We start from the raw sequence: 129,991 nt of genomic DNA, 5'->3' as shown, positions 1-129,991 counted from the left end.
AGAGGGAGATCTTCCCCAAATGGATCACACTAAAGACAGAAAATTTAGAAGTGGAGGTCAAACACCAAGGGTGGACCAAAAACGCCAAAAAGGTTGAAAGAGAGCAGGCAAGAGGAACAAAATCACAAGGAATGCAGGTAAACAGGTGAATAGCCAGGTCAACATAAATAAATACGCCAAGAGAGGGGAAGGAGGGAGCAGAGAGGAGGAGCATGGTGAAGGAAATGCAGCCCAGGAAGGAAGAATGGGCCCTGGGAGCACCATGCATGAAATCACAAAAGAACTGTGAACCCCTGGGGAGAGGGGGGTCGCAGAATAACCTTATTAGCTAGAGTGAAGACTAGTAAGCTCCTAAGAGTGTTGAAAGAACTGAATCGATCAACACATAACATCAGACTTGTTAACATCATTGCAAACATATTGTTATTAACAAATTACAAAGTCAGGCCAACTGACAGACACAGTGCAGAAATATTACATGCACATCGACCCGCTGCACACAGCTGAAAGCACCATGGGCTATGAGCTGTGAAAAGAAAGGTAGCAGGTTCACATCCACTTGCTTCTATTCCTTTCTTTCCTAAATAATTAAAGTAGAAATACTATCTCAAAAGTTGATGTTATTTATTATAAACAATGTATCTGAGGCAATTCTTGTTGCAAAGTGGCCAGAAACCTTGACAAGCCAGCCAGAGTGTGCCAGAAAGTAAAACAAGTTAAACACTAGAAGTTTTTACTGTTATGAAACATCTTGTAAAATATGGGTTTATGGACTGGCTTATGTTTTTATCTTGTTGGTAAATATCTTTTTCAATGATGGTATGCAACTTTGATAAAATCTCGTCTTCCATTCACATGAAATTACAAAACAAGTCTTGAACTTGAAATCTGTGCAATAAGGTATGTTACTTCAGAGTGCTGGTAGTCAATGCGACATGAGAATACTGACATTAGACACTATACCATAAGTGTATTAAATTTAAAACTGAAAATGGGATGGAAATCCAATTAAGTTAACAAATAACAATATCTCAGATTGTTGGACAGCATTACGTATTGTTCCAGTGCCAGAAATTCAACATTCAAGCCGCTGATCAGTCCAGAACCTTTATTATGATTTTCTCAACTTTTCTTTGACAATCACTAACGCAGCTGACACAGCTATTTTATGTGCCTCTATTCTTTTGGTAACGATGTGCATTGCAAATAAAATAAAGATAATGGGTGCACAAGAGTGCTGAGAGCACAAATCATGTTAACCAGCTCATCCCATGTGCTGAGGTCACATGTCCTGTCCACATCCACGTCAATGTTAGCTGCCTTGTCCCATGGGAGGATGGATTAAGGTCTAATAGAGAATGTTGTGAATAGCACACATCATAGGGTGACAAAAGTATCATCAATCAACAGCCTGGAGACTGCTCACTGAGTTACTACAAATTAAACTGCAGTTGAGGGTGGTCCATTTGACACAATGTAGGGCTCTATTAATGGCTGTCACAACTGCCATAAAAACATTAGATCATAGCAAGCAGAAGAGAAAGTGTGCTGCCACCCGGTGTGTTAACACATGTAGTGTAGGGCAGATGGCAAGCCCGTAAACTACGAGCAGAACTGTCACTTCAGTTGACATGATTTTGCCATATTGGAAGGTGTATGTCGGTAGTGTCTATGCTTATTTTGCAAGTTTGTTTGAAATGTTGTGAGTGCACATCACAGAGTTGAAGGCTACAGTGGCAAAGTGGTGTTAAGAGTCTTAGTTATTCATTTTTGAATAAGAAGAAGAAGAAGAAGAATGAAAAATGCCTTTGTGCATTGTTCTAGTGTGCAGATCAGGCAATAGAAAAAGTAAGGGTAAGCATGTTTTAAACCTCCAAAAAATGTAGCAGAGTTTTCCAAATGAGCGACAGCAATAATTCGGAAAGATAGAGATCTGACTCACAGTTGTTTTGTGTGTGATTCACATTTCAGTGAGGAACTTCTCACAAAAGCAGACTTGTTTGTCATCAATAGTAAACAAGTTAAAATTCCAAGACAAAAGTGGTCTCTAAAATGAGGAGCTGTTCCTCATTTATTTCCCAATATACCATAATATCTATCAGAAGTATTGCACAAAAGAAAATCACCAGTAAAACACTCACAAGAAAGAAGCTGTGGCAAAGAAAAAATATTGAATAAGAAGTTATGATCTCAGTGTTTCTTCTGTCAAGGGAAGTTTGCAGAACCAAACAGTTCCAGAAACAGCAGTAATATCATTAAAAAGAACATTTAAGTATAATAAACTGGAAGTTGTGTGATTATATATTGAATTATGAATAGCGAATGCTGAAATAAATCTTCTGCTGAAGCACCCCTCAGACAAAAAGCATATGACAATTCAGTCACATCTCTTGGATCATTCTAAACTAAGCAAGAAACAGAAAATCATAGTAGGCACAAAATAAAGAAAAGCCTGTTGGAAAACAATAAGGGAATGTGGATGATAACAGAGTTTCTTCTGGACAGCGTGCTCTTAAAAATTAAGTCACCCAAAGGATATAGACATTGTTTGAAGCAAGGATTGTTGCCACTTCCTTCCAAAACACCATCTGCGAAGTTTAGTAATGGGTCTCAGATGCTCATATGGAATCAATATGCCTGCTACCAAAACAATTAAGAATTATTCACAGGAAGGATGAGATGAAAAGAAACACATAGGTGTGCTGATTTTTGATGAAGTTAAGCTCCAAGAAGAAGTGCATTTTAATAGCACTTTGTTCAGTGTTGATGGGTTCATCAATATAGGGGAATATACTCCAGAAGACTCCTATGAATAAACTTGTAAATCATGTTCTGCTGTTTATGTTTGTAGCTCTACTGCATAACTGGATCCAGCCTGTTGCTGTGTATGCTACTTGCAATGCAAGTACTGATGACTTCATCTCACAGAAATTGATTCAAGATCAAGACAGAACAAGAATTACTGCATTCACTTCTGATGGCAGTCAGCCAAATAAATAGGTCTGGCAGCGTCTAGGAATTAGTGACATAAAAAATAGCTACCTGCTCTGTATCAAATCCAGTTGAAGAAACAAGAAGAATTTGGGCAGTTTCAGATGATGGGATAAGATGAATAAGGATCCACAAAAGTTCATCTCATGGAAGGTAAGTAAAACGTGATGGTGCCAAGCAGTGTCATATGCCTCATGCAATAAGTGGTTGGCATTTTGAAAAATGCCTGCCAGATTGCTGTTTTGAAACCAACCAGATGGTCAGTTGCGTATCCTGTCCATAAACCCACACTGACAGGCAACAAAAGGCTCTGTGATTCGAGATCCCATCATATTTGCCAGGTTACCATCCTCTCAAACAGTTTCTGAGCCTGTTGGTGAGGTTAATCAGACACTAGTTGTCAACAGACTTGGAGTTTCATCTGGCTTAAGGATTGGGATGATGATAGTATCTTCCCACTGTGAAGGGACTTGCACTGTGAAGGGAGAACACTTTCTAGCCAAATACAGTTGAAGTCCATGAGTAGACAGGGTTTTTGAGTGTCATCCACATGGTGAATTGTCTGATGATGTTGCTCTAGCAGTCCAAGGAGCATCTTTTGAACATATTGAAGAGAAGCTCTCCCATGCTCTAGAAATTCTAAGTGGCTATTACCAAGACAACCAGCTGAAGCCAAATCCAGCAAAAACACAGATTTGTGCATTCCATCTTAGAAATAGACATGCAGCAAGGAAATTGCAGGTATTCTGTGAAGATAAGTAATTAGAACACTGCTTCACCCCCAAATATTTTGGAGCACCTCTTAATCAAGCACTTACCTACAGAATACATTGCCTGAACACCAAACGGAAGGTATCTCCAAAGGCAACATGGAGTGGTCGCGCGGTTAGAGGCATCATGTCACTAATAGTGCAGTCCCTCCCACCAGAGGTTTGAGTCCTCCCTCGGGTATGGGTGTGAGTGTTGTCCTTAGCGTTAATTTAGTGTAAGTAATGTGCAAATATAGGGACTGATGACCTCAGCAGTTTGGTCCCTTAGGAGTTCACATGCATTTGAACATTTGTCTCTGCAAGGAACAACATTTTCTGGAAATTATTAGGTACAACCTGGGGGATGCATCCTTGCATCTTAAGAACTTCTGCTGTAGCTCTTTGTTATTCAGCTGCAGAATATGCTTGCCCTGTCTGGTGCAGATCTAGTCATGCTAAACAAGTATATATCAAACTTCCTGGCAGATTAAAACTATGTGCCCGACCGAGACTCGAACTTGGGACCTTTGCCTTTCGCGGGCAAGTGCTCTACCAACTGAGCTACCGAAGCACAACTCACACCCGGTACTCACGGCTTTACTTCTGCCAGTACCTCGTCTCCTACCTTCCAAACTTTACAGAAGCTCTCCTGCGAACCTGGCAGAACTAACACTCCTGAAAGAAAGGATATTGCGGAGACATGGCTTAGCCACAGCCTGGAGCTGTCGGGCACACAGTTATTAGGTCGGGCACACAGTTTTAATCTGCCAGGAAGTTTCATATCAGCGCACACTCTGCTGCAGAGTGAAAATCTCTTGCTGGAAGTATATATCACCTTGAATGAAACCTGCAGACTCAGTACAGGATGTTGAGATCTACACCACTTGATAAAGTTTATGGTCTAGCAGGCATCCCACCTCCAGGTACCCATCGTGAATGTGCATACAGACTGGAAACATCTAAGGCACTCAACGTGAAGACCCACACACTACACGGGTATCAGCCAGCAGTACCAAGGCTCAAGTCAAGGAAAAGCTTTCTCCATTCAACTGAAAGCCTCACTGAACTACCTTCGAACTTCAGGATCAACTCATGGCATTCCAGAACCAGCCACTATGCAGGGTGGATGATCCCAACTGAACACCTCCCATCAGGTCATGAAGAAAGCTGGTCAATATGGAAGACCCTAAACAGGCTGCATTCTGGAGTTGGAAGAATGAAGACCAACTTGAAAAAGTGAGGATTTGCATGCAACTCCACAGCATGTGAATGTGGTGAAGAACAGACGAGTCATCATCTTGTCTGCAGCCTATTCCCAACGTCATGCATGCCACAGAATTCCATCGATGTCACCAAGGATGCATGGGAGGTTGCTACATGCTGGTCACAAAACATTAAATTGTAATTGTAATGCTTATAGTACCATGGTTTGGAACATTTTATATAACTTGTAAGCTATAGAGTGAGTTCCTGACATGATTAAATAAAAAAATTGTCTGGTTATGAATCAGATCAGTGCCTGGGGCTGTATGATGAGTCAAGAGCCTGAAGCACTTCCCAGACAGTATAAGGTTCGTTAGATAACCAGCATGACAGATAGTGAAAGACAGAAAGATATCCAATGTAAGCATTCACAAGGTACCCACATAAGAAGAGGTCACAGATGCTGTTGGAAAGTAGGTCACAAGGTTTTCAACAAGGACCAAAGCATTGGAACAAGTAACACCATAAAGAAAGAGACTGGGAACACATGTTGATATTTGACAGCCATGGAGACTATGAAGCTTGACTCACACCTAGTATTAAGAGGCATATGTTCCCAATGAGAAAACGTAGGGCTCCAGCATTCTTCCTCACTTTGTTTACTTGCATAGTGAGCCACAGATGAAGAGCCGTTTGCAAGTAAAGAAGGTAGTCAGTGAAGAATGTCGCTTGAGACATTTAAAGGCCCTTCAATGATCCTGAAAAGCTGTTGCAACATCTTTGGGGTCTATAATGGCACCATTCAGTGGTGGTGGTGGGGGAGGGGGGGGCTGTATAATGTGGAACAGCAGTTCCTGTGGTGTAGGTGATCACACCCATGCCAGGGACGTTCGACACCATGTCATCAATGCAAACTGACAGAGAGAAGGTGAAGGTAACAGAAGAGGTACACAAATACTATTTGACCCTCTGAAGAGCTCAACAGGTTAATCAGTCCATCACGTGGTGACAAGGGAGTGAGAGGACCTTCGTAAAGTGCTTACTGTCACAAAGATTGTCACATATCAACCATTGCAGTCATGCCACAAGACTGTGAGAAGAGATCCTAAAGTTGACAGAAATGGGGTATCCAATGCCTCTGGGATCACCGAAGTATGTTTCTCCTGATATTTCTTTTTTGTCTCTTACACAGCTTTTGGCCATTGAGATCCTTGAGAGGGTTTATTTGTTCTGGGTGTAGGATTGGAAAAGAGTGGACAGCCCTGGGACCCAAATGGTGTGGCTCTCCAATCCACTGACCAGTGTTGGGACACTGATTTGTGGATTTCTGGCAAGAGGGTTTCCTAAATGGAGTATTTTCACTGGTGATGGCAGAATGGCAGAGGAGAAAGTTACTTCTTTTGCTGGGTATAGCTCTATAAAACTACTTGCAGTGTCTAATGCAACTCATATGCAACAACTTTACAGTACCGTAAATAATTAGCATTGTCTCGCAGATTATTATTTCGTTACTGTATATCATCATAGATTGCTAGTCATTTCATTTACTGATTAATCCATCAGATATTATTGTGAACCATTGTTATGATCTATCTCATGGTATCTGAGTGGTTTTACCTTATTACTTTTTGTGATAAATTCAGAAAATTTTACTATATAATTATTCTTGTTTATGACCTTTGCACTAGTATTTAGTTTTAGTGATCCAGTGTGTCCTCTTACTTTTATTTTTGCAAAGTTGATATTCCAAAACTTCATTTGTAACATTACCGTTCTGTATCTTTCTCTTCATCATAAATTGTTTTCTCCACAGTCTGATCACTTGAACAACTTGATAGTAAGAATTTTCCTTCTTATCTCTTACAAAGAGTTAGTTACTTTATTGTTTATTGAAAACATAGTCTTCAAGGATGTGATTTTGTGGTATTGTGGCTGCATCAGCTACATGTGCCTATCGTATGTAAAAAAAAAAAAAAAAAAAAAAAAAAAGTAAAGCACTTCTGACATTAAGTATACTAATTAATAGAATGGAACAAGTAGTTTTGGTTGCAGATGAGACACTGTCATTTTGTGCTGCTCTGCATTTAAGGTATTAATTGGAGTTTAACCATTAATTTCATCCACATTATGAAGTGGCCTTTACAAATGTCTGCTTGTGTCTGTGTATGTGCGGTTGGATATGGGTGTGTGTGTGAGTGTATACCTGTCCTTTTTTCCCCCTAAGGTAAGTCTTTCTGCTCCTGGGATTGGAATGACTCCTTACCCTCTCCCTTAAAACCCACATCCTTTCGTCTTTCCCTCTCCTTCCCTCTTTCCTGATGAAGTAACCGTTGGTTGCGAAAGCTTGAAATTTTGTGTGTGTTTGTGTGTTTTTTTATTGTGCCTATCTACCAGCGCTTTCCCGTTTGGTAAGTCATGGAATCTTTGTTTTTAATATATTATGAAGTGAACAAGTGTATGAATGCCACTTCATGTTCATATTACAAAAGTATCCCTTTTCATATAGTATAATTCATTAAAACTGAAAAGTTCATAAGGTGGGAAAACACACACTCTGATATAAATTAATTTACAATAAATGTGGGATGAAGGTTGTCTGGGTATATCTTTGGCACTCCCATTTCATTTAAAAGACTAAGTGTTGTAGTACTTCCTATTTATCTACAGAAATTAAAGCAGGTTTGATTACAGTGTGACAAATAGGCCACACTTCTCTTTGTGTGTCAGCAGTTGTCAACACAGCTGTAACAGACCCATTATGTTGACACATATCAGTGTAATTTAATTTAGTTAATAGTTTGGTATTGGTGTGTGGGTGGTGACTCTGAATTGCCTTGTACTGATACAACTGCAGTGGGATAGGAGAAGGGATTTCTAGTGAGACTCTTCACAGGGATATGTAGGTTTCTTTGTAAAAGACATGAGGTTCAAGAACAACAGGCAAAGACTTGTGGCCTTCAAGCTGAGATAGTATCAGAAGTGATGGGGATAAGCTAGGTATCACAACTCTCACACAAATGTGGGCTAATCTTGGATGAACAGAGCAGTCAGGGGAGCACTGAATTTCTACTGACATTGGTTGTTGCTCACATTGAAGCTGTGCACATTGCTGCTATTGGGAGACAGAAATAAACAAGACAAAACTGTAACAGGAGGGGAAAAGATACATCAGCTGAACTGACAGCTGAAAATGTAAGGGAGAGCATGGTCAAAAATGGTATAATTTCTTTGATTACAGGTATGAGAGACTAAATACCTCATTCAGACAGACTGCTTTAAAAGAATTCTTTATAAATAAACCATACCACACATAAGAGTCTTGCACCTAAGTAGCTCACAACTCTTTTATGTGTATATGTGTGATGAGCATGGACCCACAAACCATTGCAGGACCTTTTCATTACCTGTGGTGAAGTTTTACTCTGACTATATATTTTCTCTGACTTATACTCTAACACAGAAACTCTTCTGCTAACCTAGCCACGGTGTCATGCAGGATAGGTCATCCACTATCCAGCAACATAGCTAGTCCGGATGGGGGGGGGGGGGGGGGGTATCATCAAGTATCCGTATGCTGGTAGCCCTCCTGACCACACATGGATCACACTACTTATACCCAAGCCTTCACCTCCTACTTACACAAAGTAGTAGATGCTTGCCATTTTGGGGTATTGAGACTTTGGGCACTGACCATTGTGCCAGGTGGCCTTTGCTCTGACATGGTGGCATGCACTGTCAGAGCCTTCGTTCTGAGTATTTGTGGAATTGTGGTGAACGTCTTGTGTCATGTAATGACCAAAGTTGTCAGCTGGTGGCCATGAATCCTCTGCAGACGTTTTGAACAGATTGCAATTTAGTGCTTATTATTGTGACCCTAGAAACTTTTTCTCCTGGGCTACACCATGTGAGGAAAACATAACCTAGTGACTTGTCAACAGTTTATTCCCCTATGTTTCTGGTTTGCATCTGAACAGATGGATTATACTTTCTCTCCATTAAATCAGTGTTTTTTTTTTGTGGAGATTATTGAAAAAGTTACTGCCAAACTCTGTTCCCTTTGCAAACTGCTGTGTGATTAAATCTTAATTAAGATGGTAAATGCTACCCATTCCCAGACATTCTTTTCTTGTAAACAAGTTGGTTATGTACATGTTACCATCACACTAAATAAGAACGTCAAAATGGTACAAGAATTAATTTTTCAGTGGGAACTAACCCTTCATACAGATGAAGGACTGCATGAACAATTGGAGAGATGAGGGTTTCACTTTGTTTATCATGCACGTTGAGACCCACCAAAACAAAGCAAACACCAGCACATTTTCCTGACTTTTGAGAGGGATTCACCTTGAGGAAAGGTAAAAAAAAAATTTTGTGTTACTGATGCAAAGTGAAGCTGGATTCCCATCCCACATTCGACATTTTTAAAGGGTGGCACTTGGGGCTGATGTCTTCCCAGTGTACATGTGATCCTATTTGGGCAGATTGTGGTCATCCACATTATGAAAATTTATTGTGAGATCACTACCCCGTCTGTGTCAGTTGTGGGAACGACTACCCTCCTCAGTTGCAGAAGTGTGGTAACTTAGTCAACAAACACAAAAGTGAAGAACTAAAGCTGACAGATGCTCTCATATTTAGAAGCCCTGGAAAAGTATGATTGCCTCAGTTCAATCTCAGTGATGATATTGACCCTTGTCACTACTGTGACCAAGTTGTCAGTAGTTACAGGAGTATTTATTACATAGACATCAAGACATCCGGTAGCACACAGATAAACTTGACCATAGGGGAGATAGGCCCTCCCTTCTCAAGGTTCTTGCAGCACAGTTAATTTTGGGAAAAACTCCTCCCACCCAGCAAAAGAAGTAACTTTCTCCTCTGTCATTCACCAGTGAAAATACTCCCTTTAGGAAACCCCCTCACCAGAAATCCACAAATCAGTGTCCCAACACTAGCCAGTGGATTGGAGAGCCACACCATATGGGTCCCAGGACTTTCCACTCTTTTCCCAAACCTACAACCAGAGCGAATGCCCTTAGAATCCTATCATCAGTGTGTAACATGCAGTTCTCTTAGTTACATATTATTTATATGTACACTCAATAGTTAGCTTTGGTATTCTTTTTTGGGGAACAAATGCACAAAATATGATCACAATTTTCAAACTCCAGAAAAGAGCCATAATAACCAAAAATACTAGTTAAGGTCACTGTCAAGATATGTTCAAAACACTGGGGATATTAACTGCTCCATGTGAAGACATTTACCAGTCAGTTATACATATCAAAAATAACATTGATAATTACTGCACAAACACCTCTGTCCATGACCATGCAACAAGACATAGACTCAACTTACATTTACCAAGAAAAAAATAAACATAAAACTCAAAACAGCATTTTCTACCAAGGAATAAAACTGTTCAATAAATCACCAAAAGAGATTAAAGAAATTGCAGAAATACACTTATTTAATAAGGCAGCTAAAAGTGCCTGTTATGCAATATATTTTATACATTGAAGGATTACGTAGACAAAACAGAGTAGGGGTTTCATAAAAAAATGTTGTAGAAATAAATAATAATAATAATAATGATGATTTAAAAAATCCAACATTCCACATAACACCTTCACTTTACATTTTTTCCTTCTTTTTTCTTCTAGAAATACTTACCCCCAAGCTATGCATAGCACAATTCTAACACCTCTTCCTCTTTCTGAGCTCAACATCTCGCTCATTATGGAGGGATGCTGACTCAGTTTCTCAGGATAGCAAATGGGAAGTTGTGGTACAGAAAATTGCCCAGAGATCACCAGTGTGTGTGTGTGTGTGTGTGTGTGTGTGTGTGTGTGGTGAGGGAAGTGTTATGAAACAATGTGTGTATACTGTGTACAGTGAGTGATAGTGAAATATGAGTGAACAGTGTGGTATTACATTATTTAATACGTTATTTGTAAAAAACGTATTGTATACCAGGAGTAAATCTAATGATTATGTCTAACTAGAAGTCTGTAAATATATGTGTATATGAATTCGCTTATTTTAAATTGGTCTAAACTTGTAAATACTTTGACATGTCCTATATACTTGTAAAAAGAACTCTATGGATGAATAAAGCTTTTACTACTACTACGACCACCACCACCACCACCACCACCACTACTACCCAGGTGTAGATCTCTCTGTCTGAAGCAAAACAAATGCCATGGATGTCTTTCTTTGAGGCTCAAAAAATATGGAAATCACATGGGGAGAGATCAGGAATGAATGGCGGATGTGCAAGAGCTACCCAGCAAAATTTCTGCAGCATACTCAAGACAACCTTGGCAATATGTGGAGGGGGCAATACGTTGCAAGGCAGTTTCTACAGTAGTTTTGCTGGGAAGCCTTTGCACATCCTTCATAGAGTTGCAATCTTACCAACATGATTTCCATATTTTTGAAGCCCTGAAGAAAGACATTTTTTGCCGTCAATTTGCTCTGCTAACATTTTTCTGTGATGGTATCAGTCATCTTGTCTCACAGTCAGATAATGTATTAACAGTTATCATGATTACTTTTTAAATCATAAACAGTTTTCTTACTTTTTTGCCATCTATCTCATTTTCATTTGACTAGCTCTTACGTAACACCTTAAAACTGAGATACAAAACTGTAGACATCCTTGCAATTATGTACATCATGAAACTGTCCTATGAGCTTGCAGGTATTGCCATCAACAAGTGTCACAGTATCACTTTTGAGTCTTGATTTTACTGAAGCTGTTGTGTGATCAATGTACGTGCTTCCCATAGACCTAATGAACACAAAAAAGAAATAAACAGAAGTCTGCACTCACATTACATTACATTACATCTACCAAAAGAACAAGATCAAAGTAAATTTAAGAGTAAAATACAGGGTGACACAAAAGTCTGTTAACATTTGAAAATGCACTAATACACAGAATAAAGAAGGTAGAGAGGTACAACTTGTTACACATCTGAAATGACATGGAGTTTTATTGAAATCAATAATGAGTGCAAAAACCCGCCAACAAGTCAATGACACTGGAAACTCAATGGCTTGATGGGGAAGTCATAATGTGGTGTGGATTTACCACATCACTCATGATTGGGCTTTTTTTCTTTGAGGAAATGCGTAGTACTGCTTTTTGAATTGTCAGCATGGCAGGTGTGAAGTATGCCAATATGTTACAGGATCACACCATCCTTAGCCTGGCTGATAAACACCTGCTGGAAGGTATGACTTTTATGCAGGATGGCACTGCAGCCCACATTGCTACATGTGTGAAAGATCTCTTACGCACATCATTAGGTGAGGATTGTGTGCTGAGTTGATACTTCCATCATGTTTGGCCTCAATCCATGTGATTATTGTTTGTAGGTTTACCTGAAGTCAGAAGTCTACAGTGATCATCTGACATTACGGATGTTAAAAAGATGACATCTGATGGCAATTTCTAACATATCTATTTATATGCAGCGCAATGCTGTTCACAACATTGTTCCTTGACTACAGGTGTTATTGATGAACGACATCTGACATGTTGAGCATGTCTTAAGCAAAGATCATCTTGCTAAAAATCAATTTTTATGTTAATTTTTGTTTTTGTATCCTATGAAGCACCATCTGTTGGTCTTTCGCGAACTTTTTTCTGGTTTCATAAACCCCATGTCATTTTAAGCATGTGTGTCAATTTTTACCTCACTACCTACATTAATTGGTAAAATATTGAATTTCAAATGTTATCAGGCTTTTGGGTCACCCTCTACACTTTAGGGCAAGAAAAACGATGCACTACGTAATAGTTATGTAAACTGTTCACAAATTGATATTTATGCAGGTATCGACAGATGGTTGGTTGGTTGACTGGGAAAGGGGACTAAACAGCGATATGATCGGTCCCACGATCTAAGGTGGTAGGAAGAAAACCAAGGGAGAAACAACACAAACACCACAGTCCAGTCATGGGGAAGGAAAAACGGGCTAACAAAGAGGTAGAAGGAAGATTGGGGCAGCAGGGAGAGGAAAAAAACATCGATCCGTCCCGAACTGCATATTATATACCACCATCACAACATTATGGGGACAACACCGGAGGAAGAAGATACATGAAAATGGGAAAAAACTGCACAAAACGTAGTGGAAATGGTGGAAAGAATCTAGCTGGTGTGGAGGCAAGACCATGGCCTCCATAACCAACACCAACGCCAAGGGACTCCAATTCCAGACAAAAATTCAAGAACTTAAACCTGAGAGGACAAAGCACTTTCGCAAAGAAAACTGAGGACGGACTAAGCATCCAAGGATTGGCTACTGGCACCTCGCAGTGGCACATTTAGTGCAAAGGACCAAAAGGCAGGGGTAGTCCAGCAAAATATGTATCACCATGAGGGGAGCAAAATATGTATGACCATAAGGGGACGCCCACTACAGGGATGGGGGAGGGGGGGGGGATCATTGTGTAGTAAAAAACCGTGTGTCAACTTAGTACGGCCCACACAAAGATGGCAGAAAATGGTAGATTCCTACCGGGAAAGACAGAGGTAAGAATGCCATGTAGTGGGAGTTTCGTCAATTGAGCAAAGTTTATTACACAAAATAAGCAAAACTGTAAACTTTGGTGGTCGACAGGTGGATGTATGATGCTGCAATGAAATTTCACCACACAGTTGGCAAGGTTAGTAAACTGTGGATATGTTGATACCAAGACATACAGTCATTGCACATTCCATTTAGTGTACTCAGTTTGACAGTAGCTATGCCTTACAGAGTGCCACGTGAACAATACCAATACACACAGATGACAGCGCATAGTTGGATTCAAAAAAGACAGTCGGAGTAGCCAGTGAATCACTCACAATGAATACGAGTGATGCCAATATTCGACTATGTTGGCAGGAATGGGTTAACCATGGCTGAACACAGCATTGGGATGGAAACAGCTGACCTAGAGAGACAACAGAATGAGAGGACTCAGCAATCATTACAGAGGCACTCAGAGCCCCTGACTCACCATCACTATTAATCTGACGAGCAACTGATGCTTCAGTGACCACAAGGACCATTAATAGGTGGATCTCAGAAAGGGGTCTGAGCTCTCAGTGCCACTTGTGCTGACCACCATTGATCCTTGTACAACAACAAGCCTGTCTGCAGTGGTTTCGGGCATATACGACCTGTCTTCAATGATGAATCCAACTTTAAATTGAACCCCAATGACCGGCAAAGACGTATCTGGAGTAGCCCTGGACAGTGGTGGGATACCAACCCAAATGTCACCTGTCATATGGCCAGACAACCAATTGTGATTGTCTGGGGTGCCATGTCATTTCACAGCAGGACCTGTTAGGTTGTCATCTGGGGACTTTGTTGCCCTTGATGGGACACCATCCTGAGCTTACATTTCAACAAGATAATCCCTTCTCACAGGAAGAGTCTCTATTGCTTGTCTTTGTACTTACCAAACCCTACTTTGGCTAGCACGGTCACCGGATCTCTCACCAATTGAAAACCTTTGGAGCATTATGGGCAGGGCCCCCAACTAGCTTTGGATTTTGATAATCCAATGCACCAGTTGCACAGAATTTGGCACCATACCCCTCTGGAGTCTCCCCCCATGAACTATGGGCCTTGCCATTGATGGTGAGGCTTGCATGCCTCAGCGATACAGATAGCTGTACCGTAGGTGCAACCACAACGGAGGAGTATCTGTTGAGAGGCCAGACAAATGCGTGGTTCCTGAAGAGGGGCAGCAGCCTTTTCAGTAGTTGCAGGAGCAACAGTCTGGATGATTGACTGATCTGGCCTTGTAACAGTCACCAAAACAGCCTTGCTGTGCTGGTACTGTGAATGGCTGAAAGCAAGGGGAAACTATAGCCGTAGTTTTTCCCGAGGGCATGCAGCTTTACTGTATGGTTAAATGATGATGGCGTCCTCTTGGGTAAAATATTCTGTATGTAAAATAGTCCCCCATTCAGATCTCCGGGCAGGGACTGCTCAGGTGGATGTTGATATCAGGAGAAAGAAAAGTGGCATTCTACGGGTCGGAGTGTGGAATGTCCAATCCCCTAATCGGGCAGGCAGGTTAGAAAATTTAAAAAGGGAAATGGATAGGTTAAAGTTAGATATAGTGGGAATTAGTGAAGTTCGGTGGCAGGAGGAACAAGACTTTTTGTCAGGTGGATACAGGGTTTTAATAGAAAATCAAATAGGTGTAATGCAGGAGTAGGTTTAATAATGAATAACAAAAATCAAAATAGGAATGCGGGTAAGCTATTACAAACAGCATAGTGAACGCATTATTGTGGCCACGATAGATAGAAAGTTTACGCCTACCACAGTAGTACAAGTTTATATGCCAACTAGCTCCGCAGATGACGAAGAGATTGATGAAAAGTATGATGAGATAAAAGCAATTATTCAGATAGTCAAGGGAGACAAAAATTTAATAGTAATGGGTGACTGGAATTCGACGGTAGGGAAAGGAAGAGAAGGAAACGTAGTAGGTGAATATGGAATGGGGGTAAGAATGAAAGAGGAACCAGCCTCGTAGAATTCTGCACATAGCATAACTTAATCATAGCTAACACTTGGTTCAAGAATCATAAAAGAAGGTTCTATACATGGAAGAAGCCTGGAGATACTGAAAGGTTTCAGATAGATTATATAATGGTAAGACAGAGATTTAGGAACCAGGTTTTAAATTGTAAGACATTTCCAGGGGTGGATGTAGACTCTGACAATCTATTGGTTATGAACTGTAGATTAAAACTGAAGAAACTGCAAAAAGCTGGGAATTTAAGAAGATGGGACCTGGATAAACTGAAAGAAGCAGAGGTTGCAGAGAGTTTCAGTGAGAGCATTAGGGAACAATTGACAAGAATGTAGGAAAGAATAGGTAGCTTTGAGAGGTGAAAACGTGTAGGCAGCAGAGAATCAAGTAGGTAAAAAGGCGAGGGCTAATAGAAATCCTAGGGTAACAGAAGAGATATGAATTTAAAGGAGAAAATACAAAAGGAGAAAATACAAAAATGCAGTAAATGAAGCAGGCAAAAAAGGAATACAAACGTCTCAAAAATAAGATCGACAGGAAGTCCAAAATGGCTAAACAGGGATGGCTAGAGGACAAATGTATGGATGTAGAGCATATATGATTAGGGGTAAGATAGATACTGCCTACAGGAAAATTAAAGAGACCTTTGGAGAAAAGAGAACCACTTGCATGAATATCAAGAGCTCAGATGGAAACTCAGTTCTATTCAAAGAAGAGAAAGCAGAAAGGTGGAAGGAGTATATAGAGGGTCTTTACAAGGGTGATGTTCTTGAGGTCAATATTATGGAAATGGAAGAGGATGTAGATGAAGACGAAATGGGAGATATGATACTGTGTGAAGAGTTTGACAGAGCACTAAAAGACCTAAGCCGAAACAAGGCTCCGGGAGTAGACAACATTCCATTAGAACTACTGACAGCCTTGGGAGAGCCAGTCCTGACAAAACTCTTCCATCTGGTGAGCAAAATGTAAGAGACAAGCAAAATACCCGCAGACTTCAAGAAGAATATAATAATTCCAATCCCAAAGAAAACAGGTGCTGACAGATGTGAAAATTACCAAATTATCAGTTAAATAATCCATGGCTGCAAAATATTAACACAAATTCTTTACAGACGAATGGAAAAATTGGTAGAGGCTGACCTCGGGGAAGATCAGTTTGGATTCTGTAGAAATGTTGGAACACGTGAGGCAATACTGACCCTACGTACTATCTTAGAAAATAGATTAAGGAAAGGCAAACCTACGTTTCTAGCATTTGTAGACTTAGAGAAAGCTTTTGACAATATTGACTTGAATAGTCTCTTTCAAATTCTAAAGGTGGCAGGGATAAAATACAGGGAGTGAAAGGCTATTTACAATTTGTACAGAAACCAGATGGCAGTTATAAGAGCCAAGGGGCATGAAAGGGAAGCAGGGGTTGGGAAGGGAGTGGGACAGGGTTGTAGCCTATCCCCAATGTTATTCAATCTGTGTATTGAGCAAGCAGTAAAGGAAACAAAAGAAAAATTTGGAGTAGGAATTAAAATCCACGGAGAAGAAATAAAAACTTTGAGGTTTGCCGATGACATTGTAATTCTGTCAGAGACAGCAAAGGGCCTGGAAGAGCAGCTGAACAGAATTGACAGTGTCTTGAAAGGAGGATATAAGAAGAGCATCAACAAATGCAAAACAAGGATAATGGAATGTGGTCGAATTAAATCAGGTGATGCTGCGGGAATTAGATTAGGAAATGAGGAGCTTAAGTTAGTAAATGAGTTTTGCTATTTGGGGAGCAAAATAACTGATGGTAGAGTAGAGATGTCGAAATAGAGATGATATAAAATGTTGACTGGCAATGGCAAGGAAAGCGTTTCTGAAAAAGAGAAATTTCTTAATACAGAGTACAGATTTAAGTGTCAGGAAATTGTTTCTGAAAGTATTTGTATGGAGTGTAGCCATGTATGGAAGTGAAACGTGGATGATAAATAGTTTGGACGAGAAGAGAATAGAAGCATTCGAAATGTGGTGCTACAGAAGAGTGCTGAAGATTAGATGGATAGATCACATAACTAATGAGGAGATATTGAATAGAATTGGGGAGAAGAGAAATTTGTGGCACAACATGACTAGAAGAAGGTATCACTTGGTAGGACATGTTTTGAGGCATCAAGCGATCACCAATTTAGTATTGGAGGGCAGCGTGGATGGCAAAAATCGTAGAGGGGGACCAAGAGATGAATAAACTAAACAGATTCAGAAGGATGCAGGTTGCAGTAGGTACTGGGAGATGAAGAAGCTTGCACAGGATAGAGTAGCATGGAGAGCTGCATCAAACCAGTCTCTGGGGTGAAGACCACAATAACAACAACAACAACAACAACCGCTCTGGAAGACATCCAACAACTCTATCAATCAGCGCCAACCCAAATAACTGCTTGCATAAGGGCCACTGGTGGAACACCTTGTTACTGACTTGCTCAGTTTGTGAAGTTCTTTCTCTTGAATAAATCATCCAATTTTTTCTGAAATTGTACTCATTTGTTCATCTGTACATGAATATCACATCTACCAATTTCCATCCCATTAGGATAATTCTTTCATAGTGTATTGATTCTTTCTGTCTTAGAGTGTACTTCATAGATACTTAATAGTTACAAAACTAAGTTTGAAAATCTGATCACTTTCAAATTCCCCATTTCACAATATGCAGATAGTGGAAACAACGAGCTCTGTCATGTATGTTCTGCAGGAGCCCCTAACATCTCCTTCAACTTCAATGTTGACAGTGAGGCAGATCCATTAAGCACTAGTCAACCCTCCTAATCTATCAGTTCCTTACAGCTGTTGTTGTAGTTGGGCAAAAATGGTACATGACGTCAAAATTACAAGAGTGGTTGTTGACAGCATGTCCTTTGCTTTGTGTATGTACCACAAATCGAGAGATTTAAACTGATCCAAACTTTACAATTTTATATTACATCCAACTCTGCCTGCTGTATGTGAAGTTGAGTGAGTCACATGTATAAGAAATAGAACAGGACACAAAATTAAACCGTATGTGACATTCTGAGGTTTGCCCTGTGACTGCTCCACACTGGGATCCTAAACAAAAATTTATTTACTAATTCTCCTCTACAATCCTTAGAAGCCTGTAATAGAAATTGTGAAACACACTGTATACCTGTCTTGCAAGTGCAGTCAGAATGCCTAACTTGTGGGAGGGGCCTCTAAAGATGGCTATAGGTGAAAACCACACATTTCTTTCACTGCCTACTGTTTCACAATCAATACTGTTTACATTGGCAATGAGTTACCACACAAACTCATGCTACATACCATTAATAACATTACGTAAAACAAGATACAGACGTGTTTCTCTCACAAATTAGCAATTATGCAAGTAGCAACGGCTGTTGAATTTAGCTGTTTGAGGGGCTCGCTAATATGTTTTGTCCACTGCAAATATGCGACAACAAGCTCAACCAGAAACTTGAGCATTTTAGCCTATTCACTGGCTCCTATTAATGTTCTTCATTAATTACTGCTGTTAAGTCCCTTTGTTGCATATAAGTGAATATTATGTTTTTCATTTGTTTTCTTTTTCAAAACTAAGACACATGTCATTTAAAATTCTTAACAACTTCACCTGCTTCTGTCTCTACAACATGGTTAATTGTAACTGCTGTGCCACACACCAAAAGAACTTACTATGCTTGATGAATGTGATGTTGCGTCATTCACCTGTATAAGAAAGAGAAGAGGATGCAAAATTAAACAGTATGTGACTTTCTGTGATTCGCCCCATGACAATTTTTTTTGTCATTCTAGTATCTGCTTCTTTTTATTAAATATGTGCAAACATATTATTCATCACCGATTCTTTCCACAAAAAATAGTGTGTTGATCGACATCATCAAATGCCCTGGACAGATGATACAAAATATTAATAGATGATATTGCCACAAGCTGTGCCATAGGCAGTGTGAAGTTATAGCTAGCATCCCCGCTAGCCTTCTGCAGATCACCAATTCCAATCCAATTACCACTAAATATTTGTTATATAGTATTCATAATTTCTACAAGGTTCTTGAAATATATTGTGTTTGTTATGTTCACATATAATGAAATAGTTGATGTTTGTATAAACAACAGCACTCTTCGTATCAGTGTGTTGGTACTTATAGATGGCCGTGCTTTCTGATTTGGACTCAACTGTGATTTTTACATGACCCTGTTTGGTGGAGATGTTGGTTATTTCAAAACATCTGTATCTTCTGGCTTCAATTAGGCAACATAAAAGGTGTTGTCTTGATGAACAAATCAACAGTAAGTGAACAGCACATCAGACATCCTCCAGTGCCTACTGGAGACAATGGTCAGGACCCAACAAAATGGCTGAAAGGAGTCAACTAATTCACCAAGTATAACAGATGGGATGATGTCAGATGTTTTTCATTCATATACTTTCATGTGGGTGGCACAGCCCAACTGCAATTCAAGAACAACAAAGAGCAGCTCATTGGTTGGGACAAATTCCAGGCCTAACTGAAGAAAACATTCCATAATAATCAGCCGCAGGTCCACTTAGTGGAAGAATAATTGAAGAATGGGGCCCAATTCATGAAGAAATGACTCAATCATACATAAAAAATATTTTGGCTTTATGCCACACAGTGAAAGCGAATATGACAGAAGCTAACAAAACAGATTATGTATTGAGCTTTTCTGGTAAAGGATGTCACAACAATCAACAATTTCATGTAATGTTACCAGTGCATGAAGAAAACACACAAGACAAGACTCAGACGAAAGAAGTATGATCGCCATCTCAATGTGGTCCCCATGGCAGTTGTGGAAGTCCATCATGACCTCACCTCTCTGACACACCAGGTAATGATATATACAGCAGTTTATGGCACCCAGGAATGTTGCACAAAGTGCACGAGGGATAGCAGCTATGAACATGAACCCCATACTTCAAAAAAAGAATGTTGACAAAGAGATGTACCAATCCTTAGCCCCAATCTAGGGCACTAGTTGAATGCACCATGAAGAATGGACTCTACCAACTTGGATTATGGCATATCCTTCAAATGAAAACCCAGCATTTCTACAATCTCGACTACAACCAACTCCTCTGCCAAGTACAATGCCCTGTAGAAGAGACATCTGGTGGTCAGAGAACAACACACTGGTATGTCTTCACTGTGGGCACCCTGGAGTCACTGTATGCTAGTGCAGAGAAATGAGACTAGCATATGATGATTATTGTGCCTTGATACGTCAAGTATCAAAAGAGTTCTATTCACACTAGTCAACTGCAGATGGTTAGAGTCAACTTGTGAGATGACGCCAGTTGTTGTACACGGGGAAAAGTCACCCATCAGATGCTGACAGCCATTCCCTTTTGCCATACACAGGTACCAGCCACTCACCTAGAATGTGATCTCATAAAAGCTAAGTGAGGCAACCATCTATGGAGGTGAGGCTGTCACAGACAAAAATCCTCCTTGGTTGGCAATCATCACAGTGTAAGGAAACCACAGTGACATAGTCACTGGCGACCAACCTGTCTGGGCACTGTTCGACTCCAAGGCTTCTTTTTCTGCAATGTTGAATGCTTGTTATCATCAGCAACAGAAGACAATATTCCATGATACAAAAGCAGTTGTGCTGATGGTTGCAAGTGGGAAATACATCCACATGATGTACTGCAAGAATAACTATCATTTAAGAACAACAGCCCTTTGAAATTTTTTGTTTTAACATAACGTAATCACAATGCTGTTTTCAGATAGGAATTCTTGCTGACATCACACGCAGTCAGACTGTGCAAAATCAAAGTTCCACATACACAAAGCTATTCCAACAAGCTCTGGGTGGTTATTTGCTACTGAAGATGACATCCCATTGTCATCAAACTGATGAGCTCCATTCATCAGTCAAAATACTCAGTCAAACTGTGAATCTCTTGTCAACTACAGAAAGATACTCAGGCCCAAAAAATAAATCTGCATACATCACTAATTGTCACAAGCAAATACAGTTGTTCCCTAAATGTAATTGCATTGGAGCAGCTAAACTAGACCAGAGTTGGCAGCTGATTGCCACTGGTGGAGAATTGTGCTCTGCTACCACTACAGATGATGAAGAGTACAATGTTATTATCAGACAGCTAATAAGATCTGGCCTGATGGAGGAAAAAGTCTGTGTGTGTAGCCATTCCATGCCCATTTTTGGGTGCTTTCAAACTTGAGTGCAGAAGTGAGAGATCATGTGGACCATATCAAAATGGGGCAGAATCCATGAATTAGTTAGCACGTGTATGAGATCACTGGCTGAGTGACACACAACTCATGAGGAAGTGGAGAAAGTGCAACAAGACGTCAGTCTTGAACTTTGAGGTAGCACTTTATCCTTCCTGTGGTTCTCATGACGGGCGAGGATGGTGCGTGGTGTTACTGCATCGACTACTGACACTGAACAAAATCCCAAAAAATTAGATAAACCCATTGCTGCATACTATACTCTAGACTGCTTGAAAATAGCAAAGTATTTTTTTAACGATGATCATGCAGACAGGCTGCTGTCAAAATTGAGATTGACGAGGCTGATAGTGAAAAGACTGCCTTCATAATTCCTGATGGCCCCTCTGAGTTTGAAGACATGTCACTTGCACTGTGTTTATGTTTCTGTTCGACCTGCAGGGTTCCACCTGAGTCTGAAAAAGTGCCCATTCACCACCCAAAAAATAAAAACCTTGGGGCACCAAGTGAATGGCAACTGAGTCCCATCCTGATCCCAGTGCTTCATATAGGGCCTGTGCAGCAAGGCATGTCCCTCGCCAGAATTGCTATGCAGAGACACTAAATTTTCCTGGAATGATGTGGGAGGAAGACGTTTCCTCGCTGATAAGGAGACGCTAACATCTACATTGGTAACACTGTATGACAAAAATATTGAGGCAAACACTGGCAGTTATGGGATGTTGGCAGATACAGTCGAACAAAGATTGGGATACATATTGCCCATCATAACATCTGTGTATGACCAAACAATGCAAGGTTTCACACTATTCTTTCTGCTCCACGGTCACAAAGCTGAAATTACAACAGATACATTGTTACAATTTCAGCAGATACATTGTTACAATCCCCCCATGAACCATGGACCTTGCTGTTGGTGGGGAGGCTTGCGTGCCTCAGCGATACAGATAGCCGTACCATAGGTACAACCACAATGGAGGGGTATCTGTTGAGAGGCCAGACAAACGTGTGGTTCCTGAAAGGGGGCAGCAGCCTTTTCAGTAGTTGCAAGGGCAACAGTCTGGATGATTGACTGATCTAGCCTTGTAACAATGACCAAAACGGCCTTGCTGTGCTGGTACTGCGAATGGCTGAAAGCAAGGGGAAACTACGGCCGTAATTTTTCCCAAGGGCTTGCAGCTTTACTGTATGATTAAATGATGATGGTGTCCTCTTGGGTAAAATATTCCGGAGGTAAAATAGTCCCCCATTCGGATCTCCGGGCAGGGACTACTCAAGAGGATGTCGCTATCAGGAGAAAGAAAACTTGCATTCTACGGATCGGAGCGTGGAATGTCAGATCCTTTAATTGGGCAGGTAGGTTGGAAAATTTACAAAGGGAAATGGATAGGTTAAAGTTAGATATAGTGGTAATTTGTGAAGTTCGGTGGCAGGAGGAACAAGACTTCTGGTCAGGTGACTACACGGTTATAAACACAAAGTCAAATAGGGGTAATGCAGGAGTAGGTTTAATAATGAATAGGAAAATAGGAATGCGGGTAAGCTACTACAAACAGCATAGTGAACGCATTATTGTGGCCAAGATAGATACGAAGCCCACACCTACTACAGTAGTACAAGTTTATATGCCAACTAGCTCTGCAGATGACAAAGGAATGATGAAATAAAAGAAATTATTCACATAGTGAAGGGAGATGAAAATTTAATAGTCATGCGTGACTGGAATTCGAGTGTAGAAAAAGGGAGAGAAGGAAATGTAATACGTGAATATGGATTGGGGCTAAGAAATGAAAGAGGAAGCCGCCTGGTAGAATTTTTTACAGAGCACAACTTAATCATAGCTAACACTTGGTTTAAGAATCATGATAGAAGGTTGTATACATGGAAGAACCCTGGAGATACTAAAAGGTATCAGATAGATTATATAATGGTAAGACAGAGATTTAGGAACCAGGTTTTAAATTGTAAGACATTTCCAGGGGCAGATGTGGACTCTGACCCCAATCTATTGGTTTTGACCTGTAGATTAAAACTGAAGAAACTGCAAAAAGGTGGGAATTTAAGGAGATGGGACCTGGATAAACTGAAAGAACCAGAGGTTGTACAGAGTTTCAGGGAGAGCATAAGGGAACAATTGACAGGAATGGGGGAAAGAAATACAGTAGAAGAAGAATGGGTAGCTTTGAGGGATGAAGTAGTGAAGGCAGCAGAGGATCAAGTAGGTAAAAAGATGAGGGCTAGTAGAAATCCTTGGGTAACAGAAGAAATATTGAATTTAATTGATGAAAGGAGAAAATATAAAAATGCAGTAAATGAAGCAGGCAAAAAGGAATACAAACGTCTCAAAAATGAGATCGACAGGAAGTGCAAAAAGGCTAAGCAGAGATGGCTAGAGGACAAATGTAAGGATGTAGAGGCTTATCTCACTAGGGGTAAGATAGATACTGCCTACAGGAAAATTAAAGAGACCTTTGGAGATAAGAGAACCACTTGTATGAACATCAAGAGCTCAGATGGAAACCCAGTTCTAAGCAAAGAAGGGAAAGCAGAAAGGTGGAAGGAGTATACAGAGGGTCTATACAAGGGCGATGCACTTGAGGACAATATTATGGAAATGGAAGAGGATGTAGATGAAGATGAAATGGGAGATACGATACTGCGTGAAGAGTTTGACATAGCACTGAAAGACCTGAGCCGAAACAAGGCCCCCAGAGTTGACAACATTCCATTGGAACTACTGACAGCCTTGGGAGAGCCAGTCTTGACAAAACTCTACCATCTGGTGAGCAAGATGTATGAAACAGGTGAAATACCCTAAGACTTCAAGAAGAATATAATAATTCCAATCCCAAAGAAAGCAGGTGTTGACAGATGTGAAAATTACCAAACAATCAGTTTAATAAGCCACAGCTGCAAAATACTAACACAAATTCTTTACAGACGAATGGAAAAACTAGTAGAAGCCGACCTCGGGGAAGATCAGTTTGGATTCCGTAGAAATACTGGAACACGTGAGGCAATACTGACCTTACGACTTATCTTAGAAGAAAGATTAAGGAAAGGCAAACCTACATTTCTAGCATTTGTAGACTTAGAGAAAGCTTTTGACAATGTTGACTGGAATACTCTCTTTCAAATTCTAAAGGTGGCAGGGGTAAAATACAGGGAGCGAAAGGCTATTTACAATTTGTACAGAAACCAGATGGCAGTTATAAGAGTTGAGGGACATGAAAGGGAAGCAGTCGTTGGGAAGGGAGTAAGACAGGGTTGTAGCCTCTCCCTGATGTTATTCAATCTGTATATTGAGCAAGCAGTAAAGGTAACAAAAGAAAAATTCAGAGTCGGTATTAAAATCCAAGGAGAAGAAAGAAAAACGTTGAGGTTCGCCGATAACATTGTAATTCTGTCGGAGACAGCAAAGGACTTGGAAGAGCATTTGAACAGAATGGATGGTGTCTTGAAGGGAGGATATAAGATGAACATCAACAAAAGCAAAATGAGGATAATGGAATGTAGTCAAATTAAGTTGGGTGATGTTGAGGGTATTAGATTAGGAAATGAAACACTTAAAGTAGCAAAGGAGTTTTGCTATTTGGGGAGCAAAATAACTGATGATGGTCAAAGTAGAGAGGATATAAAATGTAGACTGGCAATGGTAAGGAAAGCGTTTCTGAAGAAGAGAAATTTGTTAACATCGAGTATAGATTTAAGTGTCACGAAGTCATTTCTGAAAGTATTTGTATGGAGTGTAGCCATGTATGGAAGTGAAACATGGACGATAAATAGTTTGGACAAGAAGAGAATAGAAGCTTTCAAAATGTGGTACTACAGAAGAATGCTGAAGATTAGATGGGTAGATCACATAACTAATGAGAAGGTATTGAACAGAATTGGTGAGAAGAGGAGTTTGTGGCACAACTTGACTAGAAGAAGGGATCGGTTGGTAGGACATGTTCTGAGGCATCAAGGGATCACCAGTTCAGTATTGGAGGGCAGCGTGGAGGGTAAAAATCGTAGAGGGAGACCAAGAGATGAATACACTAAGCAGATTCAGAGGGATGTAGGTTGCAGTAGGTACTGGGAGATGAAGAAGCTTTCACAGGATAGAGTTGCATGGAGAGCTGCAACAAACCAGTCTCAGGACTGAAGACCACAACAACAACAACAACATTGTTACAGTTTTAACTGGCTGATACTCGGGAAGACTATGTGAGACACCTCATCACCAGGACTGAAGAAGCTAAACAGCTGGCTCGCATATGGATCCTGGAAGCCCAGGAGAAGGACCAAGAGCTGCATAATACGAAAGTGTAGCTATCAGAAAAGTTAGTAAAATGCCAATGTGGTTCCTATTGTAACCTTCATCTCTTCTCAGAAATCACATACAAAGTAGAGGATTATGATCCTTCACCAAGAAGTCAAAAGTATAGAGATCTCATCAATGTCATCCTTATGAAGCCCTGCTACACTCCTGAGGCAAAGACTGACACTGGGGCTTCTCTTTCAAGGACACTGAAGGCCCACCAATGACTGTGAAGCTTATTATCATTTTATTTTATTTATTTATTTGGCCTTCAATGTGAGTTAACTACTTAGAAATTAAGAGTTAAAAGAAAAATTGGAATTTCCTTAACTTGGATGTGAACGTCTTCTTCTTCGGTTATCAACCCACAGGTTGGTTGGCAGCAGCACGCCATTCCGTTCTTTTGTCAACTTTCTTCTTCATATCTGCATAGGTCTGGCACCCGATGTCATTTATTACTTGTTGAATGTAGCTTAATCTAGGTCGTCCTCGGCGAGTTCTTCCTTCAATGATTCCTTCTAATATTCTCTTAATGAAATTGTTATGCCGTAAAATGTGACCTATGAAGGTTATTCTTCTTTTCTGTATATTTCGCCAAAGAGATCTGTTTTCTTTCACTCTTCTGAGGACATCTTCGTTTGTAGCCTTGTCTCGCCAGCTGATTTTTTCCATTCTCCGGTAGCACCACATTTCGAATGCCTCTAATCTTCTCTTTTCTTCTTTTCCACTAGTCCAAGTTTCACATCCGTAAAGGGCTGTACTCCACACATAGGTTTTCATGACTCTCTTTCTTACGTCTAAACTAACATTTCTACTCGTCAGTAAGTTTCTTTTTCCATTGAATGCTATTTTGGCAAGTTGTATTCTGTTTTTAATGTCACTTTTGCTCCTTCCATCTGCTGTTATTTTGCTACCTAAGTAGTTAAATTCTGTAACCTGCCCTAGTTTCTCTCCCTTTATTGTTATTCGTATGGGTTCATTGTAGTTCAGGGCGCCACTCACCATCACTTTAGTCTTTTTCTTATTTATTTTCATTCCATACTGTTCTTTTAAGGTGTTTTCCATTTCATTGAGTGCGGCTTCTAAATCTTCTTTCCTTTCTGTAATTATGGCGATATCATCTGCATATCGCAACATATCTATTTTCATTCCGTTAAGTTTTATTCCTACTTCAATATTCTCTCTTATTTTGTCTATTGCTTCTTGGATATATGCGTTGAAAATTACTGGAGATAGTGGGCATCCCTGTCTCACTCCTTTCCTTATTCTTGCTGTTTCTTCTTTGTTTTCCTTCTTAACTAAGGCTGTTTCATTTTGGTATATTTTAAAGATTATCCTTCTATCATTGTATTTCAGACCAGCCTTCTTCAGAATTCTAAACATTTCTGGCCATACAACATTGTCAAATGCCTTTTCGAGGTCTACGAAGGCTATAAATACTTGTTTGTTTTTGGAAATTTGTTTCTCAATTATTAGTCTTAAAGATAAGATTGCTTCCCTCGTCCCTACACCGCTTCTAAAACCGAATTGGTCTTCACTTAGAGTGCTATTCAATTGGTTTTCAACTCTTTTCAAAATTATTCTTATTAGAATTTTTGATGCGTGTGAAAGAAGACTGAGTGTTCGATGGTTTTCACAGTCCATAGTAGATGCTTTCTTAGGTATGGGGAATATGATGCATTTCTGATAGTCTTCAGGAACTTCACCTGTTTTGTATATTTTCTGTATGAGTTGCAGTAATGTAGCTTTCATTTTGTCTCCTGATTTCTTAATTAGTTCAGAAGGTATATCATCAACACCTGCCGCTTTCTTATCTGGTAGTTCTTTTAGTGCTTTTTCAAATTCATCTTTCAGAATTGTGTCCCCTAGTTCTTCTTTCTCTACTTCTTCGCTTAATTCTATCATATTATCTGTTAGAGGGTCTCCTTGATATAGCTCTTCAATGTATTCTTGCCATCTCTTCAGCGTGTCATATCCAAATAGTACCTTGCCCTCTTTGTTCTTTATAGTTCCTGAAGATTTTACTTTCCGTTTAGCAAAGTTTTGTTTTATTGTTCTGTAGGCCAAGTCAGTTTTTCCTTTAACCATGTTTTCCTCCACCTCTTTACAAATGCTGTTGAGGTAATTTTCTTTTGCTTTCCTAGATTCTCTGTTTATTTGGTTTCTAAGCTTTCTATATTTGTTTTCGCTTTGCTCGTCAGAGGCATTTTTGTATAGTCTTCTTTCTTCCATTAGACAAATTATTTCAGGTGTTATCCACTCTTTCTTGTTTACAGGTTTGGCTTTCCCAATAAATTCTTCTGCTGCTTTATGTATGCCTTCTTTGATTTGTTTCCACTCCTCGTTAGTACTCCCGGGAATAATGTTTGATGCCATCTCATCAGTTTTCCGTGCATAAGGGATCACTAGTTCTTCAGACTTTAGGTTATCTCTGTTCCATACTTTGTTCGTTTTTCTCTCTAATCGCTTGAGTTTGAGTAAGCATTTCATCATTACAAGGTTGTGATCACTATTAATATCCGCAGACGGGTAGCTTCTGCAATCCTTGATTTGGTTTTTAAAACGCGATTTTACTAATATATAGTCGATTTGGTGTCTTCTAGTATCTCCTGGGGCTTTCCACGTGTACCTTCTTCTTTTATGGTGGTTGAAAAGGGAGTTCGCTATGACCAACTTGTTTTTGGCACAAAATTCAATTAGCCGGCTTCCTCTTTCGTTTCTATCTCCTAGACCATATTTCCCTACAATTCCGTCAACTTTCTCTTCTCCAACACTAGCATTCCAATCTCCCATTATAATTAAGTTCTCTTCACCTTTAACATAATTTATAACTTTGTTGATGTCTTCATACACTGTTTCTATTACATCGTCTTCTTCTGCCGATGTCGGCATATAGACTTGTACTATTACCGTGTTCTTTGGTTTGGTTCCAATTTTGACTAGTATTATCCTAGAGTTAAATTGCACATATCCTGTGACTAGATTCCCGAGTTTTCCTTTTAGAATTATTCCAACTCCACCGATTCCAGTTGTTCCTTGGTTAGTACCTGTATGAATGATACGATAATTTCCTGATCTGAAGTCTCCTGGTTCAGGCCATCGCATCTCAGATATTCCTATTATGTCTGTTCCCATTCTGTCCATCTCTAGTTTGAGGTTCTCTAATTTCCCGCATTGGAGGAGTGTTCTTACATTCCATGTTGCTATTTTTAGTGTATTCTTCAACTTTGCCTGACCTTCCATTGTCCCCGCCCGGAGATCCGATTGGGGGACTATTACTCCGGATTTATGTTTAACAGAAGATTCTGGCATGGTGCGCTACTGATTCTTGGGATATCTTGAGTGATCTTTAATGGAGTGGTTTCCCGTTGCCTTCTCCATCCTATGCCGTTGACTGTGAAGTTCTTCCGCCTTTAGGAGCAATTTCTCACTCCAAGGACAAGAGAGTGCCCTGCCTCTATCCGCTCATCCGCTCTCTTTGAGACCGTTGGCACTTGATAGGGGGCGTTTCCTTATCCCGGGAAACACTCGGTCGTCAGAGCCTCGTTAGCAATAACAGGGTGTACCGTGCAGCAATCCTTAGCTGCAACTCGGGTAGGTGAGGTTGACATTTGTACAGGAGAGGCTGTTAGAGTCGCTTCACTGTACCTTACACCCCGATGTGAACGTATTTCATTAAAATAACTAAACATTGTTTTGACAGAAGGTCTACCTTTCATGCTCATGGAAGGAAAGAGAACATGACAACAATACATGAATTGCTGCCAAATGGAAGACCACTGACAAGATCTAGATCCAGGATGTTGTATTCAGCTCCAGTGAGAAGTTCTGAAATGGGCTGGCATCTGTTTCATCATGAGATGGAGCAATGACAGAATATGCGCTGCATGGAAGTGCAGTACCAATCAGCACCATTGGCTGGCATGCTGCAAATTATCAGTTCAAATCCAATCACCAGCAAATATTTCTTATTTACTATATATCATTTTTGGAAGGTTCTCAAAGCTTATCAAGTTCATAATGTTTTCAAACTCTGGAATATATGATGGTTACATAAACAGCAACACTCTCCATTCAGGATCCAATTCTGTACTCTCTAAATGTTGGTGTCTGTAATAAATGTACTTTAAGTGTTAAGTATTGTACTTCACTGATGATCCTGCATTCTGCTTTGGACTCAGCTGTGGTTATGTCAACACTTATTTTTTTATTTAATGCTTGTAATATAAGTGATGAAGTCAAGAAAGATCTGAGCATTTTAGTTGGATGGAGACAGACAACATTCACCTAAATGTGCCAGTCCATGCAGATTGAGAACTTCTCACACCTTTCGCTCCCACCCCAGCTACCATCTTGGACTACATGGACATACGCCACCTACTGCCACAGTAGACATAAGTTGGACCATGCAGCAAGTATAATGCACACCGACATTCAAAGGCATCGCCGCAACTACCGGTACACAAGATGGCTTCAACGGGTAGCCCGATCACTGACTGCCGGCACCTGGTCCACTGTGCTGTGTGCAGAGGTCTCGAGGCTTTCAATTGTCAGTGATTTTGAGATGTGTAACTACCTCCACCATATTCTTGCTAGTGTCACATTGTAACACAGTAAAGTGTATCTTTCTGTTCCTAGTTAGAACAGTAGCTTGAGTGATTCCTCTATTGAATTAATATCATATGTACATCTTTTTGTGGTCCTCTTCATTTATTTACCTATCCTAATCAGACTTGGCTTTCAGGGTTTTACTTACACCAGGCCAGTGGTTACTTATTTCGTTGTTCGAAAAGTATCATATTAACAAGTACAAAGAAGAAGAATGGGTAGCTTTGAGAAATGAATTAGTGAAGGCATCAGAGGATCAAGTAGGTAAAAAGGCAAGGACTCATAAAAATCCTTGGGGAACACAAGAGATACTGAATTTAATCGATGAAAGGAGAAAATATAAAAATGCAATAAATGAATCAGGTGAAAGGGAATACAAACATCTAAAAAAACAAGATCGACAGGAAGTGCAAAATGGTTATGCAGGAATGGAAAGAGGACAAATGTAAGAATGTGGAAGCATATATCACTACGAGTTAGATATTGCCTACAGGAAAAATAAAGACACCTTTGGAGAAAAGAGAACCTGCTGTATGAATATCAAGAGCTCAGATGGAAAACCAGTCCTAATCAAAGAAAGGAAAGCAAAAAGATGGAAGGAGTATACAGAGGGTCTATGCAAGGGACATGTACTTGAGGGCAATGTTATGGAAACGGAAGAGGATGCAGAGGAAGATGAAAAGGGAGATATGATACTGCATGACGAATTTGACAAAGCACTGAAAGACTTAAATCTAAACAAGGCGCTGGGAGTACACAACATTCCGTTAGAGCTACAGATTGCCTTGAGAGAGCCATCCATGACAAAACTTTTCCATCTGGTGAGCAAGATCTGTGAGACAGGCAAAATACCCTCAGACTTCAAGAAGAATTTAGTAATCCCAATTCCAAAGAAAGCAGGTGCTGACAGGTGCGAAAATTACCAAACTATCAATTTAGTAAGTCACCGCTGTAAAATACTAACACGAATCCTTTACAGACAAATGGAAAAACTGTTAGAAGAAACCCTTGGGGAAGATCAGTTCCGATTTCAGAGAAACGTAGGGACACACGAGGCAATACTGACCCTACAACTTCTCATTGAAGATAAGTTAAGGAAAGGCAAACCTATGTTTATAGCATTTGTAGACTTAGAGAAAGCTTTTGTCAATGTTGACTGGAATAATCTCTTTCAAATTCTAAAGGTGGCAGGGATAAAATACAAGGAGAAAAAGACTACTTACAATTTGTACAGAAACCAGATTGCAGTTAAAAGATTCAAGGGGCACTAAGGGGAAGCATTAGTTGAGAAGGGAGAGAGACATGGTTGTAGTCTGTCTCTAAGATTATTCAATCAGTATACTGAGCAAGCAGCAAAGAAGACAAACAAAAACTTTGGAAGAGGAATAGGGAGAAGAAATAGAAACTTTGAAGTTTGCCAATGGCCTATGCCAATTCTGTCAGAGACTGCAAAGGACTTGGAAGGGCAGCTGAATGGAATGGACAGTATCTTCAAAGGAGGACATAAGATAAACAGCAAATGAGTTTTGCTATTTGGGAAGCAAAATCAGTGGTGATGTTCAAAGTAAGGAGGATATAGAATGTAGACTGGCAATGGCAAAAAAAAGCAGTTCTGAAGTAGAGAAATCCGTTGACATCAAGCATAGATTTAAGTGTCAGGAAGTCCTTTGTGAAAGCATTTGTAAGGAGTGTAGCTTTGTATGGAAGTGAAACATGGGTGATAAACAGTTTAGGCAAGAAGACACTAGAAGCTTTTGAAAAGTGGTGCTACTTCAGAAGAATGCTGAAGCTTAGATGGGTAATCACGTACTGGATGAAATTGGGGAGAAGAGAAATTTGTGGTACATACTAATTAAAAGAAGGGATCAGTTAGCAGGACACATTCAGAGGCATCAAGTGATCAAAATGGTTCTGAGCACTATGGGATTTAACTTCTGAGGTCATCAGTCATCAAGGGCTCACCAATTAGTACTGGAGGGAAGAGTGTGTGTGAGTGTGTGTGTGTGTGTGTGTGTGTGTGTGTGTGAGGGGAATAAAATCATTGAGAGAGACCAAGAGATGAATACACTAAGCAGATTCAGAGGGATGTAGGTTGATGAAGAGATGTAGGTTAATGAGTAGATGAAGAGGCTTGCACAGGATACAGTAGCATGGAGAGCTGCATCAAACCAGTCTTTGGACTGAAGACCACAACAACAACAAAGAAGGTAGGTCTGAAAAGCCCCAGATGCTAAATATCCAATGTCTTCTTTAGTACTTGCATATACATAGCGTCTACTTGTTCCTGTTTCACAGGTTAACAAATTCTTGTTAACCTTTGAAGTCACATATTGCCAGTATACGTATTCTTGAATAATTGGGTGAAAGCAAACAGGATGGGAAAGAGATAGGAAGGAAGTACTGACTTTCGGCCACATAGGGCATTGCAGCTATGCAATGGTGAGAGTTGAAAATTTGTGGTGCCACACCCTGTCTTGAACCCTGATGCTCCGCTTCTCTAGAACAGTTGCCTTCACCGCTTTGGTCATCTGGGCATTCTTTCTGTATTCCCAACTTCCCACTCACCGCATAGCAACAACCACCACCCATTACCCTCCTACTCGCAGATTTCTGATTCCCATAGGCGTTCTTCAAATGTTGGTTATGCATTTGCACCAAAACTTTTTCCACATTACTTTTTAAATAGTGGCATCTGATTACTTCATGCAACCCTAGCATACAATCGGACTCCTTTTTGTGGAGACATTAAGATCATGATCACATTAATTACATTGTGGATTGCACATCACCACAATTATGTGTGATCTTTCTCAACAGTGAAACTAGTCAGAAAAATGGCTTCAAGTAAGAAGAAAAACAAGCATCTGCAAAGATGCAGCCTGCTCATGTTATATTATATACCTGGATCTATGGACATAAGTTAAATAAAAATAAATAAATAACATGTACATTAAAAATGGTCTTTCTCAGATGTATCTATACCTGACTCCTTTGAAGCAGAGTTTTCTCCCATTCAAGACGGGCAGCCACTTCTCCAGCAATATTTCACTACCCTGAAATAGAATGGGTCTGTGTAAAAGTTATATGACAAAAAATGTAAATTTACAAAACTCATGCAGTATTACACATTTGCCATTTGAGAATCAAAGTCTAATATCTTCCCAAAGACATTAGAGATTAAGTAACAGCGTAGTAGGAGGTTCATGAAAAGTGACTAACACATCTCAGAATGATTTACGGAAACATCAGAAAATCTTAAAGTGAGTGTCACATGGACTTTGTATCTTATTTCAGTTTGCTGTTTAAGTGGGTAAAGAAGACTCAATGAATCAGCAAGCATTCACAAATTTTACATGGGAACCATAGGTGAGCACATTCATAAGGTGTCACTACTCATTTGGCAGGCAATTAAAAAACATTGCTACCCACTGACTGGATATTTGAGCACAGCCTACATGGTTGTCAGATCTCCTACGATAATGTCTCAAGGTCAATTGTTAGACTCAAAAATCAATGGGAATTTATTCCCATTTGCTGAGGAAATGATAACAGCTACATTAACCTTCCCCTAACTTCTCCCATTTCTACACCAACTGTGAGAGTCTTGTCATTTGTGTTCTGTTCAATGAAGGTTTAGCATCATAAAGTGTCATCAGAGATCAGCCACTGACACCCCCCCCCCCCCCAAGACAAAATAAAAAGGATGAGAATTAATCCATCTCTACTCCACCCCCTCTAAGTGTGTGTGTGTGTGAGAGAGAGAGAGAGAGAGAGAGAGAGAGAGAGAGAGAGAGAGAGATATTTCATGATACTTCTTTTTTTCCCTTTTTTCAGATATATTGTGGCAGCAGCAACATCTATGTGAGTTATCTTTTGGCTTTGAGTCTAAATTACCGCAGCAGCATCCCACAATAGGCCTATCTGAAAGGATGCCACTGTTTGTTTCTTCAACCCACTGAGCCACAGTTAAATGGTCCCAGTGTACTACTAATCTTTGCCTTTATGCATAATTTCATTGTCAGTAGATCCAACTGTGCAAATACAAGCAGACTGTGACTGCCATGTAGTAAAGGAAACTGAGAATGTTATACACAGTGCTAAAGTGCAGTTTAAACATATGGAGTACGATAAGTTAAGTCGTTCAGTGCCATACACCGATTCTCATATCATGATGGAGTATTACCCATCTTACTCTCCCCCGGATATTGGCTTCTCAGGTGTGAAGCTATCCATCATATGAATGAACAAGGATGCAGCACTCAAGGTAACATCTGGAGACTTTTCCATTTATTGACATCGTTCAAGACTTATTAACTCACTGGCATATGCGGTGCATTACAGATTGTTTTTGACAGACTGAACTAGTGGCAACCATATGACAAAGCTGTATTCAGTGAGCCTGTGTGTTACATATATGTACATAATGTACATGTAGATGACTTAACAGTGTATAAACTCATGTGTCCATGCAGTGCAAAACTGACTGCAATCATGCCATATGTATTAAATCCATAAACCAAATTTACAGATGGCATATAAGTTTTATATTGGACCCATCTGTCTGAACACTGTAGAGACGGAATTCAGGATGAGTGTCTGAACACTGTAGAGACGGAATTTAGGATGAGTAAGAAACAATTTGGAAACTACAGCACAGCTGTTGATGTAGTGGGGTAAAAGTGTTCTAATAAAAAAAAAAAAAAAAAAAAAAAAGGGAAAAAAAGGATGATGATTTGCTGCACACAATGTAATACAATGAATAATATTATTATCTTACAAAACTGTTTATTTTTTCACAATCCCATCCTGTCACTTAATGTGATTTAAGCATTTATAAAGACATGCAGTCACTTTAGTTCCACAAGTAAGGTGTTTGTTCCTTTATCACAAATCCATACAGAAAGAGTGTCATTACCATCCTTCCACCAACTTGCTAAGCTGTAACAACTGGACTTTTTTGCATTTTTATACCAAAAACAAAGATCACATATAACTAAACACTTTTTTGTGTTTTAAAGTTGCATATACTGCTGCTAATGCTACATATTTACAACAGTTGATAAACAGTTCACCTGTTTACATAACAACTCACAAAGGCTGAAAATGTCTCAATGGGTAGTATTACTCCTTGCCTCAAGATGACCACTAAATAAGTATTAGTGGCAATAATTAGTCAGAATGTTGTCAGTTGAGACAAAGTCATCACAGCCACCTGACATAAAAATTATGCTGTTTAATTCTAAGTATAGTTAAGTAATGGCAGGAAAATGGATCAGTGTGGGAATGAAGTCAAATCACGAACTCTACTCAATGTTGGCTTGCAAAAACCTGAGTATTGTGATAGGAGACTCATATTATCATACCAACTGAACCACCAAAATTATCATGTTCATCTTCATGTTCCTGAATGCATGATGAGTCCGCACCTCTCACCATATGAGGGTATATCCATAACCACCACTCAACCGAACACGTTCTGATATGAGAGGAGCACCTGATCCCACTCTTCATCGGTCCAGTCCCTATGTGACCACTGAAGGGGATGGACATGCTGCAAATGCACTCCTGAGTCTCTGAGGTGTGACTTAACGATGCAGGCGCAGATGTGTGTGGCACCCTATGGCCAATACGAACTACTACTATGCATTGAACATGTATCTTCTGTGGGCTCAAAACTTCATCATTTGCGTGTTTTGTTCACAGTTTCTGTACTTTCCAAGGAACAACCAATTACCCAAAATGTTATTTGCTCGTGTGAAGACATTCTTGGAAACGTTAAAGGATGGGTGGGAGTCAATGGTACATATGCAGGACACTAAATCATTCAGGACAGTGAAATTGTAAACCTCGTCATTGAAAGTTGACACTTCCAGCATCTCATCAATTAGTGGCCCGTAAAATGAAGATGAGAAATATGCTGTTTTCTTCTGAAACAATTACATGTTTAGATTCTGCCTTGTGACAGTTTCAAGCTCAAAATCAATGTGAGCAATATCATGTACCTGTCCTGCTCGTAAGCAGCTAAGCTTGTGTAGAGAGGTCACAATTACAGATTTTTGTGTTAATTCTATACATATGTACTGCACATGTAAAATGGACACACATTACATATTTTTTGTTTACTAGGCTGTAGAACATACATTCTTACTGCAAATGCCTATGTAATAACAATAATAATAATAATAGACATTCATTTCATTAAGAATGTAAGTAGTTTTTATTGTTAAATTTGTAAATAAAAGTATACAGGTCAATCAACCAAATAAATCAGTTTTCTGAACACATACAGACAGGTGTGTGTACCCTGTGGCCACTATATGCTGCACAAAAATAGAATATGCAATTCCTACATATGCTACGACTTTTTCCCTGTTCTTCTTGGAGGTTATTTGTGCTTTTCTAAGAATTTGCACTGAATACACATTGAAATAGTATGTGTATGCATTCAAGAGACTGCAACCATCACGGGTGGACAGTCTTAAGTGACATTTTCCCTGAATAATCACATCTACTAACAATTAAGTGTGCCCTACAAATAAAACTGTTGGACAAGTGTGTGTGAATTTCTTTGCACCATATTTTAGCAAAGGAGTGACCGAACAAAAATTAGACCAACATGGGGTTTTTAAATAAGTGTATCAAGACTGTACTTACCATTTCAGTGGAATTGCTGATAACATTTGCACTATATTGAGGGCCCAGCACAGTCAAATAGCACAGACACTGACTATAACTGCCTTTCCAAGTGTCACAACAGTGGACTGATGCACCGGACCACCGTGCCACAAGGGGTGACAGCCGAGTCAGTGGCGCTTGCTGAGACAGCTATGTCAAGTCAGCAACACTGGCCCATTCAGTGACAGTTGGGTGAGCTGTGCTTGCCCAGAAAGTGACAGTTGAGCAAGCAGGGCTTGCTCAGAAAGTGACAATCAAGTCAGTGTACTTGCTCAGACAGTGACAGTCAAGTGAGTGGTGCTTGCCGAATCAGTAACAACTGGTGGGAGACCAACATCACTGCCTGAAGCCAGACATCGTAATTGCCACAAAATGCTAGATGGTGTGGTCTTGTGTCCAAAGAACACCAATGTCAGTGGCTCTGTAAAGGTGGCACGGGTTAAGTCACAAATGCACGTATTAAACACTACTGGAAAGGGGCTAATGGAGGATGACTATGTCTCCAAGCCATAAAAACTCAGCAACAGACTCCATTCCAAAACTGGTACAGAATTTAAGGCAGAACATGTCTCACCCATGCTGCTGACTACTTGAAGCGTAAACTATATCCCTTTGCCTTCCAACTCATAACACTTGAGGCCAGGGTAGGACTCCTTCAGATTATTCCAGGTGTGTACTTTACCACTAGTCTGACACCCACCCACAAAGTATAAATGAAAAGTATTATCATATACTACTTGTATTTTGGAAAGCAAGAATAAGGATTTTCATGCCATATATCCCATACTACATACTAGACACACTGACCGATGGAGAACTTTTAGAAAGCCTCTTTAACAACAAAATTTCCTGAATGACACCACATGTGAGGAGTGTGACAGGATCATGAAAATTAGATTCCAGGCAGGACCAAAGTCATGTGGCTACAACCACCAGGTATACAGACTGAGACACTGGCAATTAAAGTCTACATTGCTGTTGATCAGTGGTTTAACTGCCACGACCTCAGCCACAGCACTAAGGAAGCGAGAGATAACATGCACAAAATATGGACAATCAGGACACAAATGCACAGAGTGCAGCTCAAGTGAGACCACTGTCTGCATATCCTGCAAAAACAGATGCCATACTTGTAAAAGGGCTACAGCAGGGGACTACCAAACATACAAACAACTACACAACAACTACTGTCGATTAGAAAATATTGATTATGACAGTTAAATTCAACTAAATAAGAGATGTGAATGCAGTAAAGGATACCTCAACCACCAAGAGAAGCTACTGGAGAGCAATATCCTGACAGGCAAATAGGCCTCCAAACATATAACTTCATAGATGACGAGCAGTTTCCCACTCACACAAGTATAGGGCAGTTACATCAATACACCAGAATACACATATGAAATGACATCTGGAGGATATGTTCTCTACAAGGTAGCCAAGAAAATCAAAAAACAAATGTATTACTGCATGGATTTTCAGGCATCACTCATACAACATACAGAGGAGCTCAAGAACGAACCTCACAAAAGAAAGCACAGAAAGCAGACTGTATAACAAAACAAACCAACCAGACAACTGGAGGACAACAAACAAACCATCACACTGATTACACCAAATCATGAATAAGCATATGGAACTCGTAAAAGTGAATATTACATTAAGCCAGTAAAATTCTGTTTCTGGAGGCATTCTTAACCCAGGCAATGAGATAAAAAAATGCTCACCTGCATTATGGGAAGCAAACACCTCAAATGAGACTGACCAAAAAGCTTCATTTGCAGGGCAGGAAACAAACACCTCAAACACCACAATGCCTAGATTAATCAAAGTAGGCAAACTAAATGAGTAAAAATACAAAAGCAACACATGTGATTCATGCAGAAATACTAATACTTATGAAATATCTAATCCCCCAACTATATCAAGAGACACCACCATTCACTCATATAAACATGGATGACATAACCAAGGGAAATGGTGTGATGAAAAGAGACACATGAGATGTGTGTAACTGAAACAAGTGTAACTGTGTGCACCTCAAAGAAGATGCTTAAAATAATTACCATCATGGCACAATATCACACTCAGCTTTCCATCCAATTATAACACTCGCTTGCTGTGACACAAACCAATGTTACCCTCTGGGAGGATTTTTAATTTTGACTGTGCGTGTGTCTAATGGATGAAGGTATCAGACAGTAATGTTGAGTATATTGTAATTAATAAAAAAACTAAACAGGCTCTTACTTTGGGGATAATGAAAGTAGTAACGTTCATACGAATGAAACAATAAACGGTCACCAGCCCAATTAGGCACATTAAATTGAAATATAATGTTCAAGAAAATTGAATATTAGTTGTTGTAGTGACTTTCATTACGACTCCCTTTGAATAGCACACTGGATACACATGAATACAGGGCAATCTAAGTTGTGGGTAGCAGTAATTACCATTAATGCACAAATCAGTAATCCTAGAAAGCAAGATTGTACCCCACTCATAATAATAACAGTTACAATCACTATCATTACATGACTCAGTACTGAGATGTTACTGCAGGAAGCACTGAATTAAAGTTGGATATGGAAATGTTTCTGACTTAACTGACATATAAAAACCACAAATAAAATTAAATAATACTACAGTTACACTGTTTATACTCCCATTTGTAGAAATGTTTCAGATTTCTTTAGTAGCGATAATAGTCTAATTATCTTTATAATATGAGAATAATATGGTGGGGACACATAAACTGATACTGTATCATTGGTCAAACTCGATGATCATTTCAATTGCAAGATTCAATACAACTAAATTTAATTCTGAGCTCCACTTGGAATAGTTTATGTTTTCATCCTTCAAATCAAATTTCCCAACACTAAGTTCTATTAACCTAAAATATTGAATATTACATTTACCCAATGAATATCACAATTACCAGTGTACCTACACACACCTATGTGACAATGACATAAGGGAGCAGCTAAGAGTAAACCATACCTATCCCAGCCGAGGTATTTGTGCATTTTTTAACTGGATGTGGACCTCATTCCATGAATTTAAACCACGTGAGTCAGGCAGACACCAACCTGTACATGTGGGCAAGAAGTATCCCAAGAACATACAGCCTGTCCTGCAGACAGTATACGAACATCAGACACATATTATACCAAAACTACATAACACATAACCACAAACAAGAAATAGGACAAACTTAACACATGAAAAGACAACATCTCCAAAGCTACATGAGAAAACTACATATAAACACAAACCTATTGATGGTGAGCCTATACACGACCTCATGACAGATTCCATAGGGGAGTTGCATAAGAAGAAGAAGAAGAAGAAGAAGAAGAAAGCAACAATTCACCTACAACAAAAGAACTTTGGATGATTGATATGACCATACTATACTATAAGTTAGTATGAGATCCACCCCAATAATGCAATCTAAACCTGTTTATACGATGAAGTATAAGAAAGTGGATGTGTATTGTCACAAAAATGCACTATAGATCAACAGATACATATACAATAAAATTCTCAACAGATAATTAGGATGATGATGATGAAGATGATGATAATAATAATAATAATAATAATAATAATAATAAGCCCGTGGAGGCCCAGGAAAAGAATATGCCTCTGGTACGTTCTGCCAGTCGTAAAAGGCGACAAAAAGAACAAACCACTAATAGGGCTAACCCCCCTTTTCGTGTGATTACTTGGTTCAGGACAGAACTAAAGAAGCCTCGGACAAGCGCCGTCATGGTCGGGGACGACGCTTGAACCCTATGCCCGCCCACAATGGTAATGACACTGTTAGCCAACTGGAAAATGATTTAAATCCAAATAGAGGTGTTTTGCAGGATATGCTTCCTGCAACCACCCTAGAAGGAAAACAATGACAGAGGATGAGACCGTCAGATGAGGTTAATCGACACCTCATGTTCTGTTATTACCAAGCAACAAATCTAGGAACCAACACAACTGGATACAGATCACAAGTATACATAACATTTATTACCAGATACCCAGAATTAAAATTTTTAACAGAACAATGACTAGCTGATCAGATCCGTGTAATAATCAAAAATAACAGGATACCCCAGTCAGAATTAGAAAACATCAAACAACAACTACAACAAATACTGGAAAAAAAATAATGTGCGATCAGAAGAAGAAGAAAATACAGTAATGGACTCAAACATCCCAGAGCAAACAAACAAAGACCAACACGCATCAATTAAACAATCAGAGGAAAATGAAATCTTAAGACAGCCACCGGAACAAAGCACAAATAGAACACGAAGTGACACACATGTTAGATATAGAAGAGAAATTTCAGCTGACATATATAGAATACAAAGAGACAAATACAGACATTAGACTATTCTTGCATAGACCACCAAATAACCCACAAGTCGAAACAACAATAAAAACTATCAACACAATCATACACAACAAAATAAATGAAAACAAAACTATGGAAGAGTTACAACTACTGGTTTATATAGGAGCACTCACTACACTAAATATACATACTAGGCAGAGATCAGAACCAACCAACACTCAGAAGAAACCCACAAAACCAGCATGGCAACACAGGCTACAGATCAGAATAGAGAAACTGAGAAAAGACATCGGACAGCTAACACAATTTATAAGAAATGAAATGTCAGAAGAAAAACGTAAAAGGTTAGATAAAATCTCACAACAAGAAGCGATAGAGCAATTAGATGAAAAGAAGCAGAAATTACAAGCATTGGCCAAACGACTTAGAAGATACAAAAAAAGTGAAAATAGAAGGAAACAAAACCAAACATTCAACACAAACCAAAAGAAATTTTACCAGACAATAGATAACACACACATTAAAGTACACAATCCACTAAGCATAACAGACATGGAACACTTCCGGAGCAACATATGGTCAAACCAAGTACAACATAACAGGCATGCACGGTGGATACAAGCAGAAACAGACACATACAAGATGATACCGCGGATGCCTGAACTGATAATTTTGCAACATGAAGTCACCCAAGCAATTAATTCTACTCACAATTGGAAAGCCCCTGGAAAAGATAAAATAGCAATTTTCTGGCTAAAGAAGTACACCTCAACACATTCACATCTAACTAAATTATTTAACAATATGAATATAATAGAGGGAAACATTCCACATGGGAAAAATATATCTAAAAACAAAGATGATGTGACTTACCAAACGAAAGTGCTGGCAGGTCGATAGACACACAAACAAACACAAACATACACACAAAATTCAAGCTTTCGCAACCAACCGTTACTTCATCAGGAAAGAGGGAAGGAGAGGGAAAGACGAAAGGATGTGCGTTTTAAGGGAGAGGGTAAGGAGTCATTCCAATCCTGGGAGCGGAAAGACTTACCTTAGGGGGAAAAAAGGACAGGTATACACTTGCACACACACACATATCCATCCGCACATACACAGACACAAGCAGACATTTGTAAAGGCAAAGAGTTTGGGCAGAGATGTCAGTCGAGGCAGAAGTGCAGAGGCAAAGATGTTGATGAAAGACAGGTGAGGTATGAGCGGCGGCAAATTAAAATTAGGAATTAGCGGAGACTGAGGCCTGGCAGATAACGAGAAGAGAGGAAATACTGAAGGGAAACTTCCCACCTCCAGAGGTCTGACAGGTTGGTGTTAGTGGGAAGTATCCAGATAACCCGGACGGTGTAACACTGTGCCAAGATGTGCTGGCCGTGCACCAAGGCATGTTTAGCCACAGGGTGATCCTCATTACCAACAAACACTGCCTGCCTGTGTCCATTCATGCGAATGGACAGTTTGTTGCTGGTCATTCCTACATAGAAAGCTTCACAGTGTAGGCAGGTCAGTTGGTAAAACACATGGGTGCTTTCACACGTGGCTCTGCCTTTGATCGTGTACACCTTCCGGGTTACAGGACTGGAGTAGGTGGTGATGGGAGGGTGCATGGGACAGGTTTTACACCAGGGGCGGTTACAAGGGTAGGAGCCAGAGGGTAGGGAAGGTGGTTTCGGGATTTCATAGGGATGAACTAAGAGGTTACGAAGGTTAGGTGGATGACGGAAAGACACTCTTGGTGGAATGGGGAAGATTTCATGGAGGCTGGATCTCATTTCAGGGCAGGATTTGAGGAAGTCGTATCCCTGATGGAGAGCCACATTCAGAGTCTGATCCAGTCCCGGAAAATATCCTGTCACAAGTGCGGCACTTTTGGGGTTCTTTTGTGGGAGGTTCTAGGTTTGAGGAGATGAGGAAGTGGCTCTGGTTATTTGCTTCTGTAGCAGGTCAGGAGGGAAGTTGCGGGATGCGAAAGCTGTTTTCAGGTTGTTGGTGTAATGGTTCAGGGATTCCAGACAGGAGCAGATTCGTTTGCCATGAAGACCTAGGCTATAGGGAAGGGACCGTTTGATGTGGAATGGCTGGCAGCAGTCATAATGGAGGTACTGTTGCCTGTTGGTGGGTTTGATGTGGACAGACGTGTGAAGCTGGCCATTGGACAGGTGGAGGTCAACGTCGAGGAAAGTGGAATGGTATTTGGAGTAGGACCAGGTGAATCTGATGGAACCAAAGGAGCTGAGGTTGGAGAGGAAATTCTGGAGTTCTTCTTCACTGTGAGTCCAGATCATGAAAATGTCATCAATAAATCTGTACCAAACTTTGGGTTGGCAGGCCTGGGTAACCAAGAAGGCTTCCTCTAAGGGACCCATGAATATGTTGGTGAACGAGGGGGCCATCCTGGTACCCATGGCTGTTCCCTTTAATTGTTGGTATGTCTGGCCTTCGAAAGTGAAGAAGTTGTGGGTCAGGATGAAGCTCGCTAAGGTAATGAGGAAAGAGGTTTTAGGTAGGGTGGCAGGTGATCGGTGTGAAAGGAAGTGCTCCATTGCAGTGAGGCCCTCGACGTGCGGAATATTTGTGTATAAGGAAGTGGCATCAATGGTTACAAGGATGGTTTGCAGGGATAACAGACTGGGTAGGGATTCCAGGCGTTCGAGAAAGTGGTTGGTGTCTTTGATGAAGGATGGGAGACTGCATGTAATGGGCTGAAGGTGTTGATCTATGTAGGCAGAGATACGTTCTGTGGGGGCTTGGTAACCAGCTACAATGGGACGGCCGGGATGATTGGGTTTGTGAATTTTAGGAAGAAAGTAGAAGGTAGGGGTGCGTGGTGTTGGTGGGGTCAGGAGGTTGATGGAGTCAGGTGAAAGGTTTTGTAGGGGGCCTAAGGTACTGAGGATTCCTTGAAGCTCCGCCTGGACATCAGGAATGAGATTACCTTGGCAAACTTTGTAAGTAGTGTTGTCTGAAAGCTGGCGCAGTGCCTCAGCCACATACTCCCGACGATCAAGTACCACGGTCGTGGAACCCTTGTCCGCCGGAAGAATGACGATGGATCAGTCAGCCTACAGATCACGGATGGCCTCTGGGCTTCAGCAGTGGTGATGTTGGGAGTAGGATTAAGGTTTTTTAAGAGGGATTGAGAGGCAAGGCTGGAAGTCATAAATTCCTGGAAAGTTTGGAGAGGGTGATTTTGAGGAAGAGGAGGTGGACGGAACTGTTCCAGGCAAGGTTCAATTTGGATAGTGTCTTGGGGAGTTGGATCATTAGGAGTAGGATTAGGATAATTTTTCTTCGTGGCAAAGTGATATTTCCAGCAGAGAGTACGGGTGTAGGACAGTAAATCTTTGATAAGGGCTGTTTGGTTGAATCTGGGAGTGGGGCTGAAGGTGAGGCCTCTGGATAGGACAGAGGTTTTGGATTGGGAGAGAGGTTTTGAGGAAAGGTTAACTACTGAATTAGGGTGTTGTGGTTCCAGATTGTGTTGATTGGAATTTTGAGGTTTTGGGGGGAGTGGAGCTGGAAGTGGGAGATTGAGTAGATGGGAGAGACTGGGTCTGTGTGCAATGAGAGGAGGTTCAGGTTTGCTGGAAAGGTTGTGAAGGGTGATTGAGTTGCCTTTCCGGAGGTGGGAAACCAGGAGATTGGATAGTTTTTTGAGATGGAGGGTGGCATGCTGTTCTAATTTGCAATTTGCCTGTAGGAGGATGCTCAGAACAGCCAGTGTGGATGTGGGAGAGGAAAGACTGAGGACTTTTATTAAGGATAGGAGTTGACGGGTGTATTCATTGGCTGAGTTGATGTGTAGGTGAAGGATTAGGTGGGTGAGGGCAATGGATTGTTCAGTTTGGAACTGGTATAGCGTCTGATGGAAAGAAGGGTTACAGCCAGTGATGGGAACTTTAAGTGTGAGGCCTTTGGGGGTAATGCCAAATGTCAGACAATCTTGAGAAAATAAAATATGGGAGTGTAATCTGGCTAGGGCGAAGGCATGTTTGCGGAGGGAATATAAATAATACTTAATGGGCTCGTTGTGGGGATGGTGTGAGGGTGACATGGTATTAGAAGGTGGAAAGTGTAACACGAGGCTGAAATGAAACTGAAAATAAAAATATAAATATATGGGGAGAGATAAAGGTGAACTGGAAAGCAGCTGGAGATCTGGTGTGAAAAAAGGCGAAAAAGTGCTGGTTATAGCTGGGCTTGTTGATCCTGTGGTGAACTTGGGTTGGCAGACAACGATGTGCACAAAGGTTAGGTGGTTGTGTCGCCGCCAAAACACGTAAAAGGGTGGAGCAATTCGGGAAAATTTCGAAAAAACTGCGTGCAAATGTATTAAAAGGAGTGGTTTTGTGGTGGCAGCTTGTGAAAATGAGGCTAACAATTGTCTGACGATGAAATAATGACGTTAAAACCTGTGGGAAGCGGCTAAAAAAGATCAGTGATGTGGGAAAAACGGAAATGGAAAAAAAAGGCGAAAGTTATTAGAACTAGCCGAAATGGCTGTTTAATAGCTGAAAGGAACTGTTTGTGAACTGGAAACGGTGGATTTTATAGCAGCGGTAGTGTTGAAAGCGGAAAAAAATTTTTTGGTTATGGTTTGGAAGTGGGTTACGTATTATTGAGTATATATAGGCGGGATAAAATTGTATGGTAGATTGAGTAACGAGGAGAAGGTGAATACAAAGTAAAACTACTTGCAAAAACAGAAAAGTAAAATAAGGTGACAGGAAAGATTTCGAAATGTCACAGTGACAATAACAAACGTAATTGTTGGGTTCAAATTAATGATATGAATATAATAGAGGGAAACATTCCACGTGGTAAAAATATATCTAAAAACAAAGATGATGTGACTTACCAAACGAAAGTGCTGGCAGGTCGATAGACACACAAACAAACACAAACATACACACAAAATTCAAGCTTTCGCAACTAACCGTTGCTTTGTCAGGAAAGATGGAAGGAGAGGGAAAGACGAAAGGATGTGGGTTTTAAGGGAGAGGGTAAGGAGTCATTCCAATCCTGGGAGCGGAAAGACTTACCTTAGGGGGAAAAAAGGACAGGTATACACTCGCACACACACACACATATCCATCCGCACATACACAGACACAAGCAGACATTTGTAAGGGCAAAGAGTTTGGGCAGAGATGTCAGTCAAGGCAGAAGTACAGAGGCAAAGATTTTGATGAAAGACAGGTGAGGTATGAGCGGCGGCAAAGTGAAATTAGAAATTAGCGGAGACTGAGGCCTGGCAGATAACGAGAAGAGAGGATATACTGAAGGGAAAGTTCCCACCTCCGGAGTTCTGACAGGTTGGTGTTAGTGGGAAGTATCCAGATAACCCGGACAGTGTAACACTGTGTCAAGATGTGCTGGCTGTGCACCAAGGCATGTTTAGCCACAGGGTGATAGTCATTACCAACAAACACTGTCTGCCTGTGTCCATTCATGCGAATGGACAGTTTGTTACTGGTCATTCCCACATAGAAAGCTTCACAGTGTAGGCAGGTCAGTTGGTAAATCACGTGGGTGCTTTCACACGTGGCTCTACCTTTGATCGTGTACACCTTCCGGGTTACAGGACTGGAGTAGGTGGTGGTGGGTGGGTGCATGAGACAGGTTTTACACCGGGGGCGGTTACCAGGGTAGGAGCCAGAGGGTAGGGAAGGTGGTTTGGGGATTTCATAGGGATGAACTAAGAGGTTAGAAAGGTTAGGTGGATGGCGGAAAGACACTCTTGGTGGATTGGGGAGGATTTTATGAAAGATGGATCTCATTTCAGGGCAGGATTTGAGGAAGTCGTATCCCTGCTGGAGAGCCACATTCAGAGTCTGATCCAGTCCCGGAAAGTATCCTGTCACAAGTGCGGCACTTTTGGGGTTCTTTTGTGGGAGGTTCTGGGTTTGAGGAGATGAGGAAGTGGCTCTGGTTATTTGCTTCTGTACCATATCGGGAGGGAAGTTGCGGGATGTGAAAGCTGTTTTCAGGTTGTTGGTGTAATGGTTCAGGGATTCCGGACTGGAGCAGATTCGTTTGCCACGAAGACCTAGGCTATAGGGAAAGAACCGTTTGATGTGGAATGGGTGGCAGCTGTCATAATGGAGGTACTGGTGCTTGTTGGTGGGTTTGATGTGGACAGACGTGTGAAGCTGGCCATTGGACAGGTGGAGGTCAACGTCGAGGAAAGTGGCATGGGATTTGAAGTAGTACCAGGTGAATCTGATGGAACCAAAGGAGTTGAGGTTGGAGAGGAAATTCTGGAGTTCTTCTTCACTGAGAGACCAAATCATGAAAATGTCATCAATAAATCTGTACCAAACTTTGGATTGGCAGGCCCGGGTAACGAAGAAGGCTTCCTCTAAGTGACCCATGAATAGGTTATATCACTTTGCCATGAAGAAAAATGATCCTAATCCTACTCCTAATGACCCAACTCCCCAAGACACTATCCAAATTGAACCCTGCCTGGAACAGTTCCATCCTCCATCACAGAGGGACCCACCTCCTCTTCCTCAAAATCACCCTCTCCAAACTTTCCAGGAATTTATGACTTCCAGCCTTGCCTCTCAATCCTTCTTAAGAAACCTTAATCCTACTCCATACATCACCACTGCTGAAGCCCAGGCCGTCCGTGATCTGAAGGCTGACCGATCCATCGTCATTCTTCCGGCGGACAAGGGTTCCATGACCGTGGTACTCGATCGTCGGGAGTACGTGGCTGAGGGACCGCCCCAGCTTTCAGACAACACTACTTACAAAGTTTGCCAAGGTAATCCCATTCCTGATGTCCAGGCAGAGCTTCAAGGAATCCTCAGAACCTTAGGCCCCCTACAAAACCTTTCACCTGACTCCATCAACCTCCTGACCCCACCAACACCCCGCACCCCTCACCCCTGCCTTCTACCTTCTTCCTAAAATTCACAAACCCAATCATCCCGGCCGTCCCATTGTAGCTGGTTACCAAGCCCCCACAGAACATATCTCTGCCTACGTAGATCAACACCTTCAACCCATTACATGCAGTCTCCCATCCTTCATCAAAGACACCAACCACTTTCTCAAACGCCTGGAATCCTTACCCAGTCTGTTACCCCCGGAAACCATCCTTGTAACCATTGATGCCACTTCCTTATACACAAATATTCCACACGTTCAGGGCCCCACTGTGATGGAGCACTTCCTTTCACGCCGATCACCTGCCACCCTACTTAAAACCTCTGTCCTCATTACCTTAGCGAGCTTCATCCTGACCCACAACTTCTTCACTTTCGAAGGCCAGACATACCAACAATTAAAGGGAACAGCCATGGGTACCAGGACGGCCCCCTCTTACGCCAACCTATTCATGGGTCGCTTAGAGGAAGCCTTCTTGGTTACCCACGCCTGCCAACCCAAAGTTTGGTACAGAATTATTGATGACATTTTCATGATCTGGACTCACAGTGAAGAAGAACTCCAGAATTTCCTCTCCAACCTCAACTCCTTTGGTTCCATCAGATTCACCTGGTCCTACTCCAAATCCCATTCCACTTTCCTTGACGTTGACCTCCACCTGTCCAATGGCCAGCTTCACACGTCCGTCCACATCAAACCCACCAACAAGCAACAGTACCTCCATTATGACTGCTGCCACCCATTCCACATCAAACGGTCCCTTCCCTATAGCCTAGGTCTTCGTGGCAAACGAATCTGCTCCAGTCCGGAATCCCTGAACCATTACACCAACAACCTGAAAACAGCTTTCGCATCGTGCAACTTCCCTCCCGACCTGCTACAGAAGCAAATAACCAGAGCCACTTCCTCATCTCCTCAAACCCAGAACCTCCCACAAAAGAACCCCAAAAGTGCCCCACTTGTGACAGGATACTTTCCGGGACTGGATCAGACTCTGAATGTGGCTCTCCAGCAGGGATACGACTTCCTCAAATCCTGCCCTGAAATGAGATCCAGCCTCCATGAAATCCTCCCCAATCCACCAAGAGTGTCTTTCCGCCATCTACCTAACCTTCGTAACCTCTTAGTTCATCCTTATGAAATCCCCAAACCACCTTCCCTACCCTCTGGCTCCTACCCTTGTAACTGCCCCTGGTGTAAAACCTGTCCCATGCACCCTCCCACCACCACCTACTCCAGTCCTGTAACCCGAAAGGTGTACACGATCAAAGGCAGAGCCACGTGTGAAAGCACCCACGTGATTTACCAACTGACCTGCCTACACTGTGAAGCTTTCTATGTGGGAATGACCAGCAACAAACTGTCCATTCACATGAATGGACACAGGCAGGCAGTGTTTGTTGGTAATGAGGATCACCCATTGGCTAAACATGCCTTGGTGCACGGCCAGCACATCTTGGCACAGTGTTACACCGTCCAGGTTATCTGGATACTTCCCAGTAACACCAACCTGTCTGATCTCCGGAGGTGGGAACTTTCCCTTCAGTATATCCTCTCTTCTCGTTATCTGCCAGGCCTCAATCTCTGCTAATTTCTAACTTCACTTTGCCGCCGCTCATACCTCACCTGTCTATCAACAACATCTTTGCCTCTGTACTTCTGCCTTGACTGACATCTCTGCCCAAACTCTTTGCCCTTACAAATGTCTGCTTGTGTCTGTGTATGTGCGGATGGATATGTGTGTGTGTGCAAGTGTATACCTGTCCTTTTTTCCCCCTAAGGTAAGTCTTTCCGCTCCCGGGATTGGAATGACTCCTTACCCTCTCCCTTAAAACCCACATCCTTTCATCTTCCCTCTCCTTCCCTCTTTCCTGACGAAGCAACGGTTGGTTGCGAAAGCTTGAATTTTGTGTGTATGTTTGTGTTTGTTTGTGTGTCTATCGACCTGCCAGCACTTTCGTTTGGTAAGTCACATCATGTTTGTTTTTAGATATAAATTATTTAACAGTTACATTGCAGACCCATACACATTTCCTGATACACTTACACATGGAATAACTTACCTGAAACCTAAAGATCAAGCAGACACAGCATAATGAGCTAAATATCGCCCCATAACATGCCTACCAATAATATACAAAATATTAACTTCAGTCATTACAAAGAAATTAATAACACATACAACACAGAACAAAATTATAAATGAAGAACAAAAAGGCTGTTGCAAAGGAGCATGAGGATGTAAAGAGCAACTGATAATAGATGCTGAGGTGACATATCGAGCTAAAACTAAACGAAGGTCACTACACTACGCATACATTGATTACCAAAAAGGTTTTGATAGTGTACCCCACTCATGGTTACTACAAATATTGGACATATACAAAGTAGATCCTAAATTGATACAGTTCCTAAACATAGTAATGCAAAATTGGAAAACCACACTTAATATACAAACAAATTCAAATAATATCACATCACAGCCAATACAGATTAAGCGTGGAATATACCAAGGAGACTCATTAAGTCCTTTCTGGTTCTGCCTTGCTCTGAACCTACTATCCAACATGCTAAATAATACAAATTATGGATACAATATTACTGGAACATACCAACACAAAATCACACATTTGCTATACATGGATGATCTAAAACTACTGGCAGCAACAAATCAACAACTCAACCAATTACTAAAGATAACAGAAGTATTCAGCAATGATATAAATATGGCTTTTGAAACAGACAAATGTAAGAAAAATAGCATAGTCAAGGGAAAACACACTAAACAAGAAGATTACATATTGGATAACCACAACGACTGCATAGAAGCGATGGAAAAAACAGATGCCTACAAATGTTTAGGATACAGACAAAAAATAGGAATAGATAATACAAATATTAAAGAAGAACTAAAAGAAAAATATAGACAAAGACTAACAAAAATACTGAAAACAGAATTGACAGCAAGAAACAAGACAAAAGCTATAAATACTTATGCTATACCAATATTGACCTACTCATTTGGAGTAGTGAAATGGAGTAACACAGACCTAGAAGCACTCAATACACTTACATGATCACAATGCCACAAATATAGAATACATCACATACATTCAGCAACAGAAAGATTCACATTAAGCAGAAAGGAAGGAGGAAGGGGATTTATCGACATAAAAAACCTACATTATGGACAGGTAGACAATTTAAGAAAATTCTTTCTAGAACGAGCAGAAACTAGCAAAATACACAAAGCAATCACTCATGTAAATACATTGGCTACACCACTGCAATTTCATAACCACTTCTACAACCCTCTAGATCACATAACATCAACAGATATGACGAAAGTAAATTGGAAAAAGAAAACACTAAATGTCAAGCACCCGTATCATCTAACACAGCCACACATCGGTCAAGATGCATCCAACACGTGGCTAAGAAAAGGCAATATATACAGTGAGACGGAAGGATTCATGATTGCAATACAGGATCAAACAATAAACACCAGATATTACAGCAAGCATATTATTAGAGATCCCAATACCACAACAGATAAATGCAGACTTTCCAAACAACAAATAGAAACAGTAGATCACATCACAAGCGGATGTACAATACTAGCAACTACAGAATACCCCAGAAAACATGAATGACAATGTAGCAAAAATAATACATCAACAGCTTGCCTTACAACATAAACTTATAAAACAACATGTTCCCACATACAAGTATGCACCACAAAATGTACTGGGGAATGATGAATACAAATTATACAGAACCATTATAACAGATAAAACAACACCACATAACAAACCTGACATCATACTCACCAATAAAAAGAAGAAATTAACACAACTAATCGAAATATCCATACAAAATACAACAAATATACAAAAGAAAACAGGAGAAAAAATTGAAAAATACATCCAACTGGCTGGGGAAGTCAAGGACATGTGGCATCAGGATAAAGCTGACATTATACCAATTATACTATCAACTACAGGAGTCATACCACACAATATCCACCAGTACATCAATGCAATACAGCTACATCCAAACTTATATACACAGCTACAGAAATCCGTAATTATTGATACATGTTCAATCACCCCGAAGTTCCTAAATACAATATAGCATATACCGTACAGTTAAAAGGAAGTCACGCTTGATCAAGGTCCACGTCACTTTCCAGTTTTGACCAGACATAACATCTGAGAAAAGAAAGAAAGAATAATAATAATAATAATAATAATAATAATAATAGACTAAACCAATACACTGCTTGAGTATCAACCATATAGCCAATGCACAGTGTCTCTTCTACTCTTAACTATTAATGTTAAGAATTGTGACTAGCAGTCATCACCTCAAAGCAACAGTTCCAAGGAATTCATCCCCAGTCATCTATAATGTGTCCTATCTTCTATTATTTTCTTCATAAATATCAAAACATTATTTACACTTCTCCAAATTTTATGTTCTATTAACTGGTTTTAAAAAATGCTGCAGAAAAGGAAAATTAAAATGAAAAATATGAAAAAATAATAATACAATAAAACTTGCTCAAAATGGAGTCACATGGGACTAAATTAATTTTCCAAATTGGACAAGTTTCTGGATGACACAAAACACACTAGACTATGTAAAATTTGTAAAGTACCATACACAAACATACAATCTGTAACTATGCACCTATTTAGATACCTTTACTCCTACACAGTTGATGTGGCTTAGAACACCAGATCATTACAATACTGCTATGTGATACAGCATATCTGATTTTTACTGTAACTTTCAATCTGCATACACGTCTTATTCCCTTGTTTATTTGCTAAACATTTTCCTGTTCAAAATTGTTTTTTAAGAAATATTTTACACCACAGAATAGTTCCAACAGCTTGAGAGAATTTGTATGTGCTGCAAATTGTGTAACATTGTTTATGCTTGCAACAGCCTCTTCAGGTGTATTAATTTTTCTAGGGGCATTACTTTGCTCCTATTCTTCTTCTTTCTTCCCTTCTCATTGTCTTCTGTGTTCTGGTTTTCTATTACACCTACTGCTTTGCATTTGAATTAATTCAGCACTTGCTGCAAAAATTTCTTGAGCCTTGAATAGTACAGAAGCATCTTGTTCATTACTTCCATGCCCCATTTTGTTGAAGCACTTGATGACAGTTTTGGACTTTATTTCCCTTACTGCCAAACCAATCCAATTTACTGCATCCAGTACAGAAACTGACTGTACTAGAGGATATGCACTTTTGGCATCTTTATTACTAAGAATAAGAGACTACATCAGTAATCATATGTACTGGGTCTTGAATGTGTAATTAACCCTCTAGTCCATGGGTTGTATGAGGCTGGTTGAACTGGGCAGGAACCCAGTCAATTTCACATTTGATAACTTGACTTTCAGTTTGCAGGATGCATTGTCTAGGAAAAGGAGAACTTGGCGACTTCCTTTTTTAATTTTGGCACTGAAAAAGTTCAGCCACTGTTCCATAAGACACAAACACCATCTATGCCTTTTTATTGTTTAGCCATTTGACTGGAAGCTTATTGATGTCTGTGTTTTTGATACAAGGGGGTTTTTCCACCTCCTCAATTACCAGTGGCTTCTCCATTTCACCCAACATGTTTCCACGCAGCAGTATAGCGAGTCATTCCTCGGACATTTTCCACTGATGTACTTTTCTTGAATTACTTCAGATTTTGTAGGCAGCACATGATAAAATAAACCCTTTTCATCAGCACTGGGCAAATCTTTTGGGTCATAATTTACCATTAGGTTGTGCAGTATTGTACTCCATTCTGTTGCTACATTTACTGCACATCCTTTGCTTCCCCATACAACGTTATATCTAGCTTTGAAATTGTCCAGGCATGTCGTGGATGCCTTAAATATGTATTCCCTTGCTCTTTACAGGCTTTCAGAGCCCCTCTCTGCAACATGGGTCCAGCCAAAGGTAAGTTTTTTTGCCCACATACGTATGAAAATCCCCACACAATCTCTTTAATTTTTTCATTTTTGTCTTAACTTGTCTTTTCACTTTCCCATTCCCTTTGACTCATGTGCAGTGCCAGAGTTGTCCCACTAGCTCAGTGAGATGAGCAAAGCTATGGAGAACAGATACGCAGACTCATCAAAGTTGAAGTTACGTTCACGACAAACTTTCTTTTCTTTTCCAGTTAAAGCATCAAACTGTATCAAATTAACACCCCTACAATGTGGTATCTTCTTTCTGTTACTGTTACCTTTATTTAAACATTAAGACATAAGATAAACTTTCTACAGACACGAATGACCACTGTGTTTCATCCATGACACAAGTAAAGCTGACAGAAAATAATAGTTGATACATTAACCGTGTCTGTATCCAATGAGGTGCAAAAAACACAATAGACAGGCTGAACTAGATTGCACATTGTGTTATGCACAATAATTCTATTCTGTATGTTTGACATCAGTCAGCCAGTACGTACACATTTGAGCTACATTCACTTTCGAAAAGATGATCAAATCAATCACCTCGCATTTGCTAACACTTTGCCACTTCCTGGATCATACTTTGCTCAACCCTATGCAGGACACCGGCATCCACTATTGCCAAAGCAGCATCCACGCGAGCTATTACATCCTGTACATCCATAGGTGGAGTGCTATAAACTTGCTCCTTTAAGTATCCTCACAAATGAAAATGTAGTGGATTAAGGAGCGTTGAACAATGAGGCCAGAACAATGGACCTCCATGGTCAATCCATGGCTCTACAAATGCTTCATTTACACAGTTACACACATTCATTCCGAAGTGTGGTAGTGCACCATCATGCTAAAGCCATAGCTGTTGCTGAACACCATGTGAAACGTTTTCTAATCCATTAGGCAAAGTATTGCAAAGAAACATATGATACAGCAGGATATTAAACTTATTTGGCAATAGGTAAGAGCCCAAAAACACTCTTCCCACACTTCCAACCCATGGGTTTATGTCAAAACATGAAAAAGCCACGTTCAAGGAAGACATATGGTTGTGTTCTGACTAATAATGGCTGTCGTGGGGGTTCAACATACATTCATGAGTGCAGCTACATTCATCTGTACATACCATGTTATTTATAAAATGTTCGTAATCTTTCATGTGGTGCAAAAGCCATTCACAAAACTGTATTTTTCGAATATGGTCTTATGCTGGTGTTGAGTTAATGTGTAATTACACGGATGCTGTTCTTCATCATGCAACTTCAGCAACCACTCTTTGAGATATCTGGAACTGCCTTGAATTATTACGAGTAATTTTCCGAGGTGACTGGTGAACTGTTTCAAGAATCACGACCTCTGTGGAGTACGTCTGGTCCTCGGATGACCTGTGTCCATTACTTGTGGAAGAAGATTACCACGGTGATGCTCCAGGTGACAAAAAACATTTTTATCAGGATGGCGCCTTTGATGGCGTACATATGAGTAGCCGTAGCAGCAACAACATCTCTGTTATCAGATCCATCAGCACCAAAAGCATATTGACGTATTCATCATTTGTGTACTCTACTGGGAAGCTGCCTGACATGAACTTGAGAAGACATTATGGTTGGGCACTGAGTGATTAGTAGACACGTGTAGCATGAACTGTAGTGGATCCCACTGTCATGTGATGTCCAAGATTATAAAAGGGTATTATGTGAATCACCCTATATGTATTATGACGATCCCAACAAAATAACACAATGGAAATGACTGCTCAAAATATCAACCACTGCAGGGGATACAGCTCACACGAATGAAATCATATCAGTCATTTCAGATCCTCGAGAAAGATGCGTTGTTGAACAATTATTACAGAGACAACAGTAACTCCACAAACCAGAATGTGAAACATTCTCGTGTGGACGTGCTGACATATGGCAGGCAGATCACATAGATATCAGGGCTTGCTGATTTATGGCAGGTAGATCTCATAGATATTATGGCTGTTGATAAAATATCAGCAATATCTTTTTCACCAATATATTGATATCAAAATGGCAATAATATCAAGTGTCGATATTTTTATTTTATATTAGATTTTTTGTATTTTTGGTAAATATTTGAAACTGTTCTTTTGAAATTGTAGTAAAACATAATTTTACTTTCACTGTGTGAAGGAGTTTTACTTCTTTTTAAGCTTTCATCATGTCCAGTCTTTCTCTTTGACTGTGCGAAGCAATTTGGTGGCACTAAGTAGTAGTCGAGTTCCACTCAGGGGAGACAGTGTGAATGGAATAACAAGACTTCCAATGTGAAGAAACAGCACACCAGTTGGGTTAAAAAACAATTTAAAATGCAACTTGTGTGCTATTTCTACACAGCAACATTATTTAAAAAAATATAGGTGTAGGCTTCCGCAGCCATTATCACTGTCAATGAAACAGCTCAAGGACTGTAAAACAGGAGTCAGCGTTGTTAAAATAAAACAGGAATTAGCGCAGCGCAAGCCCTCAGGAAGACCACTTACAACAGTGGTCTAAACTTTGTACAATTTTAGATATTTACAATGCTGTCAATAGCCCTAAAGAATTTTATTGACAATTGCAGAAAAATATGAACAAAAATCTAAACGACGAGATTGGTCTATGTGGTAGGGCGAGAGGTGTGAGGAGGAATGCTGCTGTAATCGGCTAACAACAGAAACTGTAACGTTTAACTTCACCACACAATTTTGACATTACTACTGCTAGGTTGCTGGCATTTGCAGAAATAAAAAAAACAGGGTGCAGAAATAAAAAAAAAGACATGGAAGTCAACATGAAGTTTTTTGGACAGATCTGATATGTGTTGTTAGCAAAGTGATTATCGCCAAGCACGAATGTGCATAACTTTCCTCTCAATTCTTGCTCCAAGAGAGATAAGCAGGTTGCTAGCTTGTTGATGAACAGAACATCTAACAATAAATCACTACCGTACTTAAAAGTACAGCTCTAAAACTGGCCACACATTTACAATGTACGGCTGATATTTTTATAGGCCAATGTTTTTTTCATCGATATATCAATAATTTTTTTGAAAACGACAGTCTTCTAAATATTGATATATCGGATTCACAATATTTTTATAAATATTGACAGTCCTAATAGATGTCACACGATATGCATGAGCAAATAAAGGATTTACATATATTTTAATGGTTGTAGATACATATTCCAAATTTCCCTGGGCTCTACCTGGGAAAGCAAAGAGTGGAACAGATGTTGCATGGGTGTTTGAACAATTGCTGTGGAGAGGGATCAATTGTTGCCTAGGCAATCTTCAAATCGACCATGTAGGTTGTGATGTACTTTTCCCATTTCTTGTTTTCATGTTTTTGATTTCTTCAAACGCAAAGAGAAGCGGTGAAGTGGTAGCCCAGCGTAGAGCCTGTGCCTACCATCATGTATTTTTGATTGTCAAGTGTTAAAAAACAAAAGATGTTTTTCCTGTTTCTTTGTAAAAGGAAGGACTCGCTCTCTGTTAATGAATGAAGGTAGACGCATGTTATTTTAAGAGTGTAATCTGCCATTTTGGTTGTGAGAATAAGTAAAAAGTCTGTATTTTTTATGTGCATCAAAGGACAAATACAATATCATTTTACTAATTGAAACATTATATGAGTTAAATGATTAAAGGAAAATCTCATATAAAGATGTGAAACAAATACTAGCAAAGAGATAGAGGGGCTGGCCAGTACTTACCTCAGCTCAGTACAGCTGATAGATACCGTTTTGTGTATGTATCGGCTCTACTGAGCTGAGGTAAGTACTGGGCAGCCCCTCTATCTCTTTGTTAGTATTTGTTTCACATTATATGAGTTATTATTCCAAGTGGTACTGTAATATATAAAAATCCAAGAAGCCCACCTGTGTACTTTGGAGTTACAATGAAGATCTGATTACAATGTCGTAGACATGGTCAAGATTTTGTAGGTGGATACGGTGATCACACGTAGTATTATTAATTGGTAAGCATAAATCTACAACAACAGGAAGAGTACTTCGTCAATGCAGAACTAATATGAACCCATTAAAGGTATAGCCCAACTTATTGTGCTTGTCTAAGTGCCGAAGAATTAATCTCATTATTTTGATACATATAAACATATTTATATTATTGTATCATATATTTTTATTATATTATAAGGTGAATCTTACAGTATGTAATTCAAGGAATGGAGTACACTACTATTCAACATTCTCCCATCTGAAACTGAGTACCATGGAACATTTGTACAGAACAATAAAAACCACAAATGTATGTGTTTTAATCTTTGTGGTTCTAGATATTATCCCACAAATAATTTGGCAGTATAAGCATACTAAATATCACTGATAAGAATAAAATTATCGATGTTTAGGATAATGGGCTTCTTTATCTATATTACTCTACGAAGACAAGTCATTGTTTAATATCGTTATCAAAAATCTTGGAAAGTTTTAGACCAATTTCTACACAATAATATAAAGTTTGAATGGACATAATATATACTCTAATAAAATTTCTGACAGACATATGCTACATGTATATATAAAGGGGAAACGCTGTTAACAAAAATTTCAAAAAGCTCTTGAACAATTTACATCAAACATCTACATGATACTCTACTAAATGTTCAGACAGATCTATGATAGCAAAGTATTTAAACCATTAGACAGACTTTTCCTCTCATATATATGTATTCTTTTCCTCTATATATAACTTTAAACAAAAATTGTATACACAGTAATGTGCTTTTTTTTTCTTTTCTTTCCTTGCAGTTGGTTTGTGCAGAATACAGGTAAGTTGTATTTATGGCTTATCAGCTAATAATTAGAATACTACTACGCAACTGCATTGTCTGAAACTTTGTAATTCACAGATTAAAACCATATGAATTACTGTCACTGAAGCTACTATCTTCACAGATCCAGCAGCTGGAGATGTCTCTCTCATACCCTGCATACCAACAAACCCAACCGATTTACCCATTCATTTTAAGTGACTTCAGTTTCCAATCAAGGTTTCATTTACAATAACAATAAACAAGGCTCAAGGTCAAGGACAGGTAAGAGTAAACGGACAGAGGGGGGGAGGGGGATTGTTGTAGACAGAGGCAAGAGGGAGATGGACAGAGAGAGGGGAGGAGGGTATGGAGTGAGAGAGGGGAGTACATGATGGATAGAGAGAGGAGAAGGAGATGATGGACAGAGAGGAAGAGAATGAGGAGGAGATGGGCAAAGAGAGGGGGGAGGAGGAGATCACGATGTAATCCTATTCCATACATATTTAGCAACTGTGAAGCACTGATGGGTTCCCTAGTATGGTATACAAATGTGTTAAAATGGTGGATCAATGCAAGCAAAAATTTAATGCCCCTGATTTGGAACACATTTCAAAATATAAGATGGTGTTTGAGAAATCTTGTCAACTGAACTGGTCAACAGAGATATTTACAGTTTCCAAAGTGCAATGAACAAACACAAGAACTTACATCTTAAAGGACAGTGAAGCTGAAGATATTTCTGTTAGGTTTTTATACAGAAGAATTACAGAGAAGCTCTAAACCACATATGGTCCTCATAGAACATGTCACAGGACATCAGAGGAACAGGGCTTCAGTTAAATGTGTTGACTTCTAAAATTCATTAAAAAATTTCATAGAGTGTTCATACAGAATATGATACCAAGGGCAAAGTGGAAATCTAAAGAATGCTGGACTGTAAACCTACATGTTGCCGGGGCATTTCGTACTCAATGTGCTGCATACGTAAAAAATGGAATAAAATCTACTAGTCTGACTCATTCAGTGATTTAAATCCATCACAAGAATTGTGCCACAATTTTACCAACAAACACATGTTCTACAGTGTTTGATGCCATCAAGACTCTGATACATATCTCATTTGATATTCCTGCCTATGGCCCTCCTGATAACCGTACATGTGTCAGTTGATGTTTAGATGTGATGTCATACCTTCTGACTTTAAAAGAATGTTCATAAGTATTAAGCACAAATTTTATTAGCAAATTTTGTTACACCACCTGTGTGCTTTAATAGTTTAGTTCCTTGAGTTTCTGCGTGTAAATTTAATATCTAATAGCCTCTGTCCTCGCATTTTCATTTGCGTCAGATAGTAAACTGATTTTGTGACATATTACAAGTTCCTAATTGGGGCGAATTATTTAGTTTCACCTGAGTGCTTCAGTAGTTAGGTTTTCGAATATCTGCGTATTATTAGACACAGTTCCTGCGTTTTCATCAGGGTCTACAGTAGAGTTGCGCAGCACGTGCCGATAGTCCGTTTATCTGATAGTTTGTCTTTTGTATGGACAGGGACTGCAATTGTTGTGTGCGGATGCGAGCTGAGTTGGTGACACTTCGCTCTCAGCTTCAGGCTGTGATGGATTCGGTTACACAGCTTGAGGCTGCAGTGGATGGGCACCACTTGTTATGGGCCAGCCGTGGGGATCTGATGGGCCTTCAGCACGTCTGAGTCCTCCAATCGGTGGCCAACCCAGTTGCTGCTCACACTGAGGCTGACACCACACCTGTGGTAGAGTGGGAGGTCGCCCTGGGGTGAAGCAGGCAGCAAAAGACTTCTGAAGTGGCCGCACATAAGGCCTCTCCGGTTTGTCTGACAAAGAGGTTCCAGGTGCTGTCTGTGGCTGACACTGTCGCTGAGCCAGATGCTGTTGCCTATCCTGTTTCAGAGGAAACCACTCAGCCTGCAAGATCCGGGCAATCACGGAGGGTGGGATTATTGGTAGTTGGGAGCTCCAACATTAGGTGCATTATGAGGCACCTTTAGGGACTTGGCTGACAAGAAGTGTAAGAAAACCTATTTGCACTCCGTGTGCGTACCGGGTGGAGTCATTCCAGATGTGGAAACGGTCCTTCCAGATGCCATGAAGAGCACAGGGTGCAGCCAACTGCAGGTGGTTGCTCATGTTGGTACCAATGATGTATGTCACTTTGGATCAGAAGAGATCCTCTCTGGTTTCAAGCAGCTAACAGAAGTGGTAAAGGCTACCAGTCTTGCTGAAAGCAGAGCTGACCATTTGCAGTATAATCGACAGGACCGATTGCGGACCTCTGGTACAGAAACCAAATGAAGGGTCTCAATCAGAGGCTCAGATGGTTCTGTGACCGTGTAGGCTGCAGATTCCTTGACTTGCGCCAAAGGGTGGTTGGGTTTCGGGTTCCGCTGAACAGGTCAGGTGTCCACTATATGCAGGACGTGGCTACATGGGTAGCAGGGGCTGTGTGGCGTGCAGTGGGTGGTTTTTTAGGTTAGAGGGTCTCAGGAAAACACAAGGAGGTCTTCAGTCAGAAAGGGTGCAGGCCGTACACAGGAAGAATGTAGATACAGGAACCACTGGTATAACAGTTGTAAATTGTCGTAACTGTGTTGGGAAAGTACCAAAGCTCCAAGCACTAATAGAAAGCACTGATGCTTAAATCATTATAGGCACTGAAAGCTGGCTAAAGCCGGATATTAGCTCAGCTGAAATTTTTTCAAAGAACCTAATGGTGTTCCGAAAGGATAAGCTAAACACAATTGGCGGTGGCGTGTTTGTTGCTGTTAGAAGTAGTTTAACTTGTCGCGAAATTGAAGTAGATACTGCCTGTGATTTAGTATGGGCAGAGGTCATTGTTCAAAACCAGAATAAAATAATAATTGGATCCTTCTAACGACCACCCAATTCAGATGAGACAGTTGAAGAAAGGTTCAAAGAGAACTTGAGTTTGATTTCAAAGACGTACCTTACTCATACGATAATAGTTGGTGAGGACTTTAATTTATCCTCGATATGTTGTTGAAAGTACATGTTTAATTCCGGAGATACACACAAAACATCATCCGAAATTGTGCTAAGTGCATTCTCTGAAAATTATTTTGAGCAATTAGTTCATGAGCCCACGCGAATAGTAAACGGTTGTGAAAACACACTTGACCTCTTAGCAACAAATAATCCTGAGTTAATAATGAGCATCAAAACCGATTCAGGGATTAGCGAACACAGGGTTGTCGTAGTGAGATTGAATATTGTAATCCCCAAATGCTCGAAAAATAAGTGAAAAATATACCTACTCAAAAACGCAGATCAAAATTTACTTGACACCTCCCTGAGAGACAATCTCCACTCATTCCAAATTAATAATAAAAGTTTAGACCAGATGTGGCTTAAATTCAAAGAAATAGTATTGGCAGCAATTAAGATATTTCTAACAAATAAATTAACAACAGAGCTGATCCTCCTTGGTACACAAAATGGGTTAGAACACTGTTGCAGAAACAAACATGCCAAATTTAAACAGATGCAAAATCCCCAAGATTGGCGATATTTTATAGAAGCTCGAATTTTAGTGCAGACTTCAATGCGAGATGCTTATAACAGTTTCCACAATGAAACTTTGTCTCAAAATCTGACAGAAAATCCAAAGAGATTCTGGTCGTATGTGAAGTATGCTAGTGGCAAGAAACAATCAATGCCTTCTCTGTGCAATAGCAATGGAGATACTATCAAAGACAGTGCTGCCAAAGCAGAGTTACTAAACACAGCCTTCCGAAATGCCTTCACAAAAGAAGACGAAGTAAATATTCCAGAATTCTAATCAAGAAAAGCTGCCAACATGAGTAACGTAGAAGTAAATATCCTCTGAGTAGTGAAGCAACTTAAATCACTTAATAAAAGCTAGTATTCTGGTCCAGACTGTATACCAATTAGGTTCCTTTCAGAGTATGCTGATGCATTAGCTCCATACTTAACAGTCATATACAACCATTTGCTTGACGGAAGATCCGTACCCAAGGACTGGAAAGTCGCACAGATCACATCATTATTCAAGAAAGGTAGTAGGAGTAATCAACTAAATTACAGGCCCATATTGTTAGCATTGATATGCAGCAGGATTTTGGAACATATATTGTGTTTGAACATCATGAGTTACCTGGAATAAAACGGGCTATTGACACACAGTCAACATGGGTTTAGAAAACATTGTTCCTGTGAAACACAACTAGCTCTTTATTCGCATGAAGTGTTGAATGTTATTGACAAGGGATTTCAGATCGATTCCGTACTTCTGGATTTCTGGAAGGCTTTTGACACTGTACCACACAAGTGGCTTGTAGTGTAATTGCGTGCTTATGGAATATTGTCTCAGAAATGTGACTGGATTTATGATTTTCTGTCAGAGAGGTCACAGTTCGTAGTAACTGATGGAAAAACATTGATTAAAACAGAAGTGGTTTCTGGCAGTCCCCAAGGTAGTGTTATATGCCCTTTGCTGTTCCTTATCTATATACAGGATTTGGGAGACAATCTGAGTAGCCGTCTTCGGTCGTTTGCAGATGACGCTGTCACTTATCAACTAATAAAGTCATCAGAAGATCAAATCCAACTGCAAAACGATTTAGAAAAGCTATCTGAATGGTGCGAAAAGTGGCAGTTGACCCTAAATAACAAAATGTGTGAGGTCATCCACATGAATGCTAAAAGGAACTCATTAAATTTCAGTTACACGATAAATCAGTCTAATGTAATAGCCATAAATTCAACTAAATACCTAGGTATTACAATTATGAACAACTCAAATCGGAAGGAACACATAGAAAATGTTGTGGGGAAGGTTAACCAAAGGCTGCATTTTATTGGCAGGAAATTTAGAAAATGTAACAGACCTACTAAGGAGACTGCCTACACTACACTTGTCCATACTCTTTTAGAATACTGCTGCATGGTGTGGAATCCTTACCATATAGGACCGATGGAGTACATCGAAAAAGTTCAAAGAAAGGCAGTACGTTTCGTATTATCATGAAATATGAGAGAGAGTGTCACAGGAATGATACAGGATTTGGGCTGGACATCATTAAAAGAAAGGCATTTTTCATTGTGATAGAATCTTCTCATGAAATTCCAATCACCAACTTTCTCCTCCAAATGTGAAAATATTTTGTTAACACTGATCTACATAGGCAGGAATGATCACCACAATAAAATAAGGGAAATCAAAGCTTCATTCTTTCCACACGCCATACAAGATCGGAATAATAGAGAATTGTGAAGGTGGTTTGATAAACCCTCTGCCAGGCACTTAAATGTGATTTGCAGAGTACCTATGTAGATGTAGATGTAGAAATTACTTTCCACCAACAGATCTAGGCAAGGGCCCTGGAGTATTGCACTGATCGATCTTGAGACATACAACAGATTTCCTACTATCCACAAGGCAAACAATAAACTACATCTAGGAGTTGGTAAAGTTGTGGAAATATGCCCGGCTCATATGATATTGATGATTTAAATGGATTTATAAGAAAATCATCTGTAAAAGAGTGCAAGTTACATGCAAATGTTAATATGTGTAAAATGAAAATAAAATTGACAAAACAGACAACAGACTTTAGCCATGAGGGTTCCATAAGGCCACTATAAGCATTCTCAAGGATTCACATTTTGGAGAAGAATTCAGATAAATTTTAAGGATCAGAACTACCTGTGGATGTACAAGCAGTTAGCTTGACTAGTGTCGAGCATACCATCGCAATGAATCTGTATCTTCACTACAAAAGCCCAGGATACAAAATTGTTGAGATGTGCTAAGCAAACTGATACACCTCCAAGTGACTTGGGAGGCACCAGACCATCTCAATTTGAATACTGTTGACCGGGACAAGAATACAGTTGATTTTTACAAGAGACAACTGCGATACTACTTCACTTTAAACAGCATGGAAGTAAGGTACAAAAGGGATGCACACAACCTCCAGTACATCTCATCATTTCAGAAGCTCAATGTTGTAACATGGGAGAATTACAGGTTCCTTAAATTAATAGGATTGAAACCACATAGTGATGTCTGGCTCCAGTTTGTGAATCATTTGCTAGGAATATTTCTCTCATAAGCCTTTTCTTCAGCAACATTTAATAATAAAGATGGGATAAGAATTCTCATTCTACACACACAATGGTTTAACAATTGCGAGCAACAGTTTCCTATACTTGGAAGGGAAATTTGAGAAGAAAGATGGAGGAACTATACCAGCTTCCAGCTTACATGTAATATTTTTGCCTTTATCTGTCAAGAAATAAGATACTAACTGGATGGCATCGAGGTCGACCATCAAAACATATGTTTCTGTGTCAACTTTGTACTTGAGCAGGATGGTACAAACACAGATGAATAAGTCTCTGCTTTAGAGTATGTATCCCACAAAAATGTTTATGGGGTGTGTTTAGGATACAAGACACATCATGAACACTAAGCAAAAACTAATTCTGGTTTGAAGTACGACAGATAACTCAATATAAGAGCCTAAGCCCAAAGAGAATAAAAGCTCATCAGAGAAATTGGTATGGGAAATGCCTCATATTCCTGTGACAGTGGAAATGCCTCATATTCCTGTGACAGATAAGGAACACTTGAATTTTTTATGGGTATTGAAATCAGAAATTTAATTACCAAGAAGTTTATGTTCATAGGAACTGTCTGAATATTCAGTTCTAGAGCAGTTCAACTAGAACTGCGTCGATTCCTTATCCTGGCTCTCCAGACAGGATGTGACATCTGAAAAAGTATTCGAGTGTGTTCAACAATTGTAAACTAACCAAAGCCAAAGTGTACTTAATTCTGAATTCTACCTATATGATAATTTACAATTTGACTGGGGTACTAACACTCGTGGCCTACTCTCTGACATGTGTACAAGGTTTCACTCCAATTAGATATATTGTTCAAAGCAAAATGAAAGTGAAATCAGGACTAAGAGACACATGTGTTGAATTTGAATCATCAGATAATTTCCCCAGGTATCGCAGATCCACAGCATTTCGCAATGACACCTTGCAAGTGTGAACATCATTGCTGACACACAGGGTTTCTACAAGTAACGAGGAAAAAGTTGTATTTGAAGATATCATCTTTACTGTATTCACAAATGTTGGACATGTAATAATGACATTCTCTGCAAGTGTGACAACATCCAATTGTTCAGAAAAGTAATGCGTGCCAAGACAAAAAATCACATTGTGGTCAGCATATTGTCACCACAGGAAATACTGGAACATCCCAGGAACAGCTTACAATATAATCCATCCAAATCTTTGTACACAAAGACAATGTCGTTTACATCAAAGTTAATGAAAAGGTGATGTGGATATGTAATTATAAGAATGCTTCAGTTAGCAACCGGGAATAGTAGCCATCTGTCAAACATATGTATGAATTTGAGTGACCAGCAAACGATATTTTCTTTTTCAAATAAGCTTTGTATTTAATCAGTTCAATATCCTTCTAAATCCTCCTCCACCAACGGGTTTCAACATGTGTGCAAACAGGGAATTATTCACAGTAAGTATTTATGTTCATCCAGAAACATTTAGGTTTCCCATCCAAAATAGTAGAGTTTTAGATGTGGCTTCTACATGTCTTTGGAATCAGCAACAGTCTCCTGCTGCCTCTTTCCGACACACTATCCAACCCATTCTGAATGCAAAATTCCATGTATTTATTGCACAAACTGAGGTGCACACCTCATACTTAAAGTTCACTTTTTTCATCATCACTGCACTCATGCTGGATAAAAACCACCCAACATTTATGTCTCAGCCCTTTAGATAATAATGTAACACTGGGCAGTGCATACAGACACAGCAGTGTCCTATGCACTTGAAGCAAGAACTCTAATAATGAATTCAAGATATCCAGACACTGTCGCCTCCAGTACATTATCGATACCTCTGATCTTCTAACCCAGCATACGAAGTGCATTTTGGGCCTGAAGACAGCATACTGAAATGCTAACACTGGAACTCAAAATAAAATAAAATAACTTCTCAAATATGTATGGCTATGTGGCAATCTTCCTCAATAAAAGTTTTTGGATAGGTCTATGGCAGCAGCACATCACAGCACTGCTGCAATCCATTACTTGACTAAAGTAACATCAAGTACATAGGAATGCGCAGATATTTAAAATGCCCTCTTGATTTTTGGTGGTTTAAGATATCTTCTTTAAAAACAATAATGAAAGAGAGTGTGTGTGTGTGTGTGTGTGTGTGTGTGTGTGTGTGTGTTGGGGGGGTGGGGAGGGGGGAGTGCAAGCTGGTTATCTACTGGGGGATGAAGCTCACTCTCTCCTCTCCATTCCACTCACTGACTCGAAACTAAAAGGACTGTAGGAAAAACATTGCCATCAATTAGGCCTCAAAAACAAAGAAAGCAAGCAAGGCCTGTTGATGTTAAAGGAGCTGGATTGGCTAAAAGGCTGTAAGGAATTACTGAATATATCAACGCAGAGTGCAAAGCAGATGGCAGTCCTCCAGGGCTCTTACTACAGTGAGAGTCTTTCCCTCCACATTTGCGATGAACACTAACATAAAGCTTAACGAACTTCAAACTGGGGTAAAATCCGCTTTCTCTAATGAATCTTAGAATTCATCCAATACTCGCTTCACCGTGTCAGTAGTTCATCAATATATTGGCCAGTGTGAGGAGGGGTACCCAGATGGATCCTCTTGCCATAAGAGAAAATCGTTACCGAGCCTTGTATGTGTGATCGACAGACTGCATAAAGTGGCAAAATTCTTTCCTCAAAGTTCAGTAGTGGTTTCCTTCATCATTCTGATTTTACTGCAGGTAGTAAAATTTTACCAATCAGACTCCCTTCCTGTTATGATTAGATGCATTTCTTGGTGTATTAGGTCAGTACCAGGTATCCTAATGCCTAGTAATTCACTCACAGTTGCTTCCTCAGCAAGATGAGCTGTGAGCTGCTTACGAGCATAGGAGTGTGCTTCAGTGAGCACATGAAAGTGATGGCAGCACCCAATGGAGGAGGTCAATAGTAGATCCTGAACACTGACAGGCGTTGCCTTCCTTGCACAGTGATGGCTAACAGATTGAAGACAGCTCTATGAGTCAGAGACCAACAGGGACTTTTTGGTTACAATGTGTTATAGGGCTTTGGTGACAACTGCCTGCTCCACAGTGAACGCACTTCACAGAGACCAGAGTTTGTTATTGCTACTGTACACAAACACACACTCAACTCTACAATAGTTCTATAGCCATCTGTGTACATGGTTTCTGAATTAATATACCCATGAAGGATTAAAAGAAACAGTCACATATAGTATGTGTTCCCTTCAGGTCCACAGAGCAGGTCGAGGTGTATGTTTGAGCTAGCTATGCACTATGGAGTAGTTCGAGGAAAAATATGTGCATACAGTTGATTGGAGGTATCTAAAGACAATTCCGCAACACTTCCCAGCTGTTCTACTACCCCTGAGACATTTCACTTAAAGTCTAGACTTCTGATTGCCAGTGGCAGATGGCATGGATCACTAGGTGCCTACCCAAACATTATTACATAATTAACTAGAAGTTAAGAATTTTGACAGAACTGTAACGGTACAGTCACCTTACCACAAGGTTCCATCATGGAATATTAGAGCGATCTTAGAGCGTTGAATTTTTAGAGATAGTAATTTTATTTGGCACCCATGTGATAACCATTTTAGTTTCTCATCAAAAAAGCCTCAGGCGTGATACAGCTCCACCACTTCTTCTACCTGATTATATAAGATATGTTTAGGATGTGGATACCTAATTCAGAGCTGTATCTACATCTACATCTACATAGACCCTCTGGAAGCCATCATATGGTGTGTGGCAGAAGATACCCCATACCACTACTAGTCTTTTCCCTTCGTGTTCCACTCAAAATATATGTCTCTGTATGAGTCCTGTTTCTTGTATCATATCTTCGTGATCCTTACATGCAACATATGTTGGCAATAGTAGAATCGTTCAGCAGTCAGCTTCACATGCCAGTTCTCTAAATTTTCTCACTGGACAGAATGTTGCATTCCCTTCAGAGATTCCCATTTCAGTTCACGAATATCTCCGTAACACTTATGTATTGCTTGAACCTACCAGCAACACATCTAACAGCCCCTCCTGTGAACTGCTTCAATGTCTTCCTTCCATACAACACAGTGACCGCCCCTGGTAGCTGAGTGGTCAGCATGACGGAATGTCATACCTAACAGCCCTATTGACATACAAGTCGCCGAAGTGGTGTCAACTCGAAAGACTTGCACCAGGCGAACAGTCTACCTGACAGGAGGCCCTAGCCACACGGCATTTACATTTTATCTGACATGGTATGGATCCCCAACACTCTAGTAGTACTTAAGAATAGGTCGCACCTCTGTCCTATATGCAGTCACCTTCACAGGTGAACCACTCTTTCCTAAAATTCTTCCAATAAGCCAAAGTCGACCATTCGCCTTCTCTACCACAATTCTTGCATGTTCATTCCATTTCAGATCACTCTGCAATGTTAGGCCCACAACATTTCAGATTTGTTCTTTCCATTCATCTGCATTTGACCGTCATTCATTATACCAACCAGAAATTTTGTCTGTCATCTAGTATCTTCCTACAGTCACTCAACTTTGAGGAAAACATAATGTGTTCTTTTACTTACGAAATCTTCGAGCCACTCACACATCTGTTAACTTATTCCATGTGCTCATACCTATGGCAACAGCTTGCAATGCACCAATGTACCAAATCTAGAAATATGGAATCTGTCTGTTGCCCTCCATCTACAGATTGCAGTACGTCATGTGACAAAAGGACAAGCTGAGTTTCTCACAAGCAATCCTTTCTAAACCCATGCTGATTCTTGGACATAAGCTTCTCAGACTCAAGAAAGTTTAATACACTCAAACTTAGAATATGTTCATGGATTCAGCTACAAAACGAAGTTAGGGATATTAGTCAGTAATTTTTTGGGCCTGTTCTTTTACTTTTCTTATTTACTAGCATCACCTGTGCTCTTCTCCAGCCACTTGGGACTTTGTGATGAGCAAGAGATTCACAATAAATGTAGGCTAGGTAGAGGCCCAATACCATAGAATACTCTTTGTAAAACCAGATTGGGATTCCATCCAGACCTGGTGATTTATCTTCTTTCAAACCTCCCAGATGTTTCTCTACGCCAGAGATGGTTATTGCTTTGTCATCTTATGAGAGTCAGTCTGATGCTCAAATGACTATATCTTTGAATGATTCCCCTGTGTGAACGATTTCTTGAACGCAAAATTTAAAACTTTGGCTTTCGTTTTGCTATCTTCAACTGCCATGCTGGACTGGTCAACAAGGGACTGAATGAAAGACTTACATATGACTAGAATTTTCTCAGGTACTCTGCCAGAGCTTTTGCTGAGGTGTGACTGCGATAGTCGTTGTGTGCTTCATACATAGATCTTTTCACAGATGCATTAATCTCTACTAACCTTCACTTGCCATCATTTGGGCATTTTATTTTGAAGTGAGAGTGCAACAGCCTCTGTTTCCTCAGCATCTACCAAATTTCATTTTTAAACAATGGAGGTTCCTTTTCATCCTTCATCCACTTACTACGCAGTTAACTCTCCAGACCATGATTTACAATATGCTTAAACTTTGCCCGTAATTCCTCTATATCCACCTTACTGGAACTAAGTATTGTCAATTCACTCTCTAAGTGAGATGCTAACTACTGCTTTTCTGCTCTATCTAGCAGAAATTCTCTCCTAGCCTTCTTTCCTGATTTATTAACTTTAGAAACCATAGTTGCTATTATGATATCAAGATTGCTAATCCCTGTTTGTATACTGACATTGTTGATAAGATCCATCCTATTTATAGCTACAAGGTCTAAGATATTTCCAGTGTGTGTGGGCTGCTGAGTTGGCTGCTCAAGATAGATTTCAGAAATCATGTTCAAAAGTATTTCACATGATTGGCAGTCTATACCACCCCAATGAATCCATAGGAATCCCAATCTATACTCAGTACGTTAAAGTCACCTGCAACTAGTCTTGCACAAAGTCAGTATTTATGCGCTACTGACAAGATTTTCTTTGAATGACTATAGAACTGTCACAGCGGAATCGGATGGCTGGTAGGAAAATCCAACAATTAACATGGTTTCACCTACAGCTATTATATGGAAACAGATAACATGACTCGCTAAATATCTCAGAGCTTTCCACCTTGGGTTTCAGCCAGCTCTCGATCCATGAATAATTTGAGCATAAGAACTTTCCCGGAGGGCAGTAAATATGAGAACTGTATTCAAACACTTCGACAGTTTGCTGATATTGTGACAGTTGAAGTGCCTTTATTCTGAAGGCCGTCTGGCTTCCTTTGCTGTATATCGACTGCGAGTTGTCATAAGAGGACCTCAAAGTACCGTTTAGCCTAAAAAACCTTCATGTGCACTCCTCAAGTACTCTGCTACCTGAGTAGCTGCTTAGTTTGTGTAGTGCACCCCTGACCCATCAAGGGGAGTTCTACAAATCCTAACAAGATAATGCAGGTCTACAATTCTGCAGCCAAGACCATCACAGAGTCGACCAAGACTTGGTTGAGACCTTCCACTTGGCTGCAAACCAAAGGATCCTGATCAACTCTGGAAACAATACTGCAAAGTGCGACCTCTGCTTGTACCCCACACGCGAGGCCAGCAGTCTTCACTACCTCTGCCAGTCACTGGAATGAGCTGAGGATGGCTTCAGGCCCCAAGCAAAAGGCGTTGTTGGTGCCGATATGAGGCACAACTTGCAAATGACTGTACCCTGCATGCTCGATAGCCACAGGCAAGGCCGCCTCAACATCTCAGATGAGGCCTCCCGACAGATGTATTGGGTGCACATTGGCTTTCTTTCCAGCCCTGAATGCTCTGCTCCTAAGGGGCCCCATAACGGGCCTAGTGTTGGAGCTCCTGATAACTAGTAATCCCCCCCACCCTGCGTGCCTGCTTGGACCCTACTGAAGAAGCAGAGGAGTGGTCACCCGTCCACTCACAGGATGAATGGACGAGGCGAGGCGACCAGTCTCCACATTGGTGGTGTGGGTTTTTGTAGAGAACTGGGTGCCACTGTTCAGTATCCAGTCTGGAGCCTTCTGAACACCTCCCTAGAGCTGACATTTTGTTATACCAGTGATGTGGAGCTGCAATGTAAAGAGAAGTCATCAACACACAGCAATCAACAAACCACACAGCTCACCATGGATATGATGCCACTGACACCAATTACAAAATATTAGATATTGATGATGCCTGAATGCTTTTTAATTGGATATATCAAGAGTATAAGATGGTAAAAACTGCATTGATACTGGAGTAAATATTGCCTGAATTGGAGAATTTGGCAGTTCATCATCCTTTTGAAGAGTTTGTACATTCCATTCAACAGAGAGATCATGGTGTAGTTGTTCAAAAAATGAGGAACCTTTGCTGACCTCAAGGCTGCAATAATGCAACTCTTTAGCCATTAGGAGGAAAATACCCCATCTCACCATACCAAATTAGAAGACTGAGAACGTGCAGTTAATTCCCATGGCTGAGATGTTTTCATTTCTACTGACGTATTGGAAAATAATGTAATGCACAATGCAGCTTCCATGGACTGTAGCACCACAACCCCTTTGGAATCCTGTATCCTATTCCAGACTCATCTCCACTCTCCCATGAGGGTATATATGTAATATTAGTAATTTACACCAATTTAAAATGTTGCTTTGACTTTGACTACGTTGTGTCTCACCAATACATAGAATAAAGGAAACATATTTCTGGTTATCTGTATTCGAATTCACCAAAGCAACTCTGAAATTTACATTAATTTAAATTATTGTGGTGACATTGTTTACGTTGGGCCTCACCAGTATATCGAATGAAGGAAACATGTTGGATTAAAAACTAATGTACCATCATAATTTGCACACAATACAAACTACAGGCACACGGAAGGAATAAATTTGTTATTGTAGTTATGGAGTAATTAGCAATTAAAGTTATGATATTTCAAGTCATCAAGAGACAGCTATTTTTATGTTTTTTAAGTCAGAAATTGTTCATTCTCCAAACAGAAACATGACACAATGCTTTTTCAGACAGAATCAAACATGTTCATGTTTTAATTGGTGTTAGTCAATAAAACTGTACTAACAACTGTATAGAAATGTAAAATTTTACTCATACAAAATTTAATTCCTTCCTGTCTTTGTATAAAATTATTCAGTTATTCTATGTAATTTTCTATGTGATTTGGGAAGATGTATGTAAAAACTTTAATTGTTAAATATGCAAAATTCAATGTGTAACAATAAAAGTAATTGAAGGGCTCGGAGAGATATAGTCATAAGCCACAACTTTCACGAAATTGAGTTTTTCATGTTGCGGCATTCTTAACAATGTCTTTTTCACAACATGTTGAACAAGTTCCATGTTACTGCAACAGATGGCAGGCTATGATGGAGTGCAGTTCTATGCTGTGCCATCTGGTGGTAGTTTCAGAAGATACATAGTCACAAGCCACGGCAAAAGGGCAGGTGGGTCAGGAACGTCGGAACCGTCTTCGGGTCTTCAACGCATATTTGACACAGACAGTAGTGGAAGTGAAGAGCTTTACCCTTTGGATCCTGACAGTGATGAATCTTGGCATCCATCGACCAGCAGTTCCAGCTTAGATGATGTTTCGGTAAGTATATAAAACGGTTTATTTCTGCTGATTAATTTCCTGTGGCTTGTGACTTTGTTTCTCTCAACATTGCCAACGCATTTGACAGCCATCCTGTGTGTTAATGATGAAACTTGATGGGCACATTTATATTACTGCTTAATGGTGCAATAATGTAGTTTCTAAGGCAAAAGATGTGTAAAAAATATTTTCTCATTAAATTGATTTTAGCGAAATTTAATGTTTTGTGTGGCTTATGACTATATCTCACGCAAATTCTTAGACTATTTTGTTCTTCATATTATAGCTTGAAATAAGTAGAATAAATGAAGAATCACCTGAAAAACCAAAGCCTTCATGGAGAAGAAAGCGAAATATTGATCAGTGGAAGAAAAATAAAGCAAAACGTCGAGGAAATGTTGGTCAGCAGTATAAGTCTTTAAAAACCCACAAGACTGTTCAGGCTGCTACTATAGGAAGTCCCTGTACTTGTTTAAATAAATGCTTCACAAAACTGCTTGGTGAGGAAGAAAACATTTTTCATTCATTTTGGGACAAAGGAAACTTTAATGAACAGAATACTTACCTGATGAGCTGTATGAAAATGGAAACGAAAAGGTGGAGGTTTGTTCACTATTTAAATAAAAATGGTTCAATATTTTGTATATTTATTCCATTTTGTTATATTAGTCATAATTTCTGTCAAAGCTATCCAAAAAAGACTTCCAAGAAAATATGTGAGGGTATGTGGAATAGAAGCCATGATCTGCAAGGAAGCTTTCCTAAGGGTTCATGGCTTACAGATACACGCACAAAGAGTGAGGAATTTGCAATATCAAATGAAGCAGGGATTTGCAGTGCCAAAAGAAGATGGAAGAGGTTTGTATGTTACTCTGTGCTATAAGTTAGGGATGTAACCAAACTGAGTACTATACAAATATTTCTATTAGGAAGAGGATATACACTCCTGGAAATTGAAATAAGAACACCGTGAATTCATTGTCCCAGGAAGGGGAAACTTTATTGACACATTCCTGGGGTCAGATACATCACATGATCACACTGACAGAACCACAGGCACATAGACACAGGCAACAGAGCATGCACAATGTCGGCACTAGTACAGTGTATATCCACCTTTCGCAGCAATGCAGGCTGCTATTCTCCCATGGAGACGATCGTAGGGATGCTGGATGTAGTCCTGTGGAACGGCTTGCCATGCCATTTCCACCTGGCGCCTCAGTTGGACCAGCGTTCATGCTGGACGTGCAGACCGCGTGAGACGATGCTTCATCCAGTCCCAAACATGCTCAATGGGGGACAGATCCGGAGATCTTGCTGGCCAGGGTAGTTGACTTACACCTTCTAGAGCACGTTGGGTGGCACGGGATACATGCGGACATGCATTGTCCTGTTGGAACAGCAAGTTCCCTTGCCGGTCTAGGAATGGTAGAACGATGGGTTCGATGACGGTTTGGATGTACCGTGCACTATTCAGTGTCCCCTCGACGATCACCAGTGGTGTACGGCCAGTGTAGGAGATCGCTCCCCACACCATGATGCCGGGTGTTGGCCCTGTGTGCCTCGGTCGTATGCAGTCCTGATTGTGGCGCTCACCTGCACGGCGCCAAACACGCATACGACCATCATTGGCACCAAGGCAGAAGCGACTCTCATCGCTGAAGACGACACGTCTCCATTCGTCCCTCCATTCATGCCTGTCGCGACACCACTGGAGGCGGGCTGCACGATGTTGGGGCGTGAGCGGAAGACGGCCTAACGGTGTGCGGGACCGTAGCCCAGCTTCATGGAGACGGTTGCGAATGGTCCTTGCCGATACCCCAGGAGCAACAGTGTCCCTAATTTGCTGGGAAGTGGCGGTGCGGTCCCCTACGGCACTGCGTAGGATCCTACGGTCTTGGTGTGCATCCGTGCATCGCTGCGGTCCGGTCCCAGGTCGACGGGCACGTGCACCTTCCGCCGACCACTGGCAACAACATCGATGTACTGTGGAGACCTCACGCCCCACGTGTTGAGCAATTCGGCGGTATGTCCACCCGGCCTCCCGCATGCCCACTATACGCCCTCGCTCAAAGTCCGTCAACTGCACATACGGTTCACGTCCATGCTGTCGCGGCATGCTACCAGTGTTAAAGACTGCGATGGAGCTCCGTATGCCACGGCAAACTGGATGACACTGATGGCGGCGGTGCACAAATGCTGCGCAGCTAGCGCCATTCGACGGCCAACACCGCGGTTCCTGGTGTGTCCGCTGTGCCATGCGTGTGATCATTGCTTGTACAGCCCTCTCGCAGTGTCCAGAGCAAGTATGGTGGGTCTGACACACCGGTGTCAATGTGTTCTTTTTTCCATTTCCAGGAGTGTAAGTTCATCTTTTTTTTCTTTCAGGAAAACATGGAAACTACCCACATAAATTTCAAGACGAAGCAATACAAAGTGTTAGACAATTTCTCTATGTCATACCGAAATATAACAGTCATTACAGTAGGCAACAGAACCCCAATAAAGTGTATTTGGATTGTGATCTCACAACTGCTTCCTTATTTCGAGATAAATACTCAGAATACTGCAATGAAAAGCAGGTTCCTGCAGTACCTGAAAGTAAATTCAGAGAAATTTTCGTATCTGAATTTAACATAGGCTTCAAACTACCAAAAAGTGACACCTGTTCAAAATGTGATGGATTTCTAATTGCATTAAATAACCCAGAATTATGTGCAGAAGAAGTCACAGAAAAGAAACAACAATATGAACTGCATCTCAAAAATGCTGACAGAGGACAAAATATGATTGCGTCTTTAACTGCTCTGGCTAAATAAAATTCGAAAGAGCATCACGTGATAGCAATGGATATGCAGCATACGTTCCCCACACCTAAACTAACAGTTGGTCCAGCATTTTCCTAGAGGAAAATACGGACTTACAACTATGGTATCCATGACTGTGGATCAAATAAGGGTTATATGTTTATGTGGAGCAAGAATGATGGAGGACGGGGCTCAGATGAGGTTGGGAGTTGCTTATTGAAGTACTTGGAGATACCTAATCCTCAGACAAAACATCTCCACATAATCACAGACAACTGCAAGGGTCAGGCAAAGAATTGGACTATTATTGCTTTGGAAAGGTCCCTTGTTGCTACCAAAAGATTTGATTCTGTCCAGCATTACTTCCCTGTGGTAGGTGACACCATGCTACCTTGCGGTCGTGATTTTGGTCGCATTGAACGGTATGCAAGAAACAGACGTCCAATAGTGTACACTCCAGATGAATGGGCAGAAGTAATAAAATCTGCGACTCCTAAACATTTCATTGTAACTAAAATGGTAAGAGAAGACTTCAGAAGTTTGGAAAGCCTGAAGACATTGATCTCAAAATGTACAGAATCCACATCTGGAGATCCCCACCATTTCAGTGAAGCTACTCAATTTAAAATTGAGTCTGAAGATCCCTTCAAGCTATGTGTAAAGCACTCTTATTCAGACATAGGAGCTTTCATGTCAGTGGATATTCGTGTCAAAAAGAAAGGAAGGCTAGTCGAACCAAATACATATCAGCTACCAATAAAGTACAGAAAGCCACTACCAATTAACCAGAAAAAAATTGATGATGTACTGTCTCTTATGCCATACATACCTGCAGCAAATCAAGATTTCTTTTGGTCATGTACTGGAAATAACCTGTACAATGATGTGGTAGGGGAACTTCCTTGATGTAACTGTATCAATGAAAAAGTAATTTATACGTCTCAGATACCTGATATGTACATATTAATGTGCAAAAATTATATATTCTGCTTGCTGTGTAAGAGTAGTTAAGATAAATCCTTACAAATTCATACTTTATGTTTTAAACAATTTTTTGGGAGATATAGTCATAAGCCACCATTGACTACATCTGAATTAGAATCATTCTAAAATTAATATTTTATAGCATGCAGAGAGTTGACTATTTAACAACATGCTTCACAAGTATTAAGCAAGTGTTTGCAGTAGAAATAACTTTTCTATTTTGTATTAAACATTTTCAGACCTCCGTGGAACTTTAAACTCGCTGTATCTCAAAACCAGTTCGATGTGGCTTATGACTATATCTCTCCGACCCCTTCAATTGTTTAAAATCATATAAATAGAGGCGATTTTTACACTGCCAGAGGTTAGTCCTACATCAGTCTTAAGTCTGCCTTGGACCGAATTTTTGTATTAACAGCATGTAGTCAGACTTTGTATGTTCACCGTCAAACATCTAGCATACAAAATAAAATTCTTTGTGTACAAGAAGTACTGAAACTTCCTTACTTCATTACACAATTCCCACGTGGCAATGCAGTAACATCAAGTTGAACCTAGGGCAGCATCAAGAAAAAGCACTCTGGATTACACAAGATACGTCCTTTTTCTTTTTTCTTTTTTCTTTTTTCTTTTTTTTTCTCTCTTTGGCGGAGGATATCTTTAATAAGATGTGGCATATTGACCATTGTTTTTCTTGTGTTAAGCAGTGATGCACATTCCAAACTTCAGCACAAAAACATTTTCGCCACATTATATTACAACTGAATGAAACACACAGTAAGACAAGAGCCCCAGGGTGCTTCTGAAAAATTCTTCTACTGCTGATAGATAATCAATGGAAAGTCTTGTGTCTGCTACGATAAAATTTAATAAACAGAGTTGATGGGCATGTATTTATGCACGGAAGTTTTAACTCTGTGAGAATCCATTATAGTTCCATGTCTCATCTTTGAGAAAATTGCTTGTACTTCTGAGATATCCATGACAACTGGTAGTGACCATACATATTGGATGCTGAATCCTCAATCTGGCTTGTTCTAGTTTGAACAGACGCTTTCTATGCAGACCATATGTCACTGGTTTTGAGGAACTTCACATTCATTCTTGTCATGTGTCATAATTAAGCACAGTCTATGAGTGAGACAGAACTATATCGAATAATTTTGTGGAATACCTATTCATGAATAAATCTTCAAAAAGGTAACAACTTGCTCAGTAAGACAAAATCTTAATATGCTCTAATGTCAAAATGGTGATGTACACAGGCGAAACAATACACCGCAGTAATACACACAGCATATGATTTATTATTTTAAAACAAAATTACCTTGGAAACTATGTTGACATCATCTTTAGTAAAACTGCAGCAGCCAAAGCATAAAATTCCCTAAAATAAGTAAATAAGTCATGATCAGCCCTAACTGGTGAGGAGAGGCAGAAAGAGAGAGAGAGAGTGTGTGTGTGTGTGTGTGTGTGTGTGTGTGTGTGTGTGTGTGTGTGTGTGTGTTGGGGGGAGGGGGGGGGGGGGTTCTGTTTGTAATTCACTCAAACATTACACAGCCCGAAGTGCTGTGACTGACCCCATCATAAGTTTACAGGATTCAGACACAATGGCGAGAAATAAGGCAAGGTATTCATCTCTGACACAAGAGCCAGTGATAATTTTATCATTGGTAAGAACACCCAAAAGTATTTTACAGAGCTGAATACTGTAAATGTGGCAAAGTTCGGCCCATACTAGTGAAGATGAAGTGTGAACTCTTGCTAAGCTGTTCCTAACATTTCTTTTTTCCTTTCTTATTAAAAATCAATCCCACACTTAGTAAGGTTTTCTGTGGAAGAATGACATTTGAACCATTGAAGTGCCCATCTCCATGCTTTGATGGCTGCAGCAATCAGTTCTAGCCACCACACCACAAGACACTTCCCAAAGAAGTGGGAGATTGTCACTTGTAGTGTGTGAGATTTATTCTCACTTTTTCTTACACAATATCATCAATTCCCTTCAACTGATTAAATTCAAACACTATTTTGGTGGCAAAAATTGACCAATCAGCTTTTCTGAGAGACAGCCACTGACACAGTGATAATTGTGACTGTGTTAAATAAGGGAGTGATGGTTGGGATAAAATTTGTGACCACTAGGGTATCTTTGCTGAAATGAATTTTAACTCCAGTATTGGGTGGGCAATGATCAAGTAGTGCAATTAATTTTTCTATTGTTTGATCTCTTTAGACTTATTTGTATCATCCCATTTCTTTGTGGTATATTAGTTCAATTTATCTACACCACAAGAATTGCTCAAATGAAATATTTCAACCTAAACCAACTTTATTGTTGGTTTATCATTATTTCTTTACCTTTAGCTTTAGCTTGTTTTGCCTCTTGTTTAGCTGAAACTAGTCCTTGTCGTCAATTACAAGGAATGACTGTTTCTGTCAGTTTTATCAAATTGAGACTCTATGAGTACTTCCATCACCTTTTTGCACTTTGAAATCCTTTGCCTATGGTGAGTTGTGAAATTATGCTCAAACGCTAGCAATGTAGTCAGCCATTCAGTTGATAAATACGTGGAACCATTAGAAATCACAGTAATTCATTCTTCGTTTGAGATTTATTTGCAGAAGACAAACAATTTACTCTTTTACCACCCACTGAACTGTCAACCTTCTTGCATTTGAAGGCAAGGCCAGGTACTGTGCGCCACATCTTCACTGAGACATGACAAAGCATTGAAATCAATATTAAGGGCATAGTTCTCATCGCTCCTACTTTTGCAATTATTACTGATTAATTGGTGCCTAGTTTTACACATAACCTGAAGTAAAATATTTGTAATCTGCTTTGGACTTTCTGCTAAGAAACTTACATTAAGGGCAGTTTCTCCTATGTACACAATTGTTTGAGGAGACCGAAGTATCCTTGGCTAAGCCCCTCAGTATTCAACGAAGGATGAGGCAACATGAGTGTAGTGAATGAAATGATCTTCATTAGAACTGGAGCAGATTCATTTCAAACCTTCACCGAGGTATCTGTTCTTACTTTCAATAAATTGAATTTTTATAGTCAAATAAGCTACATTTGCTTACAAAATACATTACTTGATGATTGCCCTCAGCTTAAGTCGGACAGAAAAGCACCCAGTATATTACAATAACTAGTAAGCTCTTAGGGAGTAATACGCACTTCGAAAAAAAGGTGTCACGAAATTTTAACCCAAAAGAAATAATGTTGTGTAGGTCAACAGCGCACCATTTATAAACTATGGAAACTTGCTGCCATGCACTTTGATTGACTGCGGGTTTGCCCTGTTGCCGATGGTCTGGAGAATGCATAACTGTGAATGCTTTGCCTGCCAGAGATCACAACGTATCCAAGGCATCCCACACACTCGATGGTACTGTGCCAGCTTTCCACTCTGGGGGCCTCGGGGCAAATCCACCAAGGTCCCGACACATCCATTGCAGTTTCATGATAAGACGTTCTGGGAACAAACCCATCAACAGCTGTTAGTTCATGTACAGAAAGCCTTTTACAAATTGTGTCGGCACTGAAAAGAGCCTTTTTTGTAGCTAGGACACTGTTTACTAAAGCAGGTGCTCAAACTGGCGACCCTCTGAAGTGACACAAGCTTGGTAATGCCGAACGGTGTTTTGCCGAACTCTTTCAAAGATTCCTGGCATTGTCCTGATGTGATTGGTGGCATGCTGAATGTGATACATTAATTCCTCTTCATTTGTAGGTGGTTCACATCCAGGTGGGTGAAATAGAAACTTGAAGAATCCCCATAGGAAAAAGTTCGGTGGCGTGAGATCTGGTCGCCAGGGCCATGTCCTACAAGCACCTCTGCCACTGAACTGGCCGTCGAAGAGTTCATTTAAATATATGTGCACAGCACAACTGTTATGTGCGGATGCCCCATCATGCTGCAACCACATGCGTAGTCAGATGTCCAGGAGAACGTCTTCCAGCAGGCTGGGTAGAGTTTCTTACTAAAAATCATGGCAATTGGCCCCAGTAAGTTGAGGAGGTAGACGGACTGGCCAAATCAGATGGTTGCCCACAATGATTACCTAAAAGTTAAATGAAAATCGTTCCTGGTTTCCCTGGACGCATGTGACATGAGGATTTCCCCTTGCCCAGTAATGAATGTTTTGAGTGTTGTAAAGGCCATCTTGACAGAAGGTGCACTCGTTGGTAAACAACACAATGGTGGGGAAGTCAGGACCTCATGCAACACTTAACAGAAACCACCGGAAAAACCCTAGCCTGTGGTCATAGTCCGCCATAGGATTTAGGTCTTTGACAGGGTGGAAACTAAATGGATGCTGGCCGTAGTTACTCAGAACCTCACAGACTAACTGATGAGTGACCCCCAAGTTGTGTCCAACCACTCGAGGACTTGTCGTAGGTGCTTCCTTGAAGTGCTTGAGAACAGTCTCTTCAAATGCAGCACCCTATCATGTTCGAGGTCTTCCAGCATCATCACGATATCCCACTAATGAGCATGTTTCACTAAGTTGCTGGTTAATTGCTGTAAACATCTGGGGGTTTGGGTGGCGTCTTGCTGCATACCGTTCCTCATACAACTGTTGAGCTTCATGCGCATTAGCACTGGCTAGTCCATAGACAAAACTCATATCTCGTTGTTCCTCAAATCAATACTGTGCTGCCATGCTTACTGCATGACTAAATCACAGGTGATGTTTGTGTGCTCTGAAGCAAAGCTTATGTGTGAATGCCTCTGATGTGAGGTGGAGACAAACAACAAGACCAATTCGACGTGTGTGTATCACATGGTGGCACTGACGGGGGGAGGGATGTTTGTATGTGTGAACCGACAACCATAGCACTGCCCGTCAACCGATGAACAGCAACAGGGCAATCCCACAGCCAATTGGAGCACGTGGTGATAAGTTTCCATAGTTTAAAAAGGGCGCGTTGTCGACCTACACAACATTAGTAATTTTGGTTCCTATTGGCATCAGCTATCTAGGGTTAAAATTTTGTGACACAATTTTTCTCCATCCTGCTGAAATTATCAAGAAACTGCTTACTAGACAATGGACTTATTTTGCGAATCATGATCATGGCAAAGAAGTCAAAACAAGATCTGAGGGATCATCATATGGACAATCTACTGGGAGAGTATGCCAAATAGTGAGAATAGCTGCATAGTTACTTTTACATGGCACTGTGAAATATATGCTGAAGAAACGAAGGTATTTTAGTGAACTACTAAATGACGTACATTAAACTCAAGATATCCCAGAGATGAGAAGATTAACCTGAAATGTGTGTGCAGAATCATTTTGAAAACCAGGTTAATATTTTAAGAAGATTATATGCTAAAAAATCAAATTTTTCCGATGTAATATCAATATTAATGCTCGTCCTCCTCCTCCACCACCACCACGACAACCACCACCACCACCGATTAAACTTACCACCAATGTCTGAGGTGTATTAGTTCTTCTCATGACAACCGATTGCTTCTTATTTCCATACTGATTATCATTGATTTTTGCCTCTTGACAATTTGTGTCCAAGTCAACAATGCCATTATCTTCATCACTTGAGTCTTCACTATCACTAATAACATCGAAACTTCTTTCAGCTGCCAGAAAATGATTCTTTGTAGTTGTAACTGTGTTGCTACATTCTGGTTTATTTCTTTTGGGGATTACACAATTAGTTCTTTCTTCTTCTAAACGTGGCTGATTTCCAGTACTTTTAGTATCACATTTTTCATCTATAGCATTATTAGAACCAAGTCCATGAACTGTATCTGTGAACTTATTGTTGGCAGGTAAGGGTGAAAACGCAAAATTCCTCTTTTGAGTTTTGTTTCTGAATTCCTCACAACTACTTTCTTGTAATGATTGTCCAGGGGGCTTTTCTAAGGAGGAACAGCTGTCTAAAATAGCTGCATTGTCATTTCCCTTCCACTGAAAATCATGCGGTTCTCCTGATTAACAGACAGAAAACAAAAAAAAAAAGATTAAAACTGAAGTGATTATAATGAAGTGGTCAACTTAAGGCATGAATGTGAAACAGTCAAAAAGAAATAAAATAATTAATTATTGGAATTATCATATCATTTACAATGTGATATAAATATTTATGTACAAGAATTAAATGATAAACAAGCAAATCTGTGAAACTAAAACTCTTAACTGGTAACTAAGTCAGTTAAATGAGTTTAAAATGAACTAAGACAAAATCTGGCAGAAAAAGAAAGCAAGCTTTCTCAGAATCTACATAAAGATAACCACTAACCATAAAGGCAGGGTACTGAATAGACAACATGCACATAGAACAAGACTGGAAATTTTGTTGTGTTTTTGGACAATGTTCTTCTTAGCTTTCAATGTTCTCCTTCTAAGCTGATGAAAAACATAGACCCATTGACTCAAACATGCACAGCTACATTGACCCAACTGATTACATAGCCCTAGGGCAGCAGCCCAATGGTGTGAGGAGTTCTGTTGGATGGAGAGGGTGAGAGGAGCAGTGAGGGTGAAAGGCAGTGGGAGGAAAAGGCAACAATGGAAAGAGATAGGTATGCAGAAACAGAAGACCCACCCATGAGCAGACGCCACAGGTTGTGCAATAAGCAAGAAGTCAAGCCTGTTGCGCTCAGCAACATGTTCTGCTACTGGATAGTCAATTTTGCTCTTTGTTGTAGTTTTAGATTGGTTATTACTCAAGTGTCAAGTTTACATAAAAATCTGTACCAAAGTCACAGCTGAGTTGGTATACAATATAACTGCTTTCACAGATGACCCTGTCTCTGATAGGGTAGGATATGACTGTTGGGGAGGGATATTCTACAGCTACACTCTGTGGACCACTGTGAAGAGCACTGTACTATATAATCTTTTTCCTATTCCATTCCCACATGGAGCACAGGAAGAATGATTGTTCACAAGCCTCTGTGTGTGCTGCAATAAATTTAATCTTGTCATCACAAAACCTATGAAAGCAATCTGTAGGAGTTTGCAGTATATTTGAAAGAGTCAAAATTGATAGCAATTCTTGAAACTTTGTTAGGAGACTTTCTCAGGACTCTGAGGCTGCCAGTTCACTTCTTTCAAAATCCATGACTCTCTTCTGTGGATCAAACAAACCTGTGACCATTCATAAAACAAGCCTGTGACCATTCAAGCTGCCCTTCTCTGTATGCATTCAATATCCCCTACTAGTCCTAATTGGTAAGAGTCCCACACAAGCAATATTCTAAGATGGGTCACACGATTGATTTTTAATCTGTTTCCTTTGTAAACTAATTGCATTTCCCTACTATTCTACCAGAAAACTGAAGTTAGCTACCTGCTTTACCTACGATCGACCTTATGTCTTTTTCCCTTTCATGTCCTACCAAGTGTTACACTCGGGTATTTGTGTGAGTTTACAAATTTCAACTATGATTCACTGATATTATGTTCATCTGATACCATGTTAATTTTTTATTTTTCATTTTGTTAAGTGCACAATTTTACATTTCCGACCATTTGAAGAAAGTTGTCAATCTTTGCAACGCTCTGAATATTTTTGCAGTTTCCTTCAAACTGTATTTCATTGTAGATAGCTGCATCATTGAAAAAAGTTGAGGTTACTATTAATATTGTTTGCAAGGTCATAAATATGCAACATGGACAGCAAGAGACCCAACACACTTCCCTTGGGTACATCCAAAGTTACTTCAGTTCTATATTTGTCAATAGTTCTCTATCCAAGATAACATGCTGCATCCTTCTTACTAAGAAATCTTCAACCCAGTCAGATATTTTGCCCAATACACCATACTTGGGTTCAGAATATGTTGTAAGTTTCTGCTACAAATCAATGTTCAGGATACTGGACAGTAATTTTGTGGATCACTTCTGCTAACCTTCTTATAGACAAGTGTAACCTATGCTTTCTTCCAGCTACTGGGTATGGTTTTTTGTCTGAGAGAACTACTATAGGTTGTAGTAACAGAGGGACTAACTCAGATGAAAACTGGGCAGAATCTGACAGGTACTCCATTGAGCCCTGGAGCTTTGTTCAAATTTAATGATTTCAGCTGTTTCTCAATATCACTGAAACTAATACTATTTCACTCATCTCTTCAGTGGTATAAAAATTTGACTGGTGCAATACTCCTGTGTTTGCTTATGTAAAGGAACATTTGAAATCAGAGTTAAGAATTTTTGCTTTTGCATTACTACTCTCAATTTCAGTTCTCGTCTAGCCCGCGAGTGGCTGGATGCTAACTTTCATGCTACTAAAAGCCCTTACCTATGAGTGTTGCTCACTTAACTGCCAAACACATTTCATTTAGCATCTCTATCTGCAGCCCTATGGTTTCTTTTACACACATTATCCAGTAGTCTGTTTCTTTAGAAGATTCTCTACAGTGATTGTATACCATAGAGGATCTCTCACATCATGAACTGTTATACTGGGTATTTAACTTTCCAGTGTATAGTCAACTATTCTTTTAAACTTGAGCCATAATTCCTCTACATGTCCCTGTACTGTGCTGAAAGTTTCCAGTTCGTCACTGTGATATGACACTAGTGCCTCTCCATAGATTGAACATATAGAAAAAGATAGATTGCTACGTATCGTAAAAATGACATGTTAAGTTGCAGATAGGCACAATTAAAAGATATGTAACTTGAAGGGGCATCACTGCTGTCTGCTGCAGTGGGACATTAAGCAGAATCAGCGGCAATGATATTCATCATTTTAGGGCACTATTAAATGAAGGTAGACGCTGAGCTAAAAATGTGGTTAAGTTGTTTTAGTCCAGAGTAACAATGGGAGCATTCCACAGCAACTGGTTCAGTTGACTGGTTCAAGGATTAGGGCCATATGTGGATATGCAACAGGAGATATACTTGTAGACTAGGTTTGCAATGGAGTGACTGTGAAGGTTCTGCCAGCATACCATAGGTGCACATTGCCTGTTACTCCAGGTATGACATCAACATGTGGTCATGGTCTATTGGAGGGGATGGCTGCTAACAGAATAAAGTACTGTTGATGGTTTGTAGTCTCAATGACAGAGGTACTCACAGAGCCATCAGAGAGATGGAGATTATTGTCCAGTACGGTGGCACACCAAGTTAAAGAGGACCATGTGAACGGAAGAGGAGAGAGAGTCTGGATGCTGTGGAAGAATGAGGATATAGTGTCTTGGCCCAGACACAGATCAGATCATAATGATATCATCAACAAACACAAACATGGCAAGGGCATAGGATCTTTGGGTGGCTAGTAAGGCTTCCTTTAATGACCCATAAACAGACTGGTATGTTTTAGACTGGTAGCACTTTAACTTTTCTGCGGTTTCCTTAAATTACACTGACTGACCACATTAAGCGTGCTGTCAAAGGGTGGTACATGCTTCAGTGGCAGCTTCTCAACTACTGTAAAGTACTGCATGTCAAAGCATGTCAACAATGATCTGAGCATTTTACAAGTAACATAGTATCAAATGTTACTGAGTGGCAAATTTTGATTTCACAGGTATGTGCTTTTGAACAAAGGGCCTTTACACTGAAGTGACAAAAGTAATGGGATAGCAATATGCACAAATACAGATGGCAGTAGTGTTGTGTACAAAAGGTATAAAAGGACAGTGCACTGGTGAAGCTGCCACTTGAACTCAGATGATTTATGTCAAAAGGTGTCCAATGAGATCAGGGCTACAAGAGATGAATTAACAGACTTTAGATGTGGAGTGGTAGTTGGAGCTAGACACACGGGATACTCCATTTTGGTAATAATTACATAATTCAATTTTCTGAGATCCACAGTGCGGAGACTGTGCTGAGAATACAGAATTTCGGGCATTACCTCTCACCAAGCACAATGCACTGGCCAACTGCCTTCAATTAACAATTGAGAGCAGTGATATTTGCACAGAGCTGTCAGTGCCAACAGACAAGTGACACTGCGAGAAATTACCACAGAAATGAATGTGGGATGTACGATAAACATACGCATTAGGACGGTGCACCAAATTTGGCATTAATGAGCTCTCACAGCAGATGACCAACACGAGTGGCTTTCCTAACATCACAAAATGGGGCTTGTGAAGACACTGGTTGGACCCTAAATGACTGGAAAACTGTGGCATAATCAGACGATGCCCAATTTCAGTTGGTACAAACTGATGGCAGGATTCGAGTGTGGTGCAGACCCCATGAAATCGTGGACCTAAGTCATCAACGAGGCACTGTGCAAGCTGGTAGTGGCTCCATAATGATGTGGGCTGTGTTTACATGGAACGTACTGGGGCCTCTGGCCCAACTGAATCGATCATTGGCTGGAAACGGTTATGTTCGGCTACTTGGAGAACATTTGCAGCCATTAATGGGCTTCGTGTTACCAAACAACAATGGAATTTTTATGGATGACAATTCATCATGTCACTGAGCCACAATCATTTGAGATCGGTCTGAAGAAGATTCTGTACAATTCGAGCAAACGATCTGGCCACACAGATCGCCCAACACAAATCCCATTGAACATTTATAGGACATAATTGAGAGGTCAGTTCGTGCACAAAACCCAGCACCGGCCACATTTTCACAATTATGGATGGCTATAGCAGCAGCATACTTCAACATTTCTACAGGGGACTTCCAATGACTTCTCGAGTCCATGTCACATTGAGCTACTGCATTACACAAGGAAAAAGGAGGTCTGACACAACATTAGAAGGTCTCCTAAGTCTTTTGTCACCACAGTGTATTTTGGTTATTGTGCTGTTTCTGTGACCCTAATCTTCCATCCTACAACTCTTTATTTACACAATCCCTTCAACAACAAGTTTCATAAACAAGGCATATAGTAATATGTACCCAACCATTTTCTCTTTTCTAGTTATAAAGTTCTTTACTTGTCATATTTCTTGCTGACTTAGTCCGTTATTCAATCAGTCTCCTGATTTTCAATAAACTCCCTTGGAACACCAAAATTTACAGGCTGTAACAATTTTTTTCTGATTTTCCAGCATACATGCTGTGCTCCAAACAGACTTTCATTAATCTTTGTCTGACCTCTGCATATGGGGAAGCATTTAAATAGTGTTCTATTTTTATCTTATGGGACCAAATTGCTTAGGTTGTCGGTCCCTATGGTGTTCCATAATTCTACATAATTTCATCAGCAATATTTATCCACAATTTTGTATGCCTGTCTAACGATCATCCTGAAACACTAAGGAACAAGAATTGAAAGAATTACCATCCCTTCTCGTAATTGATCTTTGGACAGCTGAGTAAAGGACTCTGAAGTGACTGTGGGGCAATGAATGAGACAACTCAATTATTGAAACACTGACAAGTAAAGACTCATACATACAACAAAATATCATGTAAAACTATAACAATGAAAATAATCATTTTTTGAAAATATATTGTAGTCTTTTCTTCTCATCCCGGCCAGTAAGTCTCCCCTGACCTGGGGTTCTGGCTGATTTTTCTGAACTCTATCTCTTTTCCTAATCATCAACAGTTCTTTTTCCTTCAGCTCTCTGCCTAAAGCTTGCCTACGTAATACCTTTCTTACGTGTGTTCCCCTGCCGCCGCTCAGTGACAAGATTTTTTATCCATCCATTTATATTATGTATAATTATAAGTATCAGTACATGACACAACCATACTGTAATGCCTTCAGTAAATTTTGTGTGTCACTGAATTAAAAGCAGCTCCATTGCAGCCATACGCAAGGCAAGCAGTCGAGCACAGAAGGGGTGACATGTAATTCCACAAGCGAGTCTGTCTGTACACTGTGGTGAAAGGCCGCACAACTACAAACCAGCCTGCAGAATATTCCCACAGCATTGAGACACTGAGATGTTGATATGTATGTGCCTGGGAACAAGGCAACGGCACAACGAGAGTGTTATTAATCACCATAAATACTCTCTGTTTCTAACTCAATTATGCACAGTCTGGCAGCACCTTCCACGACATCAGCTGTGTGCAATTCTCCATCATATTACAGGCCAGCCAGCAGCTGATACCAATCTGGGCAGCCACCTCCACCAGACCAACTCACGGTTTTATGTCTGCACCTGTAGACTCGGAATGACACAACAGATGAGCCACCCCCAGGCTCTGAGCTCCGATGCATCACCACACTTCTGCCTTGGAGGGCAGCAGTTTGCAACCATGGAGGTATGGCAGCGACCATTACACACCAGAGTGAGTTTCTAAACCAGTAGCAGTGGCTGCCTATGAGAATTCAGTGGTTTATGCATCACTGGCACTGCTCACTAAGGGTCACATAATGCTAACTTAGCCACGCACTGCCAAGTGAGGTAAACAGTGTCAGCAACATGAGACAAGGACATCAAACAGCCATCCTGCCCCCGTGACCCTCTGATGTCCATGGCACTGCCAGTAGACCACACACCTGAAGAGGGTAAATCTGGGAGCATCACAGCACTTCAACACTGCAGCTCGTGGTTAAATAAAATATGTCGTATCTTGCAGCAAAGTTTTCCTAGTCGATCTTGGCCAGCACTATCATCTCCAGGTACTATGTGCAATATGATTTAGGTGTTATTATTTACTGGACATTAGAATATTTGTTGGGGGTGGGGGGGGGAGGGGAGGAAAGAATGATTTCATAAATGTTTGAAGGGATAATGCAATAATCATTAAAAATGGAGTAGCACATCTCAGTGCACGTAACTGAACACTTGGCTTCATGAATTGTAATTTATTCTTTGTGTGTGTGTGTGTGTGTGTGTGTGTGTGTGTGTGTGTGTGTGACTGGTTAAGTAATAAGTTGAGGGCATTAAATATTTATTTTCTTTCAACAATCATTTGTTCATGTGAACAACACTACACGCTTGCATCACACGGAATATTACAGATTTATGTGGCAAACTGATCAGTTGTTTCTTTTATATCTAACACAAAGATAATAAAACCAATTCCAGCAAAGAGGTAAAAGAAAATGTGGACCACTACAGGATTATTATCTGTGTGGTCATCATAAATAGTTCTGGAGCTAACACTTGGATAAAATTCAATAAGATAAAATACACTCATCATCCCAGTTTCTCAAACTCCTGAACATTAACATTGACTGTGGATATTGTATCACAGACACAGTCCCTTTGACTGTTCAGAGATGTCACTAAACCCACTCAAAGATGTAAACAACCATGCATGAGCAGCACCTATTAGACGGAGGAGGCCCGGCAGCTGATCAGTTCCAGACATTCCACCACGAAGGAGGTAAATGGCTTGTGCTGTCTGTAGTTCAACCATGCCTAGACAGTCAATACTACAGTTTGATTGTCTCTGCATTGTTACTTTGTGCCAGGAAGGGCTCTCAAAAAGGGAGTGTCCAGGGGTCTCGAAGTGAACCAAAGCGATGTTGTTCGGACATGGAGGAGATACAGAGGGACAGGAACTGTTGATGACATGCCTCACTCAGGCTGCCCAAGGGCTACTGCTGTGGTGGATGACTGCTACCAACACATTATGGCTCTGAGGAACCCTGACAGCAATGCCACCATGTTGAATAATGATTTTCATGCAGCCACACGATGTCATGTTACGACTCAAACTCTGTGCAATAGGTTGCGTGATGTGCAGCATTCACTCCCGATGTCCATGGCAAGGTCCATCTTTGCAACCATGACACCATGCAGAACACTACAGATGGGCCCAACAACATACCGAATGGCCCGCTCAGGATTGGCATCACCTTATCTTCACCGACGAGTGTTGCATATGCCTTCAACCAGTCAATCACCGGAGACTTGTTTGGAAGCAAACCAGTCAGGCTGAACACCTTAGACACACTGTCCAGCAAGTGCAGCAAGGTGGAGGTTCCCTGCTGAGTTTGGGTGGCATTATGTGGGGCCGATGAACGCTGCTGGTGGTCATGGAAGGTGCTGTAATGGCTGTACGATATGTGAATGGCATCCTCCGACAGATAGTGCAAGCATATTGGTAAGGCATTCATCTTCCTGGACGACAAATCATGCCCCCATCGTGCACATCTTGTGAATGACATCCTTCAGGATAACGACATCACTCAACTGGAGTGGCCAGCATGTTCTACAGACATGAACTCTATCGAACATGCCTGGGATAGTGTGGAAAGGGCTGTTTATGGACAACGTGAACCACCAACCACTCTGAGGGATCTGCGCTGAATTGCTGATGAGGAGTGGGTCAATCTGGACCAACAGTGCCTTGATGAACTTGTGCATAGTATGACACAATGAAAGCAGGCATGCACCAATGTAAGAGGATGTGCTACTGGGTATTAGAGGTACCGGTGCGTATAACAATCTGGACCACCATCTCTGAAGATCTCGCTGTATGGTGGTACAACATGCAATGTGTGGATTTCATAAGCAATAAAAAGGGTGGAAATAATGTTTATGTTGATCTCTATTCCAATTTTCTGTACAGGTTCCAGAACTCTTGGAACCAAACTGATGCAAAACTTTTTTTGATGTGTGTAATTACTAAATTAAATTACAAAAAATAAAACTACACTAATTCCTAAATAAATATATCCAATGTTCTGTTCTCTCTCTATGACATTGCATGTCATAACATCATTACATCACAAGTCAAAGCCAACACCAGATACAGTATGTTCAAGCGACCCAAAGCAACACGTATACAAGCACAGCTACACTGTCCTAGACAGCTTCATATTCGTACCTCAGCAGCCTAGTTTCTTTACTCCTTCCATTATTCCACTATTTTTCAGTATTGGAGAGTGTTATAAATCATTTTAGTGATTTACGTGCTGAGAGGTGACAAAGTAGTGAGATGTGGCACAGACCCAATGTGTTTCACTATTGATGTTTGGTCGACTGTCACAAAATCACTAGATTTAAACCAAACCGAAGCCTTGTTGACAATAAAACCTGAACACAACCCAGACAAGAGTCAAGAAAGAAAATGAATTCAAAAATAAAATACTAAATATCAGTTCAATGAAAAATCCTAAGATATTTAGGACTTAACACACCACCACTTCAGTCATATGCTTCCATTGTATTGTTTCAAGTCTTTTAATGTTACCTATCCATTATCTACAAGTACAGCATCTCTGATCTTAATCTAGCGGATTCCGGCAAGTAGCTTGCTCGGTCCATCTGCAATCAAATTGTGTGGCTACAAGTCCTGTCCACCTCAATTTCATTTTTGTTAGCATTATCAAATTAATCTTCCACTGAAGTCTGTTTCCTGAGCCACTGGTATGTTTCCTCTTATCTTCTAGTAATTCCCAACGTGCATCTCCTTATTGCTCGATGGACAACCTTTGAGTGTTTGAATGGTTTTTTAATTTAATGGCCACGTGCCACTGCTTTAGAATAAAACTGGTAACAAACACTGATTGTAAACTTTAATTTCAAACATGTCAGAATTTTTAATGTATTTAGGAACAAAACAGGGACCATACTCAGTCCTTTATGTTTGTCTTCAGCTCTCCATCCAGCTGTAGTCAAGAAGTGATCTGAATAGGAAAACTAAACTGTTTTATGGCTCAGCTGTCAACTTGCACCATTTTCTATTACATGTTTTGTAGGTCTACTTCTAAACTTACTGTATTAAGTGTTTTCATTAGTTATTGAACTCTGCATGGACTACACATTAACAGTGATTCTGTACTATCTTGTGTATATTTTTTTTAGTTATGAACAAGTCTGCAAAGTTTCAATGGATGTGGCACTACAATCCTGCAGACAAAGAGAACAAGATGTTTGTGTTAACTCTGATACAGATCACTTTTAAAAGGTTTGTTCTGTATCTTTGCTAACTTACCCTAAGTGCAGCAGACCGTTCTCACACATGAAATGTGAATGTTGATTGTGGAAGAACTTCAGCAATAATATTTGGCATACAAGGTGAGGAGAAGTGACTGAACAGTTCCTGATCAACAGAGGGAATCTCGTGTCTTGTATTCAATCTTGCAAAGGAAAAGGTGCAGGATAGGGTTCACTGATTTGGCTCAAATTTTGTGAGTAGAAGCATGTGGATGTCCCTTTCAGGTGCCTAAAATATCACATCTGAGTAGGCCATAAAAAACTCTAGATATTTGTGAGTACAACACTCTAAATATTTGCGAGTACAACACTCTAAATATTTGTGAGTACAGTCTGACATTTTTTTGAGCATTCCAAAGGATATTTCTCTCATACTGTCATGTCCTTGACTGATATGAAGAAAGTGATTGATTTTGCTGATGCTCTTCCAAAATGTAAGTTCCTGTTATTAAAAATAACATAGTTGCATTGAACAGCTTCGAAACGTACAAAGGGTTTCAGGGTTCAGTGGGCTGTTATGAACAGCTGATGAAGAGAACATTACAACAATAGGCAATAGCAATGCAAGGAGAGGGAAAAAATTAACAGTGGGAATCGAATCAGAGAGAGAGAGAGAGAGAGAGAGAGAGAGAGAGAGAGAGAGAGAGAGACCAACCACATACCTCTTCATAAAGATCTTGTTTGTTAGGTTCAGTGCATAATGTCATATCTCCATTATTTACTATGAAATTATCATTCATAATTTCAGTAACCTGCTCTGCAATTGCTTGACCCCTAGATATTTCTACAGGAGTCACATAGGCAGGAAGATTGTTGGTGATCATGCCTTTCTCTTCATAAATTGAGAAAGTGTCATGAAAAGTTGTAGTTTTGATGTTTCCACCCATAACATCACTGGTAGAAGATTCTTGCTGGGTTTCCGTTTTCCAATAAAATAATAATTTTTTATGAAAATCACTGCAAACATGAGGCAAGACAGCATTCATAACTGTAGAGACCACTACAGAAATGTCAGGCAACAGATATAGCAACAACAAACTGTACGGGATTTGAAACAGCTGCCAGAGCCATGTGCTCTGACCCATAGAAGAGAAACAAACAGGAAGGATAAAGTGAGGACATGACAACAGAATATTGCTGCTGAAGGACAGTTGAAACCACAAACCATCAGAAATGTATCATTTAAAATAATTATTCTTTAAATATATTAATTAATTAAAGTAATCATAATTAAATTTAATATATCAAACAAGGAAACTCCAGGTCAGAATATCAACAATGTAGGAAAAGACAGATTGCTACTTACTGTAAAGGTGAAACATTGTGTTGCAGACAGGCACAATTAAAAGACACTTACACATAAATTTTTAGACGCCACCTTCATCAGAAAAAGATGAAGGGTATGGGTGAAAGTATAGTGCAAGTATACTGTTACATTTAAAGTATTAATTTTAAACAGTGAAAACTCAAGGCTCGAATATCGACAATATAACGAAAAAACAGATTGCTATTTACTGTAAAGATGACACGTTAAGTTGTTCACACAAGCAGACACACCTGATGCCTACATCTTCACTGCCATCTGTGGCATGCAACTGTCACATAGAAGGGAAGCAGCAGCCTGGAGGGGGTGGGGAAAGGGAAGGGACTGAGATAGCAGTGTACATGTGGGAGGAGAGATAAGCCTGTCTGGCAGGCCATGCAGGGGACTAGGCTGGTAACAAGTGTTGCTTTGGGAGGCTGTGGGGAAGGGAATTGGGGGGAAACATGGAGCAAAAAGGGAGAGAAGTGGGGAATGGGAAAGATGGGTGGGTGTGTTGGCAGAGGGTGCCAAACAAAGAGGTTGGGAGACAAGAATAGGGATGAGGTAACAGAATAGTGGAGGTGAAGACTGTTAGATGGAGGGTGTGGGAAGAGTATGTTGCCACAGGGTGAGGTCGGGATAACTTCAGGTGCAAAGAATGTGTTGTAAGGATACTCCCATCTGTGCTCTTCAGAAAAGCTGGTGGTGCAGGGGAGGATCCAGATAGCTTGGGTTGTGAAGCAGCCATGAAAATTAAGCGTGTTATGTTCAGCTGTGTGACGCGCCACAGGGTGCTCTACTTTGCTCTAGGCCACAGTTCAGTGATGGCTGTTCATCCTGGCAGACAGCTGGTTGGCAAATACAACAATATAAAAAGCTCTGCAACAATTGCAGCAGAGCTGGTATATGACGGTGGCTGCTGTCACAGTTAGGCAGCCTCTGAAGGGATACAACAAGCCTGTGACAAGACTGGAATAGAAAGTGCTGGGTGAGGGACTGGGTGGCTCTTGCACCTGGGCCTCCCACAGGGATGTGATTGGGATTGAGAGTGGTACAGAAATGGACTATAATGCTGAGGAGGTTGGGTGTGTGATGGAACACTACTTTCAATGAGGTTTGAAGTATCTTGGGTTGGATGTCTCTCATTAATCATTAATTTTATATATATAAATGAACTGTTTAATCATATTTACATTTTACAATTGATAGATTAACATTGTGAGGTCCTTTGATATAGTTTATGTTGATATCTGCCTCTCCCATCTATCCACCCCCAAAGCACAAAATATAGTAGTCCCCTTACTGTTATTTGAGAGGAATAGGCAATGTGCCATTACAAGATTTCACCATCTTCCGTCATATTCGGACTCATCCATGATAATGCAAGGCATAAACACAAATGATACATCACAACAAAGAAACAAAAAGAAACATAGACTAACGCAGGATAAAATTCCAGTTCGAATAAATGACTATATTACTTACAAGATTCAACTAGTTCCGTGCTGCATGGTGTCATGGTTGCAAAGATGGACCTCGCCATGGACGTTGAGACCGAAGTTGCGCATCATGCAGCCTATTGCGCACAGTTTGAATCGTAACATGACATCCTGTGGCTACAAGTAAGGCATTATTCGACATCGTGGCATTGTTGTCAGGGTTCCTCCGAGCCATAATCCATAGGTAGCTGTCATCCACCGCAATAGTAGCCCTTGGGTGGCCTGAGCGAGGCTTGTCATTGACAGTTCTCTCTGTATCGTCTCCAGGTTTGGTCAACATCGCTGTGGTTCATTCCAAGACGGCTGGACGCTTCCCTTGTTGAGAGCCCTTCCTGGCACACAGTAACAATGTGGATGTGATCAAACTGTGTTATTGACTGTCTAGGCATGGCTGAACTACAAACAAGACGAGTCGTGTACCTCATTCCTGGTGGAATGATTGGAACTGATCGGCTATCGGACCCCCTCCATCTAATAGGCGCTGCTCATGCATGGTTGTTTACATCTTTGAGTGGGTTTAGTGACATCTCTGAATAGTGAAAGGGACTGTGTCTGTGATACAATATCCACAGTCAACATCTATCTTCAGGAGTTCTGGCAACTGGGATGATGCAAAAGTTTTTTTGATGTTTGTATATACGGTGAAAATTGCTGATGCAATTTCCTGCTCCATACTAAAACAGACAAACGGAACACCTTTAAAAAGTGGCCAAAAACTGGTTGTTCTTAACACTTTTCACAAGTTCAGAGAGGAAATTGGCTTTGAAATTTTCTGAGGAATTTTATTTACAAAAGTTAAGGCATATTTGTGAATGAACTGCATGGCTGAATCGCTAGCATTAAAGAATTGTGGCTGGATGTTGTACTGATCACTGGTTTGAAGCTTGTTCTAGTCTTTCTCTTTTCATTGTCCCCCCCCCCCCCCCCCCCCTCCCCCAATTCAATTTGATTACATAGATTATTTAAATATAAAATTCTCTTAGATAATTGAAACATAAAATTCATCAAATGTATGCTATTTAACACTCATCTAATCATCATTTCCCTTTCTTTCTTCTTTTTTCTAACTACACATATTCCAGCTTTCATTGCAAATATAAAACTGTAATTATCGATATTTTGCATAAAGTTTGCTATTAAAGAGTGTTTAAATTAAGAAAACACTAAAAATAAATTTGTGGGACAAAAATGAAAAATCAAATTCTCTTTATTGGGACTAAATCCACCGTTTTACATCACACATGTGATCAAGAAGCCAGAGGGATAAGCCATGTTAGAAACATGCAAAACAATAGTTTTCATGACACTGTGCATACCATACAACTGCTGCATCTTTATAGCTGCCACCGTACCACTGCAGTCTGCACAGAACTGAGTTAAAGTTATTTTGTGAGAAATAACATGAAATTTAAGCTCCCAGATGAACTGGAGTAAATGTACGAAACTTTGTCGTATGTCAATGCTGAATGCTGGCAGGATGCAGAAAAGCATGCACAAAAAATGGAGGAAAAAAGTGATGCTTGAATGGCTTCATGGATTCTCTTGTTGAATGCCTTGTTATCAACATAGCTAATAACAGTTCTTAAACTGTACACTATTTTAACTATACGGTGAAATCTCTGCAATGCACTTTTATGTTATACATATCTGGTGCAGAAAAATTACCCTGTGTTTAAGTTGTACATCACTATGTTAGCTACTGTCAACATTATGTTATGTTTTCTGTATTGTCTTGTAAGAAGCATACTGCCAGAGTTTTGCTGTATATTATTTCATTTTATTTAAAAATTAAATGACATTCAAAGCAGTATTGTTTGTCTGCTCATCTGTTTTTACGTCATAACTGCCATGTTCATATCACTACTGGTTAGTTGGGCCAGCTAATTGGCCAGTGCAGTCCAAGTTTAATGTGCTGGTAAAACTGTTGTCCTGTATTATCATTGAGTCAGTGTGTGAGTAACACAGCATAAAACAAACCTTCTGGTACTTAACCAAATCAGTGCCACCCTTGAAGTGAAGTTCATCTCACAACAAGCAGGCTTTCATGCTGGCAAGTCATGCAGTAGTCAAATCTCGAATCTAACCCAGCACATCGAGAGGACGGTTTTGAGAGTTGTGAGATTACCAGAGTTGCTTTTGTTGATCTAACAGCTGCATATTGCACTGTGAGTCATGGGAAACTGTTAAAGAAAGAGTATGACCCTACTAAGGACTACCAACTAATATCCCTTATTAGCACCTTCCTCCAGAACAGAAGATTCTAAGTTTCATTACAGGGTAAGAGGAGTAGATGGTGAACACAGAAGAATGGTCTCTCCTAAGGCAGTGTGCATGCTCCAGCATTGTACAATATCTACACAAATGCTCAGCCAATACCAGCAAGTACTAGGCTCTTCATCTATACCTATGACACAGCAGTAGCTATTCAGTGGACAGACTTTAAATAAGTAGAGGGAAAGCTGTCTCTACCAATGGATGAACTCTCCAAGTACTATGATGACAACCACCTGAAGCCCAATCCCAGTAAAACTCAAGTGAGCGTATTCCACTTATGAACCAGCAAAGTGAAGCAAAAGATGGACATCACATGGTGAGGAGAGCAACTGAAACATTGCCCAACACGTCAATCTAGCTGTTACGCTGGAAAGGGCTCTAACGTACAGGCAGCAATATCTAAATGTGGAACAAAAAGTCATTGCTCGCAATGGGATACTTCAGAAGCTGATTGGCAGCAGCTGGGGAGCCAACCTGCACCTCCTAAGGGCTTCTGCACTTGTGCTCTGTGTATCAGCTGTCAAGTATGCTGCTCCTGTGTGGAAGGCTTCAGCTCATGCTAAGCAAGCCGATATTGTGATCAATGATACTGCAAGGATCATCTCAGGATGCTTGAAGCCAACAACAGTGCATAAATTGTATCCGATTGTCGGAATAGCCCCACCCAACATCTGGAGGGCCGCTGCTGCAGACAGTGAGAAAACACAGCAGGAGAATGACCGCCGACATCCTATGTATGGTCATCAGGCAGCAAGATCATGCTTTAAAGAGTGCAAGAGTTTCCTTCCTAGGACTGTGCCACTGGAGGGAGCACCAGAGGCAATTCATCTTGCAACATGGAAGAGCTCACTTCCTGTAGAGGTATCGCCAAATGAAGAACTAGCTCCTGGCGCAAACCTACAATATCCTGTATGGAGGTCCCTCAATCACCTAAGAGTGGGCATCCCCTGATGCAAGACCAGCCTGAAGAAATGGGGAACCCTTCCAGTGAGCGCAGACACCTCTTGCAACTGTGGTGCTGAAGAAGATCCAAGCCTCCTCCTGGGCAACCCGTGCACAATACAAGATATTTACGAAGAAAATGACAAAGCTATCACAACTGAGGTTTTTTGGAAATGCTGACCACACACAGAAATGAATGAATGAGCATAAAACATATACTTCTTATTGTACTTCACTGTACTCCAGACAGCTTGGCTTCCACTGCATGTGAAATGCAATCCCACAAGATTCTAGCACATATGCAAGTATATATAATGTAATGGTTATAATAGAAGGAAACATTCCACGAAGGAAAAATATACCTAAAAACAAAGATGATGTGACTTACCAAATGAAAGTGCTGGCAGGTCGACAGACACACAAACTAACACAAACATACACACAAAATTCAAGCTTTCGCAACAAACTGTTGCCTCATCAGGAAAGAGGGAAGGAGAGGGAAAGACGAAAGGATGTGGGTTTTAAGGGAGAGGGTAAGGAGTCATTCCAGTCCCGGGAGCGGAAAGACTTACCTTAGGGGGAAAAAAGGACGGGTATACACTCGCACACACACACATATCCATCCACACATATACAGACACAAGCTTGTCTGTATATGTGTGGATGGATATGTGTGTGTGTGCGCGAGTGTATACCCGTCCTTTTTTCCCCCTAAGGTAAGTCTTTCCGCTCCCGGGACTGGAATGACTCCTTACCCTCTCCCTTAAAACCCACATCCTTTCGTCTTTCCCTCTCCTTCCCTCTTTCCTGATGAGGCAACAGTTTGTTGCGAAAGCTTGAATTTTGTGTGTATGTTTGTGTTAGTTTGTGTGTCTGTCGACCTGCCAGCACTTTCATTTGGTAAGTCACATCATCTTTGTTTTTAGGTATATATAGAATGTAATGTTTACATCATGTTTATTCTTATGATATTAAGAGAGTCCTATCATGAAGTACTGGTTCCCGCCATCAACAGAGCTATTAATTCAAAAGTTTCTGTTGAGTCCCAGTTTACATCTTTTGTGAGTCAGAAGGATAGAAAGGGTGGGGGGTAGATGAAACAACAGACACACAGAGAATCCTCACATTTGTAAAGTGGAATCTGTGATCTGATTTCATTAAAAGAGTTTTGTGTTGCAGCTTTATCCATAAACATAAGAACATGTTGCATAGGTTGGAGTAACCACAGACAGTCAATCTCCATCAGAATTACGCAAACAATTTGTGTTTGACACATAATCATATGCTAATGTCATATGTGCATAAATTGGTGTGAAGACTGGTTATTTTCCAGTGTCACATACATGTCTGTCATTGGAAAATCCCACCCACTATCTAGTACGGAGGGGTCTGACGATCGTGTCATATCGCTGAAACCAGTAGCCTATAAAATAAATTGGAGATAAAATTTCAGCTGACTGTGTTTTTTTAAATACAAATTGGCTGTTGTCCTCAACTTCAGCAAAGCAGGAATGCAGGCACACAAACTGCTCAAATCATGTCCAGCTGTCACCCAGAAAGTGTTAAGCAATATAATGCTAAATTTTTAACAACATTCCACATCTGAAGTTGATTAAATCTGATGACAGTTATTAATTATAAAATGATGATACTTTTTCAAAGCATTTGTACCTAACAATAAATTAAAAGATTTGCTGCATCAGCTGTGGGAATGTAAACAGAGTACACTACACTCTCATTTTTGTAAAATGTGTCATTATGGCCCACAGTTTACTAACTGAACTAGTCATTTATAAAACGCTATTACAAAACAACATATTTCCATCACTACAATTCAAATAAGGAAACAATAATGTGCCCATTACAGTAATGAAATCTCAGGGTCATTTTCCCTAGATTTTAGTTAATGCTCTTACAAGGTGTAATGTGATGATATTGCTTAAGAGCATAATATTACAAAGTGATGACCAGTCCATCATCAGCGCAGGTATTGCACAGTGCCCACGCGTGTGCCCTGGAAAAAGATAGTCTCTACGAACAGTGGTAGCCAAGTTTCACAGTGGCAGTCAGTTTGGGTGGGACAGGTGGCTACTGTCTATGGCACTTGCTTGCAATGATCACTTCACACACACACAAAATACACGAGTGATCTCCCAGTAAATACTTAAGTGCCTTACATCATGTTTAGCTCATCGAGGGCTCACAAGTTAAATCTTTCCCCAAGCAACCATAAAATTTGCAACGGTTGTGTCCGTCTGACTGGCAAGCTCTGATTCACTGTTTCATCAACTGAGTTACTTAACCACAACTTACGACGTTCATGTTCATTACATAATGCCATGACAGACACTACTTTTAGATCAGTCTTTGCAGGTGTAAGAACAGGTGTACATTTAAACTGGTGATATAGTAACACAGATCTGCTTATCAGTATTATGACTTGCATCCAAATATCCAATATAAGTAACACCATGCAACAGCCTTCCTCAAAGTGTAACAGACATTTCATATCCCGCTGCTGCTACTACTGCTACTACTACTACTACTACTACTACTACTACTATTATTCTTGAATCATACTGTAAGAGACAAACAACATCATTGAACCAAAGTTCATTATCCTTCTGCCTAGAAGCGAATAACAGATAATAACATAGACACAAACATAGAAACAAGCAACATACTGATATAAGCAGCTGCTGAACACAATATGAAGACGAATGCCTGCTGCAATGTGCTTATAAAGACTAGTGCTCCAGTATATGATGTGGCAGATGCCGTGGCATGTGCACAAGTCACACGGCCCACTGCAGACGGCCTCTGGTGGCCAGTCCATGCAGATGCCACTGACGAAAAATTCGAAGTATAGCGTGCCAGGGGCCTGGTGCCACAGCATATACCCAAGTACTATATCCAGAGTTCTACCAGGCTTCCTCAATGGGGAGAGAGCATTCAAATGATGTGGGCAACTCTTGAAATATCCACAGCCTCTGTGACAGACACCACAAATGATGAATGTAATATGGAAGGAGATTCAGGGCTGGAATCAGTGAGTACAGGTGCCGAAATGGTATGGCTGCGGACACATGTGGCGTCTGCTCCCCTGTGAAGTCCCATAAGAGAGGAACGATAACACAAGTATTGGTAGCATCTTGATGTCCAGTTCTCGACATGCTGGAACTGTGCCTATGGTGCAAGTGCTGGCATCTCATTTGGGGGCACCAGTGTCGAAGGGCCTGAAGGCACTGGCTCAGTTGGTACCAATGGCAGTAAAGCACTGCGGAAAGGCCTGGCAGCAAGCATCAGGGCAGCTGGATCCTGGAGGAAAATCAGGAGGTGGCAACATCCACATGGAGGGTGGGTTCACCCCTGCAGCAGGGATGCTCTATGAGGCTAGAACAGGTGCTGATGGTAGAGGCAGCAGGTACTGTTAAGCAGTACTGGTATTGGTGCCACACTGTCAGCCTGCCACTGGTGTGCACAATATAGTGGCAGTGGCCTCGGCAGCTGTGGACCGTGGCCATAATCCACTTCGGTCTTCAGCCAAACACCAAAGCCCAGTCCGTGGAGCCAGTAGCATAGCACAGAGAGAGCTGTGCCTTCGGATTATGGCTGAGTGGCATGAGCAGATGCAATAGGGTGCATTCCTGGCAACTACAGACCATCTTGGTTGGAATCCGATCCCTGTAGGAACTTGAGAAGCATATCAAGGTCTTGTCTATGTAGGAGGCCACCACAAGGTACTTTTTCATTTGTATGTTGAAATGTGTGGACAAGACATCCCATCTCACCATTACACCACACTGTGGAGCATCATCTGTCATGCATTTTCGAGACAGCCTGAATCATAGCTGCGGCTGATGTCTGAGGGCAGTGAATAACATATGGAAATTTATAAAAAGCATGGACAACCAAAAACCTGGAAAAATTTAGGATGGGTCTCATGAAATCAATATGGACACAATCTCACATACTCTGCAACACAGACAACAAAGAGAGTGTCACTCACAGCGCTGTCTATTGTGTAGCAACAAGATGTACAATGTCAGCATCGATTCCCCGTCAAAAAACACAATAACCTGGTACCCAAGAACACTCAATGTCCCCGATATAGGAGCTGAAGCACATTCTGCTGTAAGGCAGCCAGAATCACAACCGTAGACGACAACTCATTTATAACTAAGAAGACACAATCGTCAAACACTGAAAGGTTGTGACATAAGGCAAAAGAGTTACGTAAAGAATCAGAAGTCGTACCCAGAGGCCTGTCCAGCCAGCTGTGCTGAATGAGGTGAACAACTTGATGCAAGACCGTATCAGCAGTGCCAACAGCTGCAATCCAGGAGCCTGTAATAGGAAACCCTTCCACTGTACATTGCACCTCAACATCAAAGTGAAAACAAAGGAGTTCACCCTTATAAAAAATAAGATCTGGACACAGTGGAAGGTAAAACAGTGCATCGGTGTCAGTAGGCCGAAAATGAATTTCATGCTTGTAGCGAGTCAGAAATGAGACCCACCAATGAAGGCAATGTGCTGCTTTGTCAGGCAACAATGCAGAAGGGTTAAACAATGAAACCGAGGGCTTGTTGTCAGTGAAGAGGAAGAACTTGCCACGAAAGTACTAGGGCTCAAACAAACAGATCTGTATCAACGTTTGGTTACAGGAACATTATGTACCTCTGAATGTGCTGGTGGGTGTTGGTTTTCTGCAAAACTCTGCAGTCATGCTCTAGATATCACTGTAGATGTAATTGTAGATGCCATACGCCATCCTTTCAGAAGCTTTTCGTATGTGTAGAAACCTCTTACATAATAATCATCGTACATGTTCTCCAGTGTGTTGTCATCAAACGCCGTGATGATACTTGCAACTTTAACCTTCTTCTTGGGAGACAGTTGGTATTCACTGTCACAGCTTCCATCGCTTCTTCTTGCACTTGCAGTAGCACTACTGTTTGCAAAGAGTTGTTCGTCAGTATCGTCCCTATCATCATCATTATGTGTTAGTGTTACAACAGTATCTATTTCTAACTTATGCTCATATTTCTGCACTATAATAGATACCAGAAAACATGCGAATGATTCATCTTCTACACCAATACCATCTTCACAAAGGAGGGTTCTTCGTAACTTCATCTCAACCAATCGCAATACATTAGCAGGATCGATTACCAATCGCCGAGCCATCTGACACTTCAATACACAAAAAATGTCACAAAACGCAACTTCAGAGGCACACTGCACTGTCCCTACTGGTCCTGACTGGCGTACCAGCAGGTCAGTGTGCAATGCGGCATGGCATACACAGAGGCCTCTAACGAATGACTGCAGAGTTTTGCAGATGCGGGAGTATCACTAGTGCAATAAGAGACCTTTACATTATTTCTCACATGAGTTTGGTATATTTGTGTTTGTTAGAGCCCAAGTACTTTCCTGGTTAGACCCGTACAACACATCATGAAACTTTTTGAGTGCATAAAGTACAAGTGCTTCTTCCTCAACTCAGGAGTTGCACTGCCGAGCGAAGTTGAATATTTATGGCAAATTAGCTATTGGACGTTCGGAACCATCCTCACCTTGAAGTGTAAGAAGTCTGTAATGGAGGTCTCCATAGCCAAAATGTCATCATAGTGCATGTAGAGTTCTCTCACTGCACCTCTACTCCATGCCACGGTCTAAGTCACAAATGTCAGTTTGTTACTAATTCTCATCACAATTCCTATGCCAATTGTACAGTCCTTGGCACCATCATTAAGTTGGCTCCCGAAACAGAGATTCCAAATGTAATGTAGATTTCTAAAGCGTGAACACATGCTCCCAGGTCGGTGTCCACTGATAAGAAAGGTTCTTGTGAAGAGAGACAAGAACTCGGAAAACAGAGAGTCTAATTGCAAGAAAGGAACGTGTTCGGGAACAAGATACACCATATGTGAAACGGAAAAATCAAAGGTACTGAAAGCATCTAGACCAAACAAATGTGCAGTACAATCATAGTGTCTTCCAAAAATCAAGGAACAAGTCACAGACAATACATAGTGGGAGCCACAAATAGCTCAAAAAGTGGAATGTACTGCTTGTTTTAGGTCGCCAAATGTCAAGTAACTGGAGACAACAATGGAGACACAATTAACGTCAACAGGAGGGGGCTAGGAATGATAAACAGACACTAGATGCCCTTTTTTCCTTCACTTGTTGCCAAGTCACCAAGTGCTTAAGGAACATGGCCTTACCATGTTGCACAAAAGAAAATGTGCAAGATAGGAGCACGAGGTGCTACTGTTGCTGTGGTGGTTGTTTGGCATGATGTGGCATGGAGGCTGCATTTGTACAGCTGTCACATCATCCTCCCCGAGAACTGACCAGCACACCAACAACCAGGAACAGGAGCCACCATAGCGATGTCACACCGAGTCTCAATCTGATAACTAGCAGCACAAGATACATATGTTGGAACTTAAACAGTGGCAACACTGTTGTGGAGACACTATGCAATGGAATCTACTATTGTTGCTGACAGCACACGTTGTTGACATACCTACCTTACCTCCAACCAAATGGACTCGCCCATCCCACGTCACTGGCATGCGCACAGTCGAGAGAAACACAGTCACTTCTGAGTGAGCAGTCTAATGTAACGGTGCCACTATGTTTTCGAAACAGGAACAACGGAGTTGGATCAAGATTGAATGTGGCAGAGGTTGTACAGAACGACAGTGTCATCAAGGTCTTCAAGTGGCATGTGGGGAATCGGTATCGCTGTGCAGAACAGTGGCACATTGGGTAAAAGCCTTCAACGAAGGTCGGCAAACTGTGGCAGACACACATCAGGTAGGCTGTCCTAACATCTCTGAAGAAGAAGTGCATGCTGTTGCCGTGTTAGTGGGCAGTAATCGGTGCCATACGATTCATGAGCTCACCCGTGAAACCGGATTAGCGCATATGACTGTGCTTTGCATCCTGAAGGAACGCCTTTGCATGTGAAAAATTGCATTACGATGGGTTACACGTGACTTGACGGGCATACAGAAATGGATGCATTAGGACACAGTTCAGACATACTTGGACTGCTATGAGTGCAAAGGAGAGCTTTCTTATGCCATATCGTAACACTGGATGAGACATGGGCCACATCATATGAGCCAAAACAGAAAGTCCAATCCAGTGAATGGTATCATTATAGGTCACCGCAAAAGTTGAAAGTGCATCAGAGCCCCAGTATGGTGAAAGTTATGGTGATTCTTGTGTATGACTGTGATGGCATTATCCTAACACATTACATTATTCCATGTCAGACAGTCAATGCACAGTATTACTGTTCATTTTTGAAGCATCTCCTGTGGCTAGCTTTGTGAAAGAAGTGACGACACTTTTTGGGCAACCCACCCATCATTTTGCAAGACAATGCGTGGGCACATACGGCGCAAGCTGTGTCTGCTCTGTTCGGTCGATGGGACTGGGAAGTACTGTACCATCCACCATACTCCCCAGACTTAAGTCCTTGTGACTTTGATTTGATTCCGAAGATGAAGGAACCACTTCATGGCATTCACTTCAGAACTGTTCCAGAGTATGACAGGCAGTAGACCACTCCATTCACACCATCAACAGAACACGCTCTGCGAACAGTATACTATGCCTTCCACATCACTGGCAACGGGTTCTACACAATGCTGGTGACTGTTTGAAGGACAGTAACAGGAGCTAACATGTAACTCTTTTGTACCAGTTGTGAGTAAATAGTTGCCACTATTTAAGTTCCAACCCTTGTATCTCGAAAGATTGAACAATATTTAACACTTTGCTCAAAGATGGGTTTTAAAATTGTAGTGCGCACTGACTTTTCATGAGCCAACCAAATGATTGTGCCATGATCCATAGAACCGGCATAGGAATCATGATGAGAATTGGTAACAAACTGACATTTGTGACTTAGACCGTGGTGCAGAGTTCTGCCACATCGGCCCTGTAGGACTGGGGAACAATGACAGAACTCTACATGCAATGAAACATGTACATTCAATGATGATAATTTGACAACTTAAACACTTCGTCAAATGAAAGTGACGCAAGTTCCTGGAGTGTGGCTAACTGTTAGGTGCATCCATTTTCATTTTGAGAAATATGGGTGGTGCTCTTCCTTTGTCACACATTAAAAATTCCAATTTATCCAGAATTTTTTGTATTTTAAATCTTTCAGGACTGCTTAGTAGAATAAATTCACATTCTCACTGAAAAGAACACTGGAGGGTGTGATTTTCATTAAATTGAACAAAGGTGAGTCCAGGTGAGAATACCAATAACTATGAAAAGGATACATTGCTACTCAATGTGTCATCTTTATGGTGAGTAGCACTCTTACCCATTTCATTAAATTGAGTGTTTAATTTATAAAAGTGAATTACCACTCACTGTGGACGCGGTGTGAGAGTGATGACTTTGCTTTGTTGGGATACTATTATACACTGAGTCCAGCATGTTTTGTATAATGCAGTGTTCTATAATTTATATGACAGCTGGCAAGTTTTGTGTTGCAATTATTCTCTTAGAAAACTTTTGTCATGGATGAAATAATCTTCCTGCAGTTGTTTCCTGACTCATTACATAGCCAATATATTTCTATTGTTGGCAATGTATAATACTGCTTGTAATCCTGTTAAGTCATAGTACAAGTTGATAGGGTGGCATCAGAGTCCAGATGGTTGGGGGGGATTAACAAACAGTTGTAATGTTTGCATTTACAATGTTAAGAATTGGCCTTCACATGAAAAAAGAAAAGAGATGTAATAACAAATCCAAGCCGTGTTCCTGTAAACATTCTATTAACTTTTGACAGCCACTGTAATGTGAATTTTTAGTTAAGTGACTATAGTAAGAAATTTCTAATAATGGTCATCAATATGTATTTGCTTAAAAAATTAATAGAGAGTGTTTTAAATCTTGAAATAGTCACAAACATAGTGCAAACAAATTGCTAGTAGGTGGAAAAGATGCAGAATGAAAAATGAAATATTGCTGTCACTGTTGCAATAGCAGCCATTAATATTCTTATTATTATTCATGAAATGCTACTTAGCATGCACAAAAAAGGAAAGGACAAATGGCTTCCACTGCAATGATAAAGCAAAATTTTCTCTCCACATACTAGTAAATTACTTGCACTCTGGTGGTGCCTATTTCAAGATTTAAAACAACCATTACAAGAAATTCCTTGTTGTTGTCACTGAACTTAAAATTCACATTACACTGGCTGCCAAAAGTTAAGAGAGCGACTGAAGAAATACTGCTCAGATTTATTAAAGGATCTCACTAACATTGTAAATGCAAACATTACAACTATTTGTTTAAACCCCATGCCCCCTGGACTGTGATTCTACACAATCAACTTGTCGTATGACTAAACAGGATTACATGCAGTATCACACATCACTGACAACAGAAATATACTGGTTATTTAGTTGGTTCATTCATGAGAAAAGAAAATAAATGCAACACAAAACTTGCCATCCGTAATATCCTTTATGGAACACTGCATTACACAATAGATGTTCGACTCAGTATATAGTTGCATGCCAAGAAAGCAAGATCATCACACTCACACCATCACATCCATAGTAAATGGTAATTCAGTTTTATAAATGAAACACTCAATTTAATGAAAAGGATAAGAGTGCTACTCATCGTAAAGATAACACATTGAGTAGCAATCTGTCCTCCTCATAACTGCTGATATCGCAACTTGGACTTTCCTTTGCTCAGTTTAATGAAATGTACATCCTCCAATGGTTGTTGCATTGAAAAATGTGAAACTCTGTATTAACTCCTGCATCTGTACATCATTACTTTCCTGTTCCTTTACCCAGTCCCAGCCTGCCTTCTCCTCCTGGTGTAGAAACAACTAAAAACATCAAAACCTAAATTTTCAACATTTCCTTTTCCATTAATGTGTGTCAGATATACACCACTCATTCTGGATTCCAAATCTGTTGAACCCTTATTCTCCCTGAAATGGTGTTAATATTAAATTTTGACAATATTTTGAATTAAATTATAGACTATATAACAAAATGGGTATAATAAAAACCAGTTTGCGAAAAAAATGATTGCTTCTATGTCAAATGATTTGGTGTAAGCTCATAATGACTCCACATTTCCAATTTTTCAATGGAAACAAAGGATGCCCAAATGCAAGATAAAATGCTGTATATGTCGAGCTATCAGAAATCCCATGAAATCATCAAATTCAGAAAAGAATAAATCCTCAGTATAAATATGTTACAACACCTCTACCACATTCCTTTCGTTTTGTCAGTGCACAATAATGCTGTGCTATATTATATTAACCAGCTTAGTGCCCACTGCTTCACTCGTGTAGACTGTATGGCCTGCAGAGATCAAATTTTTATGCTGTTCACAAATTGCAACACCTTCTACACTTTTCACACTAATTAAGGCCACATAAGTGTGGCCTTTTCTGAATGTACTTCTGACCAAAAAAAGCAATTCTGGAAGCTAGAGTCCAAAGTATTCATTAATCATGGCTTTGGCATTTCTTAAGGAGATATTTCTACACCAACTTTCATTCCCCAATAAATATTTCTTTATATCTAACCAAATGTGAAATACCAATTTTTGTAAATTTAGCTTTAACATTTTTTTTAATGTAACGACATATTTTCTTAAAAATTTTTGTCCCCATTTTGTACTCTCTTAGACACTGAATTTCCAGAAACACTGAAAGCTGCATTATTATTATTATTATTTCTAACTGATAAGTCAAATACCAATTGTTATAGATAAAGCCTTAAAAATCCTTTAGTAATTACTTAATTTTCATGAACTTTTCACCCACTATTATACGCCCTTACTTGTTGAAGTTACAAAACGTGCTGAAACACATATTTTTATTTTCTGAAAGAAACCAAATACCACTTTTTGCAGTTTTAGCTTCAAAATTACCTTCACAGCAACATATTGTAAAAATGCCTTTTATCCCCAGTTTCACCCCCTTAGGAGTGGAATTTCAAACAATCCTTTCTTAAATGATGCCTACAGTGTAAAATCCACACACTCTCCAAACTTCAAGTTTCTGTCCTTAGCAGTTTGGGTGGGCAATGATAAATCAGTGAATCCATCTGACCTTATTTCACCCCCTTATGGACTTAATTTCCAAAAATGTGAAACATGTATTTTTAATCTCTAACCAAAAAACCAAACACCAAATTTCAAAGATTTACCTTTAAAAATGCTTTTGCAATGAAATATTTTCATAAATGTCCCCCCCCCCCCCATTTCACCCCCTTAGGGGCTGAATTTCCAAACACAGTGATTTGCATATCTTTTATTCCTAACAGAGAAACTTAATACAAATTTTTGTACATTTAGTTTCAAAAACGCTTGCACAGTGAAATATTTCCAGAAAAACTTTCATTCCCTGTTTCACCCTATAGGGGTTGAATTTCCAAAAACAGTGAAACACTTTTTTTTATTTCCAACTGAGAAGCCGAATTTAGATATTCACAGATTTAGCTTTGAAAATTATTTCATAATAAAATATTTCCATAAAAAATATCATCTGCTTTTTCACCCCATAGAGGTTCAATTTCCAAAAACACTGAAATAAATATTTCTTTTATTTGTACCCGAGAAGTCAAAATACCAATATTCATAGATATAGCTTTAAAAATACTTCAATAGTTCCTTACTAATGATACACTTTCAAAAAAAGTTTTCACCCACTATTTCACCCCCACAGGATTAAATTTCCAAAAATGATGAAACATATTTCTTTGCTTCTGACCATGAAACCAAATACCAATTTTTGTAGGCCTAGCTTCAAAACTGACTTATAGTGACATTTTAAAAAGAAAACTCTTCATACCCCATTTCACCCCTTTAGGGTTGGAATATCAAAAAATCCCTTCTTAAACAATTCCTACAGTATGAGATTTTCACTCTGCAGCGGAGTGTGCACTGATGTGGAACTTCCTGGCAGGTTAAAACTGTGTGCTGGATCGAGACTCGAGCTCAGGACCTTCGCCTTTCGTGGGCAAGTGCTCTACTGTCTAAGCTACCAAAGCACGACTCACGCCCCATCCTCACAGCTTTACTTCTGCCAGTACCTCATCTCCTACATTCCAAACTTTACAGAAGAAGGTTCGCAGGAGAGCTTCTGTAAAGTTTGGAAGGTAGGAGATGAGGTACTGGCAGAAGTAAAGCTGTGAGGACGGGGCGGGAGTCGTGCTTGGATAGCTCAGATGGTAGAGCACTTGCCCGCGAAAGGCAAAGGTCCCAAGTTCGAGTCTCGGTTCGGCACACAGTTTTAATCTGCCAGGAAGTTTCAATTCCTACAGTATAAGATCCACACTTTTTTCAAATTTCAGATAACTGTCCTTAGCGGTTTGGGTAGGGCAATGATGAGTCAGTCAGTAACGACTTTACCTTTTATATATAAAGATTGAGATATATTGTATCACCTGCAGTTATGAGCCATGTGTCCTTTGGAACAATTCAATCAGATTCAATTTGTACCAAATATTTAGAAAATAAACAATTTTTTCCATAACAGTGTAATAAAAAATGGCAGAACATACCACAGTCTTCATCACTGAAATTTTTCAATTTGCATAAAGAATTTCGACTGGCCACAGTATGGGAATTTATTCGTTTTATTATTGGTTCAGTCTGAACTATACCACTCCTATAAAGATAAAGAAGATAAACAATAAAATGATTGAATGCATATTGTAACACGTATAAAATTAACTGTGTATAGATATGCATTACAAAACCAACATTTAATGCACCACTACATGAAAGTTATTTTTAACATTTATCATATTTTGCGAATCACTGATCTAGTTTAGCAGCAGAATTTTATCCAAACAAACTTAACCATATTTTCTGCTTGTTAAATGTCACAAGAGCAGGGATCTTGCATTAATGAATAGTAATTTTACAAGTCAAAAGGTACTCCACTTTTATTATTTCACAAAACATATTTGCAAACATATCTGCAGGACCTCAAATTACATATGGGGCCTATAAAAGTGGCAAACAGTATGTATTTCTACCATGAGATTTGTTGCGCAAACTGTTCTTATCACTGTAATTCTCTGAACATCCGAGCTTTAGACAATAATTGTCATTATCTTCATCAAGAGAGCAACTGACTGTCAAAGAAGTAACAGGATTGCACAGATACAGCAAGTTTAGTGGTGCCCACTAGGAGCAGAGATTATATTGGTGTCAGCAATGAAATGTAGCTCTTTGCATCTGTTTTCATTACAACATTTAACATGGGATGTGCTGTTAGATATTGTCATGTTTGCCCAAGTATTTTTCCCAGAATCAACAAAACCATCCCTCCTCATTCTATGAGGGTCACTCCAAAAGAAATGCACACTATTTATGTAAAAATACAGTTTTCATTCTGCATGTGTGAAAGTTTTACAATGTGTAGATACATTCTTTCAACTTGTTTTCAAACTTATTTCAAACTTATTTCAAACTGTTCCCGTGAGTGCCACCATCACAGCATGTCTTCAAGATGGCTGCTACACTTGACGTTCGTCAGAAGCAACGTGCTGTGATAGAATTCCTGTGCTGTGAAAACGAGACAGTGCGAAACATCCACAAGAGGTTGAAAAAGGTGTATGGAGATGCTGCTGTCCATCACAGTACAGTTAGTCAGTGGGCAAGCAGGTTACGTGATGAAAGCGGGCATGGCAATATTGAGGATTGTCCTCGCAGTGGCAGGCCTCGTGCTGCACACACTCCACGATCACAAAACTCGGATGGACAACACTGAAACATCCGCCTTACAGTCCTGACCTGGCTCCATGTGACTATCATCTCTTTGGGAAACTGAAAGGCTCTCTTCATGGAACAAGGTTTGAAGATGATGACTCCCTTGTGCATGCTGCCAAACAGTGGCACCAACAGGTTGGTCCATAATTTTACAGTGTGGATATACAGGCGCTGGTTCCAAAATGGCATAAGGCAGTTGAGAGGGATGGAAATTATGTGGAGAAATGAAAATATTGTTCCTAAAGGATATATCTACACACTGTGAATCTTTCAAACATGTATAATAAAACATGGATTTAAAAAAAAAAATAGTGTGCATTTCTTTTGGAGTGACCCTCGAATTTGTAAATCCACCAGACATTCACAAAAGTGCCCAGAAATTCACCCATATAAGACATACTTATCATACACTACCTGATCAAAAGTACACGAAAACCTATTAGTGGACATTAATATGGGGTGTACCCTCGCCTTTATGACATCTTGAAATCTGTTGTGGACACTTTCAATGGTGTGGCTGAATGTCAGTGAAGGAATGCCAGACCATTCTTCCTCCAGCAAAAAACCAGAGAAGGTAGTGATGTTGGATGCTGGGTCTGGAGCAAGGTCACTGTTTAAACTGTCCCCAAAAGTGTTCCAATAGTTTCATTTTAAGACTCTGGGAAGTCCAGTCCATTTCAAGAAGCGCACGCGCGCACACACACACACACACACACACACACACACACACACACACACACACACACACACACACAGAGAGAGAGAGAGAGAGAGAGAGAGAGAGAGAGAGAGAGAGAGAGAGATAGAGAGAGATAGAGAGATAGAGAGAGAGAGAGAGAGAGAGAGAGAGAGAGAGAGAGCGCTAGCTGTACGCAGTATACAATGCAGTAAAATGTGTTTATAACCATCCACAATTAGCATTTTTAAGCACAATAAGGTAATATTACCCCAAGCACAAGAAATACCTCCATAATGTAACACCACTGCCTTCATACTTCACTATCGGGACTACACAGGATGGTGCATAAAGTTCTCCAGAATTCACCAAATACCAAACCCAAACCTTTCCATCGAACTGCCACAGGGTATCGTGTGATTCATCATTCCCACTTATTCCCAATCATCCAGTGTCCAGTGGTTTTGGCCTTCGCACCACCTCAAGTGTTGCTCAACACTGACCATAGAAATTTGAGGCTTGTGAGGAGCTTCTCAACCATGGCACACTATTTCTTTTGAGCTCCATACGAACAGTCACTGTGATAGCTCCACTGCTAACAATTTGAAATCCCCAAGTGATTCCCTTCACAGACTTCATGTAATTGTTTACAATCTCCCTCCCACAATGGTCAATGGTACCTTTCCATCTCAACATGAGGTCTACCAGGACTGGTTTACTGTGATTGTTCCTTTACAGTTACATTTCACAATCACATAACAAACAGCTGACTTGGGCAGAGCTTTAGAAGGGTTGAAATGTTGCCGATGGATTTGTTACTCAAGTGACAGCCAATCAGTAGTGCATGTTCAAAGTTGCAGCATTAAGCTTTCCTGACTGACTCGTTCTGCTGTTAATGATTCTCTACTGACAACACAATATTCCTTGCCTTCTTTTATACTGGTTGTTCTGCACACAATACTCCTTGCCTCCTTTTATACTGGTTGTTCCACCTCTTGTGATGTCTAGTGGTTAATTCCACGTTACATGGAAGTGTTCAGGTACTTCTGGCCAGATAGTGTATGTCTAGCTTGTATCCACACAGTTGTTAAGTATCACTCAAAAGTTGCCACATACTGCAACTTAGTGCATTTGAGGCACAGAATAACACTTCTTTTGAAGTCACAATCAAAGACAGAACTACACTGTATCTTAACCTCATTACCCAGGCACTAACAGCATTTTCATTCATTACTGATGCACAAAAAAAATGTAATTCATTGCAAGATGGACCATTTAAGTAGAGAAAAGGAGAGCATGACACTTTATGCAAAAATTCAGGCCATTTCTGTGATCTTAGCAAATTTAGTTGATTAACTTTTGAACTGTTCAGTAGTTGTACCTAAAGTAGAACTTTCAATTACACAAAAGAAGTTGAAGATTCCGTGTCAACAGAAGTAGATCCTTAAACATATTAAAACAAAGTATGCTCTGAATACTCAATAACAGCAGAAGCACTGAAATTATCAAAATCAAATATTATCAAATTTTAACACTTGTTCTCTGAGAAGATCTGGGAAACTTGAAAACATGCAGAAAAATGGCAAATAGCTCTAATCCAAACCCTTCATTAAAAAAGAAAAAAATAATAATAATAATAAATAAGGTGTTTATAACTACAGAGAAATATTGATTTCATCTATTCTATTATGAAACTGTAAATAAACCTTTGAAAAAAATTAAGAGAACATTTATCTAAACAATTCCTAGAATATCAGGGTGACTTCAGAAAGGGAAGATTAAATCAGAATCCTACTCTAGATATAAGATCAATAATTTCTCACAGCAGTTTATGGAGAAAACTATACACTTTAATTTGCTGACTTACAAAACATCTGACCCTGTAGATAGAGTAACCCAGGATAAAAATATCACAGAATTTGAAGTGATAGCAAAATTAGTAAACATTATCTGTGAAAGCCATTGTCAAAATTATGGTATTTTCCAGATTTTTCAAGTCAAATCTTTCCCAAGTTTACTTTTTCACTAAATTTGGCACCAGAGCGTCCTTTTTTTTACAGAAGTATATATTGACAATTCTTAGAATATCTATAATTAATTATTTTTTGAAGTATAAATCAGAGAGGAATTGGTAACAGGTCACATCAAAAATGAAGAGATAAGAAATGAAACATTTTTAAAATATTAAATATTGTATTTTGATTTAAAGGCAACAGAAAATATCGAATAAAAATTACAAATTCTGTTTTTTTCAAATATAGATACATTATTAGTTACTCATTAAAGGGAACAAACTCTCAAAATATGTCATAATAAAATGAATATAACACTTCATTACATTTTGTATTTCTGCCGAAATCTCTGACGCTTTGCTCAACATAATTGCTCCTTTTGTTTCTAATTCTTTGATTTCAGCTTGCTTTCACTTGTTCGGTAATCATTCCTTCTTTTCTCATTCACATTCCTTCTAATTTTTTAGGTCCTCTTTGCACAAAGAATGCGCATGCGAAAACAGGATATAAGACTTTTCTTGATATCACCATTTCCATAATAGTTTTCTTTATGAGCCAAGAAGCAATTCTATACTTTCCCCTTTCAGGTGGTCTTTATGTAGCTCAGCAACATACTTCTTCAAATGTGGAATATGTTGTTTAAGTGCTCTCTTCATGACTTACAAAATTTCCAACCCATCTTACAGAACAAAATTTGAGAGGGAGCTTGGAAAACCCTGTAATATTTGAGAAGGTTGTCCTCCTTGATGGAAAATACTTCATAAAGTACAGAATCACCCTAAGAAATTCAAGAACATTCCAGGCACTTTCATTATGAGCAGTTTTCAAAGCTTCATTCACTACATGAGGTGAGCAAGTGAAACAATGAAATATTTGTGTTTGATTATCTTCTTCATTGAATAGAAATGCTTGAAAATCACGAAACATATTCAAGTTCACATCTGGTCCATCCACAGAAATTTGGATTATATTCTTAGGTGACAAATTCAAACCATTCAGATCCTCCAGGAAACCTGATTGTAAATCAGAAGATGTGGGAAAATTCAAAAACACAGATATTAAATATCTTGTGGATATAGACCGATATTGCTCATCCCTGAAACAAACCACCAAATCCGTCTGTGCCTTTTGCACAACTTCGCTTAAACTCTCATCATATGACACACAAAAGAATCAAACTTCCCTGACTTTGTTAAGTAGGAGTTTCAGGAAATGAGGGCCAAGTCCACAAGTAATTATATGTGACAACCTACACTTGCGTAACTGTATTTTTCTGATAATCATGCTGCCATAAAACATAATTTGGAATACGTCTGTTGTGTTTCCAGAACTTCTCACTGAAGAATGAGTCATGACTTTATTCAAAGACCATAAATCTCAGATTTTACTTTCTCATCAATAACTAAAAAATGTTTCAATGAGTTTGTTTTGGAACCCTCTTCAACTGAAGTTCTAGATATTGTAGTAAGAGCAAGTGATTGCAATTTGTCACTACCATTTAAATTCCTTTCAGAACAAACTTGTGACTGTGCTGTCACTTTTTCTACTATATCACAAGACAACTTGTTTTGTTGCCTTGAAACTAATGAATCAACCAATGCTGAATGTCTCTTTCCTCTTGCACGTGTTTTTACATTTGAAATGCCACTGGTACTAATGTCTAAGTCACATTTGCACAAAATGGTCAACAGATGCCAAATTATAGTCTGCAAGTAGTACTAATATGGTGTGGGAAACATTTTAGTTAGCAAGAAAACAATTTTACTCTGATTGCCCTTAACATCTTTAAAATGAGATTAAAATTACAATAGTTTTATATTAGTAATTAAAAACTTCTAAGGAAGTGTCTTTCCAAAAAAGATGCAGAATGAAGATATTTAAACAGAAGTGGGAGTGGACAGAATTAAAGGAACAGTCGATAATCCTCCAGCACCACATGGGATGACAGCACTGTCATGGGTGGAAATACAATTTATATGTCATTTCCACTAGGTGTATGTGTGGTGTCACGTATAGCTCAATGAAGTCACACCTTCACATTTCTCAATTTCCTCTCATGGTTGCAAACTGCAGTAGCAGTCTTTGCTAACATGGCTTGAACAGATGGACACTTAAGTTTCCTACACATAAGTTTCCTACACATAATGAAGACCTAAGAGATCTGGCGAATCTTTATTATGTTGTTGTTGTTGTTGTTTTGTGGTGTTCTGTCCAGAGACTGCAGCTCTCCATGCTACTCTATCCTGTGCAATCTTCTTCATCTCTAAGTACCTAATGCAACCTACATCCTTCTGAATCTACTTAGTGTATTAATCTTGTGGTCTCTCTCTACGATTTTTACCCTCCACACTGCCCTCCAATACTAAACTGGTGATCCTTTGATGGCTCAGAACATGCCCTACCAACTGATCGCTCCTTCTAGTCAGCTTATGCCACAAATTTCTCTTCTCCCCAATTCTGTTCAGTACCTCCTCATTAGTTACATGATCTACCCATATAATCTTCAGTATTCTTCTGTAGCACCACATTTCAAAAGCTTCTATTCTCTTCTTGTCTAAACTATTTATTGTCCATATTTCACTTGCATACATGGCTACAATCCAGACAAATACTTTCAGAAAAGACTACCAGACACTTAAATCGATACTAGATGTTAACAAATTTCTCTTCTTCAGAAGCATTTTGCTTTCCATTGCCTGTCTACATTTTATATCCAATCTACTTCGACCATCATCTGTTATTTTTCTCCCAAATAGCAGAACTCATCTACTACTTTAAGTGTCTCATTTCCTAATCTAATTCCCTCAGCATCACCTGATTTAATTCGACTACATTCCATTATCCTCATCTTGCTTTTGTTGACAATGTCTGTTGCGGTCAACTGCTCTTCCAGGTCCTTTGCTGTCTATGACAGAATTACAATGTCATCGTCTAACCTCAAAGTTTTTATTTCTTCTCCATGGATTTTAATTCCTACTCCAAATTTTTCTTTTGTTTCCTTTACTGCTTGCTCAATATACAGACTGTTAGCATTGGGGATATGCTACAACCCTGTATAAGGTAAGTGGTAGGGTCAGTATTGCCTCACGTGTTCCAACATTTCTACAGAATCGAAACTGATCTTCCTCAAGGTCAGCTTCTACCAGTTATTACATACATCTGTAAAGAATTTGTGTTATTATTTTGCAGCTGTGACCTATTAAACTGGTAGTTCGGTAATTTTTGGATCTGTAAACACCTGCTTTCTTTGGGATTTGAATTATTATATTCTTCCTGAAGTCTGAGGGTATTTCACCTATCTCATACATCTTGCTCTTCAGATGGTACAGTTTTGTCAGGGCTGGCTCTCCCAAGGGCATCAGTAGTTCTGATCGAATGTTGTCTACCCCCAGGGCCTTTTTTTGACTTAGGTCTTTCAGTGCTCAGTCAAACTCTTCACGCAGTGTCATATCTCCCATTTCATCTTCATCTACATCCTCTTCCATTCCCATAATATTGTCCTCAAGTAAATCGCCCTTGTATAGACCCTCTATATACTCCTTCCACCTTTCTACTTTCCCTCCTTTGCTTGGAACTGATTTTCCATCTGAGCTCTTGATATTCATACAGGTGGTTCACTTTTTTCCAAAGGTCTCTTTAATTTCCTTGTAAGCAGTATCTATGTTACTCCTAGTGATGTATACCTCTACATCCTTACATTTGTCCTCTAGCCACCCCTGCTTTGCCATTTTGCACTTCCTGTCAATCTCATTTTGGAGATGTTTGTATTCCTTTTTGCTTCCTTCATTTACTACATTTTTATGTTTTCTCCTTTCATCAATTAAATTCAATATCTCTTCTGTTACAAAAGGATTTCTACTAGCCCTCATCTTTTTACCTACTTGATCCTCTGCTGCCTTCACTATTTCATTATTTCCTTCCCCCGTTCTTGTCATTCAATCCCTAATACTCTCTCCAAAACTCTCAACAACGCCTGGTTCTTTCAATTTATCCAGGTTCCATCTCTTTAAATTCCCACCTTTTTGCAGTTTCTTCAGTTTTAATCTACAGTTTGTAACCAATAGATTGTGGTCAGAGTCCACGTCTGCCCCTGGAAATGTCTTACAATTTAAAACCTAGTTCCTAAATCTCTGTCTTACCATTATATAATCTATCTGAAACTTTCCAGCGTCTCCACACCTCTTCCACATATATAACGTTTTTTATGATTGTTAAACCAAGTGTTAGCTATGATTAAGTTATGCTCTGTGCAAAACTCTACCAGGCAGTTTCCTCTTTCATTCTATTCCTTAATCCCATTCCCTATTCACCTATGACTTTTCCTTCTCTTCCTTTTCCTACTATCGAATTCCAGTTCCTCATGACTATTAAATTTTCATCCCCCTTCACTATCTGAATAATCTCTTTTATCTCGTCATACATTTCTTCAATCTCTTCGTCATCTGCAGAGCTAGTGGGCATATAAACTTGTACTAGTGTGGTAGGTGTGGGCTCCGTGTCTATCTTGGTTACAATAATGCATTCACTATGCTGTTTGTAGTAGCTTACCCATGCTCCTATTTTTTTACTCATTATTAAATCAACTCCTGCATTACCCCTATTTAATTTTGTATTTATAACCCTGTATTCACTTGACCAGAAGTCTTATTCCTCCTGCCACTGTACTTTTCCTTTTTAAATTTTCTAACCTACCTGTCCGATTAGGGATCTGATATTCCATATTCTGATCCACAGAACACCAGTTTTGTTTCTCCTGATAACAATGTCCTCTTGAGTAGTCCCAGCCTGGAGATTCAAATGGGAGACTATTTTACCTCCAGAATATTTTACCCATGAGAACTCCATCATCATTTAACCATACAGTAAAGCAGCATGCTCTCAAGAAAAATTACAGCTGTAGTTTCCCCTTGGTTTCAGCCTTTTGCAATGCCAGCACAGCAAGGCCGTTTTGGTTAATGCCACAAAGCCAGATCAGTCAATCATCCAGACTGTTGCCCCTGCGACTACTGAAAAGGCTGCTGCCCTTTTCAGGAACCACATGTTTGTCTAGACTCTCAACAGATACCCCTCCGTTGTCGTTGCACCTATGGTACAGCTATATGAATCGCTGAGGCATGCTAGCCTCCCCACCTAAGATACAACTTACACATCACCACTTGATTGTCATCCTTCATTATCTGGCACAGTTCACAAGTTCTGATAACTGTTAAGACTTTCTTACTTAAGCTCTTAAGGGGACATGCTTGTGAAAATGACCAAAAATTTGAAAAAAAAAAATTCTTGGTCCATAGAAATAAGCATTTCATGCTGATTTCAAGAATGTATAGTTAATGGGCATTATCATTTTCCATTTGTTCTTAAATTTTGGTTGAACGTAATTCTGCACAGTGGCCATTCCCATCTGCCAGTTTGAAGTGCAACAGAATATGTGATGCATTATTCTGTTCCGTTTTTTTTTTTTTTTTTTTTTTTCATCATTAGTTAGGGATCATTAACACACGTGTATTCTAGAAGGCACTGACTCCAAGAAACAAAGTACAGGCATGTCTAGAAGGCTGTGGTTTGAATGTTTACATTAGTGGTTTTATAGTAATTGTGTGTTGTTTTGTTTCTCTGTGTGTGTGTTTCCTGTGCTACAAATGCCGAGAGTAAAGATATTTAGCCTCAAACGAAAGTTTCGCGGCAAACAGTTCCAAACATAACCAAATAATACACATCAGTTGCTTCAAAAGTCACCCATGGAAACTGTGTCTACAGACAGTGCTTCTAGACATAAACTTTCACTTTCTGAATGTAATAAGAACAAGCCTAGTAGTATTGTAAGCAACAATAATGACGGAAATGTTGTTGTGAACCTAAATAACCTGTCAAAGACTTTTGAAGAGTGCTTACACAAAGTGAAATTTATTCTTTGACTTAATATTATAGACTAGCAATAAGGAGTAATGTAGGAAATTTTGTGTACAGGTGGTCAACAGTAAATGAATTACTCTCTTTTATAGGAGGTTTAGATACCATGAACAATGAAAAAAGAAACCAAAATCCAGAAGAGACAAATCACAGCAATAGTAAACATAATTCAGAATTTCAGGGAAAGAAAAAAGCAAACTTTTGTCAGGTAACAAATTATACTTGGGGCAAGCATAAACAACTGAGTAATAGGCTGAAAAATGCAAATGCAAAAACACTTAGTAGTACTAAAAGGGATGATGATAAAACAATATTTTGATGATATACACAGTGATGAGCCACATTATTTGAGGAAGATGGGCAGTGTCCTGGTCAAAGAGCCAAAACCGAGGATGTACAAGGATTGGAACTTTAATAATGGCAACTATTTCTTTACAGCTTATACAAAATAGATGTGTGTTTCAAAGTTTTACTGACCTTCAAAGTAGTCACCAGCATTGTGTATAGCCCGTTGCCAGTGATGTGGAGGTCGTAGAATACTGTTAGCAGTGCCAGTTGTGATAATAGTTTGAGCAGAGTGGTCTGCTGCCCAACGAATTTGTGGAAGTTCTGAAGCGAATTCCGTGAAGTGTTTCCTTCGGTTTAGAAATCGAGGGCTTAGGTCAGAGGTGGTATAGCACTTAGCAGCCCCATCAGTCAAACAAATCAGTAACAGGTTACAATGAAAGTGCTTGAGCATTGTCCTGCAAAATGGTGGTCTGGTCCTGTAGAAAGTGTCATACTTTTGTCTCTATGCTGTTCATTTTTGGAACACAACCTATGATCATCTTAGAGATAGAAGTGATGACACTTTCTGGGACCTGACCATCATTTTGCAGGACAATGCTCAAGCATGTACAGTGCAAGCTGTTACTGACTTGTTTGACTGATGGGGCTGCTAAGGGCTATACTGCCTACTGCACTCCTCTGACTTAAGCCCTTGTGAGTTCAACTCGATTTCTAAACTGAAGGAAACACTTCATGGAATTCGCTTCAGAACTTCCACAAATTCGTTGGGCAGCAGACCACTCTGCTCAAATTGTCATCACAACTGGCACTGCTAAGAGTATTCTACAACCTCCACATCACTGGCAACAGGTTATACACAATGCTGGTGACTACTTTGAAGGTCAGTAAAACTTTGAAACACATATCTATTTTGTATAAGCTGTAAAGAAATAGTTGCCATTATTAAAGTTCCAATCCTTGTACATCCTGGGTTTTGGCTCTTTGACCAGGACACTGCCCATCTTCCTCAAATAATGTGGCTCATCACTGTGTATATAATCGAAATATTGTTTTATCATCATCCCTTTTAGTACTCCTAAGTGTTTCTGCATTTGCATTTCTCAGCCTATTACTCAGTTGTTTATGCTTACCCCAAGTATAATTTGTTACCTGACAAAAGTTTGCTTTTTTTCTTTCCCTGAAATTCTGAATTATGTTTACTATTGCTGTGATTTGTCTCTTCTGGATTTTGGTTTCTTTTTCCATTGTTCATGGTATCTAAACCTCCTATAAAAGAGAGTAATTCATTTACCGTTGACCACCTGTACACAAAATTTCTTTAGGTACATAGTAAATTAAACATCTAACTAGTATCTTCGCTATATTCTCGAGAGGGTAGTCTACAGACTTCAATCGGATAAGGTGACACACTGCACACTTTTTAAAATTGCCCCATGAACTATTATAACATTTTAAGTGCAGTAATTCTAATGTTAGTTTCTTCTGTATAGCTCCTGATCTATATTTTCGTTTAAATATTTCCTGAAAAAAAATTCTGAGATGTAAATTCCTCTGTGTGTGCATTTCCTCACACTGTTGCATCCCCTACCAAGTAAGTCAATGCAGAATCTATGTTCTTAGAATCCTCCTACTTTTGTTGTAAGGTCCTAGAAAATACTATCAAGAAATAAGTAGAATGTACACTCATGTTCAGAAAAAATCAGAACAGCTTGAACGACTAGAGATAGGACATTGATATTCACAGGGCATGTACATTAGTGTGTTCTGCAGAAATGATTAGCATTTCAGTCACCTCGTTCCAGCATGCCTCTTGTTGCCTAGTAGGCACAGGGCCTGCCACGGGCACTGGTAACGCGTTCCACGCATGATGGCATAGATGCATATACGATGTGAAAGGAGTCTTGTTGTAAAGCCATCCATGCTCCATTCACTTGGTTCCAAAGTTCATCTGTGGTGGTCAGCACTGGGTCACAGCACTGCACCCGTCATTTCACCACATACCACATATTTTCGAATGGTGGCAACGTCTGGAGATCTGGTGGGCCATGGCAAAAGGCTGACACCAAGAAGGTACAAGTTCAAGCAGCAACATGTGGTTGTCCATTATCTTGCTGAAAAATGGAATCTGGGGTGTTATTCAGAAAGGGCAAAGCTATGAGTCACAAGAAGTCACACTGGTCACGGTGCCGTGGACTAGCAGCAAATGTGATTTGTAGTTGTACCCAATAGCACCCCACATCGTGCTTTTCCATCATTGATATTTGCTTAAAGTTGGTGCTGTGTGTCTTTTGCAAATGTAGTCACTGTGATGTCACTCCCTGTCTGCAGTGAACCAAAATGTGGCCATCATTTTCAAATAAACAGAACTTGGATTCATCCAAAAACACTATCTGATGCTATTCCTGTCCCCAGTGACGTCATTCCATACACCACTGAGGTCTAACATGTTTTAGCCGTATGCACATTTTATCAGCAGGTGGTGGTGTGCCGTGATATTGATGCTGACCTTCAACCCGTGGGCCGACATGAAACAAATGCTAATCATGTCTGCCGAACATACTAATATACATGTCCTGTGAATATGAATGTCCTATCTCTAGTCATTCGAGGTGTTCTGTTTTTTCTGAACATCACTTTACATTACCACCAGGTTTAAATTTCACAAAATGTTTCTGCATATTCAAGTTACTTCCTTCCTAATTACACTGTAGGAAATACTGCAACCAGCCCCAAATATTTTTAAATTATTTTATTAAACCATTACTAGTTACAGAGCTGCCTAACATCAGATAGCAGTACTGACTTCTTTGCAAGTTTTACATTTGTGTCCTGAATTATAACAAGGTATTTGTGTTACACTGTTTACAAAAGGCTTTACATTTGTTTTATAAAATATATCAAAGTTTTTATGAGTAAACAGTTTTATGCCCATACATGCTCTATACATAGCACTTACTTCACAAAAAGCCCTCCTTTACATCTTATAAGGCAGTGGTTTGATTTTCTTTTACAGTCCATGTTGATCAATGAAGTGAGCTAAATACGCGATGGCTCATACATTTGTTTACATCGGCAGCTGATATAGTGTACCAAAGACTGATATATATGAACAGGTATGGCACACTTTTAGAGCTACTGCAAATGTACTTTTAATGGTACATATAATTCCATACAGTTATACATTTAATTATTAAGGTTTCAAAGATGCTGATAATGGTCAATGAAGAATTTTCTCTCTGTCAATTAATTATTACTGATATCATTTAAAATTATAGGAGCTGTATGAAATTTTGGAGGTATATTGGATTTCTTTCTTTTCTGTTCTAGTTAAGGAAATATCCCTAAGTCATCTTTGATGCTTATTTCTGTGTTTCCACATTGGATCATGTGACTAGCAAAATTTGACTTATTTAGGGTGTCGAGCCTGAGAGCATCTATGTGTTCACAGTTATTGTACATTAAACCACTTACCAGTTTGCCTAAGTTAAAGTAGGGGCACACAGAACAATTTAGTTTATAAATGCCAGACGTATGCTGTACTTCAGTTTTTAAATTTAAGTAGTGAATAATTTTGTCTTTCATTTTATTGTTTGTGGAAAAATTAATTTTGATATTTTTTTGCATGGAATAAGTTTGCAATATGATATGATGCTTTACCAATGAATGGTAAGCAGATATATTTCACAGAATTCTGAGGAGCTATTTGAGCTAAATTGCTGTTTTATTTGGACTTAGAGCTATTTTTGTCACTGTATTTCTTTTTAATTCTGTTGTGAAGTTTAGTGATGGTGTCAGAGCTCTAACCATCATTATGGGTGATTAGTTTGATTGTTTTTAGTTCTTGCAGTTTATCTTCAGTGTCCAAATGGATTTTTTTCCATTCTGTTGAGTGTTACCCTATAATACACCATTTTGTGTTGCTCAGGGAGACATGATTAGCTGCTGTCGTGGCATCCATTGTAGTGGGTTTTCTATATATTTTAAACTTATATTTACCACTGCATTTACTAATTTTTTATCCAAGAAATTTATGCCACTATCAATTTCATGCACAACAGTAAAATTTAGGTTTCGGTGGGATTTGTTAACCTCTTTTGAAAACTAACTAACTTCTTCTATCGTTCCATCAAATAAGGTAAGTGTGTCATCCCCATAGCGTCTGTAATATACGACTTTTTTCTTTATTGTCATATTGGCATTGAAAAGGATGTTTCTAAATGATTTATGCAAATATTGGCTAGCAGGCTAGCTAGGCACCTGCCTACTGCAAGGCCATCTTCTTGTTCATACAAATTGTTATTAAAGCTGAACTAGTTTTGTGATAGCACTAAGATTATAAGTTTAACTAGATCATAAATTTCTGGTATACTGATCTTTTTTATGTTTAAGCATGTTACTTTTAATTACAGAGATCGTTTCTTTTACCAGTACATTTGTAAGCAAGTTAAATATCAAAGAATGTGAATGTGGCTATGTGTGGTATGGGGATGTCTTTGACGTTTCCTGAAATCTCATGGCTATTGTTTTCGCTAAAAATTATTTTCAAATGTAAAGGCCTTGGTGACGATCTCATTAAGTTTTTTTTTTTGTTTTTTTTTGTTTTTTTAGTAAGTGCTCTTGAGGTCACAATCAGATATATAGGACAATGCTCTTTGTGAATCTATGATTGTGATCAAAGTCCTGAAGGTGGAGGGTACATTATTGCGCATTCAGATTTTTCAATTGAGACTAGGATGAAGTTGCACTCTCTGAGGGCTTTTTTATGCTTAGCCTATAATTTTAGGTCTGGCTAAGTATTAATTTCTTTTATGTTACATTTCTGAAAAAAATCTACATCTACATCTACATCCATACTCTGCAAGCCACCTGACGGTGTGTGGCAGAGGGTACCTTGAGTACCTCTATCGGTTCTCCCTTCTATTCCAGTCTCGTATTGTTCGTGGAAAGAAGGATTGTTGGTATGCCTCTGTGTGGGCTCTAATCTCTCTGATTTTATCCTCATGGTCTCTTCATGAGATATACGTAGGAAGGAGCAATATACTGCTTGACTCCTCGGTGAAGGTATGTTCTCGAAACTTCAACAAAAGCCCGTACCGAGCTACTGAGCGTCTCTCCTGCAAAGTCTTCCACTCGAGTTTATCTATCATCTCCGTAACGCTTTCGCGATTACTAAATGATCCTGTAACAATGTGTGCTGCTCTCTGTTGGATCTTCTCTATCTCTTCTATCAACCCTATCTGGTACAGATCCCACAATGCTGAGAAGTATTCAAGCAGTGGGTGAACAAGCGTACTGTAACCTACTTTCTTTGTTTTCGGATTGCATTTCCTTAGGATTCTTCCAATGAATCTCAGTCTGGCATCTGCTTTACTGACGATCAACTTGATACGATAATTCCATTTTAAATCACTCCTAATGCATACTCCCCAATAATTTATGGAATTAACTGCTTCCAATTGTTGACCTGGTATATTGTAGCTAAATGATAAGGGATCTTTCTTTCTATGTATTTGCAGCACATTACACTTGTCTACATTCCATTGCCATTCTCTGCACCATGCGTTAATTCACTGCAGATCCTCCTGCATTTCAGTACAATTTTCCATTGTTACAACCTCTCGATATACCACAGTATCATCTGCAAAAAGCCTCAGTGAACTTCCGATGTCATCCACAAGGTCACTTATGTATATTGTGATTAGCAATGGTCCAACAACACTCCTCTGTGGCACACCTGAAATCACTCTTACTTCGGAAGACTTCTCTCCACTGAGAATGACATGCTGCATTCTGTTATCTAGGAACTCTTCAATCCAATCACACAATTGGTCTGATAGTCCATGTGCTCTTATTTTGGTCATTAAACGACTGTGGGGAACTGTATCGAATGCCTTGTGGAAGTCAAGAAACACGGCATCTACCTGTGAACCCGTGTCTATGGCCCTCTGAGTCTCGTGGACGAATAGCACGAGCTGGGTTTCACACGACCGTCTTTTTTGAAACCCATGCTGATTCCTACAGAGAAGATTTCTAGTCTCCAGAAAAGTCATTATACTCGAACATAATACGTGTTCCAAAATTCTACAACTGATCGATGTTAGAGATATAGGTCTATAGTTCTGCACATCTGTTCGACGTCCCTTCTTGAAAACGGGGATGACCTGTGCCCTTTTCCAATCCTTTGGAATGCTACGCTCTTCTAGAGACCTATGGTACACCGCTGCAACAAGGGGGGCAAGTTCCTTCGCGTACTCTGTGGAAAATCGAACTGGAATCCCATCAGGTCCAGTGGCCTTTCCTCTTTTCAACGATTTTAATTGTTTCTCTATCCCTCTGTCATCTACTTTGATATCTACCATTTTGTCATCTGTGCGACAATCTAGAGAAGGAACTACAGTGCAATCTTCCTCTGTGAAACAACTTTGGGAAAAGACATTTAGTATTTCGGCCTTTAGTCTGTCATCCTCTGTTTCAGTACCATTTTGGTCACAGAGTGTCTGGACATTTTGTTTTGATCCACCTACCGCTTTGACATAAGACCAAAATTTCTTAGGATTTCCTGCCAAGTCATTACACAGAACTTTACTTTCGAATTCATTGAATGCCTCTCGCATAGCCCTCCTCACGCTACATTTTGCTTTGCGTAATTTTTGTTTGTCTGCAAGGCTTTGGCTATATTTATGTTTGCTGTGAAGTTCCCTTTGCTTCTGCAGCAGTTTTCTAACTTGGTTGTTGTACCACGGTGGCTCTTTTCCAGCTCTTATGATCTTGCTTGGCACATACTCATCTAATGCATATTGTATGATGGCTTTGAACTTTGTCCACTGATGCTCAACACTATCTGTACTTGAGACAAAACTTTTGTTTTGAGCCATCAGGTACTCTGAAATCTGCTTTTCCTCACTTTTGCTAAACAGAAAAATCTTCCTACCTTTTTTAATATTTCCATTTACTGGTGAAATCATCGATGCAGTAAACGCTTTATGATCGCTGATTCCCTGTTCTGCGTTAACTGTTTCAAATAGTTCGGGTCTGTTTGTCACCAGAAGGTGTAATATGTTATCGCCACGGGTCGGTTCTCTGTTTAACTGCTCAAGGTAATTTTCAGATAAAGCACTTAAAAAAATTTCACTGGATTCTTTGTCCCTGCCACCTGTTATGAACGTTTGAGTCTCCCAGTCTATATCCAGTAAATTAAAATCTCCACGCAGAACAATAACATGGTGGGGAAATCTACTTGAAATATTTTCCAAATTATCCTTCAGGTGCTCAGCCACAACAGCTGTTGAGCCAAGGGGCCTATAGAGACATCCAATTACCATGTCTGAGCCTGCTTTAACCGTGACCTTCACCCAAATTATTTCACATTTCGGATCTCCGTCAATTTCCTTCGATGCTATTGCACTTCGTATCATTATAAACACGCCTCCCCCTTCACTGTCCAGCCTGTCTCTGCGGTATACATTCCAATGTGAGTTTAGAATTTCATTACTGTTTACATCTGGTTTCAGCCAACTTTCTGTCCCTA

The 129,991-nt window shown here is 39.9% G+C and overlaps 1 protein-coding gene across 1 annotated transcript; it reads right to left on the bottom strand.

The window, feature by feature from the left end:
* Nucleotides 1–11,579: 11,579 nt before the first annotated feature.
* On the bottom strand, nt 11,580–94,574 carry LOC124719785. Its single transcript, XM_047244982.1, has 4 exons — nt 94,413–94,574; nt 83,387–83,887; nt 33,646–33,716; nt 11,580–11,742 (listed from the first exon to the last, which is right to left on the bottom strand). Exons 1-4 carry the CDS (start codon nt 94,572–94,574, stop codon nt 11,580–11,582), a joined length of 897 nt encoding a protein of 298 aa, XP_047100938.1.
* Nucleotides 94,575–129,991: the final 35,417 nt, after the last annotated feature.

Source organism: Schistocerca piceifrons, chromosome 11 (genome assembly GCF_021461385.2).
Source record: "Schistocerca piceifrons isolate TAMUIC-IGC-003096 chromosome 11, iqSchPice1.1, whole genome shotgun sequence".
NCBI lineage: Eukaryota > Metazoa > Arthropoda > Insecta > Orthoptera > Acrididae > Schistocerca > Schistocerca piceifrons.
The sequence above is the reverse complement of the archived record's forward strand: the minus strand, read 5'-3'. Positions and strand labels throughout refer to the sequence as shown.

What these genes read in the sequence shown, in the direction of transcription:
- LOC124719785 (XM_047244982.1), bottom strand. Translation starts at nt 94,574, where the DNA reads ATGATCACCAACAATCTTCCTGCCTATGTGACTCCTGTAGAAATATCT. An exon ending in ATACACCTCAGACATTGGTG is followed by an intron (nt 33,717 to 83,386) that starts GTAAGTTTAATC and finishes ATTCTATTTCAG; the next exon opens with GGTAGTGAAATATTGCTGGA. An exon ending in CTCTGCTTCAAAGGAGTCAG is followed by an intron (nt 11,743 to 33,645) that starts GTATAGATACAT and finishes TGTGTTCATTAG; the next exon opens with GTCTATGGGAAGCACGTACA.